This window comes from Felis catus, chromosome F2 (genome assembly GCF_018350175.1).
Source record: "Felis catus isolate Fca126 chromosome F2, F.catus_Fca126_mat1.0, whole genome shotgun sequence".
NCBI classification, from domain to species: Eukaryota; Metazoa; Chordata; class Mammalia; order Carnivora; family Felidae; genus Felis; species Felis catus.
This window is the reverse complement of record NC_058385.1, coordinates 14505168-14627063: the sequence shown is the minus strand read 5'-3', so window position 1 is coordinate 14627063 and position 121896 is coordinate 14505168. Positions and strand designations below refer to the sequence as shown.

At 37.6% G+C, this 121896-nt stretch overlaps 1 protein-coding gene and 2 long non-coding RNA genes across 3 annotated transcripts; 1 reads left to right on the top strand and 2 right to left on the bottom strand.

The window, feature by feature from the left end:
* Positions 1 to 693: 693 nt before the first annotated feature.
* Positions 694 to 61244, top strand: LOC109496013. Its single transcript, XR_006592793.1, has 8 exons — positions 694 to 1236; positions 7913 to 8226; positions 13644 to 13850; positions 50596 to 50783; positions 51427 to 51536; positions 51651 to 51757; positions 54961 to 55209; positions 61185 to 61244. It is a non-coding gene; the product is annotated as an uncharacterized LOC109496013 (long non-coding RNA).
* Positions 61245 to 73958: 12714 nt separating this feature from the next.
* LOC101086115 (fragile X mental retardation syndrome-related protein 2-like) lies at positions 73959 to 74803 on the bottom strand. Its single transcript, XM_045049771.1, is given in 2 exon segments — positions 73959 to 74761; positions 74764 to 74803. Coding segments are annotated over 2 exon segments (843 nt in total).
* A 6203-nt stretch (positions 74804 to 81006) lies between these two features.
* Positions 81007 to 86797, bottom strand: LOC111558562. Its single transcript, XR_002739574.2, has 2 exons — positions 86466 to 86797; positions 81007 to 85634 (listed from the first exon to the last, which is right to left on the bottom strand). It is a non-coding gene; the product is annotated as an uncharacterized LOC111558562 (long non-coding RNA).
* Between the last annotated feature and the right edge of the window lie 35099 nt (positions 86798 to 121896).

Genomic DNA, 121896 nt, shown 5'->3' with positions numbered 1-121896 from the left:
AAAGATTTAAATCATAGAAAAAGTATGTTTGAGCATTTTAATTCTTTTAGGAATCAAAAGATTAAATAACTAAAACCATAAGAAAAATATAATGGGCTTCACACGGCATTCTTTCATACCCAATACGCTGCTGTGCTTTTTATGGGAAATTACAGCTGCCAGAGTTAATTTAATTTAATGTAATTTAATTGTTGAATTTGTATTTTGTACACATCGTTGGAGGCCCTAAAGCAATGATATGTTTTTCTTTAAATAAATAATTTTTCCTAACAGTTTAAAGAAATGATTGGCTTAAAGGACATTGGTAGGCTATAGAGAACAACTAAAATATGCGAAGTATCATGCGGAAAGATTTCTCTGACACCAATTCACCAATGAAAGCACTGAAATAATTAAGTAGTCTCTTTTTCTCTTTTATAAAAATGTAATTGAATCTTAAATTCTCACCAAATACAAATGCCACAGTTACAGAGCTTGGAACAGATGTTATATGCCCTTCACAACTAGCCTTCCTTTTTAAAAACAATTTTTTTTAAGTTTATTCATTTATTTCAAAAGAGAGAGAGAGTTCCAAGCAGGCTCCACACTGTCAGTGAAGAGCACACCAGAGCCTGACTTATGGCTCGAACTCATGAACCATGAGATCATGACCTGAGCCGAGATCAATTATATTTACGATATATTTTAAAAATTATATATTTTATGTATTTTATATATTTCCATATAAAATCATATATTTTTAAGATTCTTACTGTGTTTTGGGAACCATACACTTATTTAATCATAATTACATACTAGTATAAGCAACATTATTATTTGCATTTTATCAATGGGAAAACCAAGGCAAGCAAAGTTAATAACTTGCCCAAAGTCACACACAAAGTAAAGGCACGATTTTAATTCCCTCCTTGGTTATGATTAAACATGAACTGATTTTTTTCAGTTGCCATACCTTGGTCTTTGTGCTGAGTTTTACGCAGGCATTCATTGAGCTATCCGTGACCAAACTTGATTGTATACACACTTGCATACAAAACTCATGCCAAATTCTGCTCTCATGTTTCCTCTCCTGACAGCAAGTTTGCTTTGGTATCCAGACTTTCCCTTTCAGCCAAACGTTCATCCCTTCTCAGAAGCAGAAGGAAACTGAATTTCCTCTCCCCTATGTTTACGACTGAGGTGACTTGGTGGACCTGAACAGACACTTTCCAAAGAAGACATACAAATGAACAACAGGTACGTGAAAAAATTATCAACATCACTAATTATCAGGGAAATGTCAATCAAAGCCACAATGAGAGAGTACTTTATACCTGTTAGAATGGAACTATCAAAAGCAGAAGAGTTGGAGAGAATGTGGACAAAAGGGAACCCTCGTTGGGTTGGATGTGGGGATGTAAACTGGTGCAGCCACTATGGAAAATAGTATAGAGGTTCCCCCCAAATTAAAAGTGGAACTACCATATGACCCGGAAATCCCATTTCCAGGTATATTTCTGAAGGAAATATAATGATTATCTTCAAGACACAGCTGCACCCCCATGTTCATTGAAGCATTATTCACAATAACTGGGACATGGAATAAACCTGTGTCCATGATAAGAAAAATGTGATATAGAAAGAAATTAGAATATTATTTAAAGATAGAAATTCTCCCTTTTGTGGCAACATAAATGGACCTTGAGGGCATCATGCTAGGTGACATACGTCAGACAGAGAAGGACAAATGCTGTATGATCTCACTTATATGTAAAATCTAAAAAACAAACAAATGAACTTATAGTAATGAGGAAAAGACAAGCAGTTGCCAGGGGTGGGAGGACAGGGGAAAGGAGAAGATGTTGGTCAAAGGGTGCAGACTTCCAGCTATACAATAATTTCTGGACATCTAATATACGTTATAGTAACTATAGTTAACAATTCTGTAAGGTAAACTTGTATTATATATGTTGTATTGTATACTTATATTGCTTAGAGAGTAGTACTTACATGTACTCACCACACACACATAAAAGGTAATTATGTAAGATGATAGAACTGTTAACTAACCTTATTGTGATAATCATTTTGCAATATATATATGTATATATATATGCATCCAATCATCACATTGTACACCTTAAACTTACACAATGTTATATGTCAATTATATTTCAATAAATCTGGAAAAAATAAAAAACATGTGTAAGTAAAACATAGATGCCAACATCAAGTTGACAGAGATGTTAGAATAATCTGACAAAACTTGAAAGCAGCAATGATAGAATTGATTCAATGAACAATTACAAAAACACTTGAAAGAGATAAAAAGGAGAGATAAACACATCTAGAGTTGTCATTGAATACTTCAACATTCCTCACTCAAAAAGTGCTAGGACAACTAGGCAGAAAATCAGCAAGGATGCTGAACTCAAAAACAGTATCTACCAACAGGAGCTAATTGACATTATTGAGCGCTCCATTCAACAACATTAGAATACTTGCTCTTTTCAAGTGCCCATAGAACATACACCAAGATAAGTCTACTTCTTATGCTATCAAAAAACCTCAACAGTTTAAAATAAATTGAAATCATACACAGCATGTTTTCTGACCCAATGAAATCAAACTAGAAACCTGTAATAGAAAGATAATAAGAAATTCTCCAAACATCTGGAAACTAAACAACTCCTTTTCATTGGTCAAAAGAAATTGGTCCATTGGTCAAAAGAAATTGGTCTAAGGGGAAATAAAAACAAAACAAAAACTTCAAACTGGATGAAACTAAAAACACAGCATATCAAAATTGTTGCAATGCAGAGAAAGCAGTGGCAAGAGACAAATGTATCAAAACAAATGCATACGATAAAAAAAAAGAAAACAAATCAATAGTCTTAGCAGCCACCTCAAAAACTTAAAAAGTAGAGTAAAATACACATGAAGCAAGTAGAAGGAAGAAAGTAATAAATACAAAAGGATAAATTGATGAAATTGAAAGCCAAAGTATAATTGAAAAGATAGACGAAACAAAAAGCTAGTTATTTTAAAAGATCAATAAAATTGATAATTTAGCAAGTCTAAGAAAAAAAAAAGAAGAGACAAATTATAAATATCACAAATGAAACAGGGGATATCACTATAGACTTGCAGACAGCAAAAGGATAAGAAGGAAACCCCACAATAACTCTATACACATAAATTTGATACCTTAAATGGAATGGACCAATTTCTCAAAAAAAAAAAAAAATCTACCACAACTCTCCCAACACAAAATACATAGTTTGAATTCATTATTTAAAAACTACAAAAAATGATAATTCTAGGACTTGATGTTTCCACTGGAGATTTCTACCAAATGCTTAAAGAAGAATCAGCACCACACACAAAAAAACAGATTGATGGTCTCCAGAGATGAAGGTGATGGGGAGGTGGGCAAAATGGTGAAGATAATCAAAAGATACAAACTTCCAGTTATACAATAAATAAGTCACAGGGATGTAATATATAGTATGGTGACTGTAATTAATTATACTGTATTATATATTTGAAAGTTGCTGAAAAAAGTACATCTTAAAAGTTCTCATCACAAGAAAAACAGTTTGAAACTATATGGTAAGTGATGGTAATTAGATTTATTGTGATGATCATTTTACGATGTATAAAATATTGAATCATTATGTTGTATACCTAAAACTAATATAATGTTCTAGTTCAATTATATCTTAATTAAAAAAACATAAATTTTACAGAATTTCTTTAAGGAAATAGAAGAGAAGGGAACACTTTCCAACTCTTTTTATGAAGCTATATTACTGTTAGCAAACAGTATACAAAAATAGAGAACCTCATGAAAACCATAGAAAACCAATATGCTCCATTGAATATTTAACAAAATAGTATCAAACAGAATGCATCAATATATGAAAAGAATTAAACACCGTAACCAAATGGGGTTTATTCCAAGGTTACCAAAATGGGTCAATATAATCCAACAGTCATTTTTAACAGACTGAAGAAGAAAAACGCTATGATCGTATCAATCGATAAAGAAAAAAAAAATTTGACAAAATACAATACCCATGATAAGAACTCTTAGAAAAATAGAGATAGAGAGAAGTTTCCTCAATTTGAAAAGAACATGTATAAAAAATCCCTACAGCTAACATTATACTCAGTGGTAATGACATATTCAATGCTTTCTAAGACCAGGAATAAGGCAAGGATGTGCTTTCTTACCACTCTCTTCCAACATAGTCCTGTGAGTTTTAGCCAGTACAATAAAGCAAGAAAAGGAAGGAAAAGGTATACAGTTGAAAAGGATGAAAGAAAATTGTCCCTATTTGAAAATGACATGATTGTCTATGTAGAAATCCAAAAGAATCTTTAAAAAACTCCTGGAACCACTAAGTAAGTTTTGCAAGTTCAAAGAACACATGATAAAATATAAAATTCAATTGTATTCTCATATACTAACAATGAATGTGTAGATACCAAAATTAAAAAATATTTACAACCACTAAAAAAATAATAAATGGAACGCTTAAGTATAAATCTAACAAAATATTCTCAAACTTATATGCTAAAAACTATACAACATTGGCAAAAGAAAATTTTTAAAGATCTAAGTAAATGGAGAATCGTATGGTGATCATGGATTGAAGGATTCAACACAGTAAATATATCAGTAATTCCTAAATCAATATACCGGTATAAATCACTTCCTATCAAAACCCCAGCAAGACTTTTGTAGATACAAAGCTTTTATAAAATTTATATAGAAGGGTAAAAAAGCTAGAAAAGCAAAACAATTTATAGAAGAAGAAAAATTAGGAGGAATTAGTCTACCTGATTTCAAGACTTATTTTATAATTACAATAGTCAAAACTGCAATGTATTGGTAGAGGGATAGCCATATGGATCAATGGAACTCAGAAATAGACCCACACAGATATGTTCAACTGAGTTTTGACTAAGGTGTAAAAGTAATTCTTTGGAATATAGCCTTTTTAACAAATTGTGCTAGAGCAATTATACATCCATAGACAAAGAGAAAGAAGAGAAGAGAGAAGAGAAGGGTAGAGGAGGGGAGAGAAAAGAGAAGAAAAGAAAAAAGAAAAGAGAAAAAGAAAAGGAAAAAGAAAAGAAGAAAAAAAGAGAAAAGAAAAGAAAAGAGAAAAGAAAAGAAAAGAAAAGAAAAGAAAAGAAAAGAAAAGAAAAGAAAAGAAAAAGAAAAGAAAAGAAAAGAAAAACTTCAATCTAAGTCTCAGGTCTAATTTTAAAAAATGTAAAATGTTGGGACACCTGGGTGGCTCAGTCAGTTTAAGCATCTGACTTCGGCTCAGATCCTGATCTCACATTTGTGGGTTAGAGTCATTGCGTCGGGCTCTGTGCTGACAGCTCGGAGCCTGGAGCCTGCTTCGGACTCTGTGTCTCCCTCTGTCTCTGTCCCTCCCCTGTTTGCACTCTGTCTCTCTCTGTCTTCCAAAAATAAACAAACGTTAAAATTGTTTTTAAAACAAAATGCAAAATGTTAACACTATAAACCTTTTTGAGAAAGAACATAGGAGAAAACTCCTCAGGATCCACAGCTAAGCACGGAGCTTACGTAACCTTGAAAATCCATAAAAGGAAAAATTGACAAGTTGAAAAATTTTGCTCCATGAAAGACCTTGTTTAGAGGCTGAAAAGACAAGCTACATACTGGGAGAAAACATTTGCAAGCCCTGTATCTGATAAAGGGCTAGCACCTAGAGTACATTAAAAAAAAAAAAACCTCTCTAAACTCAACGGTAAAAACGAACAATACAATTAGAAACTGAACAAAAAACTTGAACAGACATTTCACTGAAAACAAGCACATGAAAAGATAATCAACATCATTAGCCAGTAATGAAATGCAAATTAAAATCACAGTGAGTTATCATTACACACCTATTGGTATGGCAAAAACTAAAAAAAAAAAAAACTAAAAAAAAAAAATAGTGACAACACCAAAAGTTGGTGAGGATGCACAGAAGCTGCATCACTCACACATTATTGGTAGGAAGGCACGATACAGCCGCTCTGGAAAACAATTTATCAGGTTCTTAAACTCAACATGCAGCTACTAACAACCTGGCTTGTATCCTAGAGGAACAACGATTTAGGTTCACACAAACACCTGTATATGGATGTTTAGAAGCTTAATTCAGAATAGCCAAAAACTGTAAACAACCCAGATGTCCTTCAGTGGGTGAATGATGAAAGAATCTGTGGTATGTTCATATCATGAATATTATTTGGGAATAAGAAGGAACAAACTATTGACATGTGCAACTTGGATGGAATTCCAGAGAATTATGTTGAGGGAAAAAGCCATTCCCCAAAGGTTATATACAGTATGACTCCGTTATATAACAGACTTGAAATGACAAAGTTATAGAAACTCTTAGAGGACAGGTTAGTGTCACTAAAGGGTAAGAAAGAGTGAGCAGGGGAGACTGGGTATAGCTACAAAATGGCAGCCTGAAGCATCTGGTGAGGGTGGATCTTCTGCATCGTGACCACCAATGCCGCTATCTTGGTTGCGGTATTGCATCATAGGTTTGCAAGATGTCATCACTAGGGGAAGCTGCATAAAAAGCACATGAGCTCTTTCTGTAAAACTTTGTGTGCATGTACAGTTATCTCAAAATGTCAAAGTTTCTTTAAAAGAAAGTCAGATATGGGGCGCCTGGGTGGCTTGGTCGGTTGGGTGTCTGACTTCAGCTCAGGTCGTGATCTCTCGGTTCCTGAGTTTGAACCCTGCCTCAGGCTCTGTGCTGATATTTCAGAGCCTGAAGTCTGCTTTGGATTCTGTGTCTCCCTCTCTCTCTCTGTTCCTCCCCTGCTTGCACTCTGTCTCTGTCTCTGTCTCTGTCTCTGTCTCTCAAAAATAAAGATTAAAAAAATAAAAAATAAAAAAAAAGAAAGTCAAATTATGAGGACACCCAGGGACTGAGGCACTGCCAGGTCCTGTCAGCCTGCCAATCCCACACCCCGGTGATGCCTTGCAAACACCTCTCTAAAGTATCTCTGACACCCTCGTGGTGCTCCAGGCATTTGACTCAGACATCTGGTCACAAAGCCTCTCATCCTATGCTTCCCAGAGCCTCCTAGCTTCTGGCCTTCTGATTTGTCTTTCTGTTTATAATTTCAAATCGTTTCTTTATTCTGCCAATTAAACCCCTTGTCTGTCTTTAGTCATTCGCTGATTTCCTGGAAAAACAAGCTCTTTCTCCTGTTGCCTAACTGTGGCCATTAGGGTCCCCCTGGCCACAGTGAGGGAAAGGTCCCTGGTGCTCCAACCAGCTAGTAGGTGAGGCTGTGTGTCCTGGGGGAGGGACTATAGAACTGAAACTGACTGAGATGCAGTAACCGAAGATTTGAAAGTGAGGTATTTTCTCCCTGCTTGCTCTTCATGAATCTTCCCATTTCTGTGGTTAGAAGGATTTTTGAACAAGACAGTGGCTTACACTCTGTACCAGATCTGGGCAACCCAATGTTTCCTTTTCCTCAAATCATCCATGTTCCTTCTCCATCCAAAACCAAAGCTAAAAAAACAAACAATAAGCATAAGGACAGAATGTGAGATTTTTCAATGTAACCTATTAAGTGTCATACTGTTAAAAACGTGAAAGCCTCTCTTAAAACACAAACAAATAAACCCCATAGTCTCTCTTTCATTAACCTTCAGTAATGGATACAGATACTCCCTAAATTGACGCCCTGATCTCTGGCCCAATGTGCATCACATTCACTGTGACTGAGGGGAGGCACAGACATCCCGATTCCGTTGGCTTTATTTAAAACGATAAAAATATACAGAGCAAAAGTACCTGTGCTCTGACATCAGTCATTACCAACAAAGGTTCTCACTGAGATTATCCCAACGAATGTCATTTTTTTTTTCCAGATGGCCCATGATGTTGCAGAGAGAACAGCTGCACACACTATACATCTTGGCTGCACTGGAACAGGCTTCTCGGGAAGGAGAATTGGATGCCAGAGCCCTTGAATTGCACGATAGCTGATCTCGGAAGAAGAGGCGGTTGCCTCCACTCAGCCCCGCTCCATCAAGCTCCTCACCTCTGTGCACAAGCCACCAGCCTTCCCTGGCAGGCTCTCACTTCTTCAGCCGGATTGGGATGCAGGCGCTGTTCTGAGCCTGCTCTTTGGGCATGTTTTATTTCCCACCGCTACGGCCAACCCATCACTGAATTTACTCTGGTAAGAAGCAATTGTAAAATCAACTCATGTGGTACAAACGAAGCATGGGAGAAATGGCGGAGCTCCTTTGAAAACCACCTCTGGGCAGAAAGGTTCAAAGGTCAGGAAAAAGAGCAGACACTCCAATAGTCAATGTCCAAAATACCTTGTTTGGATTTCTGCTGAAATCAGAGGCACTTTTTAAAATAAGTCCAACGAAAAAAATAAATAAATAAATAAATAAATAAATAAAAAATAAAAATAAAATAAAGTAAGTCCAGCGGGGGGCACCTGGGTGGCTTAGTCGGTTGGGCGTCCGACTTCAGCTCAGGTCATGATCTCGTGGTTTGTGAGTTCGAGCCCCGCGTCGGGCTCTGCGCGGACAGCTTGGACCCTGGATCCTGCTTCAGATTCTGTACCTGCCCCTCCCACGCTCGTGCTCTGTCGCTCTCTGTCTCCCAATAATAAGTAAACACTAAAAACACATTTTAAAGTAAGTCCAGCAATTGTCCTGGGCGTTTCTTCCATCCCCTCCCTCCAACGTCTCTCCCACCGTCTTTAATTGCATCAAATCCCATTCTCCTATTTAATGTGAATTTTATTAAAAAACCTCCAACCATCTATGGGAATGTTTACTTTAAAATTTCTTCCCTTTTTGAGCCGCGGAATCTTTGTCTCAAAGGATCATAAAATATTAATCATTTCCCTAAATCTAAAAAGGGAATGAGATCACACAATATTTCAAAGGTCTAGTCAGCATCTGTCCATGTTCCATAAGAGGACAAGGTACAAGAATACCACGCAGAAATAGTTTAAGAATGGTTGTTTTTCAAAAATGTCAGCTGAGCCATAATTTCTGTGTTCATAAGAATTAACATAGGGCACTCTTTCTGAAAAAAAAAAAAAAATTCAACCAGACTCCCTGGTTGTTTTACATCTGTGTTTGGAGTCAGCCACACTTGTGGAGAAGATCTTAACTCCTCTCTCTTACGGCTCCCCCTTGCACCCGCATTCAGTGTTTCCATTTTGTCCCCAGATCTCCCTTTTTACTCAAGAGGTGACTCAGTTTGGTGGTAAACGATCAAGAATATACCCAAGGCTTGAAATTTTTTCAAATCAGTGTTAAGTGACTGCAGAAGATGATACTTAAAATACCTGTCACAACTCAGGTGGCATCCATTTCAAGAGCGCAAATAATCCAATATTTTGTCGTCCCATCACTCATGTCTTTTTGCAAGAAAACAGAAAGCAGAACAAGTTACAAGTGAAATCAAATAAACGAATTTTGGTTTTGACAAGGGGGCCGAATCAGTCTATTTTAAAACCCGAAAATGTGATCACCTTACTTTGCCTGTGTGGAGTGCATGTATTTGGACAAACTTTTAAAGCCTGCATTTTCTGAATTAATATATTTGTCTAAATACCAGTTGATTTAAAGTAAGAACGAAGCTGGCATAGGTGCTCTGCTGTGCATACAAGCTCTCTGTAAAAAAAAAACCCCAACAAAAACAGCTACGCACTTACATACACACACATATATAGAAACTTTACAAGTGATCAGATAGGGCTTCTCAAATCTGTATAATTAAAACAACTCTAAGTTTTATGTTAGAGAGCAGTCAATGCCTTAGAGAACTTAAAATAGATTAAAAATATATATAAATAATACATTTTGTATCTTTTGTACTTCATTTTCTATTTGTACAAACAAAATAAATAGAAATGTATATCTTAAAGGTTGCCATGCAAGTTGTTGAGATTCATGATTCTATATAATTCTATCACTCCCATACTCATATCAATATTTAGAAATTTGCTCTTGAGAGAGATTGATTTACCATATGTGGTGATAACAACCATTACAAACTCCCAATATTTCACAAACCATGATATAAATTGACTTTTCTTCACACTCCTGGATGCCATTAGACTCCTCCCCTACCAGGGAAATTGTTTCCATGGTAACCGAGAGGGAAAAAGCACAGGGAGGGGGAAAAAAGGCACAGAAAGCTAATGAAATGAGATATCTATGGAATAAACAAAATATTTGTTGGCAAGTGTTGGCTGTCATGACACTTTTATTGTTTCTAGACCCACAGACTTCTAGAGACACTAAGGCCATACTGTGTGGCAGAGTAGACCGTGCCTGAGGATGGTCTTGTTAAAATGTCCAACAACCCGCTGGGCTGCCTGCTATTAGCCAGTGTAGATGACACCTTGTAAATGGAGCCTGCTGAATCTTTCTAGCCACACCACCTCTACAGGACGCATGTGGGCATGGCTGGACTGATTCAGAGTACAGCAGATAGCCTGAAAGCAGAGCTGTTCACAGGGGCACCGAATCGCCCTTCCTGAGGTAGCTACAGTTCTTTTTCCAGCCACACGCAGAATTTTCCAGTGGGCGTAGAGCACTGAAATCCATTCAGACCATTTGGGGCACTCCGGAAGTTCTCTAGAATGAAACATTAGGTAGCACCTGCTTTTATCTTTTTATTCATGTTGCTGAAGTAAAATATGCAGCTAATGTAATTTAATTTTTATTAGATTCTGCATATATGTGGCTTTTAGAATGAACTCGAGGGAACACACATTACTCATAAACATATACTTTTTAATTAATTTTTCTTTGTAATTCAAAGTAGATGTCTAATGCATTCATGGAATGATATGCCCTCCCTCTGGGGGGCAATTTTAATACCTGCAATTCCCCAGCTTGTTAATCAAAGACTTTTTAGCCTTGTAGATAATTTATATCTGCTTAATGTTCAGAAGGTTGAAATTGCAGCCATATGAAAAAAATTTCTTACCTCTGACAAAATCAGAAAAGATAAAAACCTCATGCAAATTCTACAGAAATGGGAAATGGTGGAAATATCCTTTCTTTCTGAGCTGCTTTTTGTGAAAATATTTTGTGGCTTTATGAAAAAAAAAGTGGCTGTTTCCTTTCTTTTTTTTTTTTCTTCCCCCTCCCCCTCTCTGGAAGACACAGTGAAACTGCTTGGCTAAAAATGCAGCAATGGCCAGAAATCTCCATCTCAGAACATGCCTATTTCTAGTAGTTTTATATTTTGAAAGAATACTTTTTTTGCTTCTTAAAAAAATATTACTGGCCAAAAAAATTTACATGGGAAAAATTTAGATTTTGTGGGGGTTCAATTTATGTTTAAGTGCAGTTTTGCTAGCTCCGTGGCTCCAAGTGTTAATCTCCTGTTCTGTTACTGTGTTACCCTCTCATTAAGCTCAGTTTTCTCCCACACGTAGGCAGACAAGGTGAGAAGAATAGTTCCACCGACACCCTGGGCAGTGGCTTTAGATCCAGAACTGTGGACAAGACATGCCATAAGTCAGAGAAGGAACAGGGATGGGAGCACCATGTTCTCTCCCCCTGAGATCCTTCCCCACGGTGTGGCATTGCTCCTTGAGATGTGTGCCTGCTGTGTGTGCATCTGCACATTCACAAATACATCCCCCTGGACTCGCGCGCGCGCACACACACACACACACACACACACACATTTTGCCTTGTGGGTACGTGGCTACATGCTAACTGATAGTGGCATTTCTACAGTGGGGACAAGGAATAGAATGGTGGGCCCTCAGGGATGGAAGAAAGGGTTGAGAACTCTGCATCTGATCTCCCATGCGGGGGGGAGGGGGGTCGCGGGAGGTAGTTCCCTTGTAGCTTAGCAGCAGATAATTCAGCTTGGGCTTTCACATTCCAGGGAAGGGACACTCACTACTATGTGAGTGCAGCTAGAGCATCGTGAGGCAGCCGAAAATATCAGAAAGGTGGCTTTTATATAATCTTATATCTACCTTTAAAAAATTTCTACTGGTATCGTACTCTGAAACCAAATAGAAGAAGAAGGGTTTTTTTTTTTTTCTTACCACTTAGCAGTCCTCAAACATGTTTAACACAGTTACCCTCCCCTCTTCATGAGCTAAACATTCCCCTTTGCCTCATTTACTCCTCCCACGATATGGCTTTGGGAACCCTATTATCTTGGTTGACCTACTTGAGCCAATTTGGCACCCAAACTGGATACAGTATTCTAGATATGGTTGTTATTTACATAGTCGAGAGTGCAGTCGACTGTTTTCATTTATTAGCAGTTTGCTTTTATTGGTGCCGTAGAAAATCAGATGTGGCCACATTTTCACAGCCAGGTCATGCTGCCAGCTCGCGTCGGACTTACAGTTATCTTTATACTCAGATCTTTATAGCGCTTGAAGTCTGGCCTTCCCAGTTTGCACTGGGCAGCTGACTTTCCGAGGCTAACTGCAGAACATTATGTTTATCGCAGTTACAATTTATTTCACCCGTTAAGCCTTCCTTTTAGCCTGTTCATATCATTTTCAATCCTGGCTCTATTATTTTAGTATTTGCTGTTAAACTGGGATTTTGAGTCAGTCACAAAGTTGGACAGGATGTGATTCATGACTCAATCTAAGTCCTCAGTAAAATTTTACACAGGCCCACATGAAGAAAGGATGTCTGGGCTGCTGCTAGAGACTTCTCTTCGAGTAACAAGAATATATGTTCTCTGATGTTTAATCAACTGTGAATCCACCTAGCTGTGCTATCAGACCACATTTCTAAACTTCACTTAGTGATGCAAACTATGAAAGAGTTCACGAATGCCTCTGGAGATTAAGGAATACTCTGTTTCTCATTTACTGTTTTATGTATGTATCAAAAAAAAAAAAAAAGGAAAGAAAGGCAATGAATTTGATGTGACCAGTACACTTTGTGTTTCTTCCAATATTCTTTGCTTCTGTTTATTCCTTAGCTTTACTGGGCATTTTTTCTTAGTATTATTTCTCTATGATACAGTTATCTTCCTCTATAGATATCTTTTTAAGTTCATTTGTTTATTTTGAGAAAGAGAGAGAGCGTGTGGGGGGAAGGAGGGAGGCACAGAGAGGCGGGGGGGAGGGAGGGAGGGAGAGAGAAAATCCCAGGCAGGCTCTGCACTGTCAGTGTAAAACCCAGTGTGAGGCTCAAACTTACAAACTGTGAAATCATGACTTGAGCTGAAACCAAGAGTCAGATGCTTAACTGACTGAGCCACCCAGGCGCCCCAGCCCCCATAGAAGTTATTTTAATAGTTATATCTGAACGTTTTTTTCTCTTTATTCAGAAGCTTTCCACTGTTGTAAGAAAATCTCTTGCCAGATGCATTTTTCCTGATCATCACATTGCCAGCCCCTTATCAAGACCCCAGGCCTCAGTGTCATAACCCTTAGTCCATAAAGCCAAATCCTATCACTAAATATCATCCCTTTAGTCTGCTGAAAAGTCATGATGTTCAGTAAGAATGAACTGATAACATCACCTACAACCCCAAGTCCTTTAAAAAGTGTTTTTGTTGTTGTTGTTGTTGTTGTTTTTGCTTATGTTTTAAATATCTGTATTGTTTCTTTATGTGTATGTGCAGAAATGAGAAGGGGCTAATGGATTTAATGACTCTGGATAAGTCGTGTATCCTTGAAGATGCTATTTTCAGGAAAGAGTCTCATGTCTCCAATATGTTAGGATGCTGGTTGTTTTGTGGCCTCTTCACTCTGCGGTGGGAACTCTGCTCCAGCTGGGCAACCGGGCAACTGGGCTGAAGAGACAAGGGTAGAAGAAAAAGCAGGCTGAGGTAAGAAAGCCAGAGAATAATTCTGGATCCTGACTGAGCTGAGCACTCACCAAGCACTACACAGCCATGCACCAAGGCCACTGGGGCCAAACAAGGCAAGAACCCTGCCTCACAGGTTCACAGACCCCTTCTGGGTCCCTATGGCAGCCCTGTATATCCTAATTCTGAACCCTCGTTTCTGTTCTGGGGTTCCAATTTCCAGCCTATAGAAGTTATTTCCTAGATCTGTCAGATGACATTTTGAGAGGCCATTTTGATGCTATGGGCATTTTGTGTACATGAGAGATAAGTGAGGGGCAGGTAATAATTACTTGGTAATTATTAGTTTACATTTCCTTTTGGAACCAGGAAATATCCATGATACCAAAGTCTGTATCAAAATAGTTATTTCACTACCTTTCTCCTTGCTCTCTGGTTCAGTTTCTGAACGTCGGAAACCCGAGGCTGAAATGGATTCCACATTGTATCACTCCACTCACCTCACACCCATACTTGGCCCTAGGAACTTGGCCTTGCATCCTGACCCTTCCTTACCAAGGCAGAGTTCAGATAATTGTGGGCATCAGTTGAGCTAGGTTTACACAATTCTGACCATCCTAGCTTCTTCGTACTTGTTATGTAGGGAGAAGATAAACAAACGTTGTTTTATGCTGCTCACCATTTCTTCACCAACCTACACAAGAACAGAATTATGCGACAACCAGCAGAGAGTAAAATGACTTGAGAGAGCATAAGACTTCAAGTATGGAACCTGGTCATACAAATATGGTAGTAGCGAGGGTTTGGAGCCCGAGCATGTTGCACAGATTTTATACAGTTATTTTTATACAATACGACAACAAGCTTTTAGATGGGTAAAGAAGGATGTAGAACACTACCAGAAATCAGTGATGAACCACTCCAAGAGAAAAGACTTTTTCTGTTAAGGATTGCTGTGAGTTTGGAAGGCAAAGGAAGTGAGGACAATAAAAAGATATTTGATTCAGTTCTTGAGAGACCTTAGAGTTTTCCAATGTCCTGGACTTTTAGATTCTTCAAGTTGGAGTTCTTCCAAATTGCACAGGAAGCAAAGTGACTGTACTGTCAGGCAAGATATTTCTGTGCTTTTATCCATGGCCCCTTGGTGACACAAACATGTGTGTCCAGCCCTGGCCTCTCCTCTGAGCCACTAGGTGATAAATCCAACTCCCATCAATATCTCAAAGGTATCTATAATTTCAGGTCCAAACCAGGATACTTGATTTACCTTTTTTCCCAAGTCTGCTCCCTATACCAGTAAATAGGGATTCCCTGCCTTCTCTAGTTCAGTAAATAGCACCATCATCCATTTGCACACAAAGTCAAAAACATAGGAGTTGTCCTTATGTCCTTCACGACCCACCCCCCATTCAGTGGGAAGGCCTATTAGCACTTCCTTATAAACATGTTCCAAAGTAGCCACCTTCTTTTAGGTCTACGGCCACCGTCTGAGTCCAACCATCATCATTCCTTAATTAGGCTGCTTCACTAGCTTCCTAACAGGTCTATGTGTTGCCCTCTAGATCAGTATACATTTTTTCTTTGTTCAAAACCCTTCAATGGCTTTCTCTCGTAAAGAAACAAAATACTGTGCAAATTCTTTTGAGGCCCATTCAGTCCCATATGACCTGGCTCCTGCCCACCTCTTTACTTCATCTCCCCCTAACTACCGCCCACCCTCAAACTCTGCTCTCCCTTCCACTGTTCACTCCTCCTAAAACTTTCCCCACCTCCAGCTCCTTTGCATTGACCCTTTTTGCTGCCCAGAGCTTTCTTCCTTTAGATGTGTGCATGACAAGTTCTTTCTTATTCAGGTTTCAGCTCAAATGTTCTTCCTTGAAGGTGGCTTCCAATCACCTGACTTCACATTTCTGAAGGTCACTCTTGATCTCATTGCTGTGTAGTATTTTCTTCATTGTACTTGCCACCTAAAGTCTAACTTACTGATCTACTTACTTCGCTACTCATTTATTATCAGTTTCTCCTACTAAAATGTAAGTTCTTTGAGAACAGAAACCTAATATGTCTATTTCCCTGCCACATCTCTTGTATCTGAAACATAGCACTCAGTAAATACCTGATGAATGATGTAACACAATGAAAATCCACCTCTCCTTTAATTTCTAAATTATCCTTATTCAGATGACTTCAGCTATACCTTCTGAATATTAACAAAATGTATAAAATCTTAGCTCTCAATGACAGTATAGAAAAATGATTCAAATAAAATGTATTTACCTACCGAACTAACAATTATTTATTTTTAACAGGAAAAGGTTTCTAGTGAACATTTTCACTAGAAACCATGAGTATTTTTAATCTTTTGTAAAAAATTATGATGTGAGGTTGAAACTTGATACAAAGTAGAGTGAATGGCCAGAGAAATAGACTCTTCCTTAGTAGTCTTACCTTATGACTTACAGATATCCTTGAAAACATCATAAGTTATACTTAAAAATCAATAAGAAATATTTCTGAATTATAATCTGTGACTCAGGAGACATGATTTAACTTGGAATGATCTCAGAATCCATATTTGAACAGTAGTGTGCACAAGATCATATAAAAAATTATTCATATATCTCTAAACACATATCTGAGAAAAACTCAGTTTGAACATATGTACCAAATTTGCACACAGACACATCAGTCAGCAGAAGCTCACTCAAATAGAATAAACAGAAGACAAAAAGCCAGAAGGCTTGGATGCTAAGGCCAACTTACTAGGCCTATAAAAAGCAAGACAATTAAAGATATAATAGGTAATGTTTACTGAGCAATTACTATACCCCAGGAACTCAGTTCGAAGCACTTTATAAACAATGACCCCATGTCTTGAACCTCTTCTTCAGTATGACCTAAGCATTAATAAGCATTTTTATAATGGATCTAAATAAGCATTTTTATAATGGACCTAATGAAGAAACACATGAATTTTCCCAACTTAAAAAAACTAAAGGTTAGATAGTTGTGGGGTAAGATGATGTTAGAAAAAAAAAAGCCAACAAACAAAAAACTTCAGAATCAAGAGTAGAATTTGAGGAGTATGAGGAGTATCATTCAAATATTTCAACCTTATGGTTGGGACCAGGTCAGGTTGAGATCTTGGACCAGGTCAGTAGCTGGTTTTCAGAAACCGAGGATCTATAGGACAAGCAACAGAAATAGATATTGAGAAATGAGGAAAACGCCAGGCATAGAGGAAGTCCTTCACAACCTTGCAATGTTCCAGGTCTTTACATGGTCTACGAGGCTCCGCATATGCTGGACTGTCATGCCTCTGACTCATTTCTTACTATTCTCAGCCACCTGGCTTTTTGCTGGGTCTCCTCCAGTGTTCCTGGCATGTTCTGTCTCAGAGCCTTTGGGCTTTTCTCATCTCTGCCTGGAATGCCTTCCCCAGCTATCCTCATGATGAACTCCTTCATCTCTCAGGTGTTCATTCATCTGTTACCTTCTCACTGCTTACCCTGACCATCCAATTAATAGGGGAACCCTCTACCTCCAGCACTACTGATCCCCTAACTCTGCTTAACTTTGAAGGTTTTCCACAGCATTTACATCTTCTCCTATGTTATAGAATTTATTGTTTTTGTCATGTATATCCTCTAAATTTCTCCAGTCTGAAACTTAGGGTCCAGATGAGCATGGGTTGTTACCTGTTGTCATAGAGTCCCCCAAAATGGTCTCTATTTTTTATCCTTCCCTGTATTAATTTTCTAGGGCTGCCATAACAAAATGCCATGCAATGGGGGGCTTCAGCAACAGAAATTAATTTTCTTATAGTTCTAGAGGCTAGAAGTCCAAACTCAAGGTATTGGCAGGTTTGGTTTCTTTCAAGGCCTTTCTCCTTGGCTTGCAGATGACCGCCTTTTTATTGTGTTTTCACATGGTCTTTCCTCTGCAAGCACGAATCCCCGGTGTCTCTTTGTGTGTCCAAATTTCCCTTTCTTATAAGGATTCCAGTCAGATTGGATTAAGGCCCACCCTAACAGTCCATTTAAAAAAATTTATTTTCCATTCATGAATTTTTGAGAGACAGAGAGAGACAGAGTATGAGCAGGAGAGGGGCCAAGAGAGAGGGAGACAGAATCTGAAGCAAGCCCTTGGCTCTAAGCTGTCTGCACAGAGCCCTACATGGGGCTTGAACCCATGAACCACGAAATCCTGACCTGAGTCGAGGTCAGATGCTTAACCAACTAAGCCACCCAGGAACCCCTAACAGTCTTATTTTAAATTCATTACTTCTCTAAAGGCTCTGTCTCCAAATATAGTGGCATCTGAGGAAGTGGAGGTTAGGGCTTCAATGTATGTGTGGGGGACACAATTCAGCTCATAACATACTATATATCCATTTACTTTGCACATAACTTTGTAGTGCTCTCCCACTCTGCCTCTGGGCTTGGCCTTGAGATTTGCTTTGGCCAACAGCATGTTAGGAAATATGACACAAACAAAGGTTTGAGAAGTACGTGTATGACTGGGTTTGTTCACCCTTGATCTGCCATGGCTCTGAGAACATGCCTAGATTGGCCTGTTAAAGAATGAATGAGAATAACACTGAATGTAAATGGATTAAATGCGCCAACCAAAAGACATAGGGTATCAGAATGGATAAAAAAAACAAGACCCATCTATTTGCTGTCTACAAGAGACTCATTTTAGACCTGAGGACACCTTTAGATTGAGAGTGAGGGGATGGAGAACTATTTATCATGCTACTGGAAGCCAAAAGAAAGCTGGAGTAGCCATACTTATATCAGAAAAACTAGACTTTAAATTAAAGGCTGTAACAAGAGATGAGGAAGGACATTACATAATAGTTACAGGGTCCATCCATCAGGAAGAGCTAACAATTATAAATGTCTGTGCGCCGAATACCGGAGCCCCCAAATATATAAAACAATTACTCATAAACATAAGCAACCTTATTGATAAGAATGTGGTAATTGCAGGGGACTTTAACACCCCACTTACAGAAATGGATAGATATCTAGACACACGGTCAATAAAGAAACAAGGGCCCTGAATGAGACATTGGATCAGATGGACTTGACAGATATATTTAGAACTCTACATCCCAAAGCAACAGAATATACTTTCTTCTCGAGTGCACATGGAACATTCTCCAAGATAGATCATATACTGGGTCACAAAACAGCCCTTCATAAGTTTATAAGAATTGAAATTATACCATGTATACTTTCAGACCACAATGCTAGGAATAAATCTAACCAAAGATGTAAAGGATCTGTATGCTGAAAACTATAGAAAGCTTATGAAGGAAATTGAAGAAGATTTAAAGAAATGGAAAGACATTCCCTGCTCATGGATTGGAAAAATAAATATTGTCAAAATGTCAATACTACCCAAAGCTATCTACACATTCAATGCAATCCCAATCAAAATTGTACCAGCATTCTTCTCGAAACTAGAACAAGCAATCCTACAATTCATATGGAACCACAAAAGGCCCCGAATAGCCAAAGGAATTTTGAAGAAGAAGACCAAAGCAGGAGGCATCACAGTCCCAGACTTTAGCCTCTACTACAAAGCTGTCATCATCAAGACAGCATGGTATTGGCACAAAAACAGACACATAGACCAATGGAATAGAATAGAAACCCCAGAACTAGACCCACAAACGTATGGCCAACTCATCTTTGACAAAGCAGGAAAGAACATCCAATGGAAAAAAGACAGCCTCTTTAACAAATGGTGCTGGGAGAACTGGGCAGCAACATGCAGAAGGTTGAAACTAGACCACTTTCTCACACCGTTCACAAAAATAAACTCAAAATGGATAAAGGACCTAAATGTGAGACAGGAAACCATCAAAACCTTAGAGGAGAAAGCAGGAAAAGACCTCTCTGACCTCAGCCGTAGCAATCTCTTACTCGACACATCCCCAAAGGCAAGGGAATTAAAAGCAAAAGTGAATTACTGGGACCTTATGAAGATCAAAAGCTTCTGCACAGCAAAGGAAACAACCAACAAAACTAAAAGGCAACCAACGGAATGGGAAAAGATATTCGCAAATGACATATCGGACAAAGGGCTAGTATCCAAAATCTATAAAGAGCTCACCAAACTCCACACCCGAAAAACAAATAACCCAGTGAAGAAATGGGCAGAAAACATGAATAGACACTTCTCTAAAGAAGACATCCGGATGGCCAACAGGCACATGAAAAGATGTTCAGTGTCGCTCCTTATCAGGGAAATACAAATCAAAACCACACTCAGGTATCACCTCACGCCAGTCAGAGTGGCCAAAATGAACAAATCAGGAGACTATAGATGCTGGCGAGGATGTGGAGAAACGGGAACCCTCTTGCACTGTTGGTGGGAATGCAAATTGGTGCAGCCGCTCTGGAAAGCAGTGTGGAGGTTCCTCAGAAAATTAAAAATAGACCTACCCTATGACCCAGCAATAGCACTGCTAGGAATTTATCCAAGGGATACAGGAGTACTGATGCATAGGGCCACTTGTACCCCAATGTTCATAGCAGCACTCTCAACAATAGCCAAATTATGGAAAGAGCCTAAATGTCCATCAACTGATGAATGGATAAAGAAATTGTGGTTTATATACACAATGGAATACTACGTGGCAATGAGAAAAAATGAAATATGGCCTTTTGTAGCAACGTGGATGGAACTGGAGAGTGTGATGCTAAGTGAAATAAGCCATACAGAGAAAGACAGATACCATATGGTTTCACTCTTATGTGGATCCTGAGAAACTTAACAGGAACCCATGGGGGAGGGGAAGGAAAAAAAAAAAAAAGAGGTTAGAGTGGGAGAGAGCCAAAGCATAAGAGACTGTTAAAAACTGAGAACACACTGAGGGTTGATGGGGCGTGGGAGGGAGGAGAGGGTGGGTGATGGGTATTGAGGAGGGCACCTTTTGGGATGAGCACTGGGTGTTGTATGGAAACCAATTTGTCAATAAATTTCATATAAAAAAAAAAAGAATGAATGAGACCTATAGAACAAAACTTAATTTCTCAGTTGTACCACCTAAGGCCATCTCAGATTGGCCACAGCCAATTGTCCCCCTCGCTGTGTGAGAAAACCCAACCAAGATCAACAGAGCCACCAAATGAACCCACAACTGCCTGCAGACACATGAGTGTCCCAGGCATGATTAGCCAAGCCAATCTGAGACGAGGTGAGCCCTGCAACTCATGGTGCTCTGATTTTGTGGTTGTAAATGTGTTATTGTGGCAATTGGAAAACTGATACAACTGTTTTGTTCATTGATGTATCCTAATTAGAAAGAATAATGCCTGGCACATTGCAAGTGATCAATAAATACTTTTTTTGAATGAGTAAATGGGCAAAATATAGTTACATAAAAACAAGTACCTGATTACAGAGGGCCCCTCTTAAAAATGTATTACATATCTCTCATGAGGATGACTTCCTCTGGCTTAATATCATTGAGTTTATAAGTGGTTTCATGAGCTAGCTGGTAATGTATGATTCACTGTGGCCTAATATATTTACTACTCTTTGAGGACTTCACATTTCCTCAGGTAATATTGCTTGAAACAGAAGAGTAAACGTGTTAAACCCACAATATTAGGGAAACATTAGGAAAAAACTTTTGAGGGTCTTCCTACAGCATCTCAAATTTTATTAGCTGGAAGTGACCACTAATCCACCCATAGGAGCTGTTATCCTCATGACTTTGGTTTAAAGCTATAGGTTAAAGGAAACTATTTGGAGGTGATGAGGGAGGTGAAGAGGGAGACTGAGAGTGATTTTAGTAAAAGTAAATAAAAATGTAGCAAAAACTACTTTTTGAGCCTATGTGATGCTAAACATTACTTTTCCATGCTGTTTCTCTCATTCTGGATAAATCTTTACCTCCCCACCCCACTTCACCGAGTTCAGCCCTATTTCTTCTTTAGTACAAACATCACCTCCTCTGAGTGTTAGGCAAGAGGGGATTGAGCAAGCCTTCCATGTTCCTTTCAACCTTACCCCCAGGACTTCTTATGTCCTTTCATACAATTTATGTTTTTCTTTATAGCATTTTCCACAGTGTGTGATCACAAATTTGTGGATTAATACTCAGTGCATGTCTCTTGTGCTAGATTTTGACTCCACAAGGTGCCACATCTAGCTCAGTATTATATTCTTAGAATTCAGGACAATGGCCCCAACACAGGTTAGTATACAATAAATACTTGTTGAGCAAGTATTATTCATTATCTGTCCTTCCCATTTATTAATAGATGTCACTGATGGAGTGAAATCACAAATTAAACTAAATACCGCTAAAATAAAACATCCAAAAAAAAAAGTCTGGTCATTACCGAAAAGTTTCTGAGCTTCCTTATTTAAGGAAGATTTTCAATAAATATTTGTTAAATTAAATTGACAGATGGCCTCAAAGAAAACATTCTGAAAAAACGAGATTTACGTTCTGAAACCCAAAGTTTTGGATTGATATGTTATTAAAGCTTTTGCAGCCTTTCTCTATTGAGTAAAATTCCAATAACAACCAGCTCACGTTATTGATCAGCCTTTGGCAATCCTATCATGCCTCTCAGAGCATCAAGCCATGGACTGAAATCTAGAATGAAGAAATTCGGCAGAGAGCGTCTATAGTTGTTGACATCATGCTTAGATTCTGAGCCACTTGGGAATGAATACAAGATAGATTATAAAAATGCTGTTTTATGGACTTCAGAAGGCCTCGTACACAAGCTTGGAAGGTTTGATTCTAATGGAGAATTCAATGTAGAGGGAACAGCATGTGGAACAGCCCTGCCACACTGGATTAACTGAGAAAAAGTGAGGGTAGCTGGAAGACATGGAAGCTGCTATGAGGCTGCAGTGGTGCACAGAGACCAGATTATGCCCGTCTTGGAGGGGCATAGTAAAGATATCTGCCCTTGTCCTAAGTACAATGAGAAGCTGCCAAATATTTCCCGAGCTCCGATCGCTCTAGCTCGCATGGGGAGGATGGATTGGAAAGCAGAGGGGAGTGAAGCTATTGTGATGATCCGGCTGTACTTGACATAGCTTGTAGGAGAAGAGACTGGCTACAGCTCAGCTATCTGCTCTTTCTTTTTCATGGGCATAATTGGGAGTGTGTTTTGAAATTAGCAAAGTCTTATTTTAAAGAGAATCATAGACTGGACGTGTTGAGACTTTTGCCCGGGGCTCTAAATATCTATTAGCAGAGTCTCAGCAATGAACTGTAATCCCTATGAAATGAGGTTGTGAGCATCAGCAAGACTCTAGTACCCACCTACTACACCTGGCGATAGCACTGTTAATAGATACTTGCTGCGCAAGTGACCACATGAATCAAGGGTTACAAAAAAGGGTTACAAACAATGAGCGACTCTAAGAAGCATGTTGGAGGTAGCAGAGAAAGCCATTTTCCTCTCTAAACCTCGAGTTTCATTCCTCGCAAGAATCCAATAATTTCTTTCATTTTGAAGCATCTGTACACGCACATGCTGAGCCATCTATTAAAATAAAGTGTACAAAATGCCTACTCTGCAAAGTGTGCCTGCCTCTGGCACATGCTCCGTTTCAACACTGGCATAACCAAAATGACTAATGTGGTTGTTCGATTCTAGGGTCGGCGACTCGTTCTCGCTCAGCTTCTAAATCCCAAGGCAAACAGCTTTGCGATACTAGAATGAGAAGAGCTACAGAGAAATTGCCAGGTCTTTTGTTGCCTTATTAAGTCTGGAGTATTCTATTTAATCATACCTTCCTCTAGGAGAAATCAACTATTTGAAGAAAAATACATTCCTGGTCTCTGAATGCTGTCTTTCAGTAAGGAGCAAAGATCAAAGAGGGTGCACTTTCTAATCTTTGAACATTAACAATGTCCCTTGTACTGCAAAATGGAATTACTTAGGGCGGTTATGGAGACCCCTGTAGTTTTGAGCATATAAATGGAATGTCTTAATACAGCATATGAAATTAATTGTAACATATTTAATATCCTTCAAATAAATTTGAAAGAACAAGGTACTCGGCACTTGGATATTTATTTTAAACATCTCACCAACTGTATGAAGCTCTGTAATAAGTCTGAAATATTTAACACAGATAAGATATCTTACCCCAGCTCAGCATTTTCTCCTGATGTTTGTAATTTTTGCTATAAGAAAATTGGACAGTTTTATCACCAGGTAATATTTGTTAACCAGGGTCTGACAAAAGAAAAAAGATGGATGGGTCAGTGCCCTATTCAGGATGTCAGATTTTTTTTTTACGAAAATGCAAAAGAAACGGTTCGTAACACACAGTGGTGACATATATAACTTCCGTTTCATGACTTGCAATGCGTAGGCACTTCGCTGACTGTTGGATTTATTCTCTGCTTTTGAAAGACAGCCCTTGGATGGCCCAAAGAGAACCTTCTTGGTTTTGTAATTGTTTTATCATTCCAAGGGCATTCTGGTTGCATGGCTCATCCTTCCCCTCTTTGTCATGCCCCCTACATTCGGTCTCTTAATCAAAGGACACTTTGCCCAAGAATGCATTTACAGAAAATTGAGATGCACATTCTGCATGGATGAAGGCAACTGTGTCATCTACATTTTCCACGATTCAGCCATGCCCTTTGTTCTTGGACATGATAGAAAATCTGTTTTCACTCTCAATTGGAAAGCCAGCATGAGTTAGACCAGATGGCTGTTGACCTTCAGGCAATAGAGAATGGGAGAGATTCCCAACTGTTCTCATTACTCTGGGCAGTGACCTCCTTTGGAGCAACAGCCACAAGAAGCTGACACCTAGAAAACTTACTTTCTCCTTGAACGCCAGACACGTTACTGGTTGTGTATTGAGAGCTCTAGTTACCTAATCTTCATGGTGTCAGTGTCTCGTGTCAGTGTTTATATATATTATTCTTTATTCATTGAAGTCAAGCTGCTGGTGTTCTAAATGTCTTGATAAGAGAAGACGGCTGAGTTCAGATGTCTGCTGATGTTAGAAATGTTTTCCCCCTTTTTACATCCCTGTGCACCACATAGTAAATAGATCATAGTATATACTCAGTGTGCGTGTTTGACTGAATGATGGAAAGATAAATGAATGCTAGTCACCATACTTTACACTATCCATAAGGTATTTTCAGAAAATGTCCCTATATGGAAACCTAATACATTGCAAGCACTTACCTCAATTGTTTCCCAGCAGTGCCAGTAAGATAGGTTCTGTTATTATTCTTTTTGGCTAGAGGGAAAATTTGATACTATGTAACTAGTAAGTGGAAGAAAGGGGACTGTATCAACTCTACCCGTTCAACTCTGCTGCTCACACGTTTACTACAATGTTCTCTTATTTCCCTTTCTGTTATCATAGGGAGATGACTATCTATCTAGGGTCAAAATTAAATCCCAAAAAGCCGTTTACCTGTAAATTTTCTTTCAGAGCCCAGAGATGCCTATTATGCATTTATTTACACAGTTTAAAACAATAAACGGCTATTTGTGAGATGCATCGGTATACTTGCTATGAGATTGAAAGAGCTGATGAATCCTGGGCAGAGGTTGGGATAAGAGTACTTTTCTCTTCTATTTCTATCAGGTTGCCTTTTAGATCTGATGTGATCTGACATCTCCCCCCAGGACATCTGAGTGTGCCGAGTTATCAGTCCTCTGTCTATTTCCTACCGTCTAGCCAAGGGAAAACTGGCATCTTGCTGGGCTGGGTCTCTCACTGTCTGTATTGCATATATTAAATAAACAAAACCGAAAGAACTAGGTCATTGGAGCAAATGTATGCATTTATTAAGCCATAGATGAAGGGATATCTAATCTGTGTCCCTCATTATGGAATGTATCTGAATCCAGTATTATGTCACGTATTGGTTGAAACCACAGACAAAACAGTCCTTGTCACCCACACAGCCATACAAATATAGCTTCCTGGCAAACTGCATTCACACACAAGATGGCAATAAGTAGAATTTTGTTTTCCTGTTGATCTTAAAATCGTCCCCTTTCTTTACATCCTAGAGCCATAATTCTGCCACCTGGCGCAACACAAGCAACCATTCCTTGGAAGGTAGAGCAGAGTGGGATGGACCTCTATTATGAAGAAAAAGAAAATCCCATGAGGCCAGGTCTCAGTGGGACTGAGAGAGTGAGGGAGTGGCTTATGGGTGTCGTTCCCCATCGCTCAAAACTATTAATACCACAGTTTGCTCACCGGCATATTTGTGTTGGTCTTACAGGAAGGTGGCCCCCAGTCAGAACGGCATGTCCATTTTATTCCCATCCTCACCTCATCCCCCCATAGCAGCACCTCTGCATAAAGCTAAGAAGTTGCCCCTCACACTGTGTCTCTTTCCCGTGGTACCACTTATCCATTGAAGGAATGTCGGTTTTCAAATACCAACCAGCTTAAAGGAAAGATTTTGTTTTTAATTTTGCAACACATTCAGAGGAACACCATTATAAACCTTTGAGGGCTTAGTTTTTTAATCTTAGGAAAAGTGTAATTGGGCAGAAGGTTATTTACTGAGGACTTTCGAAAAGACCAAATAATAGCTTTTCAGCGTATCCTACATTAAGCAGCATCAAAATGATGCATGGAAATAGTATCTGACAAAGACTTGATAACTATGTGTATACATGGTTATAGCATTTTAAGGCATATGCCTGCCTCCTAGACTCCATTCGCAAACTCGTTCTGATATACTTAGGGATATTTTTACTTGAACTTGTATTTATTACTTGGTGTCAGCCTAGTCATTTCATAATCATTATTCTAAAGCTAACACAGTTGGTATGAAGCCATGTTACACATGAAAGAAATTATTCAATCGATATCCGAAATACTAAAAAGTAACCCAATTTTTCAAAGTATTCCTCTTGTCGTATTGCTAAGAAAACCCACTTCACAATTCATACATCTCATATTCTCATTCCCAAAAATGTGTAAAGACTGAGCTTTTCTTCTCTGAATTAAAATAGTTGCTTGCAGTGATGGCTTGAAGGAAGAAAAATACCGTCTGCCCTCTTCTAGCTCGCATCCAATCAGAATAATAATAGATTTCAAGGGTCAACTCTTAAGTATTGGTTTTAGCCGCTTGGAAGGTTGAGAAGAATTTTAAGGCTCCATCCAGGCACAGAGGAAAAAGTGCTGTTACCAATTAGTGATGTCTGTCTTGGGAACACAAGTGAGGAATTAGGTCCCATATGCTATGTATTCATCATCTGTGCTTTAAGGCTTTCTTAAATATAATCACTTTTATTGAGTTGAACTGTATGAAAAGATAGTTGCACACAGTGAGATTACATGATCCGGGTTTTGGGGGTATCACGTTTTGAGGATATTTACATTTTGTTTTTGCTATATGGTATAAAATATAAGACCTGACAGGAATCTCAGCTTAATAACAGCTTTTGGATTACACTTTCCAGGTTACAAAGCACAGGCACTTTTCACAGCTATGATCTCATATTGTGCCAACAAACCTGTGAAGTAGGTATCACATTTCCCCTATTTGTGTATATTTTCACTGAGACACAAAGAGTTTCATTAACTTTCCCAAATTAAACCCAGGTTGAAAATGCCTCAAAAAAAAAAGGGGCATAGGGAGGTTTTGGGGGGAATGTCCAAATAATTCCGAGAGGGGTATATTCTCTCGTCATGAGGGTTCTAAAATCAGTCTGAAAGGAGGAACTCCAGGCCACCCAGGACACTGTTGATATATGATTGCTCCACTATCTGGTCAAGCCAAATCAAACTGCTTCTAATTCCAGAGTAAAAAAGAATGGGTAATTTTCTACATCTGTCCCTTTGCTCCTAAATATGCCTGCTCATTTGGATCATAGGGTTAGGTCTTACTGCTCTTTCAAGACAACTCAAGCACTAACTTCTTTTGACTGTCTTACCCTTCCTTCCCAGACTGGAATAAGGTGCCATTTTCTCTACATCAATCAAATAAGGAAGGTTCTATCACAAACTCACACCGGGAAGTTTTGACTCTCAGTCTTCTTTTGAAGGATAAAAAGGAGTTTTTACTTAATTATTCTGAATTCCAGAGCATTCATTGGTCCACACGGTCTCATCATGTCTTAAAACACACAAAGATACACCCGATGCCCTCTTTTTAACCTCTCTTAAAAATTCCTCTTTTCTTACCGGTATATGGTAAGTGGGATGGGGTTTTAGACAAAAAGTATTTTTTCCTCTTTCTTTTCTTCCCCCTTACTCCTTCTGTGCTTCCAGAGATTAGCTCCAAGACTCAGACTATGGAGATAAAATATCTTTTCTAAGAATACCCCTATAAATCAGGCTCGAGAAACACCCTCCAAGCCAATTTTCATGGAAACTCTGTTAAATTTTTGTATGCACACAAAACTATGGAAAATTACCTTGATTCTTATTCTGTTGTGTTTCTTGTCGAGGTAATTCCTCTAAGGATTATTGACCTGGAGACATTTAGGCATTCCAGATTCCTTGGCTAAAATAGCATCTGACTACAATAAATCCCACCACGATAGTACCTCTTACATAGATTTTATTAACACATTTACAAATTAATACAAAATAAAATATTCCTTGTAACTCAAAACCCACTAAATACTTTTGCTTCAGTAGTATTTTTCAGAATCTCAGTCATTCTTTTGATTAAATCAATTATTTGATTCAGTAATTTACTATATGCCACCTCTCTCCACACACTTTAAAGTCATGTCAAAGTCTTTGAACCCATTTATTGAAATGGATAAACATAGTTCCCCTGTATTTTTTGAGGCAGTAAGTTAATAATCACATGTTTATTGGAAGGATCACTATGGACAACTACTACTAGTTATTGTCATGAGTTTTGTTTTACCGCATTATTATCATGATTATATAAAACATTGGTGCTTACATTAGGTCCACAGGGCCAAGATATCAAGTCAGTCCTATCATTATATCCTTTCCTTCTATTAAATATCTTCAGAATCATCTGCTTTTGCAATGTGTGTGTGTGTGTGTGTGTACACATATGTATGGGTACATGTGTATGTGTGTGTATATATAGATATATAAATATATAATATATAAATTATAATATATATTTTTATATATACATGTATAAAGAGAAAGAGAGAGAGAAACTAGATAAGATTCACCACACTTTTACCCTGCTTGTTTCCAGATTATTTTTAAATGACTAAAAAAGCAAGGAAGAATAATATTGTGAGGGATAAATCAAGATTGAGAACATTTAAGTGTCTGTGGTAATACACGACAAATATAGTTCACTATAGGTAAATGCAAAATAATGAGCTTTCAAGTAAAGAATATAAAATTGGAAATATCTGTTTAATGGAAAGGTGCTGTAGCATACTGATTAGAAACACATTTGAGTAGTTGCTGCAAAATTGTATCCATTTAGCCTTTAGCCCAACATGGAATTGCAGAGAAATACTGAGTAGAATTACTAAAAAAAGAAAGTATTGGGGCGCCTGGGTGGCTCAGTCGGTTGAGCGTCCGACTTCAGCTCAGGTCATGATCTCGCAGTCTGTGAGTTCGAGCCCCGTGTCGGGCTCTGTGCTGACAGCTCAGAACCCAGGGCCTGTTTCAAATTCTGCGTCTCCCTCTCTCTCTGACCCTCCCCCGTTCATGCTCTGTCTCTGTCTCAAAAATAAATAAACGTTAAAAAAAATTAAAAAAAAAAAGTATTATAAATCAAAAGTAGAATTACTATAATAAAAAGTAAGTATACATTTGCTCATAGAAAATACAGAGCACAAGTCACCTTGTTTTTAAATCAAGACACCTGGGGTGCCTGGGTGGCGCAGTCGGTTAAGCGTCTGACTTCAGCCAGGTCACGATCTCACGGTCTGTGAGTTCGAGCCCGGCGTCGGGCTCTGGGCTGATGGCTCAGAGCCTGGAGCCTGTTTCCGATTCTGTGTCTCCCTCTCTCTCTGCCCCTTGCCCGTTCATGCTCTGTCTCTCTCTGTCCCAAAAATAAATAAACGTTGAAAAAAATTAAAAAAAAAAATAAAAAATAAATAAATAAATCAAGACACCAAAAGAGTTGCAATGGGCCACTTGCTAGGTCCAAATAACTCTGAAGTTCAACACAAGTTCTATGAAACTGAAAGATCAAGTTAGCTTTAGGAATGGTAAAATAATTATTATGGAAACAAATTGAAAAGTAAAGAGACTTCGTGTTTAAATATTAGAAAAAGAGAAGAGAAATGCAAAATTTGTTTTAGAAAATTATGTAAATATGAATGCTGTAAAAATATTTTGAACCCAAATAGTCAGTGAAACAAAGATACAATGAAATATTTTCTGAGCAAGGGCTACAGAATCCTGAATGAAATAATTCAGACTGCAATGGGAAAATCAGTGGGATCAAATTAACTATCAGTTTTTCCATTTTTTTAGTGAAAATATTTAATGATATAATTTCTGTATATTTATGTGATTTACATTGTAATTAATATCAGTTAACTCCATGCATGAAGTAGGCTATCTTGCTAACCTCAAGACTACCGGTTATGTAAGCAAGGATTTATTGAGAAAATCCTTACTCAAAGTACAAACACATTGCCTCAAGTAGAGGGCTTAACATATCGCAAATTTTACTTAATTTGTTCTCCCAGTAATGAGAATATGAGTTTTATAAGACTTCTGTCTCAACGAGAAAAGCCTAAAGTCTTACTATGTGGTCAGAAGCATTGAGCAAAATTGCTTTTTGGTTCACAGAAAAAGAAAAAGCTTCCTAAGCAAAAGTGTCCATCACAAGAGCCCCTTGTTGTGCCTAGATAGTTACTGTATTTTCTTACTTTCAGGAAAAAGATGGGTGACTGAATTAATATGTTCCGATGTAAAAACAAACAAACACAAATCGTTATCAATAAATTAAGAGATTTTTTTTTCATTTTCTAAATTATTTTTGTAATTTCCTGAAATCTCACCAGAATTCTCATTCTATCCATTAGTCTTTATACCTAGATAAGAATACTTCACATATACTATACCTATGGAAGCTTATCTAACTACTTAGTGGGCTATTAAACTTCACCTGCCCCAAAACATTTTCTACAACCAATAGATTTTTCTTTGATGCCCTTGCTGTTCTTTAGATAAATGTCCATTGTTTGCCACCATTGAGTAACACAGTATAACAGTATGGACATTAACAAACACCCCCAAATACATATCTATATACAGTGTGAGAAAAGAGCACCCAACATGTCTGGATATTTGAAGAAGATACAAGACCTCAGTTCAGTTTTATTTGAAAAATTTTTAATGTTTATTTATTTTTGAGAGAGAGAGGGAGACAGAAAGCGAGCAAAGGAAGGGCAGAGAGAAGGAGACACAGAGGCCGAAGCAGGCTCCAGGCTCTAAGCCGTCAGCACAGAGCTCTATGAGGGGCTTGAACTCATGGCCCATCAGATCACAACCTGAGCCGAAGTCGGATGCTTAACCGACTGAGCCACCCAGGCGCCCCAATTTGAATTGATTCAGTGATTTGTTTCCAACATCTATTCTGTACAAAGCTCTCTGATTTCTAAAATGTGCCCCTAACAGTTCACACAGTGGATAATCCTAACTCAGATCATCAAAAGTGAGCAGCTTCATGTCCTTTGCTATGGGGTTATCGTGGCCTCTTCAGTGCAACGGAAGTGTCTCCAGAGGAGCTTCCGGGGCTGCTTATCTGGCTTCTGCGTCTGTTGAGGTCTAGGGCAGCTGGGGCTCAGGAAGTCATTGGCTGGAATACAAAATGATATGGTAGGTTTGGCCTGAAAATAAAGTCCCAGAGCCTGTACCCCACTTCTTCCATCTGCCCTTCAGGTCTGCACATTCAGAACGTGGTCTGGAGAGAAGGAGCATTTGCAGAGCATATCCCTCTGCTTCTCAGACTGAATCCTAAAGCAGCTGTTCAGTGCTCTTTTATGTTTATCATCTCTCTGAGCTCCTTAATCCTCCCATCATCTCTATGAGACAGGCTATACTATTATCCTCGGCGTACAAATGGGTAAAGTTTGAGAAAATGAATCATCTGTCCCTGAAAAGCTGTGCTTATCTTCTCACGGGCTTCATCAAGGCCACCTGGTATTTGGTTTAATCTCAGGGGTGGGCTAGCCAATGCCCTGGGGAGAAGGAAGAGATAGGAAACTAAATCTATGTTTTGCTGACAGGGAAGACTGGCAGGGACTTCACTCCAGAGTTATCTCTTTTCCCTACGAGTGTATGACCTTGACTAACTCTCAAGGCATCTCTCTAACCTTAGATAGAGGGGTAGAATGAGAATCCCCAGTGATTCTCCCCCTGACATTTTTTCTAAATTCTCTCTACAAAGGGAATATTGTATTCACTTTCTAAACCTCCCAATAACTAACTAGGGATCTGACAAACTCAACCTGGTCAGTATCAATCCCCCCAAAGAATCTATCTTAATGTATGTGTTTGGTTAATGTCTATTGCCTTTATTCCTTTGTTCAGCAAATGTTTACCCAGCACCCAGTGTTTCCTACACTAAGTTTGACATCAAGGATCTATAAAAGGGATAAACTTCTGCACATGTTTATTTCCTATTAGATAAAATAACAAATAAATGTGATATGAGGAGATAAATTGCATGATCAAGATAAGCACATGACATAATGGGAATGTAGAGGAATGAAATTTAAACAGAAAAAGGTCAGGGAAGGACTTCCAGTAGTTTGAAGGGTGAGGAAGGGTCGGTAGAGAGAGAAGCATGTGTAAAGGAACAAAGCTGTGGGTAAGTTGCTGGTATGCTATTATGACTGGAGGGACATTAATAGAATCCCAAGAGAAGATGAAAGTAGAAAGGAAGACAGGAGCCCTGATATGAAATATGAATTTTATCCTGAGGGCAGTGGAAAGCCATTGAAGGATGTTAAAAAGGGGATACATTTGATAAAGATCACTCTGACAAGCAGCGTGGAGAATGGGTGGGAAGAAGGGCGACCTCACACATTAAGGAGTAACTGACACAGCTATGATGGAATTAGAAACTTGCAGTCTCCACCCCTGCCCATGAAAATTATTTGTAAGCTGGAGAAAAGGTGATTTTCCTGTCTCTTTTAGAACCATGCAAACCAGTCTTGATAACTGAGTTATGTATTAGTCATATCTGATTATACTTCGTGTCATATCTTCCCTTCAGGTCAAATGTTAGTTCAAAGTTAAAATGTGTTATGGCTTCTGAATGTCCTTGTATCCAAATTCTAATAGTATTTATATGTTTACCAAGAAGAAATATGTTTCCTTTAAAAAAATTACTTGTAACTAGAGACAAAAACCATCAATGTCTTAAGGAGAGAAATCTGATAAGAAGGTCATTATATACTTTGTGCATATTCAGGCAGATATTGTACATTATTTGCATATAATTGCACATTTAAAAAATACCTAGTGGCCATAGCATTCCAGCACAATTTGATATGAGTGAAAATGTGTTTTAGTCTGTAAGAAAGCCCAAGGCACTGTGCAAGACATCTTGTTCCTTGCTCTCTAGGTTAAAATCTATCATTTATAAATGGAAAAATAGATTCTACACATGGTCTGATATTCCGGTCTCCAATTTATTAAGACAATGTCTGACATAATGTGTTCTCTGCATCTTGCAGATGAGCAATTAAGATTCAGAGCATTAAGTAATTTGCTAAGGGTATCACAGTAAGGACGTGTGGGTTAAGGACGATCGCACTCTGTATGTAGTCTATGTGCTTTTGTTTGTATCACTTTATTTGCAAATCGCTTTATATCTAACAAAATGCTTTCAACACATATTATGTGATCCATCTTATAGATGTGAAAACTGAGCACAAGGGCTATAAAGCTTTTACATCCCTTACAGATATAAGGCTAAGAAGTACTCAACACAGACTGAAACCCATCTTCATAATAGAGATTTTGCCTCCTTCCCCCATATCTTGTTCCTCTGGAATATATCCCATAGAAAATAAAGCTGGGAAATTACATGAAAGTGTGCTTAGAAAAAGGCAAGGACAGAGATCTCAAGAATTTTGACCTTTCTCCCTTTGGGATTCATTCTTGAGACTTGAACCCACACATAAAATCTTTCTTCTAGAAGTAGCTAATGAAAAACCCTCTTACATTAAACTCTAGAGAAAAAATGAGGATTGAGACATCAAAGACAGATAGAAAAATTTAGCATTGGTTCTTGATATTTGTGTTTTATATAAAGAAATAGAATCCTGTGTATGTATGGATGAGAATTCAATCATACACGCACATACACATGCACCAAGTATGTATGATGTTATTATTGCCCAAAATCCAAAAAGGTGAAAAGCACCAAGATTCCCATAAATCCTATTAGTTAACTATTGATATACTTCAAACAAGCTGTGCAACACTAAGCAAAAGGAAGTCTTAATCTTCCTGGGTTTTTTTGCTAATGACAAAACAAATTTAATTATCTATTTGATGACTTCGACTAACTAAATTTTCCAGGGAGCATTAATGGGAAAATGCATGCTAAGTTAAAATTATAATTATAAAGCAACAACAAAAAAAACCTGAAGCAACATTAAATGCATCCCCAGTAACTTTATCAATTTATAAAGAGTCTAAAATATTAAGAATAAAATAGAGGTACATGGGTGTTAGTGCCACTTCTGGCACTTATTAACTTATTACCTTAGGCTAGTCTCCTCATGCTCTTTATCTATTAATAGTAGATGATAATCTCTTCCCATTTCTATCTCATGAGTTGTTTTAATATGTGGTATGATTTATGTAAAAAGTATTTTGAAAACTATGGAATGCCACGGTATGATATGTTGTTATTATATCTATCATTTATTTATTTAGACTGAACTACTCTGCACAATGTGATCTTTTCAAGGGATAAAAGTTTGATTAAAAAGAAGGATAGAAAATGGGAAGAATTTTCATCAAATTGAGGATGACCGTGAGTCAGGGTGTAGGGGCATTAATGCAATCAATGGCAGACAGACTCCATTTAAAAGAAAAGGAGAAACAATCTCTTGTTTCTGATATTTATAGATGGAGATGTGTTTATGTCACACATGTAGCGTCCCTTGCTTTATGATTCCTTAATCTCAATTCTAAAGACCTTCAACTACTCCTTTGTGGTAACCTCCTGAAATATCATCATTACCCCAAACAACTTAGTTTCTGAGATCTTAATCTCCAAAAGTTTCCTCTTTTACCATAACTTCCCTTCATCCCTACTCACCTGTTTCTTAATGTCACCAAGGCCACCAGTTACTTGGCGCTTTCATTCCTAGTCAATCAGCTTCTTCGTGCTTCGCTATTAAGCAATGAACCCATGGTCGACCTCCAAAATCACTCACCATTGTTCTCAATCCTTTCATTTGCTTTTCTTTCTGTTTTAATGATCCAGCAAACTCCTAATGTTGGATGAAAGCAGTTCTCTAGCTACAGGTGAACAACACTATACCTATATAGCTGCTGGACAACACATATCATAAATTATATTGACCTAATAAGTAGTTCACTAAATGAGCCAAGGCTTTTGTTCAGTCGCTGGAGTTGATTGAACTGCATTTTCTAGACATGGCATAATAGTCTGGTATAACATTTGTCATATTATGATCCACACCAACATCGCACTTTTATATATTCCCCCTGTGCTACTACCAGAAGCTTCGTTTCCAGGGCAGCTCTCTTCATGTCCTTCCAAGAGCTGCTACAAGCCCTCTCTTCATGACCCTCTTCCAAAACTTCCCACTGCCCACTAATTTCCCCATCTTTGTCCTTTTGGCTTTGTACCTCTCCTTCTGCTTAATTCTGTTGATAAACCGTTGAACAGCTTTCCTGCTTAGTAAGACAATGGGTTGACCCAACAAACAAAAGGTCAATATTTCACACTTGACTCAGACTGTAGACCCTCATAAGGATGGGAACTTCAGGCCTCCGCTTGCCTGGGAGAGATGATCGGACATATGTATTATGATTACTTCTTTGTACATCTGTCTTATCTAGTAAACAGTGAGGCACCTAAGACCAAAAATGTATTTGAAGGAGTTCCAGACATAGCAGGTAAAGAAATACCCTAAAATAGTGTCCTCCATGAACAACTTGCATTAGAGTCACCTGGGATTTTTTAAAACATATCCTTTCCTGGATCTGACCCAGTACCCCTCATATTGCCAGGTGATTCTTTTGCACCATTTGAGAAGCTCTGCTTTAAAAAGACATGTAAACAGTAATGAAATTTAAACAGAAATTCAAGCACCCTAGGGGAAACAAGGAGGCTGTAAAAAGTAAAATGATGTGTGGGTCCTGCGTTAGGCTAAAAAACTCCTTCTCTAGACTTCTGGAAAATTGTTATCCCCTCAACAAAGTGCATCCAGAGGTAACAAAATTAAAAATTTTTTGATGCCGGAGCCTGGATTTTTATGTAGAATCTGCTGGTTTTTATACAATGGCAAATAACTCTCATTTTGCTAAAAAATGCTTTGAACTACAGAACGTGGTTCTATAATCAGTTTGTAACTTTTACTTTTGAGCAGCCTGAACAAGTATACATAGAAGACAATTTGAGAGCCAAAAAACTAGAAAACTAGTATTTGAGGGCCAGGTAAGGAAAGGGGAGACACAACTGAAATGGTCTACAGAGAAAGAGAAGAATGAAGAAGAGGTCAAGAGAAGAGAGGATTACAAATGAAGACTGGTCAGCAGTGTCACAAGGCACGGGGAGGCCAAGCGGAAGGAGACTAATGACAGACAATGGACAATTAGGAGGTCATCGGTGACTTTGGTGAAAGCACTTTCAGAGTGGTAGGGCAGAAACCAGAGTGTAATTAGCTGAGAATGAGTGGGATTCAAAGAGGGAGAGGGAAAGGGAGAGAGAGGGAATGGGGGAAAGGGAAAAGGAAGGGGAGAAAAGGTTAAGGTAAGAGGGGGAAGGGGAGGGGGAGAGGGAGAGATATCAAGTGTAGATTATTCTTTCCAGGTATTTAATGATGAAGTTAAGGAGGGAGATAACATAGTATATCAAGAGAGGAAGGTGATTCAAAGAAAGTTGCTTTGATAACATTTTTACTGAAATACACATACAGAAACATGCACAAATCCTAAGTGAATTGTCCCAAAGCACACACTTCTGTGGCCATCACCAAGGTTTAGACACAGAACATTTGAATATTACCAGCCACACAGAATCCCTCCCTCTGCCCTCTCAATCTTGTCTTTTTCTTCAGCACCAAAAGTAAGTGCTATCCTGACCTCTGACACCACAAGTTAGTGTGGCCTTTTGTGAACTTTATAGAAATGGAATCTTAGAGTATAACCTTAAGCATTCGCTTATTCATTAAAAAATAATGTTGATAGAATTCATCTTCGTTAATGCATATACCTAGTGTTCATTTATTTTCTTTGTTGTATAGTGTGGATAAATGACAGTGTATTTGATATCCAGTTTTGGCAATTGTGAATAATGTTGCTATAAATACTTTGTATATGTTTTTATGTGCATATGCACGTTGGTTATATGTCCATGAGTGGAATTGCTCAAATTAATAAATGCTATTCCATTGTTCAAAGCAGTGGTACTATTCATATTTATGTTTTACGTTGTCGCCATCAACACGAGAGCTATTGCTCTGTATCCTTATAGGAGTTAGTATTGTGTTTTTAATTTTAGCTATTTGGTGTTTGTGGTGGTATCCCACTATGACTTCAATTCACATTTCCTTGATAATTAATAAAGCTGGCCACTTTTCATATGTTCGATGGCCATTTAGATATCCCTCTCTTTGTCAAAGAATCTAATCAAATTTGCCCCTTTTTTCCTGTTGAGTGATCCCAATTTGCTTATTGTTGACCTGAAGGAGATCCTTTATATATTTCATACAGTAGCCTCTGTTTAGTTATATGTGTTCAAATATTTTCTCCCACCGAGGCTATCACTTTCACTTTCTTTTTGGTGTTTTCGATGACCAGAAGTTCATGATTTTACATAGTCAAATTTATCAACTTTTTCCCTTTATGGTAGTGCCTTAAAATCCTGTTAGTAAGTCTTGATATCTAGTGGAGATGGCCTTCCACCTGGCTTTTCTTTTGCAAATATGTCTTAACCATTCTTAGCCAGTGAACATCCATGTAAATTTTAGAACTAGGTTGTCAATTTACACATGCACACGCATGAGGCATACACAAATAAAACCTGCTATTATTTTGATGAGAATTTCACAGAATTTATAGATCAATTTGAAAATTCACCTCTCTTTAATGCAGTTTTCCAATTTATAAACATAACACATTTCTCCATCTATTTAGGTCTCTTTTGCTTTCTCTCAGTGAAGTTTTATAGTTGTCTGTGTAGAGCTCTTTTAAAGTTTTTGCTAGATTTACCCAGGAATTTACTGTATTTTTTTTATATATGAAATTTATTGACAAATTGGTTTCCATACAACACCCAGTGCTCATCCCAAAAGGTGCCCTCCTCAATACCCATCACCCACCCTCTCCTCCCTCCCACCCCTCATCAACCCTCAGTGTGTTCTCAGTTTTCAACAGTCTCTTATGCTTTGGCTCTCTCCCACTCTAACCTCTTTTTTTTTTCCTTCCCCTCCTCCATGGGTTCCTGTTAAGTTTCTCAGGATCCACATAAGAGTGAAACCATATGGTATCTGTCTTTCTCTGTATGGCTTATTTCACTTAGCATCACACTCTCCAGTTCCATCCACGTTGCTACAAAAGGCCATATTTCATTTTTTCTCATTGCCACGTAGTATTCCATTGTGTATATAAACCACAATTTCTTTATCCATTCATCAGTTGATGGACATTTAGGCTCTTTCCATAATTTGGCTATTGTTGAGAGTGCTGCTATGAACATTGGGGTACAAGTGGCCCTATGCATCAGTACTCCTGTATCCCTTGGATAAATTCCTAGCAGTGCTATTGCTGGGTCATAGGGTAGGTCTATTTTTAATTTTCTGAGGAACCTCCACACTGCTTTCCAGAGCGGCTGCACCAATTTGCATTCCCACCAACAGTGCAAGAGGGTTCCCGTTTCTCCACATCCTCTCCAGCATCTATAGTCTCCTGATTTGTTCATTTTGGCCACTCTGACTGGCGTGAGGTGATACCTGAGTGTGGTTTTGATTTGTATTTCCCTGATAAGGAGCGACACTGAACATCTTTTCATGTGCCTGTTGGCCATCCGGATGTCTTCTTTAGAGAAGTGTCTATTCATGTTTTCTGCCCATTTCTTCACTGGCTTATTTGTTTTTCGGGTGTGGAGTTTGGTGAGCTCTTTATAGATTTTGGATACTAGCCCTTTGTCCGATATGTCATTTGCGAATATCTTTTCCCATTCCGTTGGTTGCCTTTTAGTTTTGTTGGTTGTTTCCTTTGCTGTGCAGAAGCTTTTGATCTTCATAAGGTCCCAGTAATTCACTTTTGCTTTTAATTCCCTTGCCTTTGGGGATATGTCGAGTAAGAGATTGCTACGGCTGAGGTCAGAGAGGTCTTTTCCTGCTTTCTCCTCTAAGGTTTTGATGGTTTCCTGTCTCACATTTAGGTCCTTTATCCATTTTGAGTTTATTTTTGTGAACGGTGTGAGAAAGTGGTCTAGTTTCAACCTTCTGCATGTTGCTGTCCAGTTCTCCTAGCACCATTTGTTAAAGAGGCTGTCTTTTTTCCATTGGATGTTCTTTCCTGCTTTGTCAAAGATGAGTTGGCCATACGTTTGTGGGTCTAGTTCTGGGGTTTCTATTCTATTCCATTGGTCTATGTGTCTGTTTTTGTGCCAATACCATGCTGTCTTGATGATGACAGCTTTGTAGTAGAGGCTAAAGTCTGGGACTGTGATGCCTCCTGCTTTGGTCTTCTTCTTCAAAATTCCTTTGGCTATTCGGGGCCTTTTGTGGTTCCATATGAATTGTAGGATTGCTTGTTGTAGTTTCGAGAAGAATGCTGGTGCAATTTTGATTGGGATTGCATTGAATGTGTAGATAGCTTTGGGTAGTATTGACATGGAATTTACTGTATTTTGATGGTCGTATAAATTGTATAATTTTTCAAATGCTATTTTCTAATTATTTGTTAATGAAGACCTTCCTAATGTCACATATTCTAATAATTTATCTACGTATATTAAAAATTTCTACATAAAAATCAAGTTGTTTCAGAATCAGAAGAATATTATTTCTTTGTTTCGAATCTTTATCTTAATAAGTCTTTTCTTACTTCTTCAAATTAAAACTTCCACACAATGTTGAAAAGAAGGATGATAATGGTCATTCTTTTTGTTTGTTTTTAATTTTTTTATGTTTAGTTATTTTTGAGAGACAGAGGTTGGAGGAGGAGTAGAGTGAGGGAGACAGAAGATCTGAAGCAGGCTCTGGATAGACAGCAGCGAGACTGACTCGGGCTCCAACCCAGGAACCGTGAGATCATGACCTGAGCTGAAGTTGGACGTTCAACCCACTGAGCCACCCAGGTTCCCCAATAATGGTCATTCTTTTTTAAAAAAAAATTTAACGTTTTATTTATTTTTGAGACAGGGAGAGACAGAGCATGAACGGGGGAGGGGCAGAAAGAGAGGGAGACACAGAATCCGAAGCAGGCTCCAGGCTCTGAGACGTCAGTCCAGAGCCCGACACGGGGCTCAAACTCACCGACTGCGAGATCGTGACCTGAGTTGAAGTCGGACGCCTAACCGATTGAGCCACCCAGGCGCCCCAATAATGGTCATTCTTAATGTTGGTTCTGATTTTGCAGGGAATACGTTCAACATTTCATTATTAATTATGCTTGGATTATTGATTTTTACTTTTCCCTTGTTTTCTTTTTTTAAAAAAATTTTAAATGTTTATTTATTCTTGAGAGAGACAGAGCATGAGCAAGGGAGGGACAGAGAGAGAGGGAGACACAGAATCGGAGGCAGGCTCCAGGCTCCAAGCTGTCAGCACACAGCTCCACGCGGGGCTCAAACTCACAAGCTGTGAGATCATGACCTGAGCTGAAGTCTGACGCTCAACCGACTGAGCCACCCAGGTGTCCCTTCCCTTCTTTTCTTATAAATAAGTTTAAGGTTTAAGCTGCATCTGGTGTGTTTCGATATGAAATAATTCAAAAATTTTTTAAATTTCCATTCTATTTTCTCTTTTAACCCACTAGTAATATAGAGGTGTTTAAAATTTCCAAATTATAGGGATTTTCTAGTGATCCTATTTATTTTTTAATTTCACTGTGATCAGAGAGCATATTATTACAATCTTTGAAATATATTGAGGTTTACTTTATGGTTCAGCATATGGTTAATTTTTGTAAAATTTTTATGTACATTTGGAAAAGAAGAAATGCTTCAGTTTTAGGATGCAATATCCTATATATATCATATTATGTCAACTTTGTTAATCATGTTATTTAAATATATATATACATAGAGCATTTGTGTGATTATTTTATGAGTTATAAAAAGAAGTATATTAAAATCTCCCTCTGTGATTATAAATATGTTTACTTCTTTTTGTAGTTCTCTTAATTTGGGACTCATATAACTTAAAGCCACATTATTAGCTATGTGTGAATTTAGAATTGTTATATATCTCCAAAGAATCAAATCTCTTGGTATCATAAAGGTTTATAAGGCATTATTATTTATACTATAAATATTCATTTATATTGTCCAAATAGTTTTTAGTCTGTCCTGTATTTCTTCTTGCATCTCCAAATATTCATCTTAATTTATTTTCCTTTTGCCTGAAGAATTGTCTTTAGATTGCATAGACTGGTGAAAAATTCTCTTAGGTTTTCTTCATCTGAAAAGGTTTTTATATCACCTTTATTTTTTAAGGACATATATACATTATGTATAGAATTTGATGCTAGAAATTATTGTCTTTGAGTACACTGGTATTGCTTTCTTTAGCTTTTTTTTCATGTTGAGAAATGGACTATCTGTCTGATTGTGGCTCCTTTTATAATTAATGCATCATTTTACATTTGGATGTTGTTAAGGTACGTGCCCTTGTATTTGGTTGTCAGAAATTGTTCTGTTGTGTACCTAATTGGAATTCTCTTTGCCTTGATCAAGTTTGAATCAGTAGAATTCATGGTGCTTCTTGAATTTATTAGCTTGAATTCAGCTGCTGAATTAGCTTCTTTCCATAGCTTTAGAAAATTTTCAGTCATTATCCTTGAAATAGCTTTTCTATGTGGAGATTCTGTTATATGCATGTAAGTCATTTTTGCTCTATGTCTATGCTTTTTATGTTTTGTGTGTGTGTGTGTGTGTGTGTGTGTGTTCTCCATCCTTTTGTCACTCTGTATTCCATTGTGGCTATGTTCCTTTTTGTTTTTTTAATGTTTATTTATTTATTTTGAGACAGAGAGCGTGTGTGTGCAAGGGAGGGGCAGAGAGAGGAGAGAGAGAAAATCCTAAGCAAGCCCCATGCTGTCAGTGTGGAGTCCAAAGTGGGGCTCAAACCCATGAACCATGAGATCATGACCTGAGCCAAAACCAAGAGTTGGTCGCTTAACAGACTGAGCCACCCAGGAGCCCCACATTATGCCTATTTTCTTCTGTCCTATCTTCTAACTCACTAATTCCCTCCTCAGATACGTCTTTTCTGCTGTTATTCCTAACTCTTGAATCCTTAATTTTGATTACAGAATTTTTCAGTTTGAGAATTTCAGTTTGTTTCCTATTTATCATTTTCAGTTCTATGTAAAATTCTCAAAGTTGTATTCATTTCCGTGATCATAGTAGGCATATAATTAGCTTAAAGTCATTGTCCAATAATTTTATCATTAGAATGTCCTGTGGGTTTTTTTTCCGGTTATTTGGGTTTTTTTTCTTGTATTTTTTCATCAACTGTTTTGGTTTCTTCACTTGCTTGGTTATTTTTAATTGAGTGCCAGTCATGCTAGAGATAATTTAAAGCCCAAACTTATTTTATCATCCACCAAAGCAGATTCACCTGTATTTCTAGTAGGTGGCCAGGAACATTAGCAAACTCAGATCATCTTAAAACAATCAGGGTATTAGATGGTTCAAAGCTGGATTTTGGTTCCTGTAAGAGCAGATTTATTTCTAGCTTAGCCTTACTCCTAGAATATTAATCTTTGGTTTTGGTTTTCAATCGAAAGCCTAGGTGATATTGCAATAATTCAAGAAAAAAATAATGGTAGTTTGGACAAGGGTGATAACAGTAGAATTCGTTAATAGTGGTCAGCTTCAATATATCTTTTGTAGATTGAGACAATAGGATTTTCTGGTGGTTTAGATAAGGGAAGAGATGAAAAATAACCCTAAGTCTCTGACATGAGCAATCAAGCATAATGTACTGAGATAAATAAGAATGACAAAAGGTTTTTGGTGGATAAATATAAAGAACTTTATTTCCACACAGACAGCACACAGTCTTTTCCTCTGCAAGCTACCTCTGGAGCACAAGTCTAGAATACCGTTCAAATGGTGGCTGCAGGATTGGCTGCAGTTGTAAAGTTTGAAAACTCACCCAGAAGTCATAATATTGTCTTTTCTGTTTACAATTCCTGCTAATTCAATTGAGTTTGTTGACAAAGGGTGGAGACATGCCATTTTGTATACTTACTATGTACCAGGTCACAACTCTGTAGAAGTTTACCATGCATTATTTCACTATGAGTTGGCTTGTAGTATTCTCAGAATAATACACAATCACCCCATTTTAGGGGATGGATAAATGGCAAAGGCACAGAAAGGTGAAGTGACTGGTCCGAATATCAGTGGGAGAGGTAGATTTGCAGCTAGGTCCATGGGGCTCTAAAGCTCATGCACCTTTTCAGTTCATTACACCAACTCTGATAGTCTGTAAATCAAGGCTAATATTAGCTAAAGAGCCTTAAAAAATGATGAGGAAGGAATATGGAAAATGGTTAATTCTGCATTCGTTGAAATCTAAGAGAGTTCTTTCCTGGGATAATTCTTTCGTATTTCTATTTGTATGGCTGGAACCATCTTGGAGATTGGTGATCTGAACCTAAACTAATGTGTTCCTGATGAATGGCAGAGCCCCAGGTCTCCGTGACATCTCTCTCTTGTAATCACCTGATGGCCAAGTTTAGATTTGCCCTAGGACCACATATAGTTCTAGGCACAGAGATGGCACCAAGGGAATATTTGCAGATGGATATAAAAAACAAACAAGCAAACAAAAACATAGTCTTCAGTGTGGCTTTGAAGGCCTACCCCCTCTCCGGCCTTCATCCATCTTCTTGACCTTCTTAACTACTCCACTCCAACCCCTCTCTTACATGGAAAAAAAAAAGTGTTTCATTTTGAATATGTTAAGTTTGAGGCTTTTATTACTTATCATGCAAATACACGAAGACAATAGCATGTCTTTATCATCGTATCTACTCCAGGGCATATCTGTTCACAATCATCATGAGAGAATCATCGTTAGCTTGGATTTCCAAGTCTTCTTTTTGCTCTGATGATCACTAAGACTCAAATCATGACAGTACTGGCATGACCTGATGCATATATTTCTTTCTGAGAAGACCATTCACTCTTATCTTCTCAGTGTAACTTCTATCACATTAACTGTTTTTACTATGAGTACCTTAGAAGGGGCAGAAATGGAGTTGACTCTTGAACCACCCAGGTTTAAACTACATGGGTCCACTTACACACGGATTTTTTCCCCATAAATGCAGTACAGTACTGTAAGTGTATTTTCTTCTCCTTATGATTTTCTTCATAACATTTTCTTTTCTCTAGCTTACTTTATTGTAAAAATACAGTATATAATACATAGAACATACAATATACATAATCGACTATTTATGTTATCAGTATGTCTTCTGGTCAACAGTAGGTGATTGGTAGTTAAGTTTTTGGAGACCTAAAAGTTATATGTGGATTTTTGACTGCACAGGAGTTAGCACACCTATCTTGGATTGTTCGAGTCAACTCTACATTCAAGACTGGGAATAGAAAGAGAAAGATTGTGACGTAGACTTTGGCCTATAGGTGCCCAAAACATACAATAGAAGGTGAAAGAGTGCCAAACTGGAGATCCAAGTGCTATCTAACATTTAGCCCTGGAAACGTACCTGGCCAAAGGTACCATCTCACAGAGCATTAAAGGGTAATGAATGACCGCAAATTTGAATTGATGGAACTGTGAAGTCATTTGTATGTTTTTATTTTTACAGACACAAACCCACAGGGTCTTGTATAACATTTCCTCTTAGAGTAACCTTTAAAAAGGTTATATTATTCCATTGTGGAGAATTATCTGAGTAGACTTTTACCTGCCTTTAGGGACTGAGAGGAATATCTCGTCCAAGTTAAATCAGTAGTACAAGTGTATGAATTACATCTTGAGATACATTTCTCACCTGCAATTAGTTCAGACAACCAGAGGGTTCAAAATACACAATGGTTAGCCTTTTCCAAAGCATTTGGAATATTCCTAGCATGGTCAAGAAAAAATCCTGCTAAAGTTCCACACTGAGTACTGATTAACATTTAGAGGGTGTGTGCATGGCTCAGTCGGTTAAGTATTGGACTTTGGCTCAGGTCATGACCTCAAGGTTCATGAGTTCAAGCCCTGCATCGGGCTCCATGCTGACAGCTCCGAACGTGGAGCCTGCTTCAGATTCTGCGTCTCTCTCTCTTTCTCTGCCCCTCACCTGCTCACACTCTGTCTCTCTCTCTCTCAAAAGTAAATAAACACTGAAAAAAAAGACCATTTAGGGTAACAATATCTTTCAGTATTTCAGTTCCTATAGACATCTTTAAGAAAATTAACTGTTTGAAAGACTAGAAAAATAGCACTCAATCTCTTCATTACTATTATGCTCCTTTTTCAAAAACTATGGAGCTAAGAGTACAACTGATACTTATAGGAGAACCTGATACAATGGAGTCTTAAAAAGGAATAATAGAAAAATATCATGACTTTGACCGACTTTATGAGATTTGCTTGTAAATTCATTCAAATTATAAAATAGTCATTTTAAATATTTCTTTGAGAAAGAGAGACAAAGGGAGAGAAAGAGAAAGAGCATAAGCAGGGGGAGGGCAGAGACAGAGGAAAAGAGAGACTCTTAAACAAGTTCCATGCTCAGTGTGGAGTCCCACACAGGGCTTCATTGCATGACCTTGAGATCATGACCTGAGCCAAAATCAACTGAGCCACCCAGGGACTTCAAAATAGCTGTTTTAAAATGTCCTGTTATGCCATATATTTTCCATATTTTAATGGGAATATTTGTAATTATATTGGATTAAAACGTTATGAATTCAATTATAATGCTATTTGTGACAACATATGACAAACCCACAGAGCTAAACTTTCTAAGGTTGCCTCTCCTCTGCTCACTTCTGACTACTCAGTAGAACTGAATTTAGTGTTCTTTGTATAGGGTCAAATATCATATTTTTTATTTTGCTGTCTTCTGCTTATTGGGGTTTTTTTTGTTTTAAAAAGTTTGAAGTTATATATTTATTGGATGACCATATAAGGTTTAACTTAAAAAATCATGGGGGGATTGGGTTTTCATGGGACTTGCAAACAAAAAAATAAACTTGACTACTGTTCAGATTTGATCAATGTTGGGAAAAATGTCAAAAACCATTGATATTTAATTGCTTGTAGGCGGATGAGTTAAGATTCTTAACTCAGCATTAATAGGCATTTATCTGTGACATAGAATAATCATAAATATTTCGTATATTCTTAGAAAAAAAATCTCCTTCCACTTTACCACCGCCTTTAATTTAGGAAAGAGGGTAACAAAGGGTGGAATAGGGATGACAAATCTTTCCTAACCAAGTTCTGTCTGTTTAAATTAAGAAATAAACTAAAACAATAAGTGAATTACTCCCTGAGAAATAAGTTCACTGGAGCAGAAAGCAGATAAACAAGTATTTGCACTTTTTACCACAATCTCCAATGTTATAGATACACAACTCATATTTAAAAGAGATACTACATTAGCAATTAGGTTTAGAAGTCCTTCACTAGTATGATCAACTCCATACTAAAATTCTGTAAGGATTCTAATGAATGTGGTTTGAGTTATGATTTAATTAAACCTATTGCTATCAAATCTATTATTGCAAATGTTAAGTCACTGTCTAACATCTCCGCTAGTTGTACACTTTAAAATTGTGCCCTTTCCTGTCAACAATACAGCAAATTTCCATGTTGAATAAAAAAGGGGGAAGAAATATTAACTTTGTTCTTTTCAAAGAAATCATAAAGAAATTATAGTGAAATTAGAAAGATCATAATTATTCCTGTCCCAAAGATCATATTATAGGACATTTATAAAGTAGCTTTCAATTCCTTCTTTCATGATCTTCTCTATGCTAGTGAGAACATATTAGAACAAGAGACAATCTGACATAAGGCAATACAGGCAATAGAATGAAACAATGGCTTTTGTCAAGGACATCTGGAATGAAAGGGTAAAGAAGTTATATGAGATGAAATGAATTTTACCCATGCTGTAACATTCAATCTGAATCTTCTCTGGATGTTTTGATGAGAAAGAGTAAAAAGTATCGGATTATTTTACTACATAAATGTAATTTAAAGGAGAGAGGAAGGGCAACAGACTAACAATCATACTTCTATCATGTGCTGGAGATGTTGTATAATTTAACTCCCAGGCTTATTAAATGAACAATTTTCTCCCTGCGATATGCTTGGAACAATTATTTCCTCCTTCCATTGGTCGAAAGCCAGAAGAAAATTTTGTTGCAGTAATTTAGGTTCATTTTTCTTAAAAGAATGCACACAAATTTGGGGGAAAACCAAGAAAAAGCAGCGTTGTACATATAAAGTATAAGAAGAAGATAGCAGATTTCATGTCTATACATGGGTACCATACATGCATGGGCTCATTTACATGCATATACCCTGTGCTTGGTGCAGATATGGCACAGAACCCTCACCTATTCACCGTAAGAATTTTCTGGGTAGCACAGAACTCATCCCTCCCTCCCAGAGGCACAAAATACGTAGCTGTTACCCTGTAGGGCAAATTTTATATTGTGTTTTTACAGCTATTCAATTAACCAAAATGCACTTCTAAGATTTTTTTAAATACCTCACTCAAAATAAGAAGTGAAGGAGAATCAAATAGAAGACTATCAATTATTTTCCTGTCAATAAAATAGCACAGTGCTTCCGAACAGAAATATAATGCAGACCACATGTCATTTTAACTTCTAGTAGTTACATTAACAAAACCCACAAACTAAAAACAAACAAGTGGACCATATTAATAATATATTTTATGTAACCCAAAATAGCCAAAATATTTTCATTTCGACATATTGTCAATATAAAAATTATCGAGATATTTTTCCTCATTAAGTCTTCAAAATTCACTGTGGATATTATGCTTACAGGACCTCCACTTTGGACCTGCTCCATTTCAAATGCTCTGTAGTCACATGAAGTTATATGAAGATGGTTGCTGATTCCCAGTCTCCTTCCTAAACTCCTAACACTTATCTCCAATTGCTACCATTCATTTCCAGCTCTACGTACTATACCATGTCTGACAGTGATATTTTTGTCCTCTTCTTCTAATTTCATGGCTTCACTACTTAGATTCTCTATTTTGGTGGATAGCTTCATTAGCCACACTCCTGTCATTGTTCAAATGAGAAATCTGAAGGATATACTCTACGTTTCCCTCTTCCTCCATTCATCTTCCATTGTATAAGGTCAAAAACAGCCTGAGTTTGCACTCTTGTTTCCCCAATGTCTCAACATCATTCAAAGCCTGAAATATCATGTGCCTGGATTATTAAGGACTTCCTAACTCGTCTCTCTACCATCCATCAATCCCCACTACTTCAATCCACCCTCTACACTGAAGGGAAACTGGTCTCTCGAGCACATATGCCTTTAATTAACTTTTTAAAAAATTAAAATTGAATTACATTGCTCTTTTAAATAAAGATATCATAGAGATTCTTTTGGCTGTATTTTTATTAAAAAACACTTGTTGCATTTTCTGTATGTACTAATTATTAGAAATACAGCAGCAAACCAGACAAATTATCTTCCTGTTTTCAAAGAGCTCAAGTGTCATGACCATGAGATACCCACCGGGACAAAAGGGAAGTTTCTAAAAATATGACCCCATGCCACATGGCCAGTTTTCCCTGAGCTAGTAAATATGTAACTAGGAGAACTACAAGCCCCTCCCCCTCCAAATCTTTAGTGATTCAACATTTTCAAAATACAGTTTCATCAGAATTATTGGAAGGCTATTCAAACTTTATTTTTTCTTAGGTAACTAATGAGCGCACTAGTTTATCAAAAGCTGAAATTTTATATAAACCTTTCAAGGGAAGAGGAACGGTTCTAACTTACAAGAGTGTTATATACCATTTTCTGATTATATTTTGTGTATGAATTATAATAGTATCAATCTGTGATCTCTTTTACTTCACTTGTTTCAATTCCCTCCTTTCTGCCTAATTCTGATCCCTATTCATTGAACTGCTTCTTGCCTGTTTTCATTCCTATGGAGATCTACTAAAAATTACTTTTGGGTAATGAGAAATAAGGCACCCTTGAAGGGACACATTCCACTCTATAAAAGCCATACTATAAAGTTGGGTATCATTAAGACACTGAGTTATAGACCTTTGAGTTCCTACCTTGGATCCTTTGGTTCTGGCTAGAGCACAAGGAAATTAGAGCATGAAGGATTGTGCAGAAAGTTTGATGGGCCAGGCATGAAAATGGCAAACTTCATTTCTGCCAAACACTTCATTGGCCAGAACACAGTCACATGGTCTGGGAAATAGTAGTCTTCCTGGATGCCAAGGAGAAAAAAGAAAGGGCTTTTGCCTATTTGCATATATTTGTTACATTTCTTTTCTGTGAGAAAGTGAATATTTCTATCCTCACTTCATAAATGAAGATAGGATGTACTAAGTAGCTTACGTAAGAAGGCATACCAAACAAGAGGGAGAGATAAAATTCATATCTCAGTAGTCTGACTCTGAAACCACTTATCTTTCTACAATTTGTTTCAGGCTGATTGTTCCTTTCTTGGGCCTTTCCAGAATAATGGAGAAGCGGTGGTTGCCCTATTTTCACTTCATTATTCTTTTTAGTGATGCATTTGATTGATACATTTGAAAGAAGCACCCAAGCATGCCCGACTCAGTCCCCCTAATCGCTATAGAGCACCCTGTCTTCAGAAAGTTCCTGTTCATTTTCCTGCTGTATTTAAAGTGCCTGCCTAGTCAGGGACACTTTAAGGCTCTGCCTGAGACTAGTGTTGGGGAGCAGAGAGAAGATTATTTAGGACGTGAAACTTAGAGGGACTTGGCCATGGATCCAAAGCACTTCCCCAATAAAACTTTTCACTGATGTAGCTGCTATCTTGACATTTCTCCATCTCCATCCTTTCTTCCTGATGGCTCCAAATTTGTCAGAAAGAATGGAGAGTCGCTGGTCTTATAATAATCTACTATTTTATTTGTTTTCCTAGAGTAGTAATTTATTAGAATACAGAAGAAAGAAAAAAATCAGTGGAGCCTAAAGTGACTAACACTCCCAGAAGGAAATGTGGCCATTGGAAAGTCTAAGACAATTAAAGCAGTAACAGCTTTTTTGTACTGCATGATACTAGACACTTCTGTTTTTAATCACGCTATTTAACTAACATTGGTTATAACCAGTAATGCAACAGTACCTTGAAATGGGTGGCTAATAACATAAATGATCCCAAGGATACCTTTGTGTTTCTTTAGAATGCATAGAAGCTTAACATCTCTGGATGACCTGATGACTAATGCAGATATTCACGAGGGGGAAACTGAGCTCAGAGAGACGACATGAGGCAAAAAGTTTATGGCAAAAGAGTAATGAAGATAAAGGACTCCTGGGACTTGATCTAGTTTTCAGTATTTAATTTTCAAGAGCAAATATATTCCTTATTGTGAGTAACTTAATTCATTTGTAGTGAAGGAAAGTATCCTAACATATGCTCAATAGAAGAAGGTTAATATTTCACTTCAGTTAATCCATGAAGTGAATCTAACTGCAATTAATGAGGACTGCGTTTTAGATTATATTTTCTAATAGGATTTTTTAATGAATATCTCTTTTTCCACAGTGGAAAACACATATGAAGGAAACTCTAGTAAACATACTCTAAGTCATAACATAAGTGCATAGCCAAGCTAGAAAATAAGCTAAAAGTCCCTCTCTACCACTTAGAAGTACAACGTAATAAAATTCATTATAATAGCATTCTAGTTTTGTCATAAAACCATAACAAACCGTAGTTATTACATGAAAAATAGAGTAGCTAATATTTTGCCTAGTAAAACGATAGTAAATTGGTGCTAGTAATAGCAACACTATAATAATTATACTGAAAAGTAGCTGCAAGTTACGATCTGTATATTTACTATGCTATTATAATAATTATAGTTCTACCATAGATTTCTTCCATACAAAAGCTAAATTTACTCTAGTAATTGCATTCTCTTTTCTCTTCCACATAATTATAAGAATATAAAAGTGTAACTTTTGATTTGAAGTATGAAACCTTCAAATTTTTTTTTTACCATTATTAGATGATTGGGAATTAGGGAAGATTATTTAAAGAAGAAAAACGCAAAATGTTTCCAAGAAAAAATATATCTACTTGTATGAGACCAGTGAAGAGTCAGTAAGCTATCAAAAGGTAAGTTATTACCAAACTGTAGGCATAAAAAAAAGTTGTCTTAATATATAGAATACACACTAACCCAGAATAACTCAGCCAAAAAGAAACTCTTTATTTTATGTCATCTCCAAGGAAAGTCTCTCCCCCATTTCCTTGAGTGGTGACATGGACCAATGCACCTGGACTTCTCCTGCAACTCCAGCCCTCAGACAAGGGCAAGGGCTCATCACCCCTGAAAGGTAAGGAGTTTCTAAGGAACAATGACCAAAAAGGGCTCGCTGACATTCATCAAGAAATGCAATATACCACTGAATGGTAAAGAGCCTAGGAAGAAATCTAAACAGTTTCTTGGCCATAGCCATTCTTTAATGGATGTGGACATTTTTATTATGAGGATGCCAGTCAGAAAATTTTAATAAGCGACACTTCCACTTCTATAGACAATAAAGCTCTCCTTCCCCATCATTTGCTTCTACTTGTCCTTACACTGGAGTGATCATACTGTAACAGACTGGCTAGCTGTTCACCAAATCTGTTTCCATTTTCAGGACATCGAGTTAAACTATGTTTCCAAGACAGTTTTTAATTAGGTGGGGGCCATATGACTCTGTTTTGGACAAGAGGACATTTGCCACTTCCAGGACTCCCCTTGTGAGATCCTCACTGTACCATCCCTCCTACAGCTTGTAGAGATGAGAAAAACACAATGAAAAGAACACAAGTCCCTGTGTCTCCTATTCATAGCAGGGCTCCCTGACCCACATAGGCCAAGTAATTTATCTTTATGGTATTAAGCCATTGAGAATTTGGGATTGTTCCTTATAGCACTTAACCTTCCCTGATACAAGCTCAAGTTCCACTGGCCTCTACATTCTGCTTTAACATGATTTTAGAAGCAATCACAGAAAGCAACTTGAACTGTGTTGTTTTCTCTTTCTCTTCCCTCCACTTGCTCCCTCTTGGCTTGCCCGTCCTTCCTTCCTTCCTTCCTTCCTTCCTTCCTTCCTTCCTTCCTTCCCTTCCATCCTTCCTTCCTTCCCTCCCTCCCTTCCATCCTTCCTTCCCTACCTCCCCGCCTTCTTTCTTTCCTTCTTTCCTTCCTTCTTCTCTTCCTACTTTTTCTTTGGGCTGATGGAGATTAGTAGGTAGAAGACTGTAATTCTCCCTTACCCCTTATTTCCTGGTTTTCCTTTCTTTCATCCCTCAGTACCATCTCTTTGCTTGTGTTTTGAATTCTATTTAGAATAATATTGTAAACTCAAATGTGTAATGTTTTGACTGTAACCTCCTAAGAACCTCTGCTGAATATCTATACAAATCTAGCACTGAGATTTAAACCGTAAAAGGTTTATGTACAAACTGTCTAAATAGCTTGAGGATGTACTGCAACAGTGAATTTCCTGTTATTTAACACTACTTAAAGTAAGGCAGGAAAACACCAATAATTTTAATTTTGAGCTCTAAAATTCCTAAGGCGGAAAAAGAATTATGTTTTATTATGTTTAAAGGTGGTTTTTTTCCCTGTGCTTTCCTGCCAATTGTCTGTTTCCAGAACTTGCATTGTGTTGTCTCCTTCAACCCAGCTTCTTGTGCACATCTCTGCTGTGAGGTTCCAGACAATCGTTTGCACTTCTTGCAAGAGAAGCTGCATTTCCAGCTTCCTAACCCCACAATAATTGCCGTATTTTATAAGAATTGTCTCAGGGTATTTCCCAAATTGAAATGGATCACCTCACTGTGTTCCCATTGCCTTCGTTTTCCTAAAAGGAATTCATCTGACTGTATCCCTTGCAGCCTATTACAAGGTATTACCCAAAACACACAAATATCTGTCAGGGTCTTTCTGCATTTAGCAAATTTTCCTCTCAACAAAAAAATGCAAGAAAAGAAAAAGCAGGAAAGCTTCAAGTGCAATGTATGTCCGTGTATTAGATAGGGCTTATTATTTTTTAATTGCCTAGAAGTGAGTGCATTTTTTAATAGAAATTGTCAAAAGCAAGTTTTGCGCTAAATGACATTTGGATTGCATTTTTTATACCTTGCTGACATGAGATAATCTGGTTAATTTGTTTGGAAGACAGCCAGCATGGGAACATTTTGCTGCTACTGATCTGTTGGTTTGGGTTGGAAAGTCTCCAACAGCACTGCTGAGGAGATGTCCAGGGCAAGTACTTCTACTCTCCTCCCTGGTCTATGGCAGACATCCGGGGTCATCCTGGAAGTGGCCCCTGAGAGTGACACCAGAATCCTTAACACAGTATTAAATGCAGTTTTCTGTCAATCGATCAGAATTAAACCTTGAGTTAGAACCTACTTGCTGTCCCTTTATTACATTACCGAACCTGGGTGTTAAGATCAGAAAGGCCTACATTCACAAAGGCTGCCACTAACTTGTTATTAATCAAAAGGGTGATTAATACCACTAAAAGTGAGGCTGGCACCCACGTTTCTTCTTGTTTTGCACAGCCCTCTTTGGGCAGGTAAACCTTCAGAGGGTAAAGCCATAGCTGGGTCAGGCACCTGTCATCTCATGGATCCAGAGTCCTGGCAACATCCCTTTACCAAACTCTGGATTTGCTGGCTTCCTTGAAATGCAAAAGGTCTGACTTCCCCCTCTTAATCAGAGCACACTAGTTGAAGGGTGGCTACATTTATGTCCGGGGCATTTACACCTGCCTTTCTTACAGTAGCAACCACTCCTTTCTGGGGCACTTCTCTTGCTGTAGCAAAAGCATATATACATGTGTTCTTATGTGCATGCATATACACACTTCAGAGCTGGGTAGGGAATCTTGCTAGCTATGTCAGTCGCCCAAAACAATGTCCTGCACATCATTAGGTAGGAGATACGTGTTAGCTCACTTGTCTTTTGGGGTGGCTGTATTATTTGTTGCTCTTGTAATTACTACTTTATCAAAGAGACTTGGGGGTGGAGGGTTGTCATATTCAAATAGAAATCAAATGAATTATTAGTTGAAATGCTAAGTCTTCTTAGGTTTTATGCATGGAAATCTCTGATCACTAGGAACAGGCCTATTAGAGAGAGTTTTCTTAAAAGTTTTTTTCTCAATTATGTAATTATAAGGGGTGAATAGCTACGCCTGGTATTGAGAGGACAATGGAAAAAGAATGTTCAAGAATGTGTTTGTTTTTTTTAGAATTCCATACCAAAATGTCCATATCCCCTTTGATACACAGAGAATGGAAACTATGAGCAATTTACAAAAGATGCTCAGAATCTTCAGATAGAAGGAGATCACTAGGGTGAATGTGGATGCTCCATTTAAGGTCCAATGGCAAGGAAGAGCAATAATGGTCCTAAAATTCAATTACCGGGAGACAAGGAAGAATCTAGGTTAATGTTCTGCTCTCGCAACAAGGGATTAAGTGTTCATTAAACAGAGTTTGTGTATGTTTGTTCATTTGCTACTGTTAATGCCAGATTCTGGAAGCTTCTACTGACCCAGTGACTCTGGCACAGTCGTTGGAGCTTGGGGAACGATGGCCAAGCTTGTGTGTGAATTAGAGAGAGCTGGAATGTGGCAGTCTTGCAACACTGGCAGAGATCTGTGCACGGCAGGCAACTTGGCTGAGTAGAATAGCGTCTCTCAGACACTGCAGTCTACAAAAATGACCCCACGTGGCAGCAGACAACAATGATGGTGCTGCAGTTCAGGCCCTCCTAGACCAGGTAGGTGTTCAAGTTAAGACAGGTTCTGCTTCAGAAGGAGCCACCAGCTCCACCCACGGGGATTCTTAGGCCTTTGGTGCTGGAGGAATTCAAGAGGAACAACCAGGATTTCACTGCTTATATGATTTCCTTGCTCAAGTGACTAATTGAAAACAGTTAAAATGGATGTTTATGAACTGAACTAGAAAAGCAAGATGTTGGATAAGTTTACATGTGCAAGGTCATGTCTTCCCTATCCTGCTTCTTGCTCGATACGTAGGAAAGAGGAGAAGCTAACCTATGCTTCCATAAATGGCAAGTCTTATTTACTATTGCCAGCAAAAAAAGAGGCTAGAAAAATCCATCCAAACTCAAATATGTAAATGATGATTCAGAACTATGCATAGAAGGACCTTCAGAATTTATCACTACAGGTAGTGATACTCTTTGTAATAATGTGGATAATTAGATCCAATCCACTGCTGTTAAACAGCAATTCTACACAAGGCACTATGTTTGAGACTTTAACCTTGAGACACGGTATGGAATCATGAAAAGTATTGATTCAAGAGTCTGACTGCCAAGTTGCTATTGCAGCTTTCACCTGCTAGCTTTGTGCCTTAACTTCTCCGACCCTCAGTGCCCACAGTACAAAGTTGGGGATAGAACCTATCTTAGAGATTGGATGTCAGAGTTGAATGACTATGTGATTTAAAATTCTTAAAGGAGTGCCTGACACATCATAATAATCACACTTTGTTATAGTTGTTATTGTCGCAGTATTACTAGTAGTAATGGCACTAGTATTATCTTACTTGACTTGAATGGGAAGGACTGTTAGACCCTTCCAGGATAAAAGGCATTGAAAACTAAAAAGAAAATAAAGAAAGGGAAAGGAAAAAAAAATCAAAATGGGACAAATAGTTAAAAGTAAAAAAAATACTGGGGCACCTGGGTGGCTCAGTCAGTTAAGTGTCTGACTCTCAATCTTGGCTCAGGGCATGACCTCAGGGTTCGTGAGTTGGAACCCCACATTGGGCTCTGCTCTGACAGCAGAGAGCTTGCTTGGGATTCTTTCTCTCCCTCTGTCTCTCTGCCCCTACCCCACTCATGTGCTGTCTGTTCTCACAATAAATAAATAAGCTTAAAATTTTTTTTAAATGTAAAAAAATACTAATTTGAGACAATTGGGAAGAGAAACATTTTCAAAAAGTTTTAGTCAGTATGCAAAATAAATTCCTGAATCAATACATGAAACAAACGAACAGACAAAAACATTGTAAAGTGGAAGTCTAACATCCATTTTGTCTCTATTGGATTCCCCTCCTAGTGTATTAATGTCTTTTTTTGGGATCCAAATATGAAATATCCACCAAATAGCATACTCCTTCCCCCTCTACAGCCACAGGGTTGGTGGGAGGCAGGAGCATAGCTTATAGCTACCAGTTGTTGATGGCTGAGCAAGATGATAATTGGTAATAATTACCAGACCTCCAAGACATGAAACAGAGTACAGTTTGCTATCTCATTATATTAAGGAGGCGTGGCCTCTGCTCTGAGCACAAGTGGGAGCTACAGTCACAGAAATAACTTACAAAGTCGAAAGCAGCAGTGACGTTTTGGTGGCTCGCCATTCACTTCCTCTTTGGACTCATTCTCCTTCTCCATACAATGACTTGTGTCAAAAGTTACAGTTAAAAAGAGGGCATGGGAAAATATTAGTTTTGTCATTTAAGGGGAAAATAGGGAGAAGATTAGCTTTTTTATAAGATAGAGACACATATAGTTCTTAGAGAAAGATTATTTTTAAGTTGTGTCTACACTAAGAGTCTATACATATGCTAACTTAATTGTTTTTGTGATTATTACCAAACAATAAGTTAAATTTGGTAGTTCTTTTCTCTCAAGTGTTTTCTTTATTCTTTCTTTCTTTATTTTTTCCTTTTTGATCTATGAGAGGCGGTCCGAGTATCAAAACAATTGCTGGTTCAGAAAAACTAACTCATTACTTAATCTTTATTTTTTTATACCATATCAAGAACTCATACAAAGAGTTAGTGTGTCCCAACTCAGAAACCAAATGGTGACTAATGGTCTGACCACATTCAGAATACAGGAGTTAGTTAATGAATCGTTATGCTCTGGCTTGCATGGCCTACAACTGGGCCCATTTTCCTTTCTTCACTTTTCAATCGTCTCCATCAGCTAATTTTAAGTTTTTACACTTTGTTGTGTGTAGGGGGGGAATGGTTTTCATATAGCCTTTCAATGACACAAAGGAGTAACTGGAGTTTGTAGTTTGGAAAGTGTTTCAAATTAGTAACTGTGCCTCACATCAGCGGCTACGATTAGAAGCAATCTCCTGCCAACATGACTGATGACACCGGCAAAGGGGAAAGGGAAGCAGAGGCACCAGTGAAGAGAAAGCCCCCCGTGGTAGGGAAGAGGAAAGTCCCAACAGTGTTGGAGAACATGACATCCTATGAGTATCATAGGGTCTTCTACGGGGGGGGGGGGGGGGGGGGGGGGGAGGGTTCATTAGTTGGGTCATCATATTCTGGGACCTAGAGTGGGACAAATTGCTTAGACCATTTGACAATATGCCATTTTTCCTTTGTTTTTTTGAATAATTTGTTTATTCTCATTACAAAAGTCATGTATTGGAGAAAACCTAGAGCTGACAGGAAAGAATAAAGAAACCAAGCGTAATCTCACAATCCAGAGATAACCTTTGTTAATATTTTACTTTTTTATCACACATGTATGTGTGTGCATATGTTGATGTTACAATATAGAAACACATTTTTGGTTGCTTTGAAAACTGTATTTTAATATAAAAATAGTAAGGGTCACCTGGGTGGTTCAGTTGGTTAAGTGTCTGACATCAGATCAGGTCACAGTCTCATGGTTTGTGAGTTCAGGCTCCACATTGGGCTGTCTACTGTCAACACAGAGTCTGTTTCAGATCCTCTGTCTCCCTCTCTGCCCCTCCCCTGCTCTCTCTCTCTCTCTCAAAAATAAATAAACATTTATTATTTTTTTTAACGTTTATTTATTTTTGAGACAGGGAGAGACAGAACATGAACAGGGGAGGGTCAGAGAGAGAGGGAGACACAGAATCCGAAACAGGCTCCAGGCTCTGAGCTGTCAGCACAGAGCCTGACGCAGGGCTCGAACTCACGGACCACAAGATCATGACCTAAGCCAAAGTCAGATGCTTAACTGACTGAGCCACCCAGGTGCCCCTAAATAAACATTTAAAAACTAATAGATGCTTATAATAGGAAATTTAGAAAATTTGGGGGAAATTTCAAAAAAAATTCTTAATTCTACTTTCCATATATTTGTGTTTGTTTGTCCAAGTTATTATTTTTTTTCTTTATATGCATATGTGATAATTCTCTACATCCTATTTTAATCTACTCTTTGAACAACAGGACATGTACACCTTGCCAAGTCATCAAACAATGTTTCTGTAATATGTCTCTTAACATTCCACTGAATGGCTATACCACTGTTTAGTCAACATATTATAGGATATTTGAATTATATGAATGGTCATTTTCTTTTTTTTTTAACTTTTTTAATGTTTATTTATTTTTGAGAGAAAGAGACAGAGCATGAGGTGGAGAGGGCAGTGAGAGGGATACACAGAATAGGAAGCAGGCTCCAGGCTCTGAGCTGTCAGCACAGAGCCCGACACGGGGCTCGGACTCACAAACCGTGAGGTCGTGACCTGAGCTGAAGTCGGACGCTCAACCGACTGAGCCACCCAACGCCCCATGAATGGTCATTTTCTAACATTTTTTCAATAATAGGTTTTTGGAAATTGAGAGCCGTGTTTGTATGCGTTTAAGAGTAGTGTGAGATAGTAACAACTAACTCATCTTCAACTAGAGAACCAAGAGATCCATTACAGTGTTTGCATCTAACAGTATCAACAATTCTAAACCAGCCCAGCTGCCATTGACTGAATTATTGAAAGTAGAACTTACTGAAAAAAGCATGACAAAATAGCAGCAGTTTTGACCCAGAGTAGCCAACCTTGGCCAAAACAGGATGGTCTGTATATCCTCTTTCCTACACAACACTGCTGTTATTACTAATTTACCAAACAGAATAATATGAGGGATACTTGGCATTTTATAATCAAACATCATTTCAGAAATGTCCATATGCAAATTCATAGTAATCATTGGAATTAATTGCTATTTACAGCAATGGTATGAAAAAGCTTTTTGTTCATAAGTTCTGTAAATTGAAATATAAAAAGATATAAGACAATGTGACTTTCATACTACAACAGAGGAAATAACAAGTAAACAAACAAGGCAGAAATCCTTACTTTCCCCCTTGCTTAGTCATTTAGAAAAGAATTAAAACTCAAAGCAGGAAACTCATGTTAAGAATGTTTTCTTGAACAAGATTTATTTATTCCTTATATACATCTGAGGCTACCCATTCTTATAAAAAAGTCTATGCTTTTATAAAGCATCTAGATGGCCAGGGTATCAAACTAAACAGCATATTTAGTCAAGTTTATCAAAACATTAGTTAATTTTAAGTGTATCATCATACTGGCCATTAGTGATGATTAGATGAAACTTCAAAAGAAAGAGGATTTATATGTGTTTATGTAGGTAAATGCTCCACAATTTTTACATTTTACTGCATTTTTTAATTAAACCATTCAATGTTTTTTAATCATGTAAACCAAAAATATCAGTTAAATCTCACGTATTATCATAGGTCACAGGTGTTGATCAGATAAAGTCCCCAGGGATGAGGATTACTGTGTCCAAAGATGAATATGTGCTGTATGAATATAGTATAATTGCTTTATTCATTTTAAATGCACATATATCTTCATGCTTGGAAGAAAAATGCTGATCTATCTATAGTGTTGCAGCAGACTATCCTCTCTCCTTTCCAGAATCCTTATGAACAAACTTCAGGCTCTTCTCCATAAAAATCTTGCTAAACAATATTGCTAATACTGACCATTCAACTAAACCAGACAACTATTCAACTAAACAAATAGTAAATACATTCAGAAAGATCAAACTCCTTTTCTTTGGTCAAAATCATTGGTAAGTTCAATTGAATCAGTGGAGCCAAGATACTCAAATAGACAAGACTCTAGAAGTCTTCATAATTTTACAGGATGGAAACAATTTTGTTTTAAAAGTGTAATACACAGTGTAACAAAAAATGAAAAGTATATTCACCACAACAGTACCCAACTAAAAACAAGCTGCAGAGATTCAACCATGTGGAAGAGTTTCTACCTTACAAATTCCCGAGGGCTTGAATAAGAAAGCTTAGGATAAGAGGTGTGTGTGGTGTGGTGGGAGAAAGCAACCCTTCATGAAACAGTGTGTGGTTGGGTTAGAATGTACTCAGTGAGGTTATTATTCCCTTCTTCTCTCAAAGAAATAGAATTCTTGAGCTATAAAAAGAATAAAGAAAGCTAGATAAATATCTGTGCAGTGCTGAAAATGCTAATTATTCTTTGTTCTTAATATACAGAGGCACGGTGCTTCTAATAGAGCATGGACTTTGGGATGAGATGCTCTGGGTTTAAATCCCAGCATGTCAGCTGTGTGACCTTGGGCTAGCAACTGAATTTCCTCTTCCTCCTTCCTTGTAAATTATAGATAGTAATACTTGCCTACTTTTCAGGGCAGATATAAGCAGAAAATGGCCCACGGCGGGGGGGTGAGGGGGGGGGGAGAACAACCTAGGATAGTACCAAGCACCTGTTAGATATTCAACAAATGTTAGTTTTTACCTCTTCCTTTTTTTAAATACTAACACTAGGGTATCTATTTAAAATATACTTTAGCATCTGGGCATTTTCAGTTTTACAAGGCAAGTTCAAAGTCTTCCTTTGGTTCGTCTGTTTCCCATAGTTTTCCCTGTTTTATTTTACTTTGTAGCATTTATCATCACTTGGTAAATATTTGCCTATTTTTTTTTCTATTTTCTGCTATGAGAATACCAGCTACAAAAGGACGGGAGTTTTGTTCATGTGTGAATCTCCACCACCAAAAGGTATTCCTTATATAGTGGACATTTCATACATATTTGGTGAAATAAAAAATAAATGACTTATAAACTTGCTTTATTTGAAGCTGTTTCCAGCTTTTCTTATTGAAAGAGTTGGCAACAGTGCACCAAACTATTTGTAAATTAATATGTACATGAATAGATGGCATCATAATGTATACTTTTGCAGCTCCCCATAAGATTAATAGTGCCCTGACTATAATCAACATTTAATCAATATTTGTTAAATGCGCTAATGTGAGTTTCTCATTCAGCCCATATGTATGCATGAGTATGTCTTCAGATAGCAGAAAAATACAATTTCTTATTTTGGTACAGAGAAATTAATGGGGTTTTTCCGGAGATAAAATACCATAATCATATATTTCATAGTAATGTATATTCATAATTTACCATAGCAAGTACTTCAGGAGGCTGGTAAAAATGAAAACAAACAAACAAAAAAAAAACCCACAAAAAAAAAACACCAATAATCTGGAATTTGTTAAAAAAAAGAAGCAACAGTCTCAAAATGGAGTCACTTGTGCCAAGCTCCATGTGAGCAAACAAAGACTTAACACCTTACCTAATTGCAGTTTCAACCTCTCGGAGGAATGCCAACTTTAACCAATCTACCTGGAATTGCCTGGTCAGCACTAGTGAGGTGATCTGCCGTATAGACCTTTGCCTTCCTCCAAAGGAAAGTGGCCTTGCCCGAAACAATCCACTCTCTGTTAGAAACTTCTTAAACCATTTGCTGTCCCACTTTTGCCTACAAAAGTCTTCCATTTTGTACAGCCCATCAGAGCTCCTTTCTACTCAGCAATGGGATGCTGCCTGATTCATGAATGAGTAAAAACAAGACAATTAGATCTTCACATTTACTCAGTTGACTTTTGTTTTTTAACAGAACTTGGTGGCAGTAGCAGGACCAAATGAGACTTCTAATAGCTTTGGGGATCTCGAAAAACACAGGCATGGTATCTGCAAAACTTTTCTCACTGTTTCTGAGGGCCTTGAGGAAATCCCTCTCAGTCCTGAGCTCTTTGTCAAGGCTCCCAATCTGATTGACTTTCCTGTCCCAGGCAGGTCAGCTTGAGCTGACACACAGAACCCAAGCCTCTAGCTGGTAGTTTAGGCCACAACTCCCATTTGATTGGAAACCCCGCCCCTTCCTCCTGTCCCCAGATTTCACCCTGGAGATAGCTAGTGGTTCAGTCTTTAGTTTGCACATCCTCATTTGTTTGTAATCAGTCCATACTACCCATTCTTTGGGGTCTCCTGGTTCAATCTTTTTCCCAACCCCCAGTTCTGTGTTAGGAATTGCTGGTAATGCATGTAAGGCCTTCTATTAGCCAGTCTCCAATAATGTCTCTTTGGTTGCTGCTGATATCCACAATCCCATGTCTTTACTCACTATTGGTTTCTGTGAATGTACACATGAGGTAAAGGCTATTGCCAATGGGAATCTCAGAAGCCAAAAGCCACAAAAGGTGGTGGGCATGAATTGAGCATTTAAGAGCTGTTAGAATGCCTGACACCTAACCCAAAATCTCCCCTATAAGAATAAGCTGGTCATAGAATGGATTAGATTGACACTAGGTCACACCGACCAAGCTCAAGAAAATTTCTTTGCAGTGAGATACACTGTAAAACATCACTCAATTCCCAACCCAGTTGCAAATACCTTTTGGGTATTAGTTTGGCTCTGAGAAACCCAGAGTCTTAGCATACAAACAAATAAATAAATATCCTTAAATCCCAAAAAGTTGAATATGCCACACCTTCTGGCTCACCTGCTTTTTAAAATTTTTTTAAATGTTTATTCATATTTAAGAGACTGAGTGTGAGCAGGGGAGGGGCAGAGAGAGAGGGAGACACAGAATCTGAAGCAGGGTCCAGCCTCTGAGCTGTTGGCACAGAGCCCAATGCGAGGCTCGAACTCACAAACCATGAGATCATGACCTGAACTGAAATCAGATGCTTAACCAACTGAGCCATTCAGGCAGCCCCCAGCTTATTTTATGAGCTGTAGTACCAGAAACTGTAGAAACCTACAAAAATGGCAAAGTCTTATTAAAAACTTAGAATTACAATGGCCATTATGGAGAATGTTCCAATTAGACAAGATCACTTATTAAAGAATTACATTTGAAAGCAAGTGTTCCCAAGTGAAACAAACCAGATGGGACACATACTTTTATTGGTATACAGAAACTTCCAAAAGTTTTCAAAATTCCAAAGTAGCTAAATTTAAAAACTTGTTACAATAGGCTAATGAAAATTTAAATACACAAGCTTGTAAACAAAAGTCAGTCAAACTGGATAGCTCCAAAGACTAGGCACTTAAGATAACAGCTGCCCCCCGCCTCCTAGGGGTCCACCATAAAACACTGACTGTTGGCTGATATCTCAGTTATAATAAACTGGGACACTGGAAAAGATTGTCCTCAAAGGGCTTATACAAAATTTTCAACATTAACATGAATGCCCTCATATCTGCACCCAAATGAGAACCCCTGTATAGGCCCTGCCCAGAGTTGATGGGACTCTAAAGGCTTCTCCAAGAAACTGCTACCAGTTACTCCCTTAAAACAGCAAAGGAAAAACTAAAATCAAACTTAGTTATAAAACAAAATCGACCAAATTCTAGAAGATACTAATGATAAAATAAAAACTGGCCAAATTCTGGTAGATACCACAGCTGCACTTTTTAACTTCAACCTCACTCGGAGCCTACAGATGAGATCCTAGGAAAAACCATCAGAAGCTAGCTTAAGGTGAATTCTCACCAGAGTCAGCTTCCCCAGATCTCTGTCTACAGTACCTGCTTGGTCGAGAGAGAAAAATAAAGTTTGACATTGTCCATTCTTTTCCAAATCCAGGCCATTGGTTATTGATCTTTGGGAGGACCTCTAGATATTATGAAGACAGTAGATTTTCCACCCTCTTTGCAAATCCCTCTTGGGTCCATGGGGTTGTTTAATACTGAAGGAAATATTTACTGTGTTCTCAGCTGAAACCTAAGAAGATATTTGAAAAGGTTAATCAGATATTTGGCCAAATTGGAAGCTGATATTCAGAGCCTAATATGAAATTTTATTAAACCTTCTCCCCTAAGCTAAATGTACTCAGAGGGAAAGAAAAAGTATTCCAACATAATTATATGGGTGTGTCAGCCCTTTGATATCATCCAGGTTACAACCCAATTCTTTGAGGAATTAGAAGCACTTATCCTTATCCTACAGATCTTTGTAAGAACACAAATGCAGCTCTAGAAACAAGTCAAAACCTGTCTATCCTTTTTCATGATTAACTTCACTTATTCATCTCAAAAGGCTTGTGGTATTGTAAAACTTCTGGCCTTAGGGAACAAAAGTCCCTGTTGGAGGAATTTGTATTCTTTCCCTATGCCTTTAAGATGTAAATGTTCTACCTGGTCTTCCCAAGGAACTGTTATCTTCTCATCTAGGTCATCTCCTTAAAAAGTAAGCTTTAGGTAGGCAATTACTAAGGAAGAAAAAAAAAGGCAGGAGGTAAGAGGCCTTTTAAAAATAACAATTCTGGGAAAGTTGAAACTGAATTACATAAGATGACTGAGCAAGCCACTTGGCTTAAAAAAGTGAGTTCTTCAAGATGGTTTTTCTTTGACTTACATGATTTTGATTCGTTAGGTCTTGGAGACCATAACTTCAAAGTGCACTCTCGACATTGGGAATTATCTCACCTATAATCATAGTAATCTCCCAGGTGCACTATAATTTTTCATAAGCTTTAAATGGATGTTCCCCATAACTGTCCACTAAGCAAATGATTCCCTTAAGTCAAAAAGGAATTAAGAGAATGATTAACTCCAAAAAAAAATGTAAACTTGAAGTCATGACCCGTGAATATGACAGATATTCAGCAAAAAATGTCATGACCTAACCTATGATTATCACACAGAGGATCAGTAAAAGCTACAAGAACTACAGCTGGGAGTGGTGCAAATTCCTTAAATTTTGATCACATCTCTCAGTTAAGCTGAGAGTCTGATCAAAAGGGAAAGATTGTTAAAAAAAAAAAACAAAACAGGTCCAAATGGAGTCACTTGTGCTAAGCCCTATGTCAAAGACTTAATACCTAATGTAACTGCAATTTCAACCTTTCCCAGGAATGTCACTTTTCAGGAATGTAACCTTTAACCCATCAACCTGGAATTACTTGGTGAGCACTAGTGAGGTGATCTGCCTAATAGACCCCTGACTTCCTCCAAAAGAAGGTGACTTTGCCTGAAACAACCCACACTCCACTTGAAACTTCTTAAACTTTCTCCCTCACCCCACTACTTTCAAAAGTCTTCCATTTTGTACAGCTTCTTGGAGCTCCTTTCTATCTCCTACGATGGGATGCTGCCCGATTCATGAATCATTAAATAAAGCCAATTAGGTCTTCAAATTTACTTCATTGAATTTTTTTAACAGATTGAGTTGTCATTCATACATGCACAACCCCACAAATATAATGTCATAAATGTTTAGGTGTGTTATGTATGCATATGTGTATGTGCTTGGTAAGTAGATCCTGGCTGTCTATTTGTTGAATAATTCATTAATATATTCACATATGTGTATATAAAACAAGCTATAAAAAATGTTTAGACATTGTGGAATGATACCATAAATGTTGGGATAAATGGTAATTGCCAAATGTCACTAGATTGAATTGTGAAGGAGGAGGAATGTTGAAATTTGATTAAAATAAAAGATAAATGGTGTGAAATGAACTTAAGAGAAGAAAGGTTATATAGCATGTTTTTATTCACCATCCTACTAATATGTATATATATTTTTGCCATAGGTGAGAGAGAGAGAGAGAGAGAGAAATGAAAATGCTTTCCAGGGGTCTTTGGAAGAGGATACTGGAAATAAGGGGGTGAAAAGTTAAGCTTATAGAGAGAATGTGGCCAACCTCCCTCCCCCACACCCTCCACACTTCAATTCCTGCCAGGCAGGAACTGGAATCTTTTGTAGAGCACCATTATAGTATCAGAAAGTAACACAATCACAAAGGAGAGAAGAAAAGCTTGATGTGCGCGCCAGGACTCTAAAAGGCCCCCCTGTGAGGACGACGGTGGCAGCACTAAGTCAGAAGAAAGGACCTACCCAGCTAAACTGTCATGTCTAAGAGAAGCTCTGAAGCTGGCGAGGAAAAACATTTCTCCCCCGAAACGCCTTTCATTTATTTTATTTTTTAAAGTTAGTACAAGAGATAATGCGGCACATTTGTGTAATTTCATCCTGAAGCTCGGCTCTTGAGGGAAGGGCTCTCAGATCTCATGCACGCATGTCTGGCTTCTCATCCCACCCACTTCAGGGGAAACTCTCAGGCTTCTCTTGTGAAATATGCTTGAGAGGTGATCCTGAGCATTGGCAGAGGAAGGCAATATTGATAATCTAGACCTGTGTGTGCGCATGCAAACACACACATGCGTGCACACACACACACACACACACACACACACAGCTTGGAAGCTTCTCTGTTCATTTTCATTTGCTTCATGGGTCAGAATATTCTGATATTGTTCTCATCCCACATCACCTTATCCCATCTCTTTTATTCCTCCAAGAATAGTCTGAGGTCTTCCAAGTTGGTGTGTTACCTTCTCAGTAAGGAAACAGGAAAAATCCGCTAAAATACAGACATCCTCTAACACTGCCTCCCCCGCCCCTGTCGCCCCTGCACAAGCACATGCGCAGTGCGCACATAATTATCTGCCCCACCTTACAACGGAATTGAGGCGGTTTCATGGACCTTTGCTGGTGCTAAGGCCCAGCAGGTTTGGAAACTGGAAGCTGAAGGAAAAATAAAAGCTGGGTATGCAGAGGAGCCAGAAGGAATTATTGCCTTTTCCTGGATCGGACCTAGAGAGAACATTCACTTACGTGATTTCCTCGCTCCAGGGTTGTAAAAAGTACCCCTAAAATGGGGAGGTAGGAGAAGGGAAAGAAAAGGTTAAAGAAAAATGGACAACCATAAAAAGATTTATAATTTACTTTTGAAATAAATCAGCAAAGGGAGGCCCAATCTGCCATTTGCTCTGAGGGCTCTGGGATCCCACACTGAATAATGTGCCATGGCCCATTTTGATCGGCACTGAAATTAACAATCAGCCAGCCACTTTATGAAATATTATCTTTGTTAGCTTTACCACTAACAAAAATACACTTCCAATTTTTCACATCCACACACTACATCTATTAAAGCAATCTGGGAAATTAGTTTGAGATAAACTGTACAGCAATTTTATTCATAGCTTCCCTGTATCTCACACTGTTAATCTGCATCACAGCTCACTAAATAGTGCCTAATGTTTATTGCATTTAACTGAATGTATACGATTCTGAGGGTACGCCAGGGACCGATTATCATAATTATACATGTTTCTATGGTAACCCACAAGTCTATCAGTTTTGATTCATTATATTGTTATACCTTCTAGCACTTTCTAATTATTAGGTGCCCATAAAAAGTCTCAGTCTTGCTGTTACTATAGAAATGAGCTATAGACAGGCCTCAATTGTTAACCCTTAAAGGGCCAAAATATATAGACTCAGACAGCTGGTAGCTATTCACATAACTGAATAGCTAACAATTTTATCTATAACTTAAATTCATAATTGTTTTGCTGTTATTAATTTCTGAAAATATTTCACTTAGACAACTCTTGAATAATGATCACAGATTTTATAAAATTGTCCTGAGTTTCCCTATCCGTGATGTATACCTTCAGGTGTGCTAAAAGATACAAAAACACTAATGCAACACTGAACTGGTAGCACAAAGTGCAAAATCAAGTCTTTCAAGACGGATTTCTTCTTTCGTAGGTAAAGAACACAGTTGTTGGTGTAAACATAGAATTATATGTTAAGGAATAACATGGATAAATCAGAATATAATGGCAAAAACTCAAATGCACTGAGAGTCTTTAAATCAAGCATCTAAAATTGCTTCCCAGCAATATGGCTATTTAGGTATAATTTAATATTGTTACTTAAATTGCAATTTGTAATTTAATATTTTCATTTTACTTTTTCTTCTATAGTCACTAACAGAATCCTGTGAAAATTGAAAGGGACTGAGCAGTTTCATTGTCTCTCTAACCCTCCTGCTATTATAGTTTTCAATTAGAAGTGCCTTTTAATTTAGATCAGGAAAGCTCTCCTAAAGTGACAGCTCGCCCTTCACACTGCATATCTATTTATTTCGGAAGTCAACACACCATTCAATAACCTGAGAACAGCCCTGATTGCTATGCTAATAGTATTCAGAAATATGTCGACACCGATCGAAACAAGTAAACTAAGGCTAATTCATAAAGTGAATAATAAAAGGCAGAGGGAAGCCTTTCATACCTTCTACTACTTCAGCTGGAATCCTAAGCTTACAAATTTAATTTTTTCCCCTCCCTTAGGGAAATGAACACTATATGATAACCAAACTGAAATTAGATTTTACCTAATATTACAGCCTTGCCTATTTGACGCGGCTTGTTTTATTATATAAAGCTGCAGTGGGAAGCAGCGGAGACAATGACCGTGGATGTTAATGCTTGTGTGATCTAGGAGATGCTTGCTTCAGCTGCAGCTTTCTTCAGCTAAGAGCTAAATGCATTTTGCTTTTTGAGGTGGGGGGAGGAGAGGGAAAGCCATAATAATTTTAAATGTATGCCCACATTAAAAAACAACAGCACATGTTGGGTAACCATTTTCTTCATATTACAAGCCCAAACCACCAATGTCCATAGGAGCTCCTCACCAATTAGGCATAAATCAGATTGTATAAGCAACAAAAGATATGGTCATTTGCATGTTGAAGTTCGAACTCTTTTCATAAAACAGAGAACCAACCAAAGCCTTTTGTTCCCAATTCTTGCATTGCCATTAGCATCAGAGAATAATAGATTTACCACTAAACAGAAAATTAAAGTAGATTAAGAGTAAATTAAATCAGATAGTTTAAAAACTCCATTCATCAGTACATGCATATATTACCACATGTATGTATATAGTCTGAAATTGATTATATCTAATTCACATTAAAATACGTCTCCTCCTCATCTGGATATTGATTATCCAGAATAATTGAACTGTATCTGAGTAATATTTTCACTTGCCATAGAAATTAAACTAACCTTTAATAATAAATATCTTATTTTTCATTTTGTTCATGCTTTCATTCCCATGATAATCAATTAGTTACTCCATCTAATTTACTAGTGCACTCCCAAAATCTACAGATCTTTTTCATGCATTTTGAACTAAGCAAATATATACATACCTTGAAAAAATCTAACAAAATATATAAATATAATGTGACTCTTTCTAGATGAGTCAAAGGAATCTATGAGAAAAACATGATACAAAGGCCAAGATTTCATATACTTGATTAATAAGATTTAAGAGCAACAATAAAACTTCTGAAAGTGACCATAATCTGGCGTGTGCTTTTTGAGAACACCTAAAGATCACTGCTAAGTTTGTGAATCCTGGGGGGGGGGGGGCGGGCGGTGAGATGGGGGTCAGATACCGAGGTCACCAGGGTGATTAGGCAAAGAACACAGAGAAAGTAAGTCGTTCAAGCAGCAAGCACATTACCACCTGGGATGTCATTTATTTCCCAGAGATAGAGTTGAGTTAGGTCGCTGCATGGTAAAACCATGAATTAATTATATTCTGCCCACCCCCAGTGAGCATAAAGTGCTCAAATTTTCTTTTTGGGTGATAGGGAGAAAGATGACTTATCATTCACGGTTGGATGTTAAAATCCCAGAGGAGAGAGCCAATAAAAGCAGCTCCTAGTGACAAAAATCCAGGAGCTGTACCGTCACTATCCATCAAACTGAAATGTTTTAGGATTCATATTTATTTGCACCACTTTGCCACAGAGGAAAATGTCTAGTCAACTCGAGATTGTATAAATTCTTGAGTTTTTGATGCTTAACAGAAAAGTGAAAAGACATTAGCGGGTTGTGATTTCCTTCAGCAGAGAACGGGTTCATTTGGAGAAGGCTGGCCAGTGGTGAAGGGAGGCTCGCAGCCCCACACAGTGGGCCTCAGGCATTGTTCCCAGCCCCAAGTGTCAGCTCCCCAGTACAGCACCCGCCACGCTCTTGACAGAGGGCCGGGCCAGGCTCCCCTCCTTGAAGTGTCAAGGGTGAAGCAGAAAGATAACGTTGCTTTTGTGGGGTTTTATTCAGGGGCCCTGGGGCAGTGGATCGTTTTCCAGTTTAATTACGAAAAATCAGAAAAGGAAATAGATGGCTTGCTCCCAGATTAGGAAATAGCCAGGAAGAGTAACAGAGTGGGGCTAGATAAAAGAAAATGAATTCTGATCCAAGGGAAGGAAGACGTTCTGGGGAGAAAAGTGTAGGAAGAGAAAGAAGAACAGGAGAGACTCTGCTAAGCAGCTGCCACAGGCAAACAGTACTCACCCACCTTATTCATTCTAATACGCTTCTTTGCTGATTTTCTTTTATGTGCACTTAACTTGGGTAAATGTGTGGCTTGTAACTGTCAATTGCCTACAGAAGCGCTACGGTATATAATTGTCAATGCCTATAATGCCTATAGAAGCACCACAGTTCCAGGCAGGACTGGGCTACGAAAATAAAGTGATAAGGGAGTTTCTCCTACAGTATATAAAATGTGATCTCTACAGAAGAGAAGATCAAAGTATTTTAATGTTTATTTTTCTCTGGGCCTGTGTGTTATTTGAGTAAAATACTATATTGCTTATATTTGAGGAACACACACAAAAAAATCAAATACTTTAGCTTCTCCTATTTAAGCCATGTAAAGAAAGAATATCGTTCCCTCTCTCTCTCTCTCTCTCTCTCTCTCTCTCTCATTTTCTCTTGTTTTTCTCTCTTTCCCTGTCTCCCTCTCTCTAGCTCTCTCACTCTTTCTTTTACTTTATCAGTGCACCAGCAGAACACTCATTATTATTCACTCAGGAAAACAGTTATTTCAAGAGGCTAATCAGCAATACTCACCATTTATGTTTAGTTGTTCCGCTACTTGGAGTTTAAAAATGAAAAATCACCAGGATCAACAAATATTTGTTTGATTCTCACTGTCTGGCTAATAGAGAGAACTCCTTGGATAATCTACCTAGAGCATATCTGGGCTCACATGTGTTCCCCACCAACAAGCGATTTACATTTCATTCCACGGGCAAGATACATATACTAAACCATGAAATATATCAGGTGCCTCCGGAAAACCAGCGTGTCAGTGAGTAAGTGCTCTGTGACTCAGGTAAGGCTGGGATGGTCAGTGAGGATTGGGACTACCAGGGACTTGAACCTGGACTACAGTGAAGGGTGGCTATGGATCATGGATGGGAGACGCAGAAATATAGTTGACAAAGCTGGCAAATAGGATCTCTTGACATGGGTACTCTATGAAGGTGAAGAAAAAGCAGAGAGAGTAGAGAATATTAAGTGATTGGTTAATCAGTATGAGTATTTGTGTTGCAATAGAAAATCATTAACAATGGTTTTGAATGGAAGATAATAGACTGTGTTCTCAGGAAGAATAACTTGAAAAATCACGTCCCAGAAGACTAAAATAAGCAAAGGTTTTGGCTAAAAAAAAAAAACCCAATTAGACGCTCTTATCCTTCTGCAAACAGGAGTTTTACAAAAAAGTATTCATTGGAAGATGAAAAAGAAATGAACATTATGAAAGAGGTATAAGATATACACATTATGTGAGGAGAGGAAGAGATAAAGGGTGAGTCCAAGCAACCAAAGCAAAGAAACCAAGAGAACGTTGATGCACTGGTGAGCATAGGTTTAGGGGTAAGAGAGCCAGCTTGGTGGTTCACACATTGTTAGATGCCATGATGAAGCCCCGCAGGCAGTAGGATTTGGGTTCAGAAAATTATAGTAAGAAAGAGGTCATTAATTTTCACTCTCATGATCATGCATAGAGTTACTGTTTTGTGTTTCAAATAGACCAGTAGGCAAACTGATATGGATGAAAAGAAGAAACTGAACAGCACATGTGATACAAAATTTAACATCATAGGAATGAATAAAAGCTATAAGAAGATGTGGAGAGAGAAAAGTAAATAAATAAGAATTGAATCTTATGATTTCAGTATCTGTGAACAAAGAAATAAAGAAATAAAATAAGGGAAGAAAGGAAGTAGGAGGAGTCACAAAGAAAAAGGAGAACAAAGACAATAAGACATCAAGAAGAGTGAAAAATACAAGAACTTAAGGTGGTGTCAAGACCGGGAGAAGTTTTAGTGACATCAAATTTGTGTGTGTGTGTGTGTGTGTGTGTGTGTGTGTGTAAAATAAGAGAAAACCAAATATATCTGAAGGCACCACAGGGGGCACTCATGAAAACGGATAAATTAAATGTTCCACAGCAAGAAGCATTAGTCGATGCCCCCAGAAGCGAAGGCATAAGAGGCAATGTTTAGTATGTTTAGAGAGTCCCAGGAGGACTTTAGACCTGGAAAAGCTGGGGTGTGTGTGTGTGTGTGTGTGTGTGTGGCGAAGGGTCAAGGGAGAGGGTGTATTCTTCTGAAAAGGAAAGAAGAGAAAATAGGTGATGGTCCAGGGATATTCTGAGGTTTAAAGAGAATATATACATGGGGATGTAAGTAGGGAAGAAGAAGAAATACATGCCAGATGGTCTCAAACTAGAAACAAATGGGTGGGTAAACCAGGCAGGGTTAATAGAACCAACTGAATGAGGTCAAAAAGTACAATTAATATTGAAGAGCAAAGGGGCAGGGACCCAGTGTTGCTATTGTGAACAATAGCCACCTGGATTTTTACTGCTAAGCAGAGCTTTCATCTGAAACTCTTGGAAGCCTACCAAGTGGGAACAGTGAGACAAACAAAACTGTTAGCAAAAAAGGACCATCTCAGTTCAATTAGACATATATTTCTTGAGCATTGATTACATGCCAGGCGTGGTATTAGCTATTAGCAGGAAAAATTTTTAATGGTGTCCTAGGACCTAGAAGCTTGCAAAAAAAAAAAAAGGAAAATAAAATGTGTGCTAGTTTCCTAAAACTGTAAAAATGAGCGTCCTCTGACCAGGATGACTCAGGATGACAGGCAGCTAGATTCAGATGATACCTCCATTCTTTTCCATAATTGCTGATATGAAGTCCGCGTTTCCAGCAAAGAAAATGAAACAAAATTGAACATTGAGGATTAGACAAACTAAGACGATACTACTAATAATACTGTGGCACCACTACAAGCCAAGAAGACAAGTGGGCCCGTTATTGCCCAACTTCCCTCCCTGATCAATTCCAAAGCTGTCAGTGTCCTTGAGATCTGCACCAGGCACGAACAGGGAACACAGCGAAACGATGCCCGACAATAGTTACATACTAAATGACCACTCTAGGAGGAATGTCGTCTCATTTAAACTTCACATCTTTGTGAAGCAGGTGTTATCATCCCATTTTATAGGTGGGGACACTAAAGCTCAAAGACAGTATGTGACTGCCAAGCCAAGGAGACTAAAAGAGTAGGTGAGCAATCACTGATTCAAACATAGCTGCATCTTTTGTCAAAGCCTGTTTTTTTCCCCTTTGCTAATGACACTCAATGATGTGAAGAACATGTCAATGCCTGGGCCTCATCACATAAGAATTGAATCAGAATGTCTGTGTGCTGCACAGCCTTCCTGGGTGATACTAAGCAGCCGTCACCTCTGAGAACCACTTTTCTCCATCGAGCTGCACGCCTCAGGAGTCTCCCCATAGATGCGGAAAGTGCAGGTCTCTTCACCCCACTCAATGGCCGTCACCCCAGGTACTTTTCGGGCCTGCTGGATGTTGGCACCGTGAGTCCCCATCACCAGTCCCATTACGTCCTCTCGCACCGTGAACTGGAAGGCTGCCACCAGCTGCTTACTTGTCTCTAGGTGTTTGGTAGCTTCTTCGTTGCAGGACGTGAGTAGCAGTTTGGTCCGCAGGCTTAGAAAATGCATGTCACCCAGCAGGGACGATGGCTTCACCAGGGCCTCTGTGGTTGAGAGAATGAAGAGCGCACTATTTGTGATGTTGAGAAAGATGCAGTTCCGTCCCAGTGCTGTCTTGAACTCTTTATGGGCGTTTTCATTTGAGCAGGCCTCTCTGAGATCCTCAGGCACGGCCATGGTCACCTTGAAGACGCTGCCTTTGGTTGCAAGAGGATTGGGATCGACTGGCCGGAGCCGCTCCAGGGTGACAATCTCATTGTAAGTGGCACCACAGGCAGCATATTCGATGACATAGAAATCTCCCTTCATCATCCTCACCCTGGCCAGCCACCAGCCCCAAGGTTCCTGCTCCTTGGGTGGAGAATAAACCTCAACCTCATCCACTTCTGTGATCTCTTTATTATAGTCAGCTGGAGGCAGTAGCCAGACATCCCCAAAGGGAATCTGTCTCTCACTCGGCCAGTTGTTTTCAAAGAAGATGGTGACAGAAGCTTCGTGGACATCGTTCACAAAGCCCTTGTAGAAGGCCCAGTTGAACCGCGCACATTGACGAGCAGTCCTGGCTCCATGTTCCCCCCCGGAGGCCAGTCCACCCATGGGGCACCCCGTCTTCTCCAACTGCCCCGGCTTTGGTTGCAGCAGTGGTCTAAGTCCAGGCCAGGGCCTGGCCCCGGGCATCTCCGGGGGGGGGAGGGGGCAGGAGCCAGAGGGGGAGCCACGGGGTCAGGAGCCAGGCAGGCACCACGGCAGCCTTGCCACATCCAACCAGCAGGGGGCGGGGGCCAGTCTGCTCACCTTCCACCACCACAACCTTGGTCTCCCCCACTGTGAGGGAAAAAGCTGCCCTTGCCGCGGCCTTCATCACCTCAGTTACTGCTGAATATATATATCTGAATATATATATGAATATATATATGAATATATGAGTATATATATGAATATATAGGAATATATATATGAACATTTATGAATATATATGTGAACATAAATATGAATATATATGAAAATATATACATGAATATATATACATGAATATATATGTGTATATATATACATGAATACATACACATGAATATAACACATGAATATATACACAAGAATATACATATGAATATATATACATAAATATTTATACATAAATATATTTATGAATACATATGAACATATATATGAATATATATGAATAATACATGAATAATATATAAATCTATATATGATTCTATATATGAATGTGTATATATGAATATATATATGAATATACATATTCATATATATGAATATATGAATAAACATATATAAATATATATGAATATATATGAAAATATATATGTATATATGTAGGAGTATATATATGAATATATATATAAAAATATGTAGGGGTATATATATGAATATATATGAATTATATGAAAATATATGAATATATATGAACATGTATTAAGATATATGAATATATATATGAAAGTATATATGAATATATGTGAATGTATATATGAATGTATACGAATATATATGAATATATATGAATGTATATATGAATATATATGTGAATGTATATGAATGTATATATGAATATATATATGAATGCATATATGAATATATATGAAAATATGAATATATATGTGAATATATATGAATACATATGGATATATGAACATACATGTATATATATGAATATATATGAATATATATGAACATTTGTATGCATATATATGCATATATATGAATATATATGTATATATGAATATATATATGAATATATATGTGAATATATGTATATATGAATACATATATGAATATATATGTATATATATGAATATATATGAATACATATATGAGAATATATATATGAATGTATATGAGTGTAAAATGAAAAAGACATGTAAAAGACATGAATATATATATATGAGTATATATATAGTAAGATGAATATATATACTAAGAAAAAGGTAACAGATGTTAATAAGTAGAGTACTAATAAGTAAGAGTAAGATTTGAATCCAGCCATTCAATTCTGGGTTCGGTTTTCTTTCTGCTCCTTATAGTCATATCTCTGTATCTATACACACTATTTATGTATCTTCAAAACCAAGGAAAGCGGGTGTTTTAGACAAGAGGAGGTCGAATGCCAATGATAGCTCTCTGCATCTGGAAACACCAAAAGGGGCTAAGGATTTCAGCCCTGGTGATGGGGAATAGGGAAGACAGCTGCTCATAAACAATGGAGCTCCAAAGAAGAGGTCTATTTTATGTGAGAGTTGGCCCTCTCTCGGTGTAAACTGATTCTAATATGGTAAAAACCATTTCATTTTTAACTCCTTTACTGAGATATAATTTTAATATCATATAATTCACACATTTAAAATGTACATTTCAATGGTTTTAGTATATTCATAGATATGTGCAAACATCACCACAGCCAATTTTGGAACATTTCCATCCTCTCCAAAGAAATGCTATAACAATACCTGTCTATCCTCCAACCCCTCCAGCCCTAAGCAAACACTAATCTACTTTGTATCTCTATAGAGATGGTTATTCTGGACATTTCATTTAAATGGAATCATAAGATGTAGCCTTTTGTGACTGCCTTCTTTCACTTAGCACAATAGTTTCAAGGCTCATCCATGCTGTGGAAGACATCAGGTAGCCCTTCTTTTTTTATGACTGAATAATATTCCAATGCATGGATATACTACATTTTGTTTATTTGTTCATTAGTTGATGGACATCAGGATTGTTTCCATCTTTAGGCTACTACTGAATAAGGTTGCCATAAACATTTGTGTACAAGTTTTTCTGCAGACAGATATTTCCTTTTCTCTTGGGAATATACCTGGGAGTAGAAATTCTAGGTCATATGATAACTCTTTATTAACCATTTTATGAATTGCCAGAATGTCTTCCAAAGTGTTTGCATCATTTTAAATTTCTATAAACAACATATGTAGGTTCTGATTTCTACACATCCTCACCAACACTTGTTATCTGACATTTTTTTTTAAGTCTAACCATCTTGGTGGGTGTGAAGTGATATCTCATTGCCATTTTGACTTGTAATTCCCTTATTACTAATGCTGTCAAGCATCTCTTTATGTGTTTATTGGCCATTTTTGTACCTTCTTTGGAGAAATATCTAGTCAAGTCCTTCGCCCACTATTAATTGGGCTATTTTTTTTTACCGAGTTGTAGAGTTGTTTATCTATTCTACATACAAGTCTAGTATTAGATGTATGATTTGCAAATACTTTCTCCCATTTTTTGGATTGCCTTTGCATTTTGTTGATAGTGTCCTTTGAAGCACAAATTTTTTTCACTTGGGTGTTGTCCAATTTATCTTTTTGTTTTCTGTTGGTGTTCATGGTCTTAGTGTCATATCTAGGAGTTCATCAACAAATCCAAAGTCATGAATATTCTAAGATTTTTATAGTTTTGGCTCTTACATTTGACTTTTTGATCTATTGTGAATTAATTTTTGTATATGGTGTGAGGTAAGGGTCCAATTTCATTCTTTCTCATGCAGCTATCCATTTGTTCAAAAAATTATTTTTGGTCACTCAATGGTTTTCGTGTCTTTGTTGAAAATCAGTTGACCATGGACACATGAGTTATTTCTGTACTCTCTCAACTATTCCATTGATTTATGTGTCTGGCCTTGTAACAGCACTATCTTGATTAATGTTGCTTTGTAGTCAAGTTTTGAAATCAGAAAGTGAGAGTCCTTTAATTGTACTCATTTTCAAGATTGTTATAGCTGCTTTGAATGTCTTATAATTCTACATACATTTTAGAATCAGCTTGCCAATTTCTACAAAGAAGCCAGTTGGGATTCTAACAGAGATTGCACTGTATCTATAAATCAATTTAGGGAGCATTGCCATCTTAACAATATTAAATTTTCTGATCCACAAGCCGCCTCTAATACTGTAAAAGACATTTCTTACTATTGCTTTGTTTGCCTTTGTTCAGTGTATTTTCACTTCATTGGTCATGTGTAAAGGGGCATATACGAGGGAAATAGAGAATCAAAGTACATTGGTACGGACAAGGAACCATAATTAAGGAATAGAACATGGTTCCTGTGAATATGTCCAGGTAGAACAGTTCCCTGCAAGGTCAATCTTTTGTGTTTAAGGGGAAATCTTAGAGGCATTCCATCCCAGAGCCTCATTTGGGGTCATCTCTTTCTTCCACATGCTGCAGCCCCTGGGCTCCCTTCCTTTTTATTGCTGTGGCTGCCATGGCAACAGTTCATATGGGCTGAAAAAGAAAAGATGAGGCCTCTCTGGAGCCATCATTAGTGCTACTCTGGCCAGCAGGGGGTGCCAGGAAGAGCAGCCACTCCCACCTTCTATTTGTAACTATCCACACCCACCCCCAAGAAGGCTGAGGAACCGGGACTAACTGAAAGGTGGCGCGTATACTTAAAGAGATCGTGAACTCACAGGAGAGGTTTTTAAGAGTTTGGGAGGATTTCATTAAGAATTCGTGTCAGAACAAAATTAATGAGTGATTACCTAGATAGGAAAATTGAAACTTTCTAATTCTCACTGCACAATATGATCTTTCCAGAAATCAGAGATCTTCTTATTTTTATTTACTGATTTGTGCCACACAGGTTTGATCTTTACCTTTCCTGCTCTTGAAAGATTCACACACGTTAGCTTCTCTTCTCTTTATGCACAGTGCACTGAACATCCTAGGGAGCCAATAAATGTTTATTAAGTTGAATTCAAATGCCTGGTCTCCAGACGCTGAAGCAAATTCTATTTCCAGTTAGCATATAGCAGTGGGTCACCCACCAACGCTTTCCCAGCACCGTAGTACGAATTTCAAGGGAACACGGGGTTGTTATTCTACAATTCCATTTCATGTATGCACCAGAATATTTTAGCTCACACACATGGGCAGGCGAGCAGCTATTAAATTAAAACGTGCTGCCAAATACACTTTAAAAGAACTGTGGAGAACAAGGTAATGGCCTCCTCTCACCTTCCCAGAATAGCATCGTGTGGATAGTCACGGATTTATATTTCTGGATTTGTATTATGTCGAATAATTTGCAAGTCTCTGGCTTGTGAGCTTGAAATCTCCAGATCTTTGATGCCTATGACCAGCAGTTTTTACCTTTGCAAAGCCTTTGGTATGCGACCAATGCTGCATGATACACATAGTTGACTAAATATTTATCAAATATTCATACAGTTACTCAGCGGATTAATTATTGAACAAGCTTCCACTGAACTATCTTTCTTTTTGCTACAGCTAATTCTCTGTTGCTCAGTTGACATATGTTCTGGGGAAGCAGGGAAATAGCCAACTCAGCAAGTTTTATTTCTTTCAAGGTTATGCATTTAAGTGTGGGAAAGCAAGACACACATGAAAGCCCACATCACTGATTTGGCTTGCTTAAAAGATTGTTTAAAGATATGCATGAACTTCCTAATGGGTTTGTTTTTTTTTTTTTTTCTTTTTCAGCAAATTTAATTTTCAAAGTAATCTTTAATTACCTACTAACTGACACAGAAAGGGAATTCTTTAAGTAGGTGAAAATAATTATCAATTTCATGGTGACTTATTACAAAATATCGTCCTGTGCATTTTTTTTATTTTCCACAGGAAACCCAACACAGCTTCTGTATTCCCATTTTACAGAGGAGACAGATGAGGTCCTGAGTCATCCATTGATTTTTCCAAATTCACACAGCTAATAAGTGGCCAAATAGGCACTGGAACTTGTGTTCTGTTTGATCCAGTGGATCATGGTTATGTATATCAAAGGGAAAAACTAGAAATAGTTGCCATTTTGATAAATAGGTCTTTAATTTACTTTAATGTTAGCAATCCTTTTCATCATTCTCTGTGTTCAGAATTGGAATTATACTATGCACAATTCTTCTCTTGTTCTTGATAGGCTATAGCAGAAAGAAGTTACTGTTTCCTTAAACTAGAGATGAAAGAAGGGAGGCGAGAGCCCTGAGATCTTTGGCTGCTCACAGAGCAGCTGCACTAGAGCTTCAGGAAAGGTAGAAACATGATGAGCAGGTCGTTGGTGATGAAGTGTTCACGTCATCTCCGCCAGTCAGCCATCAAAGCATTGGCAACTTTAGTGAGGATTATTGAAACAAGAAGGCAGGTGGGGAACCAACTTGGGTCACCAGCCAAGTATCGCTTAGTATTAAATAAGACTCTTTGTTGTATCTTTAACCTCGAATTTGCACTCCTTGGGAGAATTATCAATTCCTTTATGGAGTTTGATTTCCATTTTCAGTAAGATCTAGGTGATTTATCTCCTTCAGGGAAAAGTAGATCTCAAGCTACCATGTATCATGAATCTCAGTATTTCTATATTCAGATCCAATGTAGTATTCTCATTTCCACTCCTTTTAATCAGGTCATCAAGTTTTGTTTTTGTTTTTGTTTTTGTTTTCCATTTAACATTCTCAACAAAACACTATAGTGTACTTGTAAATGTTACATTCCTTGATTTGTCTCTGACATTATCCTAATCTACCCATTTTGGCAGTCTGCTTAAAATCTTAAAATTGGAATTTAAACAACATTCTTGACATCATAGAAAAAAATGTATTGAAACAAAACACTTGAACATGCTTTTGAATTATCTTTAGGTGAAGAAATGTTTAAAAGCAAACTATTTTCTATACATGTGATAATTCACATCTATTACAAATAAGTCAGGACTTCAAGGGTACTGACCAATCACTGATTTCTAATGTATTATTTCACATAAATAATAATACAAGTTACAGCATTATCAGCAGAGGCATTCATGTTGTAAAACGCGGATGGTATATTTAATTAGTTGTAAGTAATACAAATGCTTGACATAAACTCTTCAGACTTCAGATGTGGAGATGTTTCGGGATAAGCTTTGAAATCCACTGGCATACGCCATTCTTTCATTCAAGACAAATATGTGGGCGAATCAGCGGGAGTCCATTCTGGCTTCCAGAGAGTGCCCTGGAGCTGTCCACAGGAAGGTGCTGGAAAAGGCAGCCGCAGATGGTCCAGGTACACAATTATTTCAGCCCGAAATGCAGGAGAATAATCACTCATGTTAGAGTATTGCTACAGTGTACATGACCTGGAAACCGCCTCATGAAGGTTGCAGGGCCACTTCCAATTTCCTTTGATAATTATTTTTAAAAAGATGATTTCTCCAAAGAATAAGGAGAAAATTCAAATAAGACAGGAATCATTTCTGTAGTATCACAGATATACATGACATCCCTAAAAGGTACCTGGCTGAATTGCTAAATAACTGGTATTTTATCCAAGAATCTTTAAAGTTCTTTATGAAAGGATGCAAGTTCAGACTCCATGGATTTTCCTAGTATTTCCAACTCCATATTGGAAAATCAAACGTCATTTTAAAAATCAGTTATTTACCCCCAGTAGAATTGCCCTCCTAGTAAACTGAAAGGGAAGGGGACAAAAGGATTTGTAGTTTTAGCAATATACAAGGACTGACTTTCAGATCCATGGTAAAGGTCAGGTGTAATATTCAAAAACAAATTAAAAGGCAGCCATTCTATTGGACTCAGAAGATTCCAGCAAGCGTTGGGCACCCATGGGCATTGGTTCAAAATGTGTTTATTGTGATCACACCCCAGATGATGCTGCAAGCACTATTAAGGACCCTATTCACCACCATCCTTCTTGCATTATGTATGCAGTTATTGTTTTGCATTATGCACTATCTAAAATGATACAAAAACATTTTGCTGAAAAATAAACCACTGGTTTTATGCTTAACACCAGGATTACAAAATGTGATGTCATGAATTATTCATATCATTCGATTTAATGTAATCATTTTCTCCCTAGCGCTAAGCCTCTGTGAATGGTGCCCTATGCAGCCACTGTTTTGAAGAACTTAATACTAGGGGGAGAAACACCTGGCATTAACTGACAGTGAATTAGGCTCATTGTCACTTTGGAAAAAAAATTGCAATTTAATCTTTGATCTTCTGTACATCCTAATTCCAAGGAGCATTTATCAACACCACAAAATAAACCAAGCTTAGGAATTTATAGAAATATTGACCTCGACATTTAGGCATAGACATATATAAAAGTACACACGTACGTTTGGAATTTGAACTATAGAATGGCATTCATCTTTGTTTCTTTCAAAGCAATGATGGAGTATATTTTGAATGTGTTTACGCTAATATCAAATAGATTTTAATACACATTTATAATTTATTTGGATCAAATCTTTCAAAGAAGTACTGACCTTAGGACAAAGCATGTTGAGAAAGATAAATACATCGATGCAACTTAGCCTACAGATTAAAGTAATTTATCTTCAAGGCAGTCTTCCCCCACCCCCCAAAAAAACCAAAAACAAGAGTAAACCAAAAGTACAGAGTGCTTCTGAATGCTTGAAACTCCATAGAGAAAGGACAGACATTGGCTTAAAACTGGTAGGAACAACTTTTGAAAATCAGAATCCCCTTCTGGTAGCTTATCTTTGACTTTTAATCCATGCTTTAATATGGTAAAGTTATTCCAAATGTTTCCATTACCCTTAAATTAGAAGATGCTTCATTCTGGGATTGAATATAGAATCGTGTTACAGTGAGAAGAGTAGAGATCCAACAAACCTGATTCCTAATTCCAGCCTCTTTTCCTGTCCAACTCCTGAGCTTCTATACGTGATAATATCACCGGCCCTACCACTCTCAGAATGGGGTAGGGACACCCAAATGACATAATATGAGGGAAAACACATGAGATGATTCACAGATATGCGGAGTTACTATTTAAAACCAAAAATGCCTATAATTTGTACATATTTGCAATCTACAGAAGTGTTCAAGTGCACAAGTAAAGGTATTTTATAGGTATCAAAAATAAAGTAAGAAAGGTTTGTAACAAAGCAATTCACGTACTAAGAAAAAAGAATGCCATAGCAATTTAAGGACTAAATAGCACACAAATCTATATGGAATAACTTACCCATATAATTAGCAAAAGGAAGAAAAGTTTGTATGTAGTGTCAGGAAAGATCTCAATTACTATTCCAGAACAATTGTTATCTCTCACGGCACCTAGCATAGCATCTTGCACAGTTGGTACTCGGCCACTGTTGGCCTGATTGATAATGAAGACAGTCACCGTGGTCAATCCAACAGTAATTGAACGTCCGTTTTTTTATAAGGTCAGTGTAAAATCTGTCAACTGCTCCACTGTGATAACAAATGCCTGGAAAACTTAAAACTCAGCCTTTACCAAATAAGAACAAATCGGCAATGTTCACTACTGCCCCAAACAGCAATGGGGTGTTTCAGAGGTGCGGGGAGGTAGTAAGGGAGGCAGAACAGTGAATGGCAAACATTCCTTAAGCTAATGGCTTGTTCGAGTTGCTTCCACAATATAGTCTTTTTTCTAGCTAATAGCCTAGGTAAAGAAAAAATTCCCCTTTCCCCTAAATACAAATGTTTAGGCATTTTGTCTATTAATCTTAGAAGCCTACTTCAACTAGTCTCATTAACACCGCGAACTGGGCCAGAAGAAACCATGTCACATTTTAAGAGCTGCCTTCCTTTCATTTCAAGAGCACCTTGACCTTCTCCAGGAGTCACATCATATACTCCTATCATGGTTCTCACTGCTCCCCGGGGCGGCTGCCTGGTCTCCCGAGAGCCCGTCTCGGCACAGGGTGGTCTTCAGTGACAGTCTGCACAGGAAGCCTCTGGGGTCGGCTTTTCATTTGCTCACTCACACACTCACTCACAGTTTTGAAAAAAATTATCATGTATTCAAATCCAAAAAATGTTTGTGCTTAAAAAAAAAAATCTGGAGAACTGAGAACCAAGCCAGTGCTTTAAGCCTCTCGGTGCAGCTACAGCCTAATTACTGCCTGCTGCGTGGCGCAGTTAAACACAATCAGTCAGAAAGCCTTAAAGATACAATATCCCTTTTCACAAACTGTCTGCTTGTCAATTCCAAGTCACCCCCCTGCTTTAAATCAACCAACCACAGAGCTGTTATGAACAGCAACTGATTTTCCATGCAGTGCTGCAAAACAAAATCACACCGTATCCTATTTTTAATGGCCACAGTTTTTCAACTGCATAACAAGAGTTAGCTGGCACTGCTGAGCTGAACAGTATCCAAAAAATGGGTTCAAGTAGAAATAGCATGGAACCCTTGAAGTGAACAAGTACAGACCCAATTACAAGTGCATTGTGATGCTCAGTACCAATTACATCCAAATAACAGTGGAGCAAATTTCCCCTTAATAGTTATACTGTAGACATCAACTTCTTTTATTTTTGTTCCTCCGGGATATAGCTTGATACTTAAAAAGTGGTTGGGGGGGGGGTCGGGAGGCTGAATCATAAATATTGTTTTATTAGCATACAGTTTATTTATGCACAAAGGCTTTTCTATGGTGTCAGCTTCTAGGGACATGGTACCTCGGTCATCACAGAGAGATGTTCTTCTTTCCATAGAGTTCATGGTTTGTCAGCAATTTCACCTGGGAAAATCAGGTTTTCTTCCTTGTGTATTGCGCATTAGAAACCATCTTTCGTCAAACAATATCCTTTTTAATTATTTGAGCCTTAGGGATAGAAACAGGCAGTACCAGGGATTTTTTTTTTTCTTTTTAAAGGAAACCTAGCCCCTTCTCCAAAGAGGCGGGTAAAATTAGGCATTCCATGAATTGAGGGAGCTGCCACTTGGGCCCCTGGGGGCTGACATATGACAGGTTCCTTAATAGCTAGAAGAAGAAAGAAAGAGAAATGGGAAAACAAATGAGCTGAATGGAAGTTGAAGAGATGGAAAAGAAGGGACGTACAACAAATTGATCCTTAAAGCCCGGAGCCAAGATGAGGGAAAAGGAGAGGCAAGGGAGACCACATTAAACAAAGCAAACAAGAAAAGGTAGCTATAAAATATGTGTTGTGCTTCGTTGACTATCAGAGAGTCACAGAAACAAGGGCTCTTCAATGTTAGCCTGTTCTAACCTTGGACCACATACTATCCCAGCAGTCACCCTTGCTCTGCTGGAACATTCTGCCACAGACAGGCAGCTTTCATTTGTTCCTTGGGTATTAACTTCACTTTCAATTTCTTCCAGGCCAGTATGGGCACTATAGTAGTAACAGAATGCCACATCTTTTCAAGGCTGGCCACTGAGGCTTGAGGAAACTAGCAAGAGGAATTAGTGATGTCTCTAGGGCTTTATCAACATGCTTCAGAGGATGGGAGTACAATGTGAGCAAATGGATCTTTCTTTATTTGCCCCTTGATTCTACCCACTTTCTCTTTATCTGGAACCATGAGCTAGAGCGCGTGGTCCAATATTTCCCGCCAGCTTGGTATCCTTTGCTGTTTCCTCTTTTCCAGTCCAGCGTGAGCTTCATCCTGAAACAAAATCAAGCAAACTATATTTTTTGTGGTGTCCAGTAATATTTAAGTTCTTTAAAAGTTTTCAGTTGGAATAAAAGATAAGCAAGAGACATGCCACAAATTACAAGTAAGTGTTAGGAAACTACCAAGCCATCTGACCCTCTCATTTTAGAGATGAGGAAACTGAGAACTCAGAGGAAGGTGATTCTAGAATACATTTATCGTCAGCAGGCAGGGAGTCAATAGCCACGACACCTGGCACTGATTCCGAGACTCGTGGTAGCAGTGGGAATGCTATTTATTGTACATAGTGACTCACAAATCTAGGTTATGTGAACTATAAAAAGCCTGACTCAGAGCTCCAGAGAGTAAGGAGCTAATACTACTGAAATATAGGACACAGATTGCAGTATTAGGATGCTTGTAGGATTATTTTTCAAGGCAGCATTATCCAAAGCAGCACTGAATATAGTTATACACCCACTAATGAATATGTGTCAAATTTCATAACATAAACCAAGATAACATTTAATGACAATCAGCATATATACTTCACGGGCATTTTTGGCGAGAGGGAGGGGGCTGAGACAGGGGTGGCGGGGAGCCAGGTTCAGGGAAAGGAGGCTGGGCCATCAGAGGGAGCGGGCCTGGAGGAGGCCAGTGAAGGCAGGAGCACCTGAGGTCCCACGCCCACTGGCAACCTAGGACGAGGATCAGGTCTTTGTCAATCTCTGCCTACTGCCTCCTTTTACCCCAAGGGAACTGGAAGACTACCCGAGGAAAAAGGGTATCAACCTTTCCACTGCCCAACGCAGACATCACCCAAAAATGTTAAGTCAGGTTTACCTTCAGGATCTTTGAGTGATTTCAGTCCTTCCTGTCTTGGCTCAGATTTCCCCAACCTCTGTCAATAGCTGACATTCCTTCAGCCACTGAGAACTAACATGACCTAAAATGCAAATGCTTGGCTGAGGTAATGGTTAATCAGTGAAGTAAAAAAATAGACCGATCCATCCAATGGAAAAGACTGATGTGTGATCTTTTCCCGTTTTGACTGAGGAGAGAATCTGCAAACAGAAGGAGGATACTGGCAACCTCAGGCGAAGGAAAGAAGAAATAAGTTTTAAAGAAGAGGGAGCTGAAGACACAGAAAGAAAACTTCAGCGACATCGCAACACACAGCGGGGGCGTGGAAAGAGGCTTAGCATCAAGTGTATTTTAATCTGCAGCTAAGAAAATGGAGTTTTATCCTCAAATGATTTAGGAAGATTTTTGCGGGGGTGTTTGGTAGATGTTATTGGGAGTTTTATTGTTTGTTGCTTCTGTTGTTTTTAACATCGCTTGCTTCCTATAAAGAAATTTTTCCCCCAGGGAATCTTATCCCTGTAACTATATTGACTTAATTCTGAACCACCAGTGCAATTAAAAGACGGTTCTAATTAATAGGCAATAGAATGGTTGTATGTAAAAGATTTAAGCAGTTTATGCTTGGTGCACTAAACGAATCCGAACAAAGTCACAAAAGGCATCAGAGCCCCATTAGAATTTATCAACTGAGATGCTTGGAATATTTTTCACACTGGATAGTCACTGAGCCACCCAGTGACTCTTTGCAATCGGGATTGTACTAAGAGGGAAAAAAAGAAAAAAAGGTCACCGTGGTTTTCTGTACCCGTGGCAGTAAAATGGCTTCTCAATTCAGCCGAGACGTGGGAACCACCACAGCCAAGCACCCTTACTGCGGGAAAACTACTTCTGACCCGCCATAGAGAAACCTGACAGAATCACTGTGTCCAATTTTCTCACAGGCAGCTGGGCTGAGTGGGTCAGATTTTGGCCTTTGGGGTCAGTCTCCCTGGCCTCCAGCCTGGTTCTGACCGCGTCTGAAACGTGGAAACGTGGGTGGGTAGCTACTCTCCCTGCTTCAATGTCCTCATATGTAAAGCGAGCCCTCCTTCTAAGGCTGTGGTGAAGATTGCTTGAGTTAATTCAGATAAAGCACCCAGAATGTTGCCTTGAAGTCCAGGGAGCACCAGATGAATTCTGTATATGGCTATTATCTAGGTCCCTCGTTGCAAATCCCTGATGGTCAGGGTGCCTGGGTGGCTCGGTCGGTTAAGCGACTCTTGATTTCTGCTCAGGTCATGATCTCATGGTTCATGGGCTCAAGCCTCGTGTTGAGCTCTGTGCTGACAGCATGGAGTCTGCTTGGGATTTGACCTCTCTCTCTCTCCCTGCCCTCTCCCTCTCTCCCTGCCCCTCCCTTGCTCAAGCTCTCTCTCTCTCAAAAATAAATAAACATTAAAAAAAATAATAATAATCTCTCAGGGTTCCTGGGTGGCTCAGTCAGTTAGGCGTCTGACTTTGGCTCAGGTCATGGTCTCTTGGTTCATGGGTTCGAGCCCCACATCTGTCTCTGTGCTGACAGCTCAGAGCCTGGAACCTTCTCTGGATTCTGTGTATCCCTCTCTGTCTGCCCCTCCGCTTGCTAATACTCTGTCTCTGTCTTTCTCTCAAAACTAAATACACATAAAGAGAAGAAAAAAACACGAATCCGTGATGGTATTGTAGAGAAACCGCAAAACCAAGTATATCCCATATTTCTTATGATTATTTTGTCCAGTGGATCTCATAATGCATGGTCAGGGGTTGAAGGGAAGAAGTCTGGAACTCTTGTCTCCCAAATAAATACTGTTCTGCGATGTAATGTTGTACAAACCATCATGATTCCACATTCTCTTTCGTTAATGCCAAGATTTCTGAGCACTGGAAACCAAAGGATGACCTCTGGTTATTCACAGAGGCTAAACACTGTAAATATTGTGCTGTTGTTGTCATTTCCTTTTTTTGAAAATTATGTTCTTGATATTCTTACTCCCCCATACGAGAAAAAGTATTACCTAGGAATGAAACCATTTAACTCCCTACCTATCATAGAACATCTTGGAAAAGTAGCAGGTTGGGAGTTCTGGGCCTTGCTTGAGACTAAGAGTAAGAAGTTAAGGAGTAAGGAGTTAAGATGGGTGGTCACTTTGCTAGTCTTGTTGACTGCCTGGCTTCTGAGCTCTCAGCTCATGTTTAGAGAATCCTCCATTATTTAGCACAAGGTGGAATTCTCCAAGCCTCAGAATGCATGGCATACTGGCCACACCCACTGCTTGAATGGGAGGGATCGGGTAGCTGCCATGCAGTATCCAGGCAGTGGTGGCTGTTTCTGGGGGGCAGCTCCACGTTCCCAGTTCTGTGCTATCAGAAGTAAAGCTCAGCGTCCAGTGCCCAGTGGCAGTGGTCTCTCCACCAATCTCCACCTTGAAATATGACTTTGACCTCCATTCCCGACTGTATAAATTCTAAGCCTAGTTCTCTGACTGCCGAAGATTTTGTAAGTTGCCTTATATCTTTTTAATAAATTTATTTTTTCCATACATCAGGCACGGTGGCTAAGAACACTGACTGACTGATACAGTGGTCACATTGGGGTTTTGATGAACCAGACATTTTCATACGTCTTAAAAAGTACGATTGAAGTAAAATAACCTAAACGAAGTTCCCTGGACTCTTCCTGATCAGGGCACATCTGGAAATTGCATTAATTTCTGAGTACCAGGTAGTAGAATAGATATTATCAAAGTAGAACTTGACCCCAGTGTGGCAATGCTAGGATAACAGTGCTGGAAAATCTACAGATAAGCAAGGTACTGAAGCTACTCCTCCAGACTGCTGCTTCTAGGCTGAAATAACACAAAATAACTGGAGGTTTCCATAATCCAGTATGATCCTCATAAGCGCTACCTTTCCTGAAGTAACTGTGCTCGGGGATTTCAGCATGGTTTAACAGTTTAGATTAGATTACATCTAAGATTCCTTCCCTCTATAAGATGTTATTCATGCATTGGAAGACCTAAGTTGCAAAACACTGTCTATTGTCCATCAACAATGACTTGTAATCGAAAGTACCGCTGACAGAGAATATTTTTGACACCACAGGTAAAACGTCATGTGCGTTCACCAATTTTTCTTTCTTTGTTTTGCAAAGTTATGGATGGACTACATTCAACACCTAGTAAGAACTCAATCAATGCTTCACTCCACTGAACTGAACTATGTCCACGGCTCCATTCAGCTAAGGACACCTTTTCCAATTTCTCAGCTTATCACCCTCACTGGATCCTGGACTGTGTCCACCTTCTTCCTAACCCTAAGTTCATTGGCATTGCTTTAATCACTCAGTATTCTTGTTCTGTTCCCTGCAGATGAGCTCATTTCAGCTTCATTCTGACCCTAGATCACCAGTTTTGTCTTTGCCAACTTTGTTTTCTTCCTTTTCAATCCATCTGTTCCAACAAGCCGGTAGTCTCCTATGGCTGCCCAATTACCTTTCTCAGGATAGAGGCTCAGGAAATGTTTGAGGGAATAAATGAATAATTCACTACATCATAATGACTTTTTAAAAAACCCATTGGCTTAAGAAAAAAAGTTTGTCATATTTCCTGTAAGCCCGTATTTTAAACTCTTCTTTAAAAAGAAAAAAAGACTCTTAATGGAGCACCTGAGCAGCTCAGTTGGTTAAACATCTGACTTTGGCTCAGGTCATGATCTCACAGTTCGTGAGTTTAAGCCCCCCATTGAGCCCCCATCGAGCCCCAAGTCAATGTGTTGGTCTCTGTGATGACAGTATGGAGCCTTGAGATTCTCTCTCTCCCTTTCTCTCTGATCCTTCCCCACTCATGCTTTCTCTCTCTCTCTCTCTCTCTCTCTCTCTCTCTCTCTCTCAAAATAAATAAATACATTTTTTAAAAATTAAAAATTAAGAGCCTTCAAACATTATTTACATGTGTACATATTTTTATTCTTGGTCAAAGAACTTGTTTAGAAATAAGGCTTGAGAGGCTGAGGTAAACATTTTATAAACTTTGAAAACGATAGCTCGTTTTCAAAGCTGTTGCTCATATTGGAATATTCCTAAAATTATGTGATATAAGAGCGATAATTAGCATGGCTGTATGCAAAGCTCACAAATAAATGCCTCTTTTTATAACACTAAATAAATGTTGAGGACCGTGCCCTTTATTTAGCAAAATAGGGACACTGGACCTCATATACAAAGGTACTGGTAATAAGTGATTTGATGTGAGACTTTCCCCGTTTTCTCTGGCCTCCTGGAAGGACTGGTTACGTGATGCGTAAATCTTTCATTTTAAACATTCCGTCACAACATTTGCAAGAATGATGCTACTTCTGCTTTTCTCACAACCGCCCAGTTGTTTGATAGGATGCAAAGAGCAGAATTCATCAAAAAGATGACAGCAGGTAGCCATTAAAAATTTCAGCCACTAAAAAAGCATTTCTATTAATTTTTATCTTCCTTTAAATATTAATGAATAGTTCCAGTGATAATTAGCAATTTTCTCTAATTACAGAAAATTGGCACTTCACAAATAACAAACTCTGATATTATCTAGTATTGTGCCAGTTTTCCTATTAATTTGGAAATTCAGCAATTATCACCAGAACTATGCAGGTTAAAGTGTGTCAGATTCTAGATAAACAACTTAAAATACGCAGCAATATGAGGTTCAATGTCAAGGAAGTTCAATGTTGGCATTTAAAGAAAAAATAATGTTAGTGACCACCACTTGCTATGGCAGCATAATGGAAAGGCTTTACTAGTTTCGTTTCATTTCAACCCGGCCTCTGCGGATGACACCGGTTGCAGGACCTGGGTAGCTTGCCTCATTATCAAGTTGGAGAAGATGAAACAAAAATGCAAATTCTCAAATCGGAAAACAGTACATACAAAATGTGAGCAAAGTCACACAAGGCATCAGAGCCCCATTAGAATTTTAGATGTTAAGCGGATGCTATTATTAATTTTCTCCTAAACCCAACAACATTTAGGAAGACAGAAAATCTTCAGTACCTCTGCTGGGCGAGAAACGGACACATTCATGTATTTATCGATTCCTCGCATGCAAACACCTCACGTAACACAAACCAATCTGTATATGAATTGTGTTCGTAAGGACCACCTTGATGTTAAGAAGTCAGGAGTTGGAGGAATGCGTTATATCTCAGTTCACTTTGGAAGAGCTCATTTAATGCTGACCAGTCACAAGCCCATAATGAACTGTGGTAACAGCAGGAATCATAAGATGGACTATTATTTTTTCATCTTCATGTGTGTCAGGATTACTCCGAACACATTGTCACTTAGTTTTATCGAAACAGATCCTCATACAAGTTCAACAGCAAAAAGCAAATGCTTGACTAGGCCTTTCAGAAGTCTTTCCCGAACTCAGCAGTTCTGAGACCAAAATTCAGGCTGCATTTGCATGTCACCAAAATAACTGGTTTCTGAAATGTAGAAAATTCAGTCAACTGAATCAATCCACAGGAAGCGTAATCAGTTTGACAGATATTTTTTCATTACGTTGATATGTGGTATGTTGGTTGCTCAATTTCTTCAAAAAGGAAAAGGAGGTAAGGTGACAAGGATGGTAGGATTTCTATTATAAGATAAATAAGACTAGTTTCCAATGATGTCATCCAGAAATTAAGAACAGATTAAAAAATAAAACTATGCCTATATTGAAAAATATTGTAATTGATTCTCCACCATCATGGAGGGAAGACAAGAGAGGAAATGGACTCAAATTCCAATAAAAGACCTTGGAGTCGAATGAAAACAAAATCTTCCTGCCTTTGGGGGTTAGGAAACAAATGTATTAGGGTGAGATTGTAGAAAATGCACTCTTCTGTGATATTGTTTGCAGCCCACCAGAATTTAGAGGTGTGGGAGATGATTTTGTCTACCGTTCTTGTAGGAGTAAAAGGAAACCACAGTGGTTCTCCATTTTCCTCAGACCAAGTCCAAACCAAGGTTATAACACCACCTAACCCATTCAATGTCCCTCCCACAGCTCTTGCAGCCCCTCCCACACTTCCTACCACTCCACGGATGCCCTAGTTATTCCTACTATTACACCTTCAGCGGAAGGGTGGCCCTCATCTCTTTTCTCTACTTCAGCAAATCTTGCCACGTTTCAGCCTCCCTGCTAAAGTTATATAAGATACATAAAGCAATGCTTTATTCAGTTGGACAGTCCAGCTGAACATTATTTCCTCTGTTTATCTGCATCCTATCAGTATGTATAGTTCTATTTCAAATCCCACATCTTTCTCAAAACTTTTTTCTAATAACTGCAGACAACCGTGACTTTTCCTCTTTGATAATCTCGTAATAGCACGTGCATTGTACCATATACTTTGACACATGAATTTCATGTTAGAATTTTATTATTTCACTAACTAGTGCCATTTTCTAATTAAGTTAGTCCATGAAACACGTGTCCCTAATAAGATTACAATGTCCTTGAAAGCAAGAACATATCTCACCTTTTTTGTGTGTGTCATCCGCAGAGACTAACAAGCACTTAACAGAAGCTTATGGTTTAGACCAAGGCTCTCATCTCTGACTAGCTGCAATTCCAGGCCTTTATCACTGACCAGCTAGGTTGGATTACACAAGTTACTAAGGCTCATCTACAAAAGGGATATTATAATTTCTACCTCACTTATTTGTTAAGAGGACTGAATAAAATAATCTTTAGAAATTTTTATGCTCACTGGAATATGGTGTATATTAGAAAGCTATTATTATTTTAAAATATATATGTCTTACGTTATCACTTACATTTACACTATAAATATTTATGGTCCTATCTGAAAGCAGAGGACTCAACCTGAAGCCTTTTTTTTTTGTAAGTAAATACCAGAAATTCTATTTTATTGCATTTTTAAAAATAAACACTTGAGGGGCACCTGGGCAGCTCAGTTGGTTGAGCGTCTGACGCTTGATTTTGGCTCAAGTCATGATCTCATGGTTCATGGGATCAAACCCCACATCAGTCTCTGAACTGCAGCTTGCTTGGGCTTCTCTCTCTCCCCTTCCCTCTGCCCATGCCCCACTCACACTCTCTGTCTTTCAAATAAATAAGTTAACTTTTAAAAAAACCTCAAAAACAAAAAACACTTGACTCTGGTCTTTGCCTGTGAACCACTTTATTCCTCCATTCAATCTCTGGTTTTGTTTCCCCAAGGCTGTCTGATCACCCTGCTTTGCATGCAGTAGTGGGATATGTCAACACAATTAACAGGTTTGATCTAACTATACTCAACAAGTAAGTAATTCAAATTTTCTCGAGAAAAATCTGACACATTTACAACAATTATCATTAAGACTATAAACAAATATTAAAAAATATCAAAGAATTTTTAACACCCTAATCATATATTCTGATTCTATTAAGTCAATAACAAAAAGATAAATTGTGAAATGCCACATATTTAGAAATTTAGAAAAATAAATGCTGTATTAAATAGCTCAGGGGTCAAAAAAAAATAATGAAATACAAATTAAATTATAATAAATTTCATAACTGAAAGGTAATGGCTTTTGACATATAGTAAATATATATTTATATATTTTGTATACTACACAGATATAGATATATATATACATATATACATATACATATGTATATATGTACATATACATATAGATATATATAGATATATACATACAGATATATATAGATATATACTGTACATTATGCCATACAGTAAAAGCAGTTAAGAGGTTTCAAATTCTTACATTAGAAAAGACAAAAGACTGAAAATTAATGATATAAGTACCTAATATTAGAAGTTTAAGTATTATAAAACAAGCTCAGATAAAAGAAGGAAAAAATAATGTTGAAAATATCAATATAAGAAAACAAAGATCCAAGAGAGAAGATCAACCAAAACAAACAAACAAAAAAATGAAACAAAACAAACAAGTAAACAAATCTTTAGCGAGTTGTTCAAGAGGAAAAAAAAGAAAAAAATAAACTAAATCAGGGTTGCAATAGTACAAATAGAGCAGGAATTACAAAACTAGTAATCCGTAAGAGAAAATACAGACTTTTTTTTTTTGCCAATAAATTGGAAACTTTTGGTACAAAGAGCAGAGTTCTAGACATACATAATGTGTAACCGATTTAGGAAGAATGAGAAAGCCTGAAAGGTCCCATAACTATTAAAGAAGTTGACATAGATGTTTCAAATCTTCACACAAAAAAGTAAAGACAGTTTTATAAGTTAATTCTACCAAAGTTTAAAGGTGAATAGCTTTCATATTATGTTTGTTCTCCCAGAACACAGGAAATGGAAATATGTCTCACCCCATTAATGAAGTGAGTGTAACCCTAATATCAGTATAGAAATGCAAATTACCTGCCAATCTCACTGCTATCTAGGTAGTTTATGTTAAATCTTTATCTTGCATAGCACAGCATCATAGAACAGTGTAGTATTTAAGCTCAAAATATAAAAGTAGAATAACATTATTTAAGATTATAAACATAACTTGGATACCCAGGTGGCTCAGTCGGTTAAGCTCTGACTTCAGTTCAGGTCACGATCTCGCAGTCCTTGAGTTTGAGCTCCACATCGGGCTCTCTTCTGTCAGCACAGAGTCTGCTTTGGATTCTCTGTCCCCATCTCTCTGCCTCTCCCCCACTTGGGTTCTCTCTCTCTCTCAAAAATAAACTAACATTTATAAAAAATAAAATAAAATAATAAAATAAAATAAAATTATAAACATAACCAATAAAATTATCAACAGACACAAAAGAAGCTCACCTTTGGGAATAAGAAAGTTCATGGGTGGAAAATTTCTTCAGAACCACTTTTGAACTGTTGGACTTGTAACTACGTGATAAATTAAAATGTTCGTTTTACCAAAAACGAAAGAGCAACATGTGTGGTTTAGAAGTAAAAATAAGAAGTTGGAATATAACAAACGTTCAAGAAAAGGAACAGGTCAAGAAGCACTGAAAGTTTAAATCTTATTTTCTTTCTCCTTCACCAGGCTGCCTGCTTCCCGGTGGGTGGGGACTAGGCTGACCATAAAAACAGGATCTACAGTCACAAGCGTCACGTTGGTCAGTGTTCAGATCTATCATCTGTGTTTCAAAATAGCTATCAAGACTTTGTCATCACTTGCATTATCTCTTTTCCTCCTGTTGTTTTGTGATTCTTGAGTTACTAGAATTTTTTGGATTAATGCACACACTTCCCTCATTGGCTTTTGTACTGATAAATATAAATATAAATGCCTTAATATACGTAAATACCCAGAACATGGTAGACATTCAATGAAATACAAATTTTCTTCTCTCTGCTTGGGCTCCTGAACCCACACACTACTTCTCAATGGAAGATTTAAAGAGGCATTTATGATCAAATTGAATTTTGTAGACTATAATTAAGTGCTGCCATTTTCTGCAAACTGACGTCCTTTTATTAATTCAACCCAAGACAGAAATTTGTCATTCCAGAATTTTCATTAATACATAGTAAGTATTCTACTTTTATTTATGTATCTTGAAAGAACTAGTATGTTGAAATCACTTTAGTGTATAAGATTCTGGAAAGGGAATTTAACAGTTCTTGTGGAGTATTTAAGTGGATACCAAGATTGAGGAACATGTAAATAGTTTTCATCCACCAAGAATCAAAGTCACCATCAGCATTTTAGGAACAATTTGAGAAAATAAAGAGTAAGAATTCAGAGTTCATCAAAACTTCATTCGATTGCTCTTATTGTATGCAGGAAAAAAATATGCTCTTGTGGTTCAGACATTAATAAAACATTCTAGATAGCTTTCAATATCTTTAGTTATGTATATTACTGAAAATATTAAGTTATTGTAGCTATTTTCTTAGCTATAGGCAGCTTATCCTTAGCTATCATAGCTAACAACACTTCCCCCCGGGAGAAAAGGTAAGTCCAAATGGCTCCTAGGGCCTAAATGATTTCTGCAAATATTTCCTGACATCAGAAATATATCTCTCTTGCTCATTTATCCTTGTAGTACCAAAATGATCTTAATTTCCTTTCCTTTGCTTCAGAAAGAAGAAAGAGAGAGAAGGAAGGAAGGAAGGAAGGAGAAAGATGAAAGAAAGAAAGAAAGAAAGAAAGAAAGAAAGAAAGAGTAAGAGAGAGAGAGAAAGGGAAAGAAAGAAAAGAAAAGAAAAGAAAAGAAAAGAAAAGAAAAGAAAAGAAAAGAAAAGAAAAGAAAAGCAAGACAGTCTCCGGAGGCCTTAGCATTATACTTGGTGTCATATGTCATAATTTATAATGTGGAGTATCTCTGCTTACACAGAGCTATTTCAATAAAGTTGTTGAAATTCAGACTGTGAACCTCACTAGTGACTACCTTGTGGAATTTTTATATTTATGTATTCCTCCACAAAGGAGTTTTATCTGTGGATTGAGTGAGCGCTGCCTATTTGTAAAGTCCCAAATGGGTCTTCCTGTGCCAGTGCCTATTATGCTACCATTATGGTTGCGTGTCTTTGAGTCCTGAAATTTTTTCTTATTCAGAAGTTCCCTATTATACTTGGACACACAGCTCCTCAAGCTTGTGTTTCTAAAACTGTGGTAGATGTACCACCTGGCACATGCAGAATTTTGTCGAGGGAATGAGAAACTATCTGACCACTATGGCATCTCTTCCTGGAAAATAAATTTTACTTGAAAATTTTGAGGCAGAAATTTAAGTAATTTAAATAAAACTTTAAACATGTTTTCTATTTTTAAATTATGTATTTATATCATGGAATAGAATGCAAAGTGCATGTGAATCGTTAGGCTAACACCAAAAACTTCAAATAATTTTAAGGAAGTAGGGTTTGTGTTAGTAAATCAGTAAGGGTTTTTTTATTTGTTTCAAATGGCAGAAAGTACCCCATGTGGCTTTAACACAAAAGGCAGGTATTTGCCTTTATAAATGAAAAGACCACAGGCGGGACTGGCTTTGCACATAGACCGCCCAGAAGCTCGAAAGATATCTCCTAGACTTTGTTTTTTAAGCCATCTTACAATCTCTCTTGCATTTTGACTTCAATCTTATAACCAAAAGATGTGTGCCAAAGCTTCAGATTCTATATACTCTTTATTTCAGATCTCAGGGGAAAGAGAGGTAGTCTCTTTCCTAAAATGTCCCGGGAAAAAAAGTCTGATGGCTACAGCTATGTCACTAATGAATCACCGTAGCCAGCTATAGAATGTTCTGATTGGCCAAACTTTACACCCATCCAAGGAACTTCAACAGAAGTCTATAGACTGACAATGGAGGAATCCCCTCCTCACCATGTAAATTGTGGTATGTTTCCTAGTATAAAAGTGAATGTTGCCAGATGATGTGTTTTACAAACACACATGCTACTGCTCAACAAAGCCTACCTGCTTCACCCCAAATCTATACACTTCTTCCCGGGTTTAGTTCCATGTATCAGGAGTGGTGGCAAAAAATCTGAGAAATGCTGGTTTCACTTATGCACTAGAACTTGACTAGGGATTTAAAGTCAATAGAATCTAGGAATGCTCACTGGCAAGAAGGATGAGGTACCTGGATGAGAGGCTTCAGAGGTGCACAAGTGCTTCAAGGATGATAGCAGGCATACCAGAGATTCTTGTCTATACTTACCCAGATTCCTGATTTCATCTGGAACCTGCCTCACCTAATGAGTTGCTGTTTGGAGGTAAACCTGACTTAATCAGTATCGGCAGAACTGGAGAAGCGTTGGCAGGATGAGAGGGTTTTTGAACCCATCTTCAAGGTTGGCCAAGACAGTTGCAAACAGTATAATGAACCATAATAATGGCACTGCAGAGACCCATAAAAGGCAGGATGATCAGTGCTAAGCTCTGAAAGCATCTGATCTTCTGGGCAAACCACACAACTGGGAACTTCCTTGGCAACGGGAGGAACTTTGTTGCTCTTTCAACTTCAACAGCAATGGATTTTGTTCCACGTGCTATAGCATTGCATTTTTCCCCATACTCCCATTTTCCCAAACAGCTGAAATCCTGTCCTGCCTCAAGAGATAATATTGAGAATGTATTTATGCAATTCATTAGTTATTAGGTCTTGGCCAGGTGGTAGCTTTTGCCAGTTGCCTATCCATTCTCCTCTTCTTCTTTAAGGTTTTGTTTAAGGTGGCAATGTGCCCAGAAAAATAAACCCTTAATATCCCAACCTTGACCTTTGGTGGCTTTGGGCCACTGTCTGGATAATGATATATATAAGTAGAAGCCTTCTGTGGATTTGTAGAACTATCTTTGATTTTTTTAATAGTTCAACCCCTTTGTTTCTCCATGTCTTGTGACTCTGACACACCAAAATGAAGGTGAGCCGAAAGGGCCACTCTGTGACTATGTGGTGATAAGTATGATGCTGGTATAGAGCTCAGTGGGGGGAGAGACTGGAACAATAACTGAATGTGCTGAACCACCCTAGATTCAAGGTGCCCTCAAGGAAGCCAAACATACTCTTAACCAATAAAGAAATAGTTTTCAATATTTTGCCAACTCTATCGATTTCTCATAACAATAGCAGAAAATTAGCCCGAAATAATTTATGCCCCTGGAAGGTAAGCCTGTAAAAATTCTATGCATTTTCAAGGTCATATTAACAATGATATCTTGAATAAGTCACTTAACCTTCCTAAAACTCACTTTCTCCATCTCTAAAGTTGGATTAACATATCACCTACTTCATAAAATTGTTATAAGGATTAACTGAGATCTCCTGTAAATATTTCTTTGCAAAAGATGAGCACTAAAAGTTGGATCTGTTATTACTAATTATAATTTAAATTTTACAATCTCGACTAGAAAGGAACATATCAAAAAACCACAGTAAAAATCCTACTAGATATTAGTTAACAGTAGTTGTCTAGTTGTTGGCAGTAAGAGTTGGTGATTTTTTTTCTGTGGTTCAGAGTAAGTAGTTAACTTTGTTTTAACAACTTCTCTACAGCAAACATTGACCTGTTTCTCTTCCCGGCAACAATTCTACAAGAAAACTGCCGAGGGGCCTCTTACCGCTGCACCACAATAAAGCTGCGGAGTTGAGTTGCTGAGGTCTTCACAGCTCTTTGTTCTGCCCTCCATTAGCATCTTTAGCCTTTCTTGCTTTGTCACTCCTTTCACTTAGGCTGCCTCTCTGCACCGCTTGGCCGAGTAGGTGGAGCTTGTGAGGTGTAATATCAAAGATGCTGAGAATCAAGTTTTCGTCCCTCTCTCCCTCTCCTCTCAACCTCTCCTCCCTCTCTCTGTCTCATCTCACAGCACCTAATAATACTTCTTTTCTCTGACATAGTGTCTAAAATTTCACACCCTTGTTTAAAAAGCTTTACCTACTTTAAACTTAATTCAGAAATATCCTACTTTAAGCTGTTTGTGGCACTTGGCCAACAGCTAATTGAGAGCGTAGGTATTAGAGAAATGGTTAACCACTGGGGCTTTCGTAGAAGGGCAAGAACCTCCCCAAATTGAAAATTTACCACTAGAAATATTTACTGCTGTTCTCTGCCACCTATCTTCCCTACTCAAGTGAAGGCATTTCTTTTCACTTGTCAATTTAATGAAGAGACATTGAGCATCACTTTTATTTTTTTCCATCTCCTGTAGACAGAGAGTGGTATTTCTAGATATATATGTACTTCATTACACACCTATTTGTCTTATGCATATGAATGGCCATGCATCTAATTATTAGTATAAACATCCAGTTTTAAGATTATTGAATTCTTAACTATGATTCTTGAAAATTTCTTATAGTTCAATCTTCTTTTTCAAACCATTTCAGTATTTGTAAAAAAAAAAATCAAAGTTAATACTGGTGCGGATCATGATGGCATGAGACCATTTGTTCACTCCTCTTACACTATTGGTGAGAAAGCAAACTGGTGCAGACATTCTGGAAAACAGCATGGAATTTCCTCAAAAAGTTAAAAACAGAATTACCTGGGGCGCCTGGGTGGTGCAGTCGGTTAAGCGTCCGACTTCAGCCAGGTCACGATCTCACGGTCCGTGAGTTCGAGCCCCACGTCGGGCTCTGGGCTGATGGCTCAGAGCCTGGAGCCTGTTTCCGATTCTGTGTCTCCCTCTCTCTCTGCCCCTCCCCCGTTCATGCTCTGTCTCTCTCTGTCCCCAAAATAAATAAACGTTGAAAAAAAAAAACACAGAATTACCCAACAACTCAGCAATTGCACTACTAGGTATTTAACCAAAGGATACAAAAATACTGATTTGAAGGGACACATGCGCCCCGATGTTTATGGTAGCATTATCAACAATAGTCAAATTATAGAAAGATCCCAAATGTCCATCAACTGATGAATAGATAAAGAAGATATGGTGTATGTATACAATGGAATATTACTCAGCCATCACAAAGAATGAAATCTCACCATTTGCAACGACATGGATGGAGCTAGAGTGTATTAAGCTAAGCAAAACAAGTCAGCCAAAAAAAGACAAATACCATATGATTTCACTTATATGTGGAACTTAAGAAACAAAACAGGTGAACATAGGGGAAGGAGGGAAAGAAAGAGAGGGAGGCAAACCATATCAGCTTCTTAACTATAGAGAACAGAATGTTGGTGGAGAAGAAGTGGGAGGGGATGGGATAAGTGGGTGATGGGTGTTAAAAGGGCACTTGTGATGACCACTGGGTGTCATGTGCAAGTGATGAATCATTAAATTCTACTCCTGAAACCAATGTAACATTATATGTTAACTGAATAGAATTTAAATAAAAACTTGAAACAAAATAAAGCAAAAAGACCATTTGTTCACTGCTCCTTTCACTTTAAATCCCTAATAACCAAAATTATACCTACATATAAAACATGTAAGTATTTAAAGTATAAATTTATACCAGACGTGGGGCTCTATTTAAAAGAATGAGCGGGACACCTGGGAGGCTCATTTGGTTAAGTATCTGACTCTTGATTTAGGCTCAGGTCATGATCCTAGGGTTGTGAGATCAAGTCCCACATCAGGCTCTGTGCTGAGCATGGAGCTTGCTTAAGAATATCTCTCTCTCTCTCTCTCTCTCTCTCTCTTTCGGACATTTTGTCTCTCTCCCTCTGCTTCTCCCTCACTTGTGCTCTCTGTGTCTCTCTAAAATATAAATAAATAAATAAATAAATAAATAAATAAATAAATAAAAACTGACTGAGCATGTTGCAATGAGAGGAAAATGCAATAATGTCCATGTGGATACAAACACATACGCACACAGTGGCATACAGAATTTTAATGATAAGCCATTTGAAAAAGGCACACCTAAACCATAACACCAAAAGTTTAAATATAAATATATATTCTATAAATAAAGCAAGTATAACAATAGTATTATCTGTCCTGTCATATAAAATTCAAGGTGACAAGCATTGAACAGGAAAAAGAGGAATATTTCATAAAGCCAAATTTTATCATCCATTATAAATAAATAACAGTTTTGAACTTTTGTGAACCTAACAGCCCAGCTTTGAAATAGAAAATAGAAAAAAAATATAAAACAGTAATAGAGGGGTGCCTGGGTGGTTCAATCAGTTAGGCGTCCAACTTCAGCTCAGGTCATGATCTCATGGTTCATGGGTTCAAGCCCCGCATTGGGCTCTGTGCTGACAGCTCAGAGCCCAGAGCCTGCTTCGGATTCTGTGTGTCCCTCTCTGCCCCTTCCCTCCTCTCTCAAAGATAAATAAACATTAAAAAAATGTTTTTAAAGAGTAATGGAAAAAATCTACAATCATAACTAAAGATTTATTGCACCTCTTTCAAAACTTAACAAATCAAGTAAGGATACAAAATATTTGAATTATATAATTAATAATATGATACATTTTATACAATAGAATCTAAAACATGTAATTGTGGTGTTGTAAGGAACTGAGAATTTTAGTGTATGAAAATAACATACAAAAATTAAATGTAACAGCAAACACTTGTAATGTTAAATTGGAATTGTGAATAGTACTAAATTATGACCTTTTCTTCTAAAAATATGGATTTCCCAGTTATGTCCACTTAAAGGGCCTAAAATCGATGAGGACTCAACAGCAGTGAGTGCTCTTGTATGAAGATTGTAGTCCAGAAGTACCAAGGTTTATTAAAGAATGTCTGATTACAAGTCCAAAGCATAAAATATAGATGTGCCTGGGACATCATATTCCAGAAGTCAAGGACCCTATCACAAACTAATGGAGTTAGGTCCAAATGACAGGAGCCAACATGCAGAAAAACAGAACACATAAATACCAAAGAGAATGAAGTCTACAATTTATTGAAACCTATTGAATGGAAAAACTCAGTAGTTTAAAAAAAAAGGAAAAGAAAATGAAAACAGGAATTTATAATGATATTTAATAAAGAGAAAGCTAAAAATTTTTTAAAAAGTCAAATTCAGGGGCGCCTGCGTGGCTCAGTCGGTTGAGTGTCCAACTTTGGCTCAGGTCACGATCTCGCAGCTCGTGAGTTCAAGCCCAGTGTCGGGTTCTGTGCTGACAGCTTGGAGCCTGCTTCAGATTCTGTGTCTCCCTCTCTCTCTGCCCCTAACCCACTCGCATTCTGTCTCTGTCTCTCTCAAAAATAAATAAACATTAAAAAAAAGTCAAATTTTGAAATTGAAAATAACTATTACAACAAAATAAAACTAGTTAATAAATGTGAAAGAGAAGACAGAATTTAAAAAATAAGTGGATTTCTCATTTCCAGTTTTATATGTACAAAGCTGGAAATCCATCCTAACAACACATAAAAAGCTGAATAGACTGAAAAACCAACAATTCTTCATGAATTTAGCCAAGAAGTGAGGACACAGGACAAATCACTCCCTCAATATTGAAGAAGCAGACAGGTGAATACAGGGAGTCACAGCATACTGAAACAGAAAGTCAAGAACAGAAACTGCCATAGGAACCAGGCAGGGGAGGAAAATGTAAGCTATAATTAACAATTTGTGGGAAGTTCAGTGTGAACAAGTGTGAGAGTTAAAAACTCCAGAGTGGCCCAGTCCTAGAGGAACCCCCACACTTTTGTGAATTATTCACCCAGGAGCTTGACCAGGGTCTCACAGTAAATATCAGAGAAGAATCCCCTCATGCTTCTAGCAGGGGGAAGAAAGAAAAAAACAATTGAAGATACACCATAGAACTCTTCTTTTTAATAAGGCCTGCCTTCAGGAGAAACTACTTAACCAGAGCTTAACCTACTGAAATATTACCAGAGTCTAGATGACCTGGGAAGGGAAATAATCACCTCCAGTGATTTCAGCCTTCCATGGGGGAGGAGAGAAATACCCAAATCCAGCATTTTCTAGCCATCCTGTCCTGCTTTAGGAGAGAGAAAAACTGAGAAACGCTTATGAAGTGCACAACCTAGAGGAGGCTCACCTAAAAACTGAAACCTAATCACAGGACTGTAAAACTCTTCCCTTCCTCCCACACATTACCACCACATTACTAAAGACCTATTTATGGCAGTTACTTTTACCCAATACATGTCTAGCTATCAAGAAAAAAATATATATATAAGGCATACTAAAAGATAAAATACAAAAATTGAAGATAAAAGCAAGCATTAGTAGCAGACATGACAGGGATGCTGAAATTATCAGACCAGGAATTTAAAAACAATTATAATGAATATACTAAGTGCTCTAATGAGTAAAGTAAACAGCATGCAGGAAGAGATAGGCAATGAAAACAGAGAGCTAAAAATCCTAAGAAAAAAACAAAAAAATGCTACAGATAAAAAATACTGTGATAGAAATAAAGAATATATTTGATGAGCTTATCATAGACTGGACACAGCTAAGGAAAGAATCCCTGAGCTTGAGAATATTTCCACAGAAACCTCCATTATTGAAAAATCAAAGAGAACAAAAACTAAAAGAAAAAATAAAACAGTAAATCCAATGACTGTGAGACAAGTACAAGAGATGTAACACACATACAATGGAAATATCAGAAGAAGAAAGAAACAGGAACAGAAAAACACACTTAAAACATAGGGACTGAGAGTTTTCCCAAATTAATGTCAAACACCAAAGCATAGATCCAGGAAGCCCAGAGAACACCAAACAGGATAAATGTCCAAAAAAAAAAAAAACAAAACCAAAAACCTCTCAACCTAGATATATCATTATCAAATTGCCCAAAATCAAAGACAAAGAAAAAACTATGAAAGAAACCAGAGGGAAAAAATACTTTACCTGTAGAAACACTAAAGAAAAGAATTATATTAGATTTCTACTCAGAACACATGCACGCAAGAAGAGAGTGAAATGAAATATTTAAAGTGTTAAGAACAGGGGCGCCTGGGTGGCGCAGTCGGTTAAGCGTCCGACTTCAGCCAGGTCACGATCTCACGGTCTGGGAGTTCGAGCCCCGCGTCGGGCTCTGGGCTGATGGCTCGGAGCCTGGAGCCTGTTTCCGATTCTGTGTCTCCCTCTCTCTCTGCCCCTCCCCCGTTCATGCTCTGTCTCTCTCTGTCCCAAAAATAAATAAAAACGTTGGAAAAAAAATTAAAAAAAAAATAAATAAAGTGTTAAGAACAAAAAAAACCCCACCAACCGAGAATTCTGTACCCTGGAAAATTATTTCTCAAAAGTTAAAGGGAAATAAAGACTTGGTCAGACAAATGAAAAATAGAGAATTTTTTGACAGTAGACCTGCCTTGCAAGAAATGTCAAAAGAAGTTCTTTACAAGGAAGGAAAATAGTACAGACAATAAAATTCAGACTACATATAAAAGGAAGAATACTGAAGAAGGGATAGGTGAAGGTAAAATAAACACTTTTATTTTTCTTTTTAATTGATCTAATCAATGGCATCTTTCAAAATAATAACAGCAATGATGTATTCAATTATGCATGTTTATATATATACACACATATATAATTATATGTAAGTGAAATGAATGACAACAATAAAACAGGGGTGAGAGGGAGGAGGAATTAAGGTTTTTTTGTTATTATAAGGTCTAACAATACCAGAAAAATGGCATAGTGTCATTTGAAAGTGAACTTGGATTAGTTGTCAATGTATATTGCAAACTCTAGGCCAAGAACTAAAATAGGAAAAGATGAATTATAAGTGGCATGCTAAAAAAGGATAGAAAATGGAATGCTCAGTTAAAATTAAAGGCAGAAAAAGAATAGAAGACAAAAATAGAAACAAAAAATAAAGGCAACAAATAAAAAACTAACAAATATGGTAAATATTAATCCAAATACATCAAGAATCACTTTGAACATAAATGGTTTAAAGGCACCAATTAGAAGACAGAAATTATGAAAATGGATAAAATAACTAGGATTCAATATTGTCTAAAAGGAACACCCTGTGCGTTGACAGAAACATATAGATTAAAAGTACATGGATGGAGAAAAATATTCCATGCTAACAGCAATCAAAAGGAAGCAGGAGTATCTATATTAATTTCTAACAAAGCAAACTTCAAAGAAAGGAAAGTTATAAGGGATAAAGAAGGCCATTACATAATGATAAAAGGGTCGATTCTCCAAGAAGACATAACAATCCTTAATGCATATGTACCCAATAGCAGAGCATCCAAGTATGTGAGGAAAAATAGACATATTGCAAGGAGAAATAGAAGAATCTACTATCATAGTTGGAGACTTCAACACCCCTCTATTACAAATGGAAAGATTTAGCAGGCAAAAAATCAATAAGGACTTAGTTGAACTCAACAACACCATCAATCAACTGGATATAATTGACATCTATTGACTACTTCATCCAACAACAGCAGAATACACATTATTCTCAAGTTCATATAGAACAATCACCAAGAGGAGCCACATTATAAGCCAAAAAATACACTTTGACAAATTAAAAAAAAAAGAAATCATACAGTGTCTGCTCTCAGACCACAATGAAATTAAGGTAGAAATCAGTAACAGAAAAATAACTGGAAAATCCCAAAATATGTGATTAAATAACATACTTTTAAATAACATAGGGATCAAAGAAGAAATCTCAAGAGAAATTAAAAAACCATTTTGAAGTAAATGAAAATGAAAACATGACATCAAAATTAATGGGATGCAGTGAAAGCAGTGCTTAGAGGAAGTTTTATAGTATTGAATGCATATATTGGAAAGGAAGAGGTGGGAGGTGGGGGAGTGGGAATTGGAGGAAGGTGGTCAAAGGTACAAACATCCACTTATAAGATAAACAAGTACTGGAGATGTGATATAGAATATGATGACTATAGTTACTGCTGCATGTGATATATCAGGAAACTGTTAACAGTATATCCTAAGAGTTCTCACTACAAGGAGAAATTTTTTTTAATTTTTCCATTTATTTTTATTGTTTCTGAATGTGATGCTGGATGTTTACTATATTTATTCTGATAATCATTTCACAATATATGTAAGTCAAGCCATTATGCTGTACACCTTAAACTTATACAATGCTTGGGGTGCCTGGGTGGCTCAGTCAGTTAAGCATCCAACTTTGGCTCAGGTCATGATCTCATGGTCCATGGGTTCGAGCCCCGCATTGGGCTCTGTGCTGACAGCATGAAGTCTGGAGCCCGCTTTGGATTCTATGACTCCCTCTCTCTCTGCCCCTCCCCTGCTCACACATTGTCTCTCTCGCTCTCAAAAATAAAATAATCATTAAAAAAAAGTTATACAATGCTTTATTGCCAATCACTTCTCTATAAAACTAGGAAAAAAAAAGATGAAAGATCTAATACCAATTATCTAAGTTTCCACCTTAGAAAACTATAAAAAGAAGAGCAAATTAAACCCCAAGTAAGCAGAAGAAAAGAAATAATAAGAATTAGGTCAGAAATCAACAAAATTGAAAACAGGTAGTTAATAAAGAAGAATCAACAGAACCAAAAGTTGGTTCTTTGAAAAGATCTTTAAAATATGTAAACCTCTAACCAGGATGCTTAAGAAAAAAGATTGGATACAAATTACTAACATCAGAAATGAAAGAAAAAATATCATTACAGAGCCTTTCAATGGACATTATAAGGTAAATAAAAGAATACCCTGAACAACTCTATACCCACAAATATGATAACCTAGATAAAATGAACCAATTCTTTAAAAGATATATTCTGACAAAACTGACATAAGAAGAAATAAGCAATTTGAACAGGCATGTATCTAATAATGAAATTGAGTCAACAATCAACAAAGCACCAAGCCCAAATGGGTTCATTGGTGAATTCTACTAAGTATTTAAGGAAGAAATTATAAGAACTCTCCACAATTTCTTTCAGAGTATGGATGCAGAGAGAATACTTCCTAACTCATTCTATGACTATGAGGTCAGTATTGCCCTAATAACAAATTCAGGCAGAGATATTACAAGGAAACAATACTACAGTCCAATATCTCTAATGGACATAGATGCAAAATTCCTCAACAAAATATTATTGAATTGAGTCTAATAATTTATTTTTAAAAAACTATATACATAGTAAAAAATTATACACCATACTTGGGATTTCCCAAGGTATGCAAGGCTGGTTCAATATTTGAATGCAATTAATGCAATCCATTGTATTAGCAGTCTAAATTTTTTTTAGGTTTATTGTATTGACTTTGAAATAGAGAAATAAAGCACGAGTGGCAAAGGGGAAGAGAAAGAGAGAGAGAATCTGAAGCAGGCTTTGCACTGTCAGCACAGAGCTCAACGCAGAGCTCAATCTCACCAACAGTGAAATCACGACTTGAGCTGAAATCAAGAGCAGACACTTAACTGACTGAGCCACCCAGCCACCCCTAAAGAATTTTATATAGAGAGGCAAAATACCCAGACTTGCCAACACAATGTTTTTCTTAAGTTTATTTATTTGTTTTGAGAGAGAGTGAATCCCAACCAGTCTCTGAACCGTCAGCGTAGAGCCCGATGCGGAGCTCAAACTCACAGACCATGAGATCATGACCTGGGCCAAAATCAAGAGTCAGACACTTAAACGACGGAGCCACCCGGGTGCCCCGCCAACACAATATTGAAGGAGAAGAGCAAAGTTAGAGAACCGACATTCCCTGACTGCAAGACTTGCTATAAAGCTAAATTCACAGTAATCAAGACTGTGAATTAGGAAATAGATGAATAGATCAATGAAACAGAAATAGATCAATAGGGGGGTGCCTGGGTGGCTCAGTCAGTTAAGCACCCAATTCTTCATTTCAGTTCAGGTCATGATCTCATGGTGGTGAGATTGAGTCCCGCCTCGGGCTCTACACTGACAATGTGGAGCCTGCTTGGCATTCTCTCTCTCTTTTTCTCTCTGTCTGCCCCTTACCCTGCTCACACGCACATGCACACTCTCTTCAAAAATAAATAAACTTAAAAAATAAAGAAATAAATCAATAGAACAGGGCCCAGAAATAGACCTACATAAATATAGTTAACTCATCTTTGACACAGGAACAAAAATAACACAGTGGAACAAAGCATTCATTGTGTTAAACGAGATGTCACTGCAGCTATGTAAAAAAGTATATATATCCGTATATTTTAGAGATAATCTCTGAAGAATGTGGAAGTTAAATAACATGACATATATTATTTGCTTTTTAAAAAATTCAGCAAAAGAATGGATGAAACAGAATGGAAGGATGGAAGGAAGGAAAAAGGAATACATGAGACAAGTTTGGCAAATTTATTCAGAAAATTGCCTCCAGGTGATGACTTCACTGGGGTTCATTTTACTGTCTTTTTGGCGTATAACTGAACGTGTTCACAGGAAAAGAAAAGAAGCTTCTCAGCTTCTCTAGCACACATCTAGCGTGTGCCTGTATTAGGGACTCTGGTGGTCCAGGCAGTTGGCTGACATCTGAGGCATCTGTTTTTGTTCTATGTAGCCCCTTCTCCTCTATTAAGTTAACTTATATTTGGCTAAATACTTTAGAAGTGTGATGCAATTTGCATCGGGATGAAGGATGCAGTAGAGAGGTTCATGACTATCACTTAATCTAGGAAACATTCAAAACACTGTGAAAACCTAATAAATCTGGACACAATTATGTCTTTACATGCCCACATTAGAAGCCAAGCAAGAGTGAACATAAATGACCCACATGTACAACTTGAGAATCTATTTTGTTTAATTAACAAATAAAGTTAAAAATACAAATTCTTGCAAGTCTGCTCAAGAAAAAATGGAAAGAGAATATAAACAGGCAACATTAAAAAGTTAAAAGAGGACATGAGACACAGGAATTTTTTTAATTATAAAAGAATACTATAAATATATGCCAAATTTTGAAATGTAGAAAAAAATTGATAAATTTACAAATATAAAGGGGCGCCTGGGTGGCTTGGTCGGTTAAGTGTCTGACTCTTGGTTTCGGCTCAGGTCATGATGTCATGGTTTTGTGAATTTGAGCCCTGCATCAGGGTCTGTGCTAAAAGCACAGAGCCTGCTTGGGATTCTCTCTCTCCCTGGCTCCCTGCCCCTCCCCCCGCTTATGCTGTCTCTGTCTCTTTCAAAATAAATAAACTTAAACACTTATTTATTTATTTATATTCTGTTTATTTATCTATTATAAAGTTGACAGAGAGAAAGTCAGAATAGTCCAATGACATTAGAACAATTTTGAAAGCTAGTATAACACTTTACTTTAAAAAAGACAGTGGCTAATGTATTTCTACATAATGACCAGGTATAATTTAGCTAAGAACACAGGGTTGTTTTACGAATTGCTTAGCTGGAGCTGCCTTATATCAGCACACGAAAACAAAATGTTACATAATCAGTAATTCTGTGAGTCAACTGATAGCTTGAAATCAGCTATCCGGGAAGTATGTACAACTTGGAAATTGGCAAATGCTACAAGTCAAGGCTTTTTTTTTTCCTACAGAGGCTCAGTTTACTAGCACACCAGTGTTGTGTCAAAAAAAAAACCTGTCAAAGGCATTCACTTCATAGAAAAAAGAAAATATTTATTATCTCGATAGATGCCAAGAAAAAAGGATGATGAAGATCAATACTCACCCTTCTCAAAGGTTCTTGGTAAAAGTAAATTAGAAAAACTTACTTAACTTTTTAAAAGATTTATTTCAGAAACTTTCAGAAAAATTATGTTCAATAAATCTTACTAAAAATAGGAATAAGCAGGGGTGCCTGGGTGGCTCAGTTGGTTAGGTGTCCGACTTCAGCTCAGGCCATGATCTCGCAGTTTGTAAGTTCGAGCCCCACGTAGGGCTCTGTGCTGACAGCTCAGAGCCTGGAGCCTGCTTCGGATTCTGTGTCTCCCCCTCTCTCTGCCCTTCCCATGCTCATGCTCTGTCTCTTGATAATAAATAAACATTTAAAAAAAGGCATAAGACAATATGTTTATCTATTACCACTAGTCTCTAATATTTTTTGGCAGTCCTAGACAATTCTTTCAAGAAAGTAAAGAATGAAGATAGAGAAAAGAGCATCTATAATCTTCAGACAATTAGGAAGATTAACTGATAACACATTAATACAATTGGTGGAATTCAGCAACGTGGCAAATACAAAATTATCATAGATGTATTTTAGTTAGAAAATGCATTTGAAAAAAGTTTCAGTAAAATTTTAATAATGAAATGCTATAAATAAACTTAATAAAATTATTCAAGACCCAAGTAAAGAAATTCTAACATTTTCTGAATCTGAATAAATGAAGATACATGCTATGTTCTGAGCGAGAAGACAATATTGTAAAATTGTATTATATTCTTTATATATGCATATGAGACACCAAGATAGACCATAGTCTAGGTCATAAAACAAGACACAATATATTTAAGAGAATTAAAATCATACAAAGAATTTCCATGAACATAACGGAATTAACCTAGAAATAAGTAATAATGAGATATCTGATAAACTTCCAAATATTTGGAAATTAAACAACGTGATCTAAATAACACATAAATTGAAGAACAAGAAATTAGAAAATATTTTGAACTGGTTGAAAATGAAAATATCACCTATAAAATTCTTGCAGATGTACCTAAAACACTGTTTACTGGTTAATTTATAGAATTAAGCTTTCATGTTAGAAAGGAAAAAATATCTCGAATCGATGACCTAAGATTCCACCTTAAGGTGTTAGGAAAACAGAATAAACGAAACCCAAAGTAAGTAGGAGAAACCAATAAACACAGGGCAGATATCAATGCAATAGAAATCAAAATAAAATAGCAAAAATCAAAAGTCCCTTCACTGGAAATATCAACAAAATTAGCAAAACTCAATAGTAAAAACCAAAAAAAAACCCAGTCTGAATAAAAAATAAGTAGATCTGAATAAACATTTTTCTAAAGAAGACATACAAATTTCCCGCAGGTACACGAAAAGATGCTCAACATCATTAATCATTAGGGAAAATCAAGTCAATCACAACGAGACATTGGCTCACTCCTCTCAGAATTGCTATTATCAAAAAGACAAAAAATACCAAGTATTGGCAAGGTAGTCGGAATAAAGGAACCCTTATGCAGTGATGGTGGGAATGTAAATTGATGCCACCACTATGGAAAACGATATGGAGGTCCCTCAAAAAATTAAAAATAGAACTACCATATGACCCAGCAATTCCATTTTTGAGTATTTATTGTTAAAAATGAAAATCCTAATTCAAAAAGATATATGCACCCCCATGTTTACTTCAGCACTACTTAAAATTGCCACAATATGGAAACAGACCTAAGTCTGTTTGATGGAAAAATGGATAAATGGAATATTTTTCAGTCATAAAAAAAGGATGAAATCCTGTCATTTGCAGCAACATAGTTGGACCTTGAGGGAATTATGCTAGGTGAAATAAGTCATACAGAGAAAGACAAAAGCCATATGATTTCTTATATGTGGAATAAATAATAATAATAATAATAAAACTCATAGATACAAAAAAAAAAACAGATTGGTGGTTGCCAGAGGTGGGGTGGGAGACAATAGAAGGAGATAAACTATTTTTTTTTTGTTTAGATAAATTGAGTAAAATAAATTTGAAAAAGGAACCCAGGAAGTAGGAGAATGAAGGGCCTCTCATGTTTAGCCCAAGTACTCCTCTTTGTCCAACATTTCACAAACCCTTGATTTATGTGCTGTTACTGCTTCCTTGGGGTCCAAGAATCTTTGCTCAAGAGCTAGTGTTCAGGGTCAGGCATGCCCAATGCACAGTGTAGTCATTTCCCTATAAGATGCCAAGGCAAGGGTCTTGAAACCTCATGAGCCCATAAGAAAGCTTGCTCACAGAGGCCTCTCTTCTTCCTGGTGCCGGCTACATCTCTCCCCACTCTCCCTGTTTTCCTTCCTCTCTTCAATAGTACCTCAGAAATACTTGATATCATCTTTTCAGCGAACTAAGCCATTGACAGAACACAGTAAAGAAAGAGAAGAAAGAGAATAGAGGAAAGAAGGAAAGAAGGAAAGAAGGAAAGAAAGAAAGAAAGAAAGAAAGAAAGAAAGAAAGAAAGAAAGAAAGAAAGGTTAAGGAAGGAAAGGAAGGAAAGAAAGAGGGAAGAAAGAAAGAAAGAAAGAAAGAAAGAAAGAAAGAAAGAAAGAAAAGAAAGAAAGGGAGAGAAGGAGAAGGAAGATGCAATGAAATTATGCTGTGCCAAGAGTAAATCCAATACTCTTGACTCCTCATCCAGTGCTCTTTCTAATAAAGAGATTTCTGCCAGAGCAGAAAATGTAGGTTACTGGCTATGAGTCATAAGTTTTCAGTACCATGGTCTCTGGTGGCTGGATCTTGGGTCTGCCCCTTCGTTATGGCCTTTGTACATCATTATAAAATCTATAGGGTATCCAGTCATCCTGTATGTATAGGACATGCTCTGTATTTAATACTATTTTGTCCTTCATACTGTATTGACTTTGTCAAGATGCCCTAAATGTCTGTATTCAGTTTTCTCTTTTTTTAAAAATAAATTATAAAAATTACAAAAATAAAACTAATGAAACTGATCAAGAAAAAAGAACATGCAAATTGGCAATTTCAGGAATGAAGGAGGAGATAGCAGTACATATCAGTCACACATTAAAGATATAATATGGAAATATTATGAATAACTATAACGCAATAGATTTCAGCATTTGGGTGAAATGGACAAACTTGTTGAAAGACATGAATTACAGAAGCTAACTCAGGAAGTAATAGATCATCTGAATAGCCTTTTATGTTTTAAGGAAATTGAATTTGCAGCTAAAAAAAATCCTTTTCCACAAGAAAAACTCCATACTCAGAAGACTTTACTACTGAATTCTACCAAATATTAAAAGCAGAAATGATATTAATTCTATACCAACACCTCCAAAATATAGAAAAGAAAGAGACACATCCCAACTCATCTTATGAGGTCAGTATTTCCATGATGCAAAAACCAAACATTAAAACAAAACAAAACACGAACACAGGGCCATATCTTCTTGTTACATATGCAAATACCCTTAACAAAAATTATAAAAATTACACTTAGCAATATAGATATACAAACAATAAAATACCAGGATCTAGTTGAGTTTAACCAAGGAATGCAAAGTTGGTTTTACATCCCAAACTCAGTCAATGTAACTCATTATATTAATATACTAAAACAAGATAAAACAAATCATATAATAATCTCAATATGTGCTTAGAAAACATTTGACAGAATTCAGCAACAATTCATGGTAAAAGCTCACAGCAAAGCAGGAATAGAAAAGAAATTCCTCAAACTGACAGAGGGTATTTATAAAAAAAACCTACTGCCAGCAACAAATTTAATGGTGAAAACCTGAAAGCTTTGCTAAGATTGAGAGCAAGGCAAAAATGTTTATCCTTACCATCTCTATTAATCATTATCCTGGAGGTCCTAGACAGTGCAATAAAGAAAAATAAATAAAAGGCATAAAGATTAGACAGGAAGAGGCACAACTGTCTTTATGTGCGTATGACATGGCCATCTACGCAGGAAATCCTAAGGAATCTAAAAAAAGCAGGTAGACAAACAAGTGGATACGGAATAATAATAATACAGAATGTAGTAGAGTTCTCTAGAGAAACACAACCAGTGGAATATGTATAGATTTATAGAAGGTGGATAGATAAAGGGTGATATACAAAAATCACTTCTATTTCTATTTGCTAGCACACACAACTGAAAATTGAGGTATAAATAAGAATACAATTTAAAATAGAATTTAGAGACATCAGACATTTAGGGGAAAATTTAACAAAGGATGTGCAAAGCTGGTACTGAAAATTACAAGTTATTCCTGAGAAAAACTAGAGAACATCTGAATAAATGGGGGGAGAGTAGCATATCCATGGATTGGAGGATTCCATGTTGTTAAAACTTTCAAATTCATATTGTGATTCAACAAAATCTAAATCAAAATCTCAGCAGACTTTTGGAACAGAAATGATAAAGTGATTCTAAAATTTATTAAATTACAAAGGCCTAGACTACTTAAAAAGAATTTTTGAAGAACAAAATTAGATGACTTACACTGCCTCACTTCAGGATTTACAATAAAACTAATATAAAAAAGATAAGAAGGTGTTGGCAAAGACATATGGATCAATTTAGAACAGAGAGTCTAGCCTTGGACCCACACATAACCAACTGATTTTTTACAATGTGCCAAGGAAATCCAATAAGGATAAAATAATCATTTTAGTAATATTAAACAATTCCATATACACTTGGGAACAAATTAGTCTTGTTGTTATTCAACATCAAACCCAGAAATTAACCCAAATAGATTATAAATCAAAATGCAAAAACCATAGAAAAGATCTTTGTAACTTTGGGCCAAAAAGCACAAAAAAACACAAACCATTAAAATTGATGAATGTATCCAAATTAAAAATGTTTGCTCTTCAAATAAATATTAAAGGTAAAAAAGGCAAGCCATAGACTGGTAGAAAATATTTCAAAAGCATATATCTGATAAAGAACTTGTAACCAGAATACAAAACATATGTGAGAATATATAAGGAATATTTAAGGACACAGATCAATTATTAAAGATGAGCAAAACAGTCGAACAGATACTTCACTAAAGACAGTATATGAATGGCAAATAAGGACATGACAAAGATATTTAACAGTATTAGTCATTAGAGAAGTACAAGTTCAAGCCATAATGAGATACCACTGCACACTCACTCACTATAATAGCTAAAATTTAAAAGATTGACAATACCAAGTATTAGAAAGGATGAGGAACGTGTCAGAGTTCTCCAGAGAAAGATAACCAGTAGGTTATATGTAGATATACAGAAAAAGAGATTATGCATCATTGGGTCTCTAAATTATGGAGAATAAATCCCACAATCTGTCATCTGCTGGCTGGAGGCTCAGGAAAGACCTGGTGTAGTTCTGGTCCAAGTCTGAAGGCCTAAGAACCAAGAATACTGATATCAGTAGAAGGTGGATATCCCAGCTCAGAGGGTAAATTTACCCTTCTCCTCCCTTTTTCTATTCAGGCCCTCAATGGATGATACCCACCAGCCTTGGTGAGGGTGATTTTCCTTACTTACTCTACTGATTCACATGTAAATCTCCTCCAGAAACATCCTCACAGACATACTTCAAAATAATAGTTTACCAGCTATCTGGGTATCCTTAGCCCAGTCAAGTTGACACGTAACATTAAATATCACATGGAACAACTAAAACTCTCATATGTTGCCGGTGGAAATGAAAAATGCTACAGCCTCTTTAGAAATGTGTTTGGCAATTTTTTACAGTTAAACCTACACTTAGCATTCAATTCATAAACTCCACTGCTAGAAATTTAAAGAAGAGAAATGAAAACATATGTCCACAAAAAGACTTGCCAGATGTCGATTCATTAGTGAATGCATTTGCAATTGTGGTATATCCATACAATGGATTAGTCCCCAGCCTTGAAAAGAAAAGAAAAGAAAAGAAAAGAAAAGAAAAGAAAAGGAAAGGAAAGGAAAGGAAAGGAAAGGAAAGGAAAGGAAAGGAAAGGAAAAGAAAAGAAAAGAAAAGAAAAGAAAAGAAAAGAAAAGAAAAGAAAAGAAAAGAAAAGAAAAATAAAGGAATTAGTGCTACATGTGACAATATGGATAAATGTCCAAAGCATTATTCTAGTCAGACACAAAACACTACATATTTTATGATACCATTTGTATGACATTCTGTAACAGTAACACTTATTCCACTTATTCCCCAAGCACCCACCTTTCCAATCCTCACTAGGCAATGCACCAATTTTCTCTAGACCTTGCAAATTCTACTCATTATTCATTGTACAAGCCTCTACCAAAGTGTATCAATCATTCGTTTCCTATGCAACTTTTCCAAAGCCTTAGTTACAGGAATTACTTTGTTTTAGAGATGTCTTCCCCCCCTGTTCTCCCTAGTAAATGGGAATTCTTCAAGGACAAATCCCTATCCCCTTTTGTGTCCCCAGTATTTGGCAATGACTGATATGTGGTAAGACATGTTGAACAATATGTTCAGTTTTCTGTGTCCCGGATCTCCTTTTAGCTAGCATTTCTATAATGAAAAATAATTTGACTACAATTAACCTATTTCTATTTTAATTTACTGGTATTGTCTAATTATATAGAGTAATCAAAAGAACCAGAGACTATCTTAGCTTAAGGATATACACTAGAGTTGTATTATAGCCAAATGTTATTTTTCATGCAAAATGTCATTTTCATATAACCGAATGTTATTTTTCATATTTTTCATTATTCTAGTTTTTAGTAGATTTTTCTCTTGGCCATTTATTTGATAGGAGAAACGAACAGTCTTCTCTTCCTCTCCCTCTTTCTTCCCTTCCTGTTTTTCCTTTGTCAGTTTTTCCAGCTAAGGAAATGAAATGAAGTCACATTTAAATAGAGATGGGAAAGATACAGAAATCATTTTAGTGGACACTGAGAAGATTCTACTGTATGATGAGACTGTTGATAATTATATTTTCACAGACACATTGCCACTGATATTTGAGCAGACTACACTGAGAGGAAATGCATATAGAAACATGGCATTTCATTTCCATTTTCAAGCAAATTACAAATTCCAAAAACCTCCAAAAAAGACCAACATGAATTCTCATTCATTTGTTAGGTTTGATTGCTCCTGAGAAAACAGTTAAAGGTTTTTGGCTTTATTTTTTAAGATATAAACATGTATCTACCTATACAGACATAATTAAGAGAAGTGTGCATAGTTAAAATGACTTTTATAGCTTAATAAAAGATATTTTTATTTAAGGGCCTTAAGGTAGAAGTACAATAAAATATAGAACAAATGACAACATTTAAAATAACCAAAAGCAACAACAAAAAAAAAAAAAAAGAAAAGAAAGAAAAAGAACACAAAGAAGATCAAATAAATATGCAAGCAATACACACACACACACACACACACACACACACACACACAGATACATTTTCAGGGGAACTCTATTTTAAAGGGGAATTTTAATACTACATAGCACAAATTTAACAAAATAACATTTTCAAGATGAGAATAAGGAAGGAGATTCTAAAATATGGGCTCTCCATAAATTTTGCTTCACTGAAACTAGTCTCCATGCCATTGCAGATAGTCTTGGACTACAGTCTCATGGGAAGAGGAGAGTAACTAACACTACGTAACATGCATATAGTCCAAAGCAACTGACAATCCCGCTCACTGCTCCTACCTGTCCAGGATTATCATCTAAAACCTTCTCAGGGGCTCTCCACTTGCCTCCCAAGACATTTGGGAACCTTTCCTAGCAGTGTCTCCAGGAGCCACCAACCCCAGTTCATCAGTTCGGTGTTGCTATTCTTTTGCCTGGACTCTCCCTGTTTTCAAGGACCTGCTTCTTCAGATAGCTCCTTTCTTCCTGCCCCCCACACATCTAAAATATCTTTGGGTTTTTTTTCCTATGCTCTATAATGGGCTAGTTTTATCCATTTTATAACTCAGCCCCAAATCCTGCAATCCCAGTGTGGGACAACCTTGAAGGAAAATCAGACTGAAAGCTTGTGATACTTTACTCAACAGCAAGAGTTAGACTTTACATTCCTCTAGGAAGTAGAAAGGGCACATAACCTACTTTATATACCCAGCTTCCTCAGGAAGGAACCCTAAGAAGTCCCAAATATCAACACACTCGGAGTTCTATAGGAAGGCTGAGAAAAGCAAAATAAGTGGCAAACATAACTAACAGGAAAAAATACAAAGGAAGTAGAAATCTGGCAGGGCTGGTCACAGATATCCCTGCATGTCTTAGAACATTCTCTTTCTCCACCTTAACTTCCTGCAAAATAAAATATCTGTAGGTGTGAAGAAATTTCAACGTAACCGAAAGGGGCCCTTGAGATGTTTGTGTTCTTGAAAGATTCGAACTCCAAAGGCTTATGGAAGGAATTTCTACTCTTGAGTCCCCTGAGTCTTCTGAGATCATTGTGTTAAGGGGATGGGGAGGCTTTTCTATGGCATTGGGTTCCAGTGAAGATAGTCCATCTCAGAAAAGGAAAAGCTGGGGCTAACTGCTTTTTTTTAAATGCTGTTCCTGCTTATCAGGAGGCAGAATTTCAAGGCAAAAGTCATCTCTATAAATTAAGAAGGTGATTTGCCGAGGAGCATTTACCATATTCTTCTAAATTTGGTAAATGCAGGCACATAAAGAATGCTAGCTAAATGGTTTTTGTTTTTCTATTCATGTCTCTTCTCCATCATCCTGACTTCTCCTTTTTGCACACGCTGCCCTAAGTTCCCCCCTGCCCCGCCAAACTCTTGTTCCCGTCACAAACCAATGTCAGAAAGACCCACCACTGGGTCATTAGAGATGGTGGCCTCTACATTGCCCTTAATGTTGTGGACATAAGATATAGATCAGCTGCGGTTACATTTAATAGAAATGGAGATTCAGAGCACAGATTTTATAGCAAGTCAAAGAATGTGTATAAGAGCAGTTCACTAATTACATGTACCAAACACTATAATAACATAGCATCTATCCATCCAGGAAACATTCCTTTACTTGTTATTTGAAAGCAATGATTTCCATAGTTGACTTGTGTACAATTATTCTTTCAGTGACTGAATGTCTGCTTAAAGTAGTTCAAGAGCTCAAAGGATTCTCTCTGATGTGACTATAATGCAATCATAGTGCTTAGGATATTATAAAATTGCCTCCAGAATTTAGGTTAGCAAACATTTAACAAGTGCCCTATACAGTATCAAGCACCTGGGTGTTAAGAAAATAAAGATAAGTAACTAAGACAGGGTTGAGTCCTCCTTCAGGGAGCTCAGTGAGACAGACAAATAGGCAGATGACTTCAGTACCATGGGAAATCAAGTGTTATGATAGAGAAAGGACACCTGCACCAGCCAACCTGGAGGTGAAAGACTGGAGAGATGGCTGCCTACAGGAGGTGATGTATGAGGAGACACTTAGTCAGTGACATGAGCCCGGCAGAACAGTCTGGAGTGGAGTGGAGCATCTGGAACGAGACTGGAGCAGACAGTGGAAATCAGCGTGGTCACAGAGTGAGTGTCAGGGCATGGAGAACCTTGCTTACATATTATGTGAAAGAACTTAGAACTCACACTAGGATGGCAGGGAGCTGTTGAGCAGCTCATCCAGGGCAATGTTATGGTTAAACTTGTCTTGCAGATAAATGACTGGTAATCCATCTAAACAGATTTGGCACTGCGGATAGGAGGTTATTGCAGTGGCCCAAAGGATAATGAAGGTCAAATCTAGGATAGCAGCTGTAGGCTTGGAGGAGAGAACTTGGGCTAAAAATATAGGGGTTCCTGGGTGGCTCAGTTAGTGAAGCATCCGACTCTTGATTTTGGCTCAGGCCATGATCTCATGGTCATGATATCAATCCCCTTGTCAAGCTCCAGGCTGAGTGCACAGCCTGCTTAAGATTATCTCTCCCTCTCTCTCTGCCTGTGCCCTGGGCGTTCTCTCTCAAAATAAATAAACAAATAAACATTTTTTTAAAAAACATATAGGAAGTAAAATCTACGAGACTGGGCTATACATTATACATGGAAGATAAGGTAGAGAATGAGTCAGGTTCTTCACTTGAGTGAATAATGACACCAACAAACATGATGGAAGTGGAAGGTAATTCTCTTAACCAATAGCAGCCTCATAGTGGTGAACGGAACTACAAGTTGATGAGGAGCATGAGCTATTGAGCCAGAGTGGCTGGGTTCAAATTCTCCATTTTTTTTAATTTAGATTAACTCAGGAAGGCGCTTCAATCTTTCTATGCCAGTTTTCTTATCTGTAGAAAGAAGATGCTAATTATGGTACCTATTGCATAACACTATTATGAGGATTATATAAGTAATTATATTTAATTTGCTTAGAATAGTTTCCAGGTCACAGCAAGCAAGGTCAACTATATACATGTATGTGTGTATATACACATGTATGGGTATATATGTGTGTATATATACATATGCACATATGCCCATATATGTGCATATATACATAACCACTCAAGGTGAGGAATTATGTAGTACAGAACCCAAACTGCAGGAACACCAACACCGAAGGAATAGAGTGTAAATGGAACATGAGGTAGATCAAGGAGAAAAGAAAGATAAGTAGTGTGGCATCAGAAAGTCCAAAGGAGTAGTGAGCAAGTGTTAGATGCAGTTGAGAGATCAAGCAAAATAAAGGTAATGAAGGATTTTTAAGGTAGCAGGTAGGTGTGCAGTGAAATATATCATCTCATACTCTTCTTTAAGTGAGGCTCTACTGTGTTTGAAAGCAAAAATTATGACTACTTATCTCTCAAATGTTGTCAGTTGCACTTTACCAAATCAGTAAAAGGCATAAGAGAAAACATAACTAAACTGGAATCCTACAGAATAAATCAGAATAAATCCCAGATGTGTCAAAGATTAATATGTAAAATAGGAGGCCAAAATATACAAGAGCTAATTTCATGAACGGTCTGTAATCTAGGGGTAAAAAAGTACCATCTTTAGACATGACAAAATATTCACACACTATAGAGAAAATGATTTACGACTTCTCTATGGAAAAAAAAACACTAAAGAAACTAAAAAAAAACCCACTATGATATATTCATTAAGAATTATTCGAGCATTCATAAGGCCAAGATCTCTAATATGTGAAAAATTTAACAAATATCCTAGTAGAAAAATGGACAGAGGACATGAGTTATCAACTCACAAGAAATGAAAAACAAATGAAGAATAACTCTTGGAAAATATTCTCAATATAAATGTCAATTAAATCCATGAAATAATTCTGTTTATCACCAGCCAGGTAGATAAAGTTTCATGAGAGATAAATAACTTCTAACGTTAAGGTTATTAGGAAAAAATAGTCACTAACATTCATTAGTATTGTAAGACATAGATTATTAAAACATTTGGGGGGTTA